Genomic DNA, 140,199 nt, shown 5'->3' with positions numbered 1-140,199 from the left:
TGTGAAAAAAACAAAACAAAACAGTTTAACACAAATAGGTCCATCCGGGATCCTTTTTGCCCTAACAGCTCATTAGTTTGATTTCTTTTGACAGCTGTTGCAGCCACAGCATGACAATAACAAGTCCAACTCGCTTTTTGCAGCCCATTGTGAGTAGACTCGTATGATTTAAATGAGATGTTTGTGCTATCAAGACAATGGCCATCAAAAGATCACAAGAATCTCAAAAGTGTGGTTAAGGTGAACATGCTGGTAATTACCTGCTAGCGTGCGAGGGATGGTGAGCAGGGAGTCATGAACCAGAGGATCATCTGCTGAGTTCACTAGCAGCAGCGGCACATTTACCTGGAAATTCAAGAATACAATTCCACAAATCAAAGGAGTACATCGACAGATCCAAAGAGAGAGTAAAGTAATATAAGATGGTGTGAGGTGTACGCAAAAGCAATTCTTACATTGTGAATATAATGTACACAACTCTCCTTCTCATAGTACTCTTTGAGAGAACTGTGGCCGTGGAATTTTCTGTTGAAACCCAAAAGAAATGCAGCGTCACCAATCAATCGTTAATAAGAGCAATCGTCAGAAGAGTTTGGCGGCGATGACAAGAACGTCTAAAATATTTCAGTCTCTCAACACAAACAGTACTTTTCGTAACAAGTAAAATAAAGTTGAAGATTGAGCAGTAGTTTACTACATCCAACCACAGAGGGCTTTCACTAGAAACAAATCGTAAACTTTTCCTCCACATACCTCATGATGTTGTCGTCGATCTGCATGAGGGACGTCGCCACATACAGCCGACTTAGATCCGCGTCAATCATTTTGACTGAGCTTCCTCCAAACAGACTGTGCCTGTTACAAACATGGGAACACGAACGCACGCATATATGATTAGTATCGAAACAAATGTTTGTCGTAAGTTACTCAGCTGTTAGTGCCATGTAGTATTTACTTTTTTACCATGACATCTATAGTCAAGTATTAATAGTTTTTGGTTCCATTTTCCATCCAGTCCAATCAACCATTATCAAAATAATTAGACAGTGTCTTTACTCTGACTTTGAGAGTTTGAGTTTTAGTGCAGGGAATGGTTAGTGTTGACTCATGCTGTGTGATGTCATGTGCCAAGAGAGCCAATATGTGCATTAAACTTGATAAAAGTAACGCGAGACTGTGGGAAAACATTTTTCACTGGAATGTGTGGAAAGGCAGCAGCGGTACCTGTGTGAGAAGATGATTTTCTTCATGTTGTCGGCCATGAGAAAGTTATAGAAGCGTCTGAACTGATCCCACTGTAGGAATGTTTCCTGGGCTCTGAGAGATAAAAGACAAACAGAGAGGAAGTTAGCTTTGTGCAGCCGGTCTACATTCCAAACAACACACTGAATGTCCTGTGTAATCCACTGGACAAAGAGCCACACTGGTGGAGAGCAGCCACGGTGGCAGGCATCAATATGCAGCTCAATGACAGCGACAGGCCGAAGCAAAACAGCCGCTAATGATAGTCAACAAATAACTAGCCATTACGGAAAAAAAAAAAGGTTTAATATTCCTTAACGCATTTTGATATAATTTGAGGTGAAATAAATCTGATAAGAATAAGATATAGCCATAGCTCTACAGGAACACTGAGAGGATGGCGAGCTTTGGTTTGGACACTGATTTGAAAGGAGAATTAATTAAAGAGAAATGAAACTGCAAATCCAATTTCACAGAAGGCCAGACGCAGCAATCCCCGCTGCCTCAGTCCAAACTTTAACAGACTCAGTCTGTCAAGTCTGCCAAGAGGTGCTGGCTGCATTAAAAACACAGACTGTGTGGCTCAGTCCAACATGAACACAGGGCGCACACAAACACACACACACACACACACACTAATGCACATCATATATGTTTGTCCTGCATGTTCCACAAATGTTACTAAATTAACACACACAGACACACACACAAGACAAAGTGGATATAAGTGCAGAGGAATAACAACACATGTACAGTGGGGCAAAAAAGTATTTAGTCAGCCACCAATTGTGCAAGTTCTCCCACTTAAAAAGATGAGAGACGCCTGTAATTTTCATCATAGGTACACTTCAACTATGAGAGACAAAATGAGAAAAAAAATTCCTGAAAATCACATTGTCTGATTTTTAAAGAATATATTTGCAAATTATGGTGGAAAATAAGTATTTGGTCAATAACAAAAGTTCATCTCAATACTTTGTTACATACCCTTTGTTGGCAATGACAGAGGTCAAACGTTTTCTGTAAGTCTTCACAAGCTTTTCACACCCTGTTGCTGGTATTTTGGCCCATTCCTCCATGCAGATCTCCTCTAGAGCAGTGATGTTTTGGGGCTGTCGCTGGGCAACACGGACTTTCAACTCCCTCCACAGATTTTCTATGGGGTTGAGATCTGGAGACTGGCTAGGCCACTCCAGGACCTTGAAATGCTTCTTACGAAGCCACTCCTTCGTTGCCCGGGCGGTGTGTTTGGGATCATTGTCATGCTGAAAGACCCAGCCACGTTTCATCTTCAATGCCCTTGCTGATGGAAGGAGGTTTTCACTCAAAATCTCACGATACATGGCCCCATTCATTCTTTCCTTTACACGGATCAGTCGTCCTGGTCCCCTTGCAGAAAAACAGCCCCAAAGCATGATGTTTCCACCCCCATGCTTCACAGTAGGTATGGTGTTCTTTGGATGCAACTTGGCATTCTTTCTCCTCCAAACACGACGAGTTGAGTTTTTACCAAAAAGTTCTATTTTGGTTTCATCTGACCATATGACATTCTCCCAATCCTCTTCTGGATCATCCAAATGCTCTTGAGCAAACTTCAGACGGGCCTGGACATGTACTAGCTGAAGCAGGGGGACACGTCTGGCACTGCAGGATTTGAGTCCCTGGCGGCGTAGTGTGTTACTGATGGTAGCCTTTGTTACTTTGGTCCCAGCTCTCTGCAGGTCATTCACCAGATCCCCCCGTGTGGTTCTGGGATTTTTGTTCACCGTTCTTGTGATCATTTTGGCCCCACGGGGTGAGATCTTGTGTGGAGCCCCAGATCGAGGGAGATTATCAGTGGTCTTGTACGTCTTCCATTTTCTAATAATTGCTCCCACAGTTGATTTCTTCACACCAAGCTGCTTACCTATTGCAGATTCAGTCTTCCCAGCCTGGTGCAGGTCTACAATTTTGTTTCTGGTGTCCTTTGACAGCTCTTTGGTCTTAGCCATAGTGGAGTTTGGAGTGTGACTGTTTGAGGTTGTGGACAAGTGTCTTTTATACTGATGACAAGTTCAAACAGGTGCCATTAATACAGGTAAGGAGTGGAGGACAGAGGAGCCTCTTAAAGAAGAAGTTACAGGTCTGTGAGAGCCAGAAATCTTGCTTGTTTGTAGGTGACCAAATACTTATTTTACCGAGGAATTTACCAATTAATTCATTAAAAATCCTACAATGTGATTTCCTGGATTCTTTCCCCCCATTCTGTCTCTCATAGTTGAAGTGTACCTATCATGAAAATTACAGACGTCTCTCATCTTTTTAAGTGGGAGAACTTGCACAATTGGTGGCTGACTAAATACTTTTTTGCCCCACTGTATTTGTGTGTCTGTCTTGTTGCATTTGAAAAATGTCCTCAAAGAGACAACTTGATCAAAACAGTTCTATGTTTCAATTAAGATGAACAAGGTAAACAAAAGCTGAATGACTTGTGACTATATTATGCAAGCACTTATCATTTTGTAGCATTGTGCCGAGCTTCATTGATACTTAGAAGTTAGTGTACGTCAAGTGCTGGTGTGACAAAGCAGCTTTGATGAAACAATGCATTTAATTAAGCGACGAGAGGACGACAACCCACCTGAGAGCACTGTAGCCCTGACAGACGCTGACACAGCACAGCACTCGCTCCTGGTTCATCCTGTTCTCGCCCAGGAACTTACACACAATGTTCCCGCCCAGACTGAAGCCCACCACGATCAGCTGCGTCTGAGGATACGTCCTCTTAATGTAGCTGACCATGGACGCGAACTCCCACGTGCACCCTGTGAAAGAAACGGTGTAGAGTTACGAATCGATTCACATAGCAACACCTATGGAGGATGCAATGTTTTTTGTTTCCGCTCAGCACTTCTGGATGAAGGTGACTTTAGTTCAGTGTATCAGATTTGTGTCTCTACGAGGTCTTTTAAAAGAGCCTGAGGTCTTTTTTATCTACATTTCAGGAAGCCTTATATTACTCCACATGCTCAATTAGCGTTTTAGCTTTTCCCTTGAAACAATGTGTACCAAAATTTGACTAAAGTAAGTCCTAATATAAAAAACACATTTTACCAGATCAGATTAGATAATAACAAAGTTGAGGCACCACCAAAGGATATCATTTTTAGAAAGTAAAACTTTAGTCCGCTCCTTGGTCTCACCATAAGTGAACATGCGCGGAGACGTAAGCTCGATGTTGGGAAGAGCTCCCAGGTGGTTCAGCACAGCACAACGGTACCCATCCTTCTGAGCGTAATCAACAAAGGTTCGGATGTAATGCTTCTCACTATGGTTACCGATACCAGGGCATATCACCATGGTGATGTCATCTGGTGAAACAAGCAAACGGATTAGAGAGATATTTGCCAGTAAGAAATATGTAAGCAAAGACAAAAAAGGAGAGTGTGTCACTCTCCTGAACAGCAGATCACTATAACAAATGAGGAAAGCAAAACAAAGGATTATTCTGTTTGTCTGTCAAATACAGCTTCAGACAAACAGAACGGAAATAGTAACTTTAGTGGGAAACAAATGTCACATCGGACTTAAACTTTCTGAGAGGACTATGGGATCAAAATTAATGTTCAGTCAGGGTTCAACTGAGGCCTTCAAAGACAGGAATCCAGCTTTAAATCGTTCCTCACACGACTGCAGTGCTCAAATCTTATGATCGAAGTTGATTTAAAGATAAACAAGTCAAGAAAGAGCCAGTTCTATTAGCTGACTTGAAAAACCTGGCAAAATTATTTAAAGATGGATATGATGGTAATGTCAAAATTATTTGATCTTGCAAACATTTCAAGTAAAACTTTTTTATGTAGTCAGAAGTTCTATATAAAATCTGTCTGAGCTTTAGATCTAATAACACCCTCAATCTAGTCCTGACCCTTGAATAAGAGAAACTTCAGGAGGATTAGCAGAGGATGGATCCCTAAGATTTCAATGTTTGGTTATAGCAGTAAAGATCCAGTTAGCCACAATCTTAAAATACAATGGCAAGAAAAACTAAATGAACATTATTACAATCCATATTAAATACATTACTCAAACAATAAAAGTGCAGGTTGGTAAAACTATGTGAACTGTGTCAACAGAAGTTAAGTAAAGCATTATTAAACCTGGACTCTAATTAATGAAACAAGAGTGATGGTGTGGGTTCACCCACGTGTGACAGCTGTGAAATGATCACAGGAGAGCCGTTCACAGACAGATGGTCTTGGACTCGTGACTTAGAAGATCTGATCAAGTTACTCCAAAGTGTTCACATGCTTCATCTTGTCACTGTGAGGTCGACATATCAGCAACCAACGGCGTAGAAAACGTGGTGAATAAAACGCAGATCTCGATTGAACGCATTACCTCCTGTTCGATGGTCCCCGATTGGCTCAAAGAGGTCAAAGGTTGCAGTGGCCCCGTCCTGCATGGGTAGATACTTCCTGATCCCACAGGGGTGAGGTGAACTCACCCGACCGAGTTTGCCGTACAGTGCTGTCTGGAGGTGACCGCTCTTACCCCACAGTAAGGGAGGAATGTACCTGTAAAACACAAAATCATACCGTTATTAAATTTGATCCAGAAATATGAGCTACTGTCCTGACACGCCCAATAACAGTACAAGTTTTAATGCCCATCAACACAATGTTATTTTGAGAACATACATTTGCATTGGTGGGTCATGACATGAACTTTGTCACACATAGTTTGAATCACATTCCTACAGCAGCTTTTTAAAAATGGCTTTGTGCTCCCGACGCACATCAGCGTTTACTGTCAGTCTGTTGCCGTGTTTTGTAAAGTTGTGCTCAGCATGCGTATTTGAATTCCAGTGGCACCTCTGTAGGAGTGAACTGGAGGAGTCAAGACTTTGGATTACATAATATTCCTTTGAAATATTGTGCCTTTTGTTGTGCATTATCATGATTCACCATCTTATTTCCACATTGAGAACAAAATGTGAACAGCTTGACAGGAAAGCCCTTTAAAATGCTGTTTTCTCAGCTGCAAATCCTGTCATGTAAAGCAAAGACTCCTCAGTGGAATATTATAAACATGGACGATAACAAGAGCTACAGTGATAACAAACAAAATATCTTGCTTTTCGTGTACTGCTGAAGCCATTAAAATGGGATGAAATAAATATTTAGCTGATGGGACACTGTTATTGAGTATAGAAAGTTTATGAAACTATTACTTTAAGAACATTTTCGGTCACAGGTTTACAGACAAACTTGACACCATTTACAAATACAACAGTGCTAATGTTTCAGTGTTTGGAAATGAAACAGAACATATTTAAGTTCCTCTCTCTCACTGTTCTTTAATTACAGTGGGGCAAAAAAGTATTTAGTCAGCCACCAATTGTGCAAGTTCTCCCACTTAAAAAGATGAGAGACGCCTGTAATTTTCATCATAGGTACACTTCAACTATGAGAGACAGAATGGGGGGAAAGAATCCAGGAAATCACATTGTAGGATTTTTAATGAATTAATTGGTAAATTCCTCGGTAAAATAAGTATTTGGTCACCTACAAACAAGCAAGATTTCTGGCTCTCACAGACCTGTAACTTCTTCTTTAAGAGGCTCCTCTGTCCTCCACTCCTTACCTGTATTAATGGCACCTGTTTGAACTTGTTATCAGTATAAAAGACACCTATCCACAACCTCAAACAGTCACACTCCAAACTCCACTATGGCCAAGACCAAAGAGCTGTCAAAGGACACCAGAAACAAAATTGTAGACCTGCACCAGGCTGGGAAGACTGAATCTGCAATAGGTAAGCAGCTTGGTGTGAAGAAATCAACTCCCGGGCAACGAAGGAGTGGCTTCGTAAGAAGCATTTCAAGGTCCTGGAGTGGCCTAGCCAGTCTCCAGATCTCAACCCCATAGAAAATCTGTGGAGGGAGCTGAAAGTCCGTGTTGCCCAGCGACAGCCCCAAAACATCACTGCTCTAGAGGAGATCTGCATGGAGGAATGGGCCAAAATACCAGCAACAGGGTGTGAAAAGCTTGTGAAGACTTACAGAAAACGTTTGACCTCTGTCATTGCCAACAAAGGGTATGTAACAAAGTATTGAGATGAACTTTTGTTATTGACCAAATACTTATTTTCCACCATAATTTGCAAATATATTCTTTAAAAATCAGACAATGTGATTTTCAGGAATTTTTTTTCTCATTTTGTCTCTCATAGTTGAAGTGTACCTATGATGAAAATTACAGGCGTCTCTCATCTTTTTAAGTGGGAGAACTTGCACAATTGGTGGCTGACTAAATACTTTTTTGCCCCACTGTATATAACCTGCCTTCTGGGATATGTCTTGTTAGATTTGCTGACAGTAAAGAGAGGAGTGGACCATCTCAGAGGCAATGAGACTAGATAAACAAGATTAGTGTAACTGTAAACTGCTGCAACGTGGACGCCAGTCGTGAGTACAGTACAGAGAGCGCGAGTACCTGCAGAGACTCGACGGGTTCAGTTACATCGATGGTTACACAAGCCCTTTAACCTGGTGTTCCCTCATCTCGTTCTGTGGCTTCAACAATTACTGCACTTAGAAAATACGCTCTTACATAAGAGAGCTGTCAATCAAACGGCAGAGTACTTCCATTTGGCCTTCATGTAATCACCTCCAGCAAGCATTGTAACTATAGTTGAAGCTTAATCACGCTTTTCTAGAAGGTACTCTGCAGCCGTAACAGAAAGATGAAACAGACGCCCGAGTGTTGTTTGATGATGCAAAGATCTAAAGTCCACATGAAAGTCCGGAAGTAAAGTCAGACTTTCCCACCATGTTGGACACGTTGAAGAAACTACTGAAATACAGGTGAAAGGTAACTTTATGACTCGTATAATATAATATAATATAATAATATAATGATATAATATATATAAAATGTATGTTATGTTAATGTTAATTGTATCAAGATGGTCTAAAATGCACACGGCAATCTTTATTGCTTTCATTTTGCTTTATCTTTTCACTGTGCTTTCTCTCTTGTTATTGTTATTGTTATTCTCTATTTAACTATGTTTCTAGTATTGGTGTGTTAACTGTTGACTGCTGCCTTGATATAAACTATACTTGCCTTACCATCAAGGATTAATTCAATAAAAACAAGTTGTTGAATCTTTGACACCATCCTTAATCAGTATATCTCACTCACTTATTTGGTAACTAATATTGCCAAAATAAATTCCTTTACATAAGAAAAAAAATTATATTCAAGAAAAAGTCATTTGTTCTCTTTTGTCCTACATCCCAGTGTGCATGTTCCCAAACACAGCTCTGTGTTAACCTCACAACACCCAGCACATGCTTTCCACCGTGTAATTGATCTGTTATGCAACAGCACAGAGTGTCATTCCAAATGTGACTTTTCAACAACAAAGATGATGTTGACGCCAACGTTAAGGATGCAAGACGCGATCCAGGATTTGAATTACTTCAGTTCAAGTGCATTCTGGGAGATGCATATCTGCACGCGGACCAGAATGTGGCTGTTCAGGAGGAGATGATAACAAATAAGACAGAAATGTAAACACAAGGGTGGCCTTATGATTCACTGACCCTGCAGCTGAAAGGCAAAGGGCTCGGTAACAATCGGTTATATAAGCAGACACTGGTGATGAACGCTTGGAGAGAGTCGCCCTACGGAGCTGAATGTTACGAGTATTATAACAACAACAGGACACGGACGGAGATGCTCGTTGCGGAAATACAAATACATTTACACTGTTTAAAGGGAGAAGTTCGAGCCCTGCTGCCAACCAGGTTTCACGAACACACGTTAGACTTCCCTGTTCCAACAACCACTGGTTTGCATCTAGTTCATCTCAGATGGAAGATTCAAATTATAATAGACATCACCGAGTTGCCCTGAGGGGGAGACTACCATCGTCACAAATGCAAATCTACCAGCCCGGTGGTGAGCGAGTCTGTATTCATAATGCAGGTGTGGCAAACCCACACTACCTTTGGGGATAACCCCTTAAAAACACAGCCTCATGTTTAATTCATGCTAGAGCTGACAGTGCAGCCAGACATCTCTGGTACAGACATGACACACTCAGGACCACTGGTGACAGATGGGACCACCGCCAGGCAAACTGCTACCTTCACCGCAGCCCCAGATGGACGAGCAGCTGCGCCGTTTCCATGGCAACGCCTCAAGCGACAGACACAGAGCCGAGAACGCTACTCACTCTTTGGTCAGCTGTGGGCAGGATTTGAGGAGGAAGCGGCTGAGGGGCGTGTCCTGGTAGGTGAGGTCCGGGGGCGCCGTGGGGCTCTTGAGGTTTAAGCAGCGGACCATGATGTAGAGCACCGTGGCCACCGCCGCCAGCTTCATGCCGTCGAACATCGCCGGCAGCTCCGGAGAGATGGTGCTCACGTCTGACTCGTGGGTGTTCATGATTATTCTAAAAAAAAAAAAAACAGGGTTTCAGTGTTTTCCCCTGTGAAACACACATTTCCGTATTTGCACAACTGGTGAGTGCAAAACTGCATTTTCAAAACAAACGTTTTCTCCCTTTTGTTATTCAAATATTTATAAATGAAAAGCAACACAGACTCGCAAAAAATAACAACGTGTATTTTCTTCTTGGTAAACTGGGATTAAGTCAAGAGATGGGATTAAGCACAGAAATGGAAAAGAGAAATGTCTGATGATGTCTGACTGACCTAAATATTCCTCTTGGTGCCCTGTAGCAGCAGATCTGTGGGAATATAAAATGAGAGGAACTCAGTCAGGTAATGCACTATGGGTTATTTAATACACTCAATTTAATTACATTATAATTTAAACAGGGCCTTCTATGTATCCTTGCTACAAAGAAGACAAGTTTCTGACATGACTTTAAATGAACCATTACATGCAGCAAACACACAGGGATTTTTATCAGAAGAAAAATGCAACACACCACATAGTTATTATTAAAAGTTGTCACATGCTCAAAGCAAACAAAATCAGACTAACTGGGAAATAACAGATGAAAGATGAAAAACAGGAACTGCACAGAGCACACAAAAGGCCACAGTATTTCCCTATACCATGAAAAGAGGAAGTTGTGATACATGATTTCACAAAAGTTTATGACCTGTTATGAACAAGCAGCCACAGAACAACTTCCAGGTAAAGAAAATGTGCTATGACTGTGTTGCTACCATCAGTACATGATATGCAAGAATAAAATGCAAAGCAGAAACTCGGCTTTTACTTACATTTTATGGTCACGTTAGCCTCCAAGAACGACTTGTTCCCACAGTCTAAAAAGAAGAGGCGAAGTCACAGTGATGTGGTCAAACCCATGAAGAACAGGAAGCAAACACACAAGATGCACTTGATTACATTGGAAGTGAACAATCAATTTAATTTTTTTTCCTAAAGTGTCAAAGCTTCCTCTGTAGTTCACAGCACTGTCCTTTAAAAGTCTGTTTATTCTTTTACTTCAGAGACTCAACACCAACTGACTCGATAATAAGACACACCAGTGAGCAGTGTTGCCACAATGATTTGACAAGTGTTTGGTTGATGAAGGGATTTCAATATCATTAGCCCTTTCTGAACAAAAAAAAACAATTCAAAGTGCCACATTCACGAAGTGTTTCTTGTCGAGCTGAGCGACGTGGATAAAATCAAATATCACAATATTTTTTAACAAAATAACTCGATATTGATACTGTAGTGATATTGAAGGGAGGACTATTGGTACTGTTACAAAAATATTTACACGGTGAAATATTTCATAAACAAACATTAGTACTGTGGATATAATGACTAAGAGAGTAAAGGCAAATACCACAACAGCTAGACTAGTCTGGTAAATTCAGAAAATGACATCACTTCAATATGATGCAGGCTTTAAAACCAGGAAAACACAACAATCATGACACATTACGATATCAAAGATAATATCTAATCTCATATTATGATGTGATACGATAAGATATCACAGCACTAGTTTCCTGCTTGTCTCTGTTTCCGTCATCCAGACCTGCTGGTGGTCAGAGGTAATTATAGACTTATAATAAATTACCACTGCAGTCAGCCTTCTACAGCGTATTATTGCTTCACAACAAAATCTACAAACAACCTCAAGACATGTCGGCAGGAGGTGTGTTTATTTTCCAACATGATGCCTAGCAACGTTTGCTCTATGCAATTAGGTGGGGTGTGTTACCATAGAGAGGAAGTTATAAAACAGCTCTCAAAAAAAAAATCTGACATTACAACAACTTCGGCCTCAGTCCATTTATAAGCAATACATTTATACAACGATCACATGTAAACACAACTCGGCCCCAAACAGACCTAATGCCAGAATTATGTAATTAGCGTTATCAACACTAGCCCACATTCAACCGTCTGCGTCCACTGCAAACAAACACATATACATATACATATACATATATATATATGTATATCTGAGCAGTGCTGGAATGTAATCAAGTACATTTACTAAAGTACAAAATTTAGGAGTTTTTACTGCAACGTACTGCATTCAAATACAATTTTATACTTCCATTCAAGTAAATCTCTAGAGGTAAATCATGTACCTTTCCTCCACTGGATTTGTCTGACATCTTAGGTTACTTATAAGATGACAGTTTTTCATCCCGTTTCTGTCCAGTGAAACCGTGTATCTCCACAATTTGGTGATTTTGAATTTGAATTTTTCTGATAAACAGAAGATTTGGATGTTCCTTTACGTGTTCTCCTCCTATTTTAAGATAAACCATTTTTAAACCCACTATTTGGAAAACACATTTTCCTGAGCTGGTTCTTGGAGAACAGAAATGATCCATACATATGATCATCTTATAAAAAAAAAACATGATGCATCACTGCAGATCAAACTAAAAGAACTTAAAACGACCACCACCGTTAAATAACTACATCACAAGTAAACTAAAGCAGTAATATCAATACATACACACAATAAAACACTAACAAAGGATGACGTACTAAATACTTTCAAGTACATTTTTTTCTGGAAACTTAAATACTTTTAGTTCAGTAAGGTTTTGAATGCAGGACTTTTAACTTGCGGTGGGGTATTTTCAGCGCGTTACTCGTGCTTATTGTAAAGTAAAGGACCTGAATACGTCTCCCACCCCTGCACGGGACAGCTTGCAGCACTTCAGTCAATAAACGAGTCCATTTGTCTTCGGAGCAGCGGCTAATATTAGCCGTCTTCTTTTGTCACGACTCCGCCGCAGCCGGAGAGGTGTTTCACAGCCACAAGGGCACCGACTGGTTCAATAATACGAGCTGGCTGAGAAACGTAACAAAGAAAAAGACGATGTTGACCAAGTCTGTGGTGTTGTTTATTTTTTTTTAAGAGCAGGCCAACGTCGCATCTGGACCAGAAAATGAAAAAAAAAAAAAAAAATGTGGACGAATTTTTTTTTCTGTCGTAAATATTCTGCGTAGCAGCTTCAACATCGGTACCAAACACGGTCCCTTTAAATAATCTGCTTTTTTTTTTAAAAAAATAAAAAATAAAAACACGAGATTTTAACAGCTTTAATCTTAAAGAGGAAGAGTTAAAGTGTCTTTAACGGTCCGATATAATTATCGATCTCCCATCGAGTCAAACACGGAGCAGCAGCATCTTCACTTTACTCACCTCAGCTCGCTTCACAGCGACAGGCCTAATTTATTTGCGCGGCTTTTCATTTGTCTCTTCTTCTTTTAAAACAAAAACAACAAAAAAAAAGAAAATGTCTCTCTAATAAAGCATGGCAGCCGGATCTATAAGCACGCCCTCCGCTTCACGGAGTCCGAAGCTAGCTTGAACTAGCTGGAGAAAGCAAAATCGCAGCCTCTGGCACCTTCACTTCCTGGAAGAATCTGTCATTTGCATAACAGCGCTCTCATTGGTCAAAACGAGATGACGTAAGAGGCATGTTAAAATATAGTGCCGAAATGAACCGAGCCTAATGTCGCGACTGTCTTTATAAAAGCACATCCTTTGTGGATGGGAGTAGTATTTTACTGTGTTTGACGTTCAGCCGAGGGGAGCCTTTGTGGGGGCTATGTGAGCTGTTATGTAACATTTCAGCCACACGTATCTCCACATAATACCATATAGTCTACTAATAAGATATATTTTTTTCAAATTTAATGGATACTTTACCTTTTGCCAGATCTGATCTGATCAGATTTAATTATTCCCTCCTTATCCAACTTCAGGGGACATTAACCACAACACGTGACAATTCAATTCAGTTTTATTTACGGTGTAAAATCAACATAGAACATGGTCCATGTTGTTTTTTTTGTGCATACTGTCCGTGCATGCAGAGCATAACTAATGGATTTAGTAGTGCATTTTACAATTACAGTAAATAGAATAGTACATAATGTTAAAATATTAATATCAATAAAATATCAAAGTAAAGGAAATGTTATAAAAACATGCACTAGTGGCAAATGAATGGAGAGCAAAAGAGAGTATATCGCATTTGCAAGAGCTTGTTACTTACTTATTCTGCTGTATAACTGTATTAATCAGAACTCTGAAATGACAGATGAGTTTAATGTTAACCGTGGCCAGCAGCATTAGTCATACAGGGAGAAGTCCCTGTTGCAATACCAGTAAAATATCCACATGATGGCGACAGAGTTTAACAGATTATTTTGTAGACAGCTTTCAACCTAAACTTTTGTGATATGTGGTTCCTTTAACGGTAAAATTACATTTAATCATGGCTGGATTCACTGAGAAAAAAAAAAAAAAAAAAAAGATAATGTAATCTCTAATGTGAACTACTCTACTGACAATGTACACTTTGTGTAAGAGGCCCTGTTTTAAATCTTAATACACACAGTATACCAAACATAGGGATTATACCACTCTAATTTATTTGCTATTCCTAGAGGGACAGTTATTGTGTTTTAAATATATATGTTTTGACAGTTGTTAAAAAGTAACTAAATGCTATCCGGATGTTTGGGGTTAATCAAGCAGGTGACCAAAGGGAACAGTGGCCTCAAAAGTGGAGTGGTTTGGCCGCTGCACTGTGACTGCTCTGTTTCAAATCGGCCTAGTTGGCATGGATCAATAACAGTGTTTTCCCACGGGGATCAATTCAAAGTACCAACTAAATTATTCCATTTTTCACGCTTCTCCTCCAAATTTGATTTTGGGAGTGAGGCATGCACCGTGTGACTCCAAACCCACCAGTAAAGCCTTTAAATATATATATATATAGGCTTATATAATGAGCCTATATGCTAATTGTGTTCGTAATTATGTGTGTTTACATGTTTGCCCCGAGTAACAGGAATTTTGTCGTTTTCATCTTGAATGGAGGTAGAAAATAGACCGTCTATAATCCGTGGGGTTTATTCAAAACTCCGCCCACACTGTCAATCTGAAAGTGTTGTGGTGCCTTCACATGCACAGCACAAAACCGGTTATTAATAACACAAAGACTTTATCGTGATTTAAGATGTGGACAGGCAACTAATTAGACTGTTTGATGGAGTGCAATGACTTTTAGAGCAATAGGTAGGTTACTCCATCTTTTTTTTTTTAACAGCGAGCATGCTAATATATATATAAAATATATATATATAAATATATAAATGAAGAAATAGCTGTAAATATTAAATTAAGATGCCATCAAATGCATTTAAATAGTGTATTGATTAATTATAGCCAAATTAATTGATTAATTAACAAAATGTGACATAAATCGATATTTCTGTTTTAATTTGCATCTGTCTTTATTTATAGCGTATTTGTAATTATTTTCCAATTCATTTACTTTCCCATTGTATTTTCCAAAAAAATAGTTCAACAAAAAAAAACACCTTTTGGCTAAGAAATTGTTGTTTAAAGTTTCATATGTTCTTTTTCATTGTGTTTAATTAAAACAAGGAGCAGAAATAGTTGCTGGGATTGCACATTTCCATTCTCGTCTTCCTCTCCCCGCCCATCAGATAACGTCACATGTCGTTAACTCCATCCAGTATTATCGAAAAATCCCAGCTCCCTCGGTTATCCCCTGACTGGTCCTTTGGGTTTCAACTTGAATTCCGATCATCTCGGCAGCACCTGAAGGCAGCATCGGTTGGAAGTTTGGCGGTAGCGCGTCTCTCCGAGCAAACAAAACAATACTTAACAAATATGAAACTCCCTGGTAATGTAATTACAACTTACTTAGGACTATTTACTCTACTGCTTTGCCTGTATTCAGTCAGAGGTAAGTGCCTCCATCAACAAACGACACGTAGCTGATTAAATCTGATTAATCGCATTTACACAGAACTTGTGATCAGCTCCTGTTTTCTGTTGTTTATGTAATGGACTTGTGTCTCATATTGGTTTGTATTCCTAAAACCATATTATATTTACCATTTTCCATTCACACGGGGACTTTGACCCTGCCACCTACAGTCTTATTTTCCATGCCGTTTTCTTCCTTTTACCCATAACGATGCCAGTTCAGTCTGAAGAAACCAGGTCACAGGCCTGTTACTTTATCCTTTTACTTTTCAGACTGAAAAATCAAGGTTTCCTTTTCATGGCAAAAGTTGGGGCTTTTAATAAATGACAGAAAAAGACATGTGCAACACGTTGATCATTCAAATTTTAAAAAAAGAAACCGTTTTTCTGGTATTTGTGATAGTATTTCTCTTTGCTGAATGTCTTTTACTGTTATTTAGCTAACAAATAGCTGCCTTTAACTTTTTCTGCATTAGTAGTATTAAATTATGTCAATATTCGGGGTTCATTTATGAAAAAAAGCAGTTTTTTTTCTTCCTGAAAACAGTCAATATATAATTGGTACACTATACATCCTTGAATGCCATCTTGTTATTGTCATGGTAGAATTATGATGATTAAATGTGACACTACTCTGTTATTACTCGAGAGACTCTGTTATTACCAAGTTCTATTTTGCACAGTGGTCATTGTAAGAGGCAGGTTTGTAAAGAGAAAGGTTACTTGGAGTTCTTGTATTTTCTCTCTTGCACCTCTCGCAGTACAGAGTGAGATGTAATTGCATTTACAGACAGAGTTTATCCTGTGAAAATTCTATTTTCAGTTTACGTTGTAATGTCTTATTGACTCCACGGATACCTTTCTGGTCACACATGGAAGTGGATCAGATGGAGAGGAAAATAACACCATAAGTGCTCACATCCGGAGATAACGTCAATCAGCTGTCTGATCACATCATTTTAATTTGACCTGCAAATGTGCCGCCAATTTGGGAGCATCAGTCCAATTAGGAAGCACCAAATCTTTGGATTTCCTGGCATGATGTTTGTGTAAATTTAGGGGCTGATTGCTTTGCTCTTCATACACCTGCCAGTCAGGTGTGTTGTGTCCTGAGCCGCTCTGGGGCATCTGCACTGTCATGTTGTGTAACTGCTCATCCCTGAGAGCAGCATGCTCCTGTTCAACCTGGCTAATCCTGCAAGCTCTTAATCCTGCACATAGACATGTTATGCTTTCAGTGGTGGCGTCACAAATATGTCCAACTATTGTTTACAACCTTAGATTTTCTATTAGCATGAAATGGTTCTCGATGGTATTTTTAGGATCAACAGGAAACTATTGTCACACTAAGATTCTGTTTTTACATAGATCTTAATGATAACTCACGTTTTCCTGTGTTCAAATTGTTCCTCCGATCATTTACTTTGTCAAAATGGTTGGTCTCGGATTTGTTCTCTTGCTGAAACATGTCGCTCCAGTAGCAAAGCCAGTCGGGGCAGTTGAACAGCTGTCAAATGTGTTAGTCAGTCTGTGACTGGTGACAACAACTGCAAAATTAACTTACTCACATATTCAATATCACATTTCTGTGCTTCATTGTTTTGGCGGTGCAATTTCCAAAAAGAGAAAGTCTGCAGATTTCACAAGTTCCTTGCAGCCTTTTTAACCTCAGTACCAAACAAAGTGACAACAAGCTCCAGTTGTTCCACTCGGGGCTGCTCGGAGGTTGAACGGTGACTCTGACGTGGCACCTGATGAGTCAACAGGCTGGTTAAAAAAGAAAGCAAATAGGTTGTATAATTTTGACAGCTCATAAATATGTGCCCTGCCGGGCCCCCCGGCCAAAGCTGCAGCACCAGTGTTGTTACAAATAATCAGGTCAGAAACTCCCAACAACGAAGAAGAAACAAACCAGATCTCTCTTTTTACCCTCCTAATTACAGAATCTGGTAGTGGATTGACTGAACTCTAAGAGGAAATCCACCAAAGCCACACATGTGTCCCAAACTCAGGCATGGCCCTTTACCACTGAGGGAGTGAACTGAATTATGGGAAATGTAGTGCGATACTGTGTCTGGGGTCTCTGCCTACAGTTTATTTGAGAGTAATAGTTTTGATATCTCACAGTCTGTGGCTTCAGTCTTAAAGAAGCTTTTATTTTTTTAGTTGTAAGTCCAGCAACATAATGAAAGTGCAATAATGAATTGGTGGATTGCACCTTTAAGGTTTTTCAGGAGTAATTTATTAATGGATTGTTGTTACTAAGCCTTTATTTCACCTGAATCGACATTATTTTCTTCTATTTAACATACAGAGTTCAGTGGCACAACAATCACATAACACCAAGGGTTTTTACTCATTGTGTGTGTGAATTTATTGTAGCTACTGGCAGTGGAGAACTTAAAAGGTGTCCCTGGTTTCCATGGCAACACGTTAAATTCACCACTGCTTTGCAGCAAAGTGGGTCACAATGTGAGGTTGCATGTGCAGTTGCTGTACACATTTCTTATTTACTGTTACTGTTTAAATGTTATTCTCTCTCAGGTGACTACTGTGAAGTGAATTACTGCCACAACGGAGCGACATGTGTGACGGGGGTCGGAGAGGATCTCTTCATCTGTATCTGTGTGGACGGCTTTGGCGGAGACACTTGTAACCTGACAGAGACAGGTACGGCCGAAAAGGGAAATTCTGGAGGAAAAGCTTGGTTGAGTCGACTAAGACTGATCTCTTTCCTTCTTCCTTCCCCTCAGGACCCTGCAGTCCCAGCCCCTGTAGGAATGATGGGTCCTGCGAGATCATCGCTCCGACCAGACGAGGAGACGTTTTCAATGAGTACATCTGCAGGTGTCAGCCCGGCTTTGAGGGAGTGCACTGCCAGATCAGTGAGTTACTTCTGGCTGGCCGTGTTGACCTATAAAACTACACATTTACACTTGCCATTACATTCTCAGAGTACATCCTAATATTTATTTAATGAATTTCGAAAGCTTTCCAACCAGTAAGCGCTGACATGTTTCATCATTCAGGGAAAATTTTAGGGCCAAGATAAAAACAAGAATGATGGATCCAAGTGCAGGAAATAAGTCAGCAAAGTGGAGTAATTTTGTCAGAACAACTCTGCAGGCTGTGTCACACAAATAGCAGCAGATTTCTGTAAAAGTGTGAACATATGAGGAGTTTTTTTTCCCTCATGTCACAACATCAGCAGTGAAAGAGATGCGTAGTCCGCTCAGCAGTTTCATGAAAGGGACTCTTTCAGTGGCTTCTGTGGTCATTCTGTTTGGCTAATTAGTAAAAGACCACTCTAAGTCTCTTAGCATGCAGACACCCTCCGCACAGGCTCAACACTGCATCTGTTTGTGCTGAGGGTTGACTCAATCCGTGTGAATTCCATCATATCCTGTTTGTAAAATTCTAAAAATGGCTTGTAATTATCAAAGAAATGTGGGTGTATTTGAAGAATTATTATTTTGGGAATATCTGTGAGTATTATTTCCTAAATTCTTTAAATAATGACTGACATCCTTAAATTTGAATTTAAACACTGAAAGCTTATTTTTGTGAATGACTGCTGCCGAAAAAGATTGAATATAATCTTTTGATTCAAAGTTAACTCTCAGGACTTAAACTCGTACGGTTAGTGAAGAGGCATTTTTTTGGTGAATGACCAGCTCACCCCTCCCAAAGTCCACAGTTTGACCATGTAGTGTTTGTGCAGTGTGGTCGTCTACTCCCAAACATTTTCTAAATTTCAATCGAGAAGACTTTACAGACCAAACGTGTGTCGAGGTGCTTGAATGAGGTGGAACCTGTTCGATATACAATGTGCAGTAAGTGCACAGACATGGATTCAGTCAAAATGAATTATATCATAGTAGTGAAAGGATATTTAAAAATATATATATGATAGCAATATTTGAATTTCAACATTCAAAAATATTCAAATGAGACATTGAGAATTTCAAGTTCTGGATGCTTTATCTTAATAATTCATGCATATTTAGCATTATCGCCATGCGTTGCCAAATCATGTGCAAAATAATCCCAGTTAAGAAAATGAAATATTCAGTACAGGCTGCATCGGCAAGTTGGATTTAAGGATCAAATAACTAAGATTATTTCACGGTCCGTTTTTGGGAAAGGTCACTTGTTTCTCAGGATTATTAGCTGTGCTGTGCTGTGCCAGTGCTGTGACAGCCATAAATGCGTTTGTGTTGAGTGGTGACCAATCCTCTTAGCATTGACAGGAACAATAATTAAACAGACCTATGTGGCGTTACATCAAACTGTCATCTGCTTTAGATCTGAAGTTAGTAAGGTTATTAAGGCAGGTGAAATTAGTCATTTATGGTGCAGTCATGTACGTACACCGAGACAATTAACAGGTTTTACTTAGATTAGTTTAACTTTTTTATTTGAAGGTGGGGTTGAAAAGTATTTTCTTGCATGTTAAAATTGTATATTACTTGGTTGGCAGGTAAACATATAGATGTGAATCTAGGGAGCAAAATGCCAAATTCCTTTACAAGCCAATACTGATCTGAATTTGACATAAACAGATACAGATACAGACAATAGCTTCTACCCACATATATCATTTAATAGATTCAGGTAGCTGTATGTCACTAGTGTTTTGTTGTGGTTCAGCTTGGAAGCACCCAGAAGTGGAGCTACAGTCAGACCTGATGTGGCTGCATACTGTTGGGTTATTAGGGAAACATCATAAACATCCAGTACAATTCAGTCTATAAAAAAAAAAAAAAATCACTGAAAGAACTATTGATTTTAACCAGATCGTAATGTATATATTCAAGACTCATTACGAATTAATTTAAAACAGCACTGCTGGTTTTCTGTCTTATCAGCTGCAATTCACCTGGAGTCCCTGAAGGACTCGAGAACCCTGCTGTTCATAGAAAAAAGTGTTGACAATGAGGGCTGTTTTTTTGTTTGGTATATTGTTTGGTCTGAGTAAATGTACTGCTGTCCAGATGAAACTGTGCTCTCATCCCACTGCTTCAGATAAACATCTGGACATCTGCTGTGTAAGCATGCCACCTTGTGGAGATTTACGAGCTACATGGGCAGTCCTCAAGAGGGATACAGGAAGAGACCATAGACTTGCTTTGTTGCCATGGTCACTGCGAAGGAAAAAGAGAAAAAGCTGGAAAATCTTACAACTGACATTTATAGACAGATTTCACCCTCAGCTGAAAGACTAAATGCCTCCAATAGAGTTCAGTCTGTACGTTTGTCTTTGGTGGACATCAGAATATCTCTTGTGTCTGTCCACATTCATCGAGTCATAATACAAAATTAAATAACCAACCGCGACCTTTCACCCTTAACATGCTCCTCCTCATCAGTGTTGCCCTCAGGGGCATTTCTATCATCATCTTAGATTTAAGAGAAATCACTTGTCACCAACTGCATGTTTGAGACACAGTGAGTCTATTGTCCACCTGCCTCAGCTCTCCTCTGTCCTTTCTCTCTGCAAGCAGGTGTGCGCCACGTCTCCGACAATCGTCCTTTTTTTTTGTGATTTCCTGACTGAAGTTAGTTCGAGGACATGAAAATGATGAGTTGTCGTGTTTTTCAGATGTGAATGACTGTGCCGACCAGCCTTGTATGAATGGAGGGGTGTGTCGAGATCTTGATGGGGACTACACCTGCCAGTGCACCTCACCATATGTTGGAAAGCAGTGTCAGCTACGTACGTTCAACAACTACAATGTCATTATATTACACACACGTTTTCTCAGATCTGTACAGGTTGAGGTCACTTGCTTTTTACGACTCAGTTTACAGAACTGGCCAAATGACATACTATGTGTGTACTAAATGTAGTAATAACTATTTTAAAGAGTGGTATGATGTGTTTTTCTCTTGATTTACTCAAACATACTGAAATATTTAAACCATATGATGAAAATATATGTAGTGACTCAAGCATATTTTGTTCTTTACCCCAGGTTGCATTTCTATGCTGGGGATGGAGGGAGGAGCGATTGTGGAGTCCCAGATTTCCGCTTCCTCTATGCACTACGGCATTCTGGGTCTTCAGCGTTGGGGCCCGGATTTGGCTCGACTCAACAACCAAGGTATCGTCAACGCCTGGACGTCGGCCGCCCACGACAGGAACCCCTGGATCGAGGTGAGAGAAGTGGGCACTTTAAAATCACGAGGCTGACCAACGAGAGCGGTGACTGACGTTTGAGCGTTTGTCAACAACAGATTAATATGCAGAAGACGATGCGCCTGACGGGCATCATCACGCAGGGCGCCAGTCGCATGGGCACAGCTGAGTACATCAAGGCCTTCAAGGTGGCGAGCAGCTTCGATGGAAACAGTTACATCACTTACAGAGTGGACGGCGTACGAAGAGACAAGGTTAGATGTATTAAATATCTGTTATTTATCCACAAAAAGCTTCTCTGTCTTCACTTTACTCACCTCATTTCCTGTGTTTTTTCTGCTGCAGGTTTTTGTGGGCAACGCAGACAACGACAGCACAAAGACGAACCTTTTCGACCCGCCTATCGTGGCCCAGTACATCCGCATCATCCCCGTGGTTTGCCGCAGGGCCTGCACGCTGCGCTTGGAGCTGGTGGGCTGTGAACTCAATGGTAAAGACAAAGATAACATCCAGTGCAGTTTGAACGCTCGCAGCCAGTCCAGAAACTCGGCAGAGAGCAAGAGCAGTTAAAAAAAACAAAGCTGTATATTAATGAAAAAGGACAGATGGAGTACATTAGGTTCAAGTCAAGTTATAGCCTGTGAGAGGGAGTTTATTTGAGCTGCATAACATCTAGCCGTGGTTAGACCACTTTTCAAACACTCGGACACAAACACACACATTTGTGTTTTTGTCTAACTCCATCCTTTGTCTTCATATATCGCAACATTAAAACATTTTACAGAGAAACAGATTTAATGTGTTCACACTGCGCACTTTTTTGCATGCATTCCTCTACTCTGTGCCGCTTTCTGTTCTTTCCCTTTGGTTATTGGTGGGTGTTGAATTGATTCAATCAGTCACTTGCTTTCTTTAAAAGGTGGTTGAAGTGGATTTTTCTTGACTTCGGGTGTATTCACTTGTCTTCTCCCTCTCTTATCTTTCTCTTTCTGTCCTCTTGAATTTTCCCTCCTTCCCTCCGTCTCCCCGTCTGCTCTGGGTTCACAGTTTATTCAAATACGGCAGGTTGCTCGGAGCCTCAGGGAATGAAGTCTCGGCTCATCTCGGACGGGCAGCTTACAGCCTCCAGCTCTTTCCGCACGTGGGGCATCGACACCTTCACGTGGCACGCTCAGTTCGCCCGGCTGGATAAGGTGGGGAAGACCAACGCCTGGTCTCCTGCCATCAGCAACCGCTCAGAGTGGATCCAGGTGAGGGAACCCTCAGGGGTCAGATGTTATTATCGTTAAGATGTCAGATGCTGTAGAGCAGCAGTAGTAGTCCTTAATGGTGCAATATGATCATGCAATATGAAGAATACCTAAGTGTTGAATGTATTCTTAGACTATGCAATATGGCGTACTTTACACAGATGGGCTGTGCAATATTTTGTTTTCAAGCTTGGATACACTGCTACTTTTTTAAGCTATGAAATGTAGTCTTATTTGTGAAATATGTTTTAACTGTTGGAATGGATTGTCTATTTCTATGTGAAGTGAAATCTCTTATCCTGTAATATGTTAAATGTTTTAAGTATTTTTTTTTTTCTTAAATTTCTTAAATTTCCCTATTTATGGCACAAAAATATATGCTTTTTATGAATAATGTTACGTTCAAAATACAGAATTGTATAAAAGGCAGCAACAATATATTGTGTTTTAGTGTAGCGTATCACAGAATGAATATTTTCTTTGTTCCTTCACCAGGTTGATCTGGAGAAAACAAAACGCCTGACGGGCATCATCACTCAGGGTGCGAAGGACTTTGGAGTAATTCAGTTTGTGTCGGTGTTTAAAGTTGCTTACAGCAATGATGAAGAGTCCTGGACTACAGTGCAGGATGTGGACACCGGCAATGATCAGGTCAGACGTGCGTGACTACCTGAAATGTCTTTCTCTAATACAGCATACGGCATGTGGGATTTATTTTTGGTCTGATTCTCATGAATGCTGAAAACTTCTTTTCTCAGGTGTGTTTGTATAAATCTTAGTCTTTAAAAGTTAAGACACAGAGCCTAGTTCTTGTAAAAAAAAAATATAATAATAATAATAAAAAAAAAAAAACTCATGTTATTATCATCCTGTCAGCATCTCTTTCTGTTTCTCTCTTTTCCTTTAAGAGGAGTTATATTTTTGGGTCTTGCTGGGAGGAGAGGAAGAGTTGTTCTGCACACTGTAGCCCCTTTTTTAAGAAGAATTTTAGCAACAATGTTTGAAACCAGATGATCCATTAAAACTGTAAAACAAGCTTTGATGTTTTTTACTGAGCACAGCGCGAGCAGGCACAGCATAACGATGCCGCCCGGGGATTTGTCTGACTGCTCTTAATGTCTGGGTGGGGCTGCTAGGATCCGGGTTGTGAGTTCGTCAGAAGGCAGCACAGCTCAGTGATAAACAATCCCTGATCACCTGATCATTAAGACGTGGTGGATGAAATTACCCAGAATCTTCTCCTATTCCTCTTATTGGAAAATTAAGCAAAATTAAAAAATACAATACTTTTGCTCAGTAAGTAAATATTTTACTTTTAAAATAACCAACATTTTTTTGCAGCTTTTCCAAGGAAACATTGACAACAACACCCAGAAGAAGAATATATTTGAGCCTCCGTTCTACGCTCGATATGTCCGAGTCCTCCCCTGGGAATGGCACGAACGCATCACTCTGCGCATGGAGCTGCTGGGCTGTGATGACTAGAAACTCATCAGTAACCATTCATTGGTGGTCCGTCCGCCTGCTACGAGCCACCACGTGTCCTCAGACCAGAGAAGAGGAAGGACCTCGAACATACTCATCTGTTCTTTACTCCACAGAGATCATGTTTGCTGAATAGCTCGGACTTTTAACACTTGTAGCACTTTCTGACTAGAGATTTTTTCAAGTTTATGTCGATAAAATTGTTTGACATTGCAGTTTTTGATTGCTCACAGAGTCCTCTATTGACTATTCATGCTTTTAGTGTTTTTTTAGCGCTAAAAAATTTGCACAGATTTGCTCTGCATTATTTACTGTTTCTAAGAATCCTAACCCTGCTATTTTTGTAGTTTTAACATTCTGCGGAGGACAGATGGAAAAACATCATCACCAGCATGTTCACTTTATCTCACTATGTCTATCATCCAACTGCTGTTTTGTTACTCAGGCACAAACTAATATAATGACGCATGGCCTGTGCAATACAGAGTGTATTTTGGCATTTCTAACACTCCAGGAACAGACAGTATGTCCAACGGGAGAAAATTACAACTCTCAAATTTGAACTGCAGCAGTCAGTTAAATGACTAAATGGCAGACTGTCTGGGTTTTTCATGTGATGTCTGTTTTTTACACATTTTGCCGCGTGTTTTCTGGTTCCTTCTGACATTTAATTTCATTCTAATGTAATTCTTTTTACAACAAATGTGAAATGTGTAGAAAGATGTGTAGAAAAGAAGCATTGTTTTACATTTGTTTTTTTTAATTAATTGTTCTTGAACTGAGATTGTTTATTAAATGTTAAAATAAATCTTTGTGTGAATCATTTCAATCAAGCGATAGAAATATACCGTAGTCATGCTTGAAAAAAGATGTTGTATTGAATGTCACACACACAGAGCCCCGTTTCGTCAGACATTGGATGTTGGTGGCTGATTCCTGCATGAACAGACTTGTCAGCGAGGTCACACACACAGCGGACAAAGTGAGGCGTGAACGAGAGAAACACACTCATCACACACTCAAACAAGTATCATTGAAAAGGACAAGAAGTGGACATCTTAAAGGGCCTCTATGCATCAAAATGCTGATAGAATTTAAAGGACTTGAAGCTTTCCGGTAAAAAAAGAACTCCACTTACAGACAAACCGGCTGCCAGCGGCCTTCTGCTTTGAGCTAAAAGCACAAATTGTCCCAGTGACACAAAGATAATGTGTGTCCTAATGCAGAGCCACATTCTTTGTACATCGATAAGACTCTCTAAACAGGTCATGATGAAATAATGAAGACAACTTAACTGAGATACTGTGAGCCAAAAAAGATTCTCGTTGTTAAAGGAACAGTGAAGCCAGAACATATGGCCTTTAATTTGACATTTGTATTATGACTTTACTGAAAACTGCCCTTATAGAAAAAAACATGTGAATTTCACAAAAACTGATGTGAACACGTGACCACACACACGTTTGTGCAAGTGAAACATGTATTTTGCCCACATGGGAAACGTGGTTTTGAAACATTTTCATGGTGTAATGTGTAAAGCCCATATAGATTCCTACGTAAAAACTTTTCCACATGTTTTTTTACATGTTATCATGTATTGCAATACGTGGTAAACGTGTCATATGTGTGATCACGTGTCCCATGAGGTAAACATGAGAAACTCGTGTTTCTTCTGCAGGGGTGTCCATGAGATTAAAATGAATTTTAAGAGATTTTTTTCATAGCAGGCTTGTAATTATCACTTGGGAACCCCCATGCAACAAAATCACTCATAGTCTAGCCATGTTCACTAGTAATATCTAATGAAATTCTGGAAACATTGGAAACATTGTGGAGCTCAATTTTGAATAAGTGACACCCAAAACAAAAGCACAAAATGAGACTGTGTACATGAATCTTTAGCCCCAGAGTATTCAGCCTTATTTCAAAGAAAACCAGGATAAATAAATGAATTCTCCAGCTGCTTTCAAACAAGCAGTTTAGCTGATAGTAAACTGGGTTGTTTTAGCCTGACATCAGCATGTTAGCCTGTATTAGTTGAGCCCCATTTAAAGGACAGGACCCTGGAGTAGCAGACTTCAGCCTGCTGTTTACGAGAGTAATTACACCTTGTTAGCCCCTCATCACCCGGCCAGACTCGCAGTCCTGGTATGTTTGGCCCCTGGCAACAGCTTTCATCTCGGTGAAATGAATGCAGCGGAGAACATAGTATCTCGAACACATCTGTCCTCACTGTGAATGTCTACTGTATGTGGATGTGTATTTCATGTTTCTTGTTTTCACAACATAGCAGCCCATAAAAGATCATAGCACTGACTGCTGGAGTGATGTGCTGCAACAAACATCTGCTTTCAGAGAGTTTATGAAGAATGCATAGGAGGTGTCTGCTGAAATTTCACTCCATAAACCGCTGCACAACAAGCCCATTTGTTATGGTTTGTCCTACTGTCGTGAAAATATTCATTAAGTGAGTCTTTGATTCCCAGTTGCAGGAAAATGACCAAAACAGCAGTCTGCTTTAAAACAGGTATTCACCCTGTACAAACTGTTTCATTTAAGGAATTTAAATTTGACACAAAAAATTATTAAAATCATTGTTATACTTCAGTTCATACTAACTAGGAGGCTTAACAGTCTATAGCCTACTGTATGGTGTCCTGGGAAATAAAACTCAATGGCCTGGAGGAATAGAAATACAGTGATGAGTTTGAGATTCAAATGAATAATAAAGCTTTTTTTCAATTATGTTTCTTCTTAAATATGTAATTTTGTTGGTAGTTTTACAGGTTTTTAAAAAAAAAAAAAAAAAAAAAAATTATTGTTAATTTGGGTCTACTAAAACAATAAATATCCTGTCTTCAAACACTGGTTTCAGAAAGACACACGGGGATGTCTCCAGTCCAACAGCTTTAGCTGCTCTCCCTCGGAAGAGCTCAGAGCAGCAGTGCCACCCTGCAACTCTTCAGGTGAAGGCAAGACGACTCTTTTATTAACTGCACCTGTGTTATCATCGACAAAGACTGGGAGGAGGCCGAACTCAGAGCTGATGCTTGATACATCAGTTGTTGTGCGTGCTCGTGGAGACACGGATTTATTTGGAGGGAGACTTTTCACATCTTTTCTTGAGCTCCTCAACATCAAAGCTTTTCCTTCCGAGCGGATTTAAACCAGGGAGGCTGTTGTTCGGTAAGTGAAGGAAATAGATAGGCTGTTAACAAAATGTCTGTACGTCAAATATGGTTTGTTCTCTTAAAAACACGACTCACCTTTTATTAAAATGAGCTTCTTGAAATCGCTCTCCGGTTTTAAGTGTGGGTTCAAACTTTACGTTTTTATTTTGTTTATTTGTTTATTCTCACCTATGCGGGTATAGGCTACGTTATGTCTCTAAACTGAGTCAATAACTGTCAAAGTTGTCGCATTTAGCAAATATGGACATTGACTCGGGATACAAAGTGAAAAGTGATGGCCTTATCGGTATGAAGGTATGCAATGTAGAAAAAAAAAAAAAAAAAAAAAACACCTGGAAAATTTAGCCAACTGCAAATGATTCAAATTTAACATCTTTTCAATCAGTGACTTAAAATTTCTTCTGCGGTGCCACAATGCAGAAATATTATTTTCCCCAGTTTATAAAGCGCGTCAAAGTATTCAGTAAGTGTCAGATTTACATTTTCCTATTGCGGAGAGTAAAGACTAACATGGTGCCATGCTGCCCTCTACCGGTACTGTCCTGTTACAACAAAACAGCAAGTTGTGTGTTCATTGAAAATATGAAAACTACTTCTGCTGTGCCTTTTAATGACTAATCAGATTTCTCTCTGCAGGCTTGAGACCATTAAGGATCAGGATTTGTTCTTACCGTCACAAAGATGATCTGTGGGCTCCAAACTGTGCTGTTGTTGGTCCCTCAGCTGGTCCTCTCATACTGGGTCTCGGCTGCCCCCACAACCCAAAACAACTTCTTGTACCGTGACATCCTCAAGGAAAATAGCAACAAAGAAAGTACGCACATTATCAGTGAAACTGGTGTTTACACCAGATCGAAACCTTATCTGTATTTTATCTATATTTCTCGCCCCATTCCTCAATGTAATGTTGTTGTTTTTTTTTTTAATTCCCTCCAGTTCATTTCAGTGGTGTGAAGCTCCATGTGGACTCCGCTCAGCCGTCGGTGTTTGCAGCTAGAGGCGGTAACGCCACCCTGCCATGCAGGTATTGGTACGAGCCTGCGCTGAGCTCACCGCGGGAGGTCCGGGTGAAGTGGGCCTGGTTCCCCGCCGGTGGGGGGCACGAGACAGACGTGCTGGTGGCTATTGGCTCTCGCAGTCGAAGTTTTAGAGCCTTCAGGTGGTCGAAATTAATAACCGATTCAACATTTTATGTTGTCCAGCTGTATGACCCCGTACGTCTTCTAGCTGTTAACCTCCAGTGTGTGCGTTTGTTGCGTGGGTCAGGGATCGCGTGCAGCTCAGACAGGACTTCCCGGGAGACGCTGCCCTCGTGATGACTGAGCTCCAGCTGGATGATACGGGCCGGTACCGGTGTGAGGTGGTGGACGGACTGGAGGACAAGAGCACAACGGTTCACCTGGAGTTACGAGGTACCGCTTCTATTCAGACACAATGACTTTCATTCACTGAAGCAAATATCGCCTATTTGTGGTTTCAACTAATAGGAGCGAGAAGGATCCTATCGGACGATACAGAAGCTGGTGTGAAGTAAACAGAATGTTTGGCAATAAGCAGCAGTCAAGAAACTCTTAAATTTAGTTCAACACAACTTAAACTTCAGCTTTGACAATGAGGACTTTACGAACCAGAGACACAGACTGGGAGTTAATATACTGACGGACTGATAACAGAGTGGCTGCAGCTGGAGCTGATTGGGGAGGAACAGGTGAGGTGGGCGTGGAGGGGGTGAAACAGGGAACACCGAGGCAAAGGGCAACTTTTAATTTCATCCCGAAGTTCTTTTTAGAAACAGACTGACAGATGTTTTAAGCTCAGTGCATTGAACATGAAAAGTCCACTGATAATAAAGCAATACATAAAAAAAAAAAAAATCGTCCCAACAAAATTTGTCTTGGTACTTGAATTGACTTTTAGACTGCATTATACATTTGACTTAATTTCAATTGAGTCAATTCTGTAATATCATATATCATTGTTATATCATGTTCTTTTTTTGGCTTACAGTTACAACATGAATTCAAATGAGATGAATCTCACGTCTTTTTGTAAAATAGAGATGTAATCATTTCTGGCAATATTTGCATCGTTATTGCTGGCAGTGTCGTAATCGCAGCAGCAGAAGCTGTTTATGAAAAGATTTGAAAAGGATTATATCTTTTAGTGGTGCCAGTGTTCGTTGTAATTGTTGGCATTTTTCACAGACAGAAGCACAGGTGTTACTAATGACATTAACAACACATCTGTTTTGTTTGATGCCTGTTTTAGTTCATAGTAACAGCAGGAGAATGCAGAAGTACTCCCAAGGAATAACATTTGTAGTAATGATAGCAGTGAAAGTGATAATACTAGCAGTGAACATGTTACTGTCTCTTGTCATGCTGAGAATCAAAACCACTCTACAGAGAGTTATACTTTAAAGCCCACAGCAGACGTAGTGGTTTGATTAATTCCTCCTCCCAGGTGTGGTGTTTCCCTACCAACACCCTCGGGGTCGGTACCATCTGAGCTTCCTGGGGGCCCAGAAGGCCTGTGAGGAGCAGGACTCCATGCTGGCCACTTTCACACAGCTCTTCCAGTCCTGGAGAGAGGGGCTGAACTGGTGCAATGCAGGCTGGCTGGCTGACGGGACGGTCCAGTACCCCATCACCCGGCCCAGACAGCCCTGCGGGGGGCACCGCCTCGCCCCGGGCGTCCGCAGCTACGGCAGACGGCACATGCACCTCCATCGCTATGATGTCTTCTGCTTCTCTTCACTCCGAGGTGAGGTGATCTGTTGGAAAGGTGATGTCGCAGGTCCAAAAATTCTTCTTTTTAAACAACAGACCGTTGAACATGTTCCAGCATGAAAAGCACATGAGTTAGTACCAACATCAACACTGGCTCTGTTCAAGTCTCTCAGTAAAAGCTCAGTGAGGCAGTCAGCCAGCATTCACAGTAGCATGAAACCAAGACAGCAATTCAGAATTATTTACATTGTGTTTTTCATATTGTGACATATCAAAACGTCCTCTGTGAAAAAGTGTGAGACCCTCCCTTTGGTCAAATAATTTAATTCTCAAGTATTACCTCAGTGATTTAAAACTGTCTTTGCCCTGAAGCATGTTTGTTTTTAGTTTTTTTTTAGCTCTCTTCCTCTATCATCTCTATTAAAAGGCTCCGTCACTACAACTAAATGTGTGCGGCTGCCCGTATGGAGCATCATTAAATCTGCATGACCTTAACTCGACAGTAAACAATATACAGTATGTTAATTAGCCATTATTAGTTTCAAGACATCTAATGCAAAGAAATTTACAGTATAATTGCTCAGATATGATCCAGTGTTTTTCTTGTAATTTTTGTCTGAACACTCTGATTTAAATCTTCAGTTCACTCGTAGAAAACACCAAAGATTAGTTGTTGTTGTTTTTCCCCCCCCCAGAGTTTGCCCCCAGTTGTCAGGATCTTCCCACCTCATGATCTAAAAACAGACACTATATAAATATATCTAATAACAGAGTAATTTAGTTATTGCATTGATTTGCTTACATATTATCTCTTTGTGAGCATTTCAGAGGTGAGAATTCTACAATTAAAAGTAAATCAATGTTTACATTTTTCTTGGGACAAACTCCAGTTAGAGGTCTTTTTAAACGTTGGCTGTCTGAAGCAGAACCATTTTTATAAACCCGACTGGTCCTACAGAAAGCTCTGTATTGTCACAATAAATATGTTTGTTTCAAAGGGAAAGTCTTCTATCTTCAACCCTCTCACAAGATGAACCGGACTGAGGCTGAGCAGACGTGTCAGGAGGACGGAGCACAGATCGCCAAAGTTGGACAGCTCTACGCTGCCTGGAAGTTCGCAGGGTTGGACCACTGTGATGCCGGCTGGATGGCTGACGGCAGCGTTCGGTATGCCGTCACCAGGCCACGCAGGAACTGTGGTCCATCTGAGCCGGGGGTGCGCAGCTTCGGCTTCCCGCCACCCCAGCACAAGTATGGAGTCTACTGCTACAAGTTAGACCATGAATGAATGTAGAAATCACCCCTCTTCTGTTGGGTCAGAAATGTAAAGCTGACCATGATTGTCTTTATTATGAGCACGTTGCTTTATTAACAATGTGTAAACCAGAACCCAACCCGTGACCTCCAGCAGAGTCACACAAAAATCAATAGGGCGTCACGGGACGATTAACGGAAGAGGAAATCAAATAAGAACTATTTAAGCTACACTAAACTTATATTTATTTTTTTCAGATACTCTTGTAATACTTTGTAATCCGTGTTCGTAGCGTAAAAATGGTTTTACTTTTTAAAGATTTTAAAATTTGGAAAGGCATTTTTACCTGAATAGAGAGACAGTGCAACTCTAAAAAGAAACATGGGAAGAGAGAGATATGACTGAAACACAGTTCCCTGCCTGTCAATCACAACAAAGACGTTGCCATTCTACTATTTTGTCTACATGTCACTGTATTCTATATTGGTATATTTTCTCTGGGGTTTCCTCTCTTGGGAACGAGAGCCAAACATTTACTTTACTGTGATGTTCTCTCACCGTTTGTGGTGTAAACTACTGAAAATGGTATTTACAAACTAATACTTGATAGAGACCTTGAAATGCAACTTAAACGCTCAGTATGTTATTGAAACTATGGCTTATTTTTGTCTAATAAATGCCTTTCCTAACCATTAAACACAAGTGGACACAAGACCTTCATCTCTTTCTTTCTGCTCATATCATCAGCCCACTAATAGACGACCAGTGTTGGGGGCAACAATTTACTTGTATAGGAGTTACAAAATAAATATAATTGGTTATGTGACAGTTACTGAGCAAAAAAAAAATTTGAAAATTAAAAATGTAGGTAATTACAAAGGGGTTACATCTGAATTTTTTTTTTTGGATTAAAAAGCTTATGTAGAATCTATAATATTCACTCTGTTATTTTGCATCTTTTTTCCTTTTGTTTACGTCCAGACAGGCTCAAATCGTTTGGCAGTAAGCGCTCTAATTCTGAGCTTTGTTAGTTAGGCAACTTTAACATACTATCTGGCCTGAAAATGAAAAAATAAAATAATGTTCAACCTAAAAAATACATCACATAGTTTGAAGTCAGACAATTTAGGTGCTTTATTTGAATGAAAAACATTTTATAATACATTCACATTTGACAAGCAGCTGATTGATTTGCCTGATTAAAACTGGCCCAAATCACTGTGTCTGTCTGATGCAGGATTACCAATCTTCACTGCACAAACCTTTGGTTAATCTTTATTAACCATACAGTGTAACTTTCAAAATGTGTCAAAAGCATAGGTCTATAATGTGTCAGTTACTTTGAGAAACGTATTTCTTCAAAAAGCAGCATTGGCACCTGTAACAGCTGTAAAACAGGACAAGCGTTTTCATTTACACCTCAGAAGAAAATAATGAATTCTTTCTGGGGTTGGTAGTGAAGTACTGAAACGTTTCCTCTCCTAATAAATTTAAAAAAAAAAAAAACGAAAAAAAAAAACCAGTAAACAACAAACTAACTTTTGTGCATATAAATCCTGTCTCTACTCAAATTCAGCTTCGAGGAGGACCCTCTCGATTTTCATCCTCACATCTGCCTTTTTCTGAGGGGACAACTTTTTAAACATCGTCACAAGGCTCATGAAGTAGTATTCATCACAGTCCTGCGGTTTATCAATAACTGTCTGCACACTTTGGTCACGTTTGGAAGCTTCTAGCTTTGTACTCCTCTTCATCTTCCTCACAATGTCACATTCTTTTGAGTTGGGGGAAAAGAGAATCAGAGACTGGCTGCTGTCTGCCGCCTGGCTGATTTGGTCCTGAGAATCTGGGATGATGGTTTTTATGTCATTGTCCTCGTTGCTCTGCTGTGAGGACAAGATACACTTTTTAAAACAACAAATTAAATTCTGTAGGGTTCAGTAACACGACTGATTACGTAACAAGGCCAAGTGTCTTTGCTTTTCAGCTGTAGGACGCTCAATTTGTGACAATAACATTAATCTGGGGAAACTATTGCACTTGGGTCCTGGACTACAAAGCAGGTTCAACATAACAGGATATATTTCCATGAACTGGCTTAACTAAGCCAAACAAACGTGATCACGCTAAGTGGTCACACGAAGGTGGTTGTTAACTCTGTGAGTCAATACAGAAGTTGTCAATCAAGCTATGTGGGTTCCCACAAAAGGGGCGGGGTTTGCAGCATATGATCAATCACAAACATGGACAAGCGTACTGGCAGCCGAGCGTCATATTTTATTTTACAAACAAAGAGCAAACTATAATATTCTACAAATATAAAGAAATTAAACATAATCCAGGCTGAAAGTAACACAGCTGCAGCTGCCAATTGCAGGAAAGACAGCTGGCTAAAAAATAATAACTATGTGAATGTGCGAGTTAAAAGTTATAATATCACTGCCCCATCATCAGCGCATGAGTGCATCTGACTATTTTGTTGCTTAGATGTGTTCTTCTGAATGAAATCTGAATTATTGCCAAATAAGTATTTGGAGTTGTTCGATGTGCAAAATAAGATTACTGATTTTAATGAGATGTGTAGAAAGGTTTTAGCTTCATTCTTTCAGTTGCAGCACCAATGTAGTCAAACACACTGGGAGCAAATAAACAATGCGTAGATTAACATGATTCAGAGCCGTAGGGCGGCTTTCTTCCGTACCTTATAAAACGAGTAAAAATCTTCAAATCAGTCTCTGTTGCAGGATGATATTGGTATGCATGCAAAGCAAGAAAATATTTATATCCTCAAAAGATACTGCAGTTGTAGCAAATTTTAAGTCGTAATCACAAGATGTAAATAATAAAATGTGAACTGCAAAAGTTAAAAAAGGCGTAAGGAGCACTCTCGGTGTTACGCAGTAATTAAAATACATAAAAAGAGGTTTAAAAGATATGTTTGAGTAATAATTAGGTTTTTTTTTAAAGCTCCATTTGTTCCCTGATTAAACGAGCAGCTTAAGTCACATCTTCCTTTGCTCCACCTTTCGTAAGACAAATCCCTATAGACCTAGCAACATTTTTTGTGTGTGTAACAAACATGTTTGTTAAACAATGCACATCTGAAGTTACCAACAGGCTGTGCCTCGTCACATTATCACACCCTTACTGTGTTAGATGCAGTAGTGTCCATCTCTGCAGGCCTCAGTCCGTCGGCTCGGACTCTTTCAGTCGTACCTGCCTGTAGTTTGGATAATTTTTTGGCCCTCCTTTCTTTGGCCTGCCGGCAGAATGGCAGATGGTTGGTGAAATCTCTTTTCCTTATCAGTGTGGCTGTGCAGTACAAACAGTGGAAATGTGGCTGTGGTCTGCACTCCAATCCGCATCTGTGGATTGTGTAATCTGAAATAAGAACAACACATGTAATCCTGAATAAATTAGACATGAATCATTTTTGAAGAAACTGTCAGTTTCAAAATAGAAAAAAAATAAACAAAACTCTACCTCCAATGTAAAAGGCTTTCTTTAGATGTATGGTCAAATGAAACTTAACTCTGCAGGGCTTTGTGGGTTTGAAAAATGTTGGCGAACAAAATGGACAATGAAATTTGGATGGAGAACAGCAGCTGTTGCATTTTATTGGCGGAGGAAGGGAAAATCCCTTCCGGATGGAGGGATGAATCTGGAAAAGAAAATAGAGATTAGTAACAAAACAACTTCAGACACATAAACGATGGCATCCGTTAACTGGTCCAGCTGTCAGCTCTAAAGTTAAGTGTAAAAAGGTATTTTATGTAAAATTGGTGACTTTCTGGAAACAGCAATATGATGTTTTTTTTGTTGTTGTTGTGTGAATCAGTTTGATTTGAGATTAATTCTGACTTCCGTAGGAGGATTTCAGCCTTTTTATTCTGACAAACAGCTCGTTTATTTTGCATCTCTCATTCACAAGTTTTGATTATGTTCAAAAGGGAAAGTTAAGGGAAACCTGAGTTACAGATCAGAGCGATTGATTTCCTCTCGTTTGCACCTCTTAATGCTGTAAAAGCATCTCAGACATTTAAAAGACAGAGTCTTAACTCTGTCTGGAAGCCACATCTAAATGTATAAACATTTATTTATATCTTTGAAGATGCAAAAATATTACTCGACGAGATTTGCTGATTTAAATTCCTGCTCATGCAGAATGCAACTTCTCGTTTTTAATCTACTACGTGACTGAGGATGACATAAAGTCACGTGCAAACTCTGTTAAGATTGGAAAGAGTCAGCAAAGAGTTAGTAATGACAGTCCGGCATTCATAAATGTGCTTACTTTAAAGTTTCCGTCGCTGTCCATCTTTCTTGATGAACGTCCACGAAGATCTTCGTCGTTTGTACTTCCTCGTTTGTACCTCCTCTTCTTCGTTTAGTTTTTTTTTTGGGCGGTTGCCAGTCAGCTTCCAGACGCATTACCGCCACCGGTAGACACGTGCAAAAACACGTGGTCACCTGACTACCCGATCTGTTCGTAGCGTGTTTGCGTTACTTTTCGTTACTTTTCGTTACTCGTACCAATGTTTTGTTACTTTGTTGCTACGTTACTTTAAGTAAGTACTTTAAGTAGTAATAGATGTTTTCTCAGCAAACAGATAAAATCAGATAGAAAACAGTTTGTCCTCCATTTTCCAAGGGATTAGTGTGTCACAGAAATATATTTACACAACTGCAACATTAATGAAACAATAAAAGGGTCAAATCAGGTACAAACATTGTTTTTCCAAATTAAGAGCACAGGATGTAAAGGAACACAGGAAGTCAGTTAAAATCCTTCCTGTAATGCTGCAGGTAGATTTTCAGGTGGATTATGGGTTATCGATGAAGTCAGCACCAGAAGTCACAGTTCAAACTAAAGTGTATAAAACCAGGAGTGTGATGAGCTCTGTGAAAATATAAAACGTGATAGTCAGCTTTAAAACACACCTGCACAGGTAACACAAGGAAACGTCCGAGCTTCATTTTTTTTTTTTTTAAATGCAGGAACTTCTGCGCGCTGCCGTCACGTTACTTTGCGTTACTCGTTACCTTTCGTCACTTTGCGTTACTCATTACTTTTCATTACTTTGCGTTACTTGTTACTTTTCGTTACTTTTCATTATCTGTTACTTTTCGTTACTCGTTACTTTTCAATACTTTTCGTTACTTTTCGTTACTTTATAACAGCCCCTCCCTGAAGACCCCTGTGGGGCAATATTCGCTCATAGTCATAGCGCCCCCTGTTGGCCACTGGAAATGACACTTTTCATACTTTCACCTTCTACGTGGAGCTGGTTGATCACATGAACGTAAAGTCGGGTCACAATAACCTAAACATGCAGTTGATGATATATTGAGACTTTCGTTGGACTTTGTCAATGGATGTCGCCGTGACGCAGGAAGTTGATGTTTAAGGTCAAAGGATGCTTGAAACCTCACGCTTGGTGATAATATTTTGGCAGTTATTCTGTAAAAGAGTTGTGAGAGTAAAGCTCTTCATAAAGGGTTTTCACAAAGGTTTTCAAAGAATCAGGTCTGGTTGATTTGTTGTATTGTGTATAATTCAGAGATCGTTTATGTAGAATGAGTACAGGTGGTTGTAAAAGGAAACATTATCTATCTTCTGGTACAATTTCACTTTAGTTTAGCATGGATTGATTGATTGGATGTTTGATCATTTTCTTTTTTTGTGCTGCAGCAGATACACCAATTTGGTTTCTGTATTTAAAACTATTACCATTTTGGATGATGTTAGATGTTTATTTCTTTGCTTTGAAGTATTTTCCAGTTCCTGTTGCTGTCTGATGATTTTTCCTCATGTGACTGTTTTTGTCTTTGTCACCACGATGACTTATGAAGTTCCTGGAAATTCTTTTGTCTCCAGAAAGGATGACCAATTGTTTTCTTTTGTTTTCAAATCAGAGTGTAAAAATGTGATGATGTATTAAAACGCCCTCTACAAAGCAGCGGAAGATTGTATGAAAACTTGGGTCGGGGGAAGAAGCAGAAATATAATTCAGACAAAAAATTTCAAATTCTCCAACGATCTCTAAGTCCATCCATATATTGTTAGACTGCTTTGCAGCTCCTTCAAACTATAAGACAAATTTAAAGAGCTCATTTGAGAGACGAATAACCTGAAGTCTCCAGCAATAATTATTTATTACAATGGAAACATCTCTTACTTTATGTTCCTAGCAATATTTGGTTAAATTGTTTAAATTAGAAATGTTGCAGCTCTGAACTTGTTCAATGTGTTTCCTGCAAGAAGCTTATCACCCTTTTTTAATTTGTTGATTTGATTCTTTAAGCATGATTTCAGATCCTTTGCAACCTTGTTTGCTTGTGTCTTAAATCTGTTTTGGGTAAAACAAATATATATGCGTAACTGGACTGTATTTGACATATAAAATGTAACGATGGAAGAAAGGGACAAAAGTCTGAAGAGATAAAGAGAGATTGTGTGTTTGTTTGTGTACATGAGGTTCACGCGAGTCCAACCGTGTCCAAGTATTTTAAGGTCATTCCTTTTAAATGTTATTTTCTGTCACATGCGCAAGACATGTGACAGAAAACAACATTTCTCAGTTCAATTGTCACAACCAGAGACAAAAAAAAAGCTTCAAAGATTTGACTTTTTTTTTTTTAATTCCTCTACTTTTACCATCAAACCACATCTTAAACTCATCTGTTTACATCGTCAAGTCTCAACCCCACTCTCTTTAAAATGGATGAAGCACGGGGCAATGAAAGTAACACCCCAACTTTGCTGCACGAAGTTAAAAGACAGAACATAAACCAAAAGGAAAATTAAGAATATGAAAAAATATTTTAAAACTGTGAACATTCATCAGCTATCTTGATTCTGAGATGCTGTGTAGATCTTGGTGAAAATACTTAGTATATAAGCTGAACAAATCTCTGGGTAAGTTTGTGAAAGCATCGAATGTTGAAGGTGTAATAAATGCAATAACATGCTATTTTTGTTTGCACTAATAAGTGTTCAGAATTACTATGTCATTGCAATCATTCAGCTTTTTTGGACAGTAAAACATTTTTGACTCATTATCAAAAGAAAAATGTGTCAACATCCGATAACAATTTGTGTTTGTATTGAGACATGACAGCAATGACATTATGTTTTTTTTTTCTTTTTGTCATGCAGAAACTGATCGTCTTTTGTTTGGAACGGAGCCCTGACATGAAGCATATAACAGGATCAAAACCTCTCCAGCAGATGGCAGTCAGATGTTTGGACGCTTTCAGTCCACAATTAAAGAACACAATGTGCAATATCAATCAAACTGCTTCAACTCTCACTTACCTTACAATCTTTACTAAGTGAACAGTTATGTAATGTTCTTTACGCCTTGATTTAACATGATGCATGACGGCCAGACTGGATTGTGCAGAAAATCTGTCATTTATGGAAACACAATCAGATTAAACATGAAGAATGCAGGGTGACACCAATGTGACATCCAAGACTTTAGATGAAACGGGGGAAACAGGATCTCTCAGGTTTGTGAGGCATTCGATATGTGGGACAGAGTAATGTTTGCTCTGTTGCTGAATCAGCGTCTCACATCTTGTCAAGATTTTCATGGCAGGATACACGGTGACAAAGTCTTTCACCTGCAAAACCTCTCACGGCTGACTGCTCGCTGCACTTCGGTTCTCGGAATCGCAGTCTTGTGTAAGTCACGTTAAAGTACAGACTGTCCAAATAGCAGCATTAGCAGTAAGGAAGTTTCATGTTAACACGTCGATATTATGCAACTATATTATTAAATAATGTCTGGTGGTGTCTTTCTAAAGGAAGGAGACTCATGCTCTGACCGCCACACCCATGTCTGAAAGAGTATTCACGTGACTGGATGTACTTGTATGGATATTTATTAGACACTTAATACATACTATTTAAGTAGCTTTAAGGTTATTAACTTCCTGGTTCTCTTTATTAAATTCAAGTTTTTACATTGAAGGAAATCAAATACAAGTATTAATGTAGGGCCTCTTCCTCTTTTGATTACTGACTTTCATTTCTGTATGCGAGCACAACTTTCTCTGTCAGGAACGCACACACTGTATTCCTTTATGAACAAGTCATCAAATAGAAATGTTCGAAATGAGTTGTGGATGGTTTTATACAAATTTCACCAACATTCAGTCTCACATATTTGTTATTTTTGGAAACATTGGAAGCTGCACAAGAATTGGACCCTTTTTTTCTGTGGGTTTTCACAGTTATTGAGTGCAGGGATTAAGTTTGTGGTGACCAAGCAGTTGTTTCAGGCTGAAGGCAAAGGTTGAAGCAAACTGCCAGCTTCGCTCACGTAGATCATCAGGTTACAGATAAACCAAAAACACAGGTGGCAGGCTAAAAGGCAAAAATTCTGGAAAAAAAAAAATCCTACGAGAGGAGAGTAATAAACTGGAAAGCAATGCACTTACAATGTAAAACAAAGACTTGCAACCATCTAAGTATTGAAAGGGTATGAAGCAGAGCTGTGTCCACAGAGGGCTGATGAGATAATGAGACACAGGTGAACACAAAAACTGGCAGGAAAAAACAGACACAAGAGATCAGTGATTTCAAAATAGTATAGGAAGCACAATAAACTGAAAGGCAGAGAACAGTGACATGCCGTTTGTTAGTCAAGTTATAACTGCAAAAAATAAAAAAGCACAGATAGTGTAATTTACAGCTCTATAGAAATGTGTATAAATGTCTCCATTGAGAAACAAAATAAAAGCTTGTAATAAAATCAAAAAGGCTGCCAAACATTCATAATAAATGTTTGGGGTTTGTTCACTTCAGAGCAGTATTCAATACTTTTGCTCCATCTTGCATGATAAATGATGTTCAGAGTGTTGTTGTTTTTTTCCCCGAAAAACACAAGTATTGTGGTGACTCAATGTGTTTACTCTGACAGCCACAGATACCAGTTTACCTTCAGACTGATCTTGATATAAAGTTATTGATAACACTATCCAGGAATCTGTAAGTAAAGTAATCATAACTCAATATTAGCTGCAATTAATAACACTGGCGGAATCCATTCAGATGCAAAATGAGCACTTTTACTTTTAATGCTTGATGAACAGTTTGATAGTTATATATCCATACTTAGAAATATAGATGTATCCAAACATTTTAAGGCTTAACATATTGTGGTATAAAGTATACTTTTACCAAAGTACCTTTACTTCTTTCACCACTGATTACAGCATGCAATGCATCAATGCATCAAGACATCAATGCATCAAGGCATCAATGCATCCTGATGTATCTGATATAAGAGTTGATTGTATATAGTACAACAACTGAATACCACAACATTAAAGTAGTCCTTTTGGCTAAAACTACTTCGGCACGTCCAAACTTTGTCAAGTCACTATTGTTTTTTCAGTCAAATCGGAAGGGATTATATTCTGTGACTTTCTGTGGCGCTATGTGCACAAAGCAGCCAGTGCATGCGCACAATTATCCAATCAAGAGCATTAACAAAAATGGAGATTTTTGTCACTGGGGATTTGTTTCTTTACCAAATTATTGCGTGAAAAGCATGATTAGGCCTATGGGATTAAGCTGTCACATTTTCACGGTAATGATATTTCCATTTTATCACATGCTAGTCGAATGAGAAGGCTACCTATTGTTCCAGTACACGGTCGAGCTTGAGGCTCCCTTTGATCCTGTTAAACATTCATCAGATTTAATGTTTGAATGTAAAAGCTTTTGTGCTGTGTATTATTGTAGACGTAAAGAAATTCAGGAAAATCTGAGTCTCATGGCTCCAAATTGGCAGAATGCAGCTGAGTCAAACTATGAATAGAAACCTTACAAGCTGAACTGAATTCCACACTTGGCGACTTCCTCTTCATATTTGAGGTTCTCGAGGGTGTAAACCCCAACATAGGCGATATTTTGGTGCAACCTCAGGAAACTGTGTCACGGTGTCGGTATGGAAATGTCTAAACAAAACAGAGAGGTCAACTGCAGGCTGGTGAAATGAACACCACAGTAATGTCAGTGTGTCAAGAAATGCTATCATTTGTGTCTCTGAGTCAGATACTGGTATGAACCGTTTTCTAATGCAGCAAGGACATATATGATGTGTATTATGAGTATCGCTATTAACATTGCTGATTGTTCTACATCTTTATTTTATATTCTATCTCATGATTATAAAGGTCTTTCCCATGCAAGTCCCAGGTGGCTTAAGGACATACGCGTGTGTGAGTAATGAGGTATTCTAGGACATGTATCAACAGTCTTTCTGCCACATTTTAAAGGTGATGTTAATGTTGATTATCATGGTGGTCAGATAAAAAGGGAATAATTTAGTGGAAAATGTTCATATGACTTGTGGCTGATGTAGCTGTGTTGTCATGGTGTAAAGTTGAATAAGTGGAGAAGTTTACCTCAGCTTTGACTCTTCCACTACTGGTTGGCAAATGCAATGCATCAAAAATATTTTTGAAATATGTCCCATTTTGCTTGATAAAGAATAGAAAATGCTCTATTCCCCCCCCCCCCCCCCCTACTTCTGCTGCCACAAATCACTCACTATATAAAAGTTTGTTAAAATTCAGTATTGGAAGGTACAAATAAGTAATATATATCAATATTTCAGTTGAAACTGGGTTTAATACTGATAAATAGTGATTAAAAACACTCAAAAGAGCCAAATACGAGGAACTGTAAAATTGCATTTTTTTTTTTTTTAATTTAATCTATTTATTTTTTAATTTATAGGGTTAAAAAGTTACATCATGACTTTAGGTTAAGCAGGGAGAGGAAGGGGACGGGGCTGCGGCTGCGGTAACGCTCGCTTATTGGTTGACCTTGGTGTGTCAGCCAGCTCGAGGTGTTTAAATAGCCAATCACGACGCTTCCTCTTCAGTATGTGTGGAAGCTGCAGCACGCTGAGGTCCTCTTTCGGTGAAAGACCGCGTCCGAGTGACAGCTCGTCTCTGCGCTAACCTTACCCACTCAAATCAAGTGCCATGGAGGAATCAAGTAGTTGACGTTTCCTGCTGCAACCTTTCTCTTTTTAAGCTTTCTTCCCGTCTGATCACCGTGCTCCCGACCCGGTTTATTGACGTTTTGACTTTTTGGGTTTTTTTTCCTCCACGAGCTCCGACCATCTGAAATCATGAAGTACATCATCGGCATCGGCGGGTGAGTTCCTCCGGATGAATGGCTCCGGAAGCTGAGCTAAGATACCCGGAGAACCTAACTACGAGGCCCCAAAAGCCTGGCACACGTGGGGAGATCGGTCAAGGCATATGCGAAATTGTTGCTTCCTTTTTTTTTTATTTTTATTTTTTATTTTTTTGCTGTACCGCTGTTGTAAATTTTCCGTAATACACATGTCATTGATTTTTTTTGATTTTGATTTTATACACTTTATTAATCCCCGAGGGGAAATTTCATCCATGTCCATCCACCAGGTTCTGTAAACACGAGCTAGTCATCTGGTTATTTATAAATAAAAGCTGTCAGTTACGAGCGTGTAATAGAGATTAGTAAACCCACTAGTTGACCCACCCTGTTTTTTATACAGTGGTGATATTCAACTCGAAAATCCATCAAATTATAATTTTTTTTAATTTTTTATTAAAGTGTAAACATTTCCTCTGGTGGGGGGTTGTGTATTCTTTCAAGTGTTTTTTTTTTGTGATCAATGGTAAAAAAAAAAGTGTAATGTGTGCATTTTGTAATGCTGCACAAACACTCCAGATAAAATATATATCTGTGCTGGTCTGCTCTATAATCTTGTGAGTTTGACACGTTTCTGTGTGGGTTGCTTCATCCATCATTAATTTCCTCTTTAACGCTCTGTTTCATGCAGCGTCACCAACGGAGGGAAAACAACCCTCACCAACCGGTTGATCAAGAACTTGCCCAACTGCTGTGTGGTACATCAGGATGACTTCTTCAAGGTGAGCCGCATACACACACACACACACACACGCCTCCCTTTTGTTTAACTTTTGGATTTAGTTAACGGAAGGTATTGCTCTTAGTAACTAACACAAGTCGGTGGGGTGTTACGCTTTGCCACTTGTGTTATAGCCACAGTTATGACCTAGTGTGTAACAACACTGTCAGAGCCTTCCAGAGTATAGCTCGAGTGGAATGTACCTGGGTACATCTTATCAATGTATGTTTCAGCCCCAAGATCAGATTGAAGTTGGTGAAGATGGCTTTAAGCAGTACGATGGTAAGCCTGGGTTTTTATGAAAGGGTTGGTGGTGTGTGTATGTATGCGTGTCTGTTTGTTTCTGTTTTGTGTGTTTGCTGCAGCTGTAACGGCGTGGTTGATTCTGTAATCTGCATGCAAAATAGACAAAATTGGACTCTGAACACGTTTCCCAGTTGCTCTTTGCAATTTTCTATACGCTTCTCTTTCTTCTTCCGTCCCTCCCGCCCAGTCATCACTGCTCTGGACATGGACGCCATGATGAGTACGATCTACGCATGGCTGGAGAACCCGGTGAAGTTTGAGAAGTCTCATGGCGTCAATAACACCCTGGACACTGATATCGTCCCAAAGTCTGACCACCAGGAGGAGGAGGAGGAGAAGACTCACATCCTTATTGTGGAGGGCTTCCTGCTTTACACCTACGGGTAAGAACTTGTAATTAACATCTCGGTTAAGTAATGTTCTCAATGTAAAAAAAATAAATGACACTAATAGTTCTTCTATCAATGCAGACCTTTGATCGACGTGCTGAACCATCGTTACTTTATTTCCATCCCATATGAAGAATGCAAAAAGAGGAGGTGGTAAGTGTTCAGACGCTGTTCTTCCCTGATGTTTGTTGTGCAGTCTGCTGTCTTGCTGCGTGATGTAATTGGTTCTGTGTCTCTGAAGCTCCAGGAACTACACGGTGCCAGACCCCCCCGGCCTGTTCGACGGCCACGTCTGGCCCATGTATCTGAAACACAAGAACATCATGGAGACATCACGTGTTGATGTTTGTAAGTTTGTTTCTTTTGTTTCTTTTTTTTTTTTTCACGCACACTTCCTCACTGTCATATCAAACAATCGAAGCGGATCATGCTGATTAACTGTGTTTGCAATTACAGTGCAGCTAGATGGAACCAAGTCAAAGGAACAACTGTTCAACTTTGTCTATGGCGACATCCTGAACAACTTCCAGAAGTCTGTCTAACAAAGGTACCAACATAATCTCATTGTACTGTTATTAAATCTTGTGATCTTTTTGTTAAATGTTTGTTACTGATTGTTTTTCCTGTCTTGCAGGTCACCTGATCGGCTAAAAGAAGCATATACATGTACCCTGCAAGCAGAAGACCGCCTTGCCTTAAGTTTCAACCTGGCAGCTCATTTAGCTGACTGCTACGACCTTTTATTTTTTTTGTATTTTGTAAATGTTCAACTGGCAGCATAAAATGCTGGCATGATTTTATATCAACCATATTTATTGCTTTGGTAAAGCTTACATTCAAAAGAGAGCTGATGGATTTGTTCACAGGATGGTTGCACTCAGTTGCCCATGTCAATAAATGATCCTCCTGAAAACTGTGCTTTTGTGATTACTCGAGGGAGATGATGCTTCCTCTCCAGCAGTTACGCGAAAGATATCTCGTGAAGTCCCCATTTGTAAATTGTAGGTTTCAATATAAATACAGTCCCCCCCCCCTTTCCAACTCTTGGAGCCTTGGTAGCTGCCAAGTTCGGCACGGCGAGCAGACAGCTTTCACTATCTTGCTTCCAGACAACAGTTGGTGTGAGTGATAAGTGGAATCACAAGGTTGAACCTTGTGACCATAAATTTTGAGGACAACACTTATCTAAATTCGGACACCCATGCGCCTGTTTCCTCAGAAGTGTTTCATGCAGAATAAACTACCTAAAGGGTCATTTTTACAGGACAGGCTTTATGTAACGCAAATCAGTAAGTAGAAAATACATAATTTACAGAATAGTATAACTGGCTTTACAGTGACATAATAGACCATAAAGTATATAAGTAATTAAAAAAATTATAATTTTTTTTTTAAATGGGTGTCCCACAACATTAAAAGCCTGGTATTCATTGGTTTGGGTACATGATCGCTGTAAACAGTGCCAGACTGCAGAGTTTCTGGGTGATCGCATCACTGGATGCAAACAGACCATCACTTGCTTGAAATGGAACAAATATGGTTGTTAAATTCCTGCATTAATCCCATTAATTTAATGAGGCTCTTAACCCCAGTTATTTTTGTGTAAATCCAAGATGCAGTTCTTGTAATTTTGTGGAATTAATACATGAAACACACCCAAAGAAATAAAAAAGAAACCTCTAGCAGAACACAATTTAAAGTGGTGTACTAAAACCTGAACCACAAGACAATAACAAAAACACAATTTAGCGTTAACTGAGTTTTGACTAGTATTTAGATATTTATACAAATGACGAGCTGCTTAAGAACACAGATAGCTATGTTTATATTAAAGGATTTAAAATTTCATATACTTTAATGTACTTTTTTTATTATGATTAAAGATTCAAAGTAAAATCCTATTTTGCCATCTGTTAGCAGTCCTGTTAAAAAGAAGAAAACAAGATCACAGTGAAAGAAATAACATGTTTGCATCCTTGCCATAGGATTTTTTTTTTTTTGCAAAGGACATTTAGAAAGTTTTGTAATGCTTTGAAACACTAGAAAGAGGTGCTGTGTCATATCTTTGCTTGTAAGATTATGCGAAAAAAGGTTTTAAAATAAAAAACACAAATCTTTACCAGGCTCTGAATTGCCACTATAATTCATTACATCTATATATAACTGTTGTGCATATATAGACAGAGCATTACTTATTATTACGGCTGATGAGACATAGGTTTACCATCCACAGAAGTCTGGAGCTACCTGAGTCATGGGTGTGCCAGGCCCCTCTGAGAGAGTGAAATCGGTTTCACTGTTATTTCCTCAGTCTGCTGTAAAAGCATACATTATGTAATGCAACTATAAGCATGTTTGGAAGTCGGTCAGGGGTGTATGTATGCCAGAAAAAAAAAAACCTCTTGGCCTGCATGTGAGAAGTTGTTTTTTTCCCCCCTTTTTATGCCTCTGCAGACAAGTTCATTCTGCTGTATGAACTGTTATAGTTACTGTTTAAAAGACCCCTTTCAATATGATATAGATTTATTTTAGTACAAAAAAAACCATCAGCGTATGCAATGATGACGATTATTCACCAACTTTTTAAACTTATATTTTTAGATGTAGTACTATGTTTTTCCATTTAGCAGTCACTGTTCCCGACTGCTCCATGTGTCACTGCAGTAAAACAAACTTCAGATGTTGATATTGCACGGCATGCAGTGAAGTCCGACATACAGAGAGCACGTGTTGTATTATTCACTGAGGAAAAATCAGCTCTTATGTGTTTCTCCGGTTCCAGACAGACTGCATGCTTAGTGACATCTCAAAGTCTCAAAGACACACAGTGAACATCTGTCTTAGAACATCTGTATATTGCATGTTTTTAATGCAACGGCATCGAATCCTGGGAGAAATATTAGGCTTTCAAACCCGTGTGCTTTAATCATTGTTTATTATGTTTTATTGTAATATATGGATGTTGGTGACCTGAAATGACTTCTCAGTATTTACTCCACCCATTTATGTTTTTAATACATTGCAACATACCTGCTCTGTGTCCTCACAGATTAATGTTCAGTCTGCCTCTACTACTATTTGTTTTGTACTGTGATTATTCAGTAGTTGCCTCTAAAACACAGCCACAAGCTAAACAAAATACAATTTATTTAGCATTAAACTCCAGAATAATAACCTTTGCTTGCTTTCATTAGATATAACTTCACTTTATAGACTGTTATATGAGTTGAGTGTGAATAGTTCAGACAAGTACATTGGGGGGGGGGGGGAGAGAAGCATGTGTGTGTGTGTGTGTGTGGGGGGGGGGGGGGATGGGGGGGAGAGATCTTATTACAATCTTACCCATCTTGGGAATTTCCAGCAGCCTACTTTAGTTTCAAGCAGGACAAACACCAACATACTTCAGTCCTTCTATTTACAATATAATTCTTTAGTTTGAACCAAGTATTTTTTTAAGACAGGGAGTTTTACTTTGTGGTCATTTTTGCAGTGATATTAAAAATTTAATGTTCGCTCTGACGCAGGTACTGTGTGTGCTCCCTCATACGGATCCACATTTTAACAGCAGTTCACAACATGCTTAACTCCGATGCCAAAAATCATTTTGAGCTGGTGTTAATATTCTCAAAGGGCAGCGAATTCATTTTAAAATGGGTGTTACTTCAAAAACTCTTCGAGCTATAGTCAGTTTATATTCAAATGTGAGATGAACAGTTATATAACTCCCTCCAACTGCTGCTGGCAAGGCCTGCCAGGAAAGAAAGAAAGTGTTTCAAATCTGCACTCCGGTACAGCTGCATGTTTTACTAGCTTCTACGTCTGCATTACTTTACTTTTCAGTGGCTTTCTTGGCTTTATGCAGCAATTTGATTGGCTAGTCAGGGACTACTCAACATATTAAAGGTAAAAACTGGTTAAAAACCATCATTTTTCAGTAAAGTGGGTCCATTGTTCATTTCATTTCATAGCAGCTGACACTTTTCCATTCATCCCAAGCTGTATTTATTTATTTTTACCTTATTTTATTTGTTTTTATGTAAATAGTCTGTGTGTGTGTGTGTGTGTGTGTGTGTGTGTGTGTGTGTGTGTGTGTGTGTGTGTGTGTGTGTGTGTGTGTGTGTGTGTGTGTGTGTGTGTGTGTGTGTGTGCATGTGTGTGTGTGTGTATTTATTCATTGCTCTTATTTATTTGTATTTTTTTTTAATAATAATTTGTATCTATCCTATTTTATGTTATGTTAGGTTATGTTAGGTTAGGTTAGGTAGTTACTTTATTAATCCCCGAGGGGAATTTTTTTTTGCTACAGCAGCATACAGGAAGCAATAGATAATAATAAATGTATATGTATTTGTAAATTTTGTCATATTGTGTGCACCTTTTTTGTGTTTTTATGCCGCTGTGACGACTAAATTTCCCCACTGTGGGATTAATTACATCTAAATATAAAATCTCATCTAATCTAGCCGATGCATTGTGAACTCCTTAAATAATAGAAAAGCTCTGTGGTGATAGAAGACATCTTCCTCTGACACCCATACAGCCTCCAGACTACAACAAACCCTACAGTTTTCTGAAACCACACTAACCACCACTCTAAGGGTTATGAGGGTTGCAGTACTGGATTTTACTGGATCTTGTTTGTGTATTTACAAGTTTGCCTGCTTCTCTGTCTGCATGGGTGTATGAGCGTCTGCGTCCCATCTCTTCCCCTGTGTCCTCACCTCTTACCACAGTGTGTCCAAACTGCAGAGGAAGAGACAGTCTGCGGTGGTCGGCTCAAATAGAGCACATAAACAATCCTATAAATCCTCCCCTTCAGACCTCTAACTCCATACAGTTAAGGTTTGGATTATCACATCTCAACCTCAAGCAGGTCAGACAGGACACGGTCGTGCGGCTGCAAACCGTCCTGGCAGCAGAGTGGACTGCTGCTCTCTGAAAACAATTTCTTTGTCTCACTCACAACTTTGCAATTCATCCTTTCACGTATTTCCAACCAACAGAAAAACAACGTGCACGCTCATTTAATCAAATCATCCTTTCCCTCCACCACAACTACACATGCTCTTCAAAGCCTCCCCTTCAGCCTACGACTTGTTTCTATATTTATCACTTTTACTGCAGTCTTTGAGGAGCCCATGAAACCAGCCATTCATGCCATAAACCCTTGAGTGACAATTGGGGTTGTTGTAAGGACTTGTTTTGAAAATGCATAGCAGTGAGCTTGGCCGGGTTGACGCTGCACCTGTGGGGGCTGAAGTGAAAACACCTACTGTGGTTCACCCACTCTGTCTGTGTTTACGCTGAGGGGAGCTAGACTTGGGAGAAATTATACCACAGTGCAGACACAACAAGACACTCAGTAACCCATACATGGCATCAAATTGTACACACCGCACCGCTGTTGCTGCAGCACATAGATGATAGTAGACGTATTTAGATCGAAGGATTTAATTAGAATGCTTTTAAAGTTTTTACTAAAATAAAGTTACGAAAGCAAAATAGCCCTTTTTGAAGCTTTAACAAAGGCTGCATTTGGTCTTTGTTATTGAATTATTACAACATTTACACATACTAATTTAAACTTAAAACCAAATCTTTACTTTATTGCCTATTTTTTTTTTTACATTTTAATATCTCTTTTGGATTTTGACAATTCAACAAAAACACAGTAAACAAATATAATCTTGCCATCTTTCTTTGAGAGGGACCTTGCATCAACATCTTTATTCTAGTTCAGTGGTGTCAGACTTTAATGTCGCGTATCCCTAAATTAATTTAATCAAATTCTATTTTATTTACTCTCATGTTTGTTTTTCTTGCATGACATTTTATAAGCTGATCATCAATCCATCTATCATCTACAGCTGCTTTATCCTGTACAGGGTCACAGGGGGCCTGGGTACACCTTGGACAGGTTGCCAATCCATCACCGGGCCAACACAGAGAGACAGACCACCATTCACCCTCACATTCACACCTGCGGGCAGTTTAGAATCAACCATTAACCTAACATGCATGGAGGCACAGGAAACTCTAAATTGATCATATGTTTTTTATATGACATCCTCATTTGTTAAACAACTGCAACCTATAACTGTCAGCTAAATGCTGTTGGCCAGGAAGTAACATCTCCCTGTGAAATATAGTGGAGTGGCATCATAGCATAAAAACAATCAAGAAAAACACACAAAAAAATTTGCTAGGATATTTGGTTCCTTTTCATCAATGTTTTGAGTTGAAACAAATTTAAAATGGGAAATTGTTGTTTTGGAAAGATGTGGTGGTTACATAGTAAACTGTTTTCCTAAATTTCAAACGTGTCCCATCTGTTGAGTCACAGAAACCTAATTGCTCATGCTCTCCATGTCCACTTAACCAGACTTGCGTATGTAGAGTTATATAAGACCCGGTTGACCTCATCCACTGTCACTTTGGTCAAAAACACCAGGGAGAGATATGTTTTCCAGAACCGTCGGTGCAGCTCTTCACATGGTGCTCAGCGTGCATAAATATTACCACACCGCTGAAATGGTAAAATCTGAGGGGAAATAATAATATGATGCAAGCGGGCCCAGTGTGGGCCCGAGGACCATATCCTGTTGTGGTGGGTCTGGGAGAGGCTTGGTGCTGCCAGTCTGAATCCGACCACAGCCTCCCACCCCTCAGCCATCTGAATCACTGTTTACTTAGACAGGAGGGCCGCCTTGCTACAACATCATCTGCTGCTGCTCCACGTCTGGTACTTGCCTGTGGCTTTGGTGAGGGCGGGTTTGTGTTTTCCCTGACGGCCAAGTTTCTAAAAGCAGAGGCAAGTTAAAACCAAATGCTTGGAGGCAACAGGGCCCAGCCTCGGAAACTGCTGCTTCTCAGAGCTGTCTACCTCTGAAGCCTCGCACGCCCCCTCCTTCTGCAGGAACACAGCCCTGTTCAAAGTAACAATTGATTAAGAGCAGATCCTGTCAGAGATTCAGCTGGTGAAATATTACTACACCACAGTATCAAAACAAAAACACTGGAGTAAAAGTTATTTTAAAGTGGATTACTGAATGAAAATAGAAACTTTAACATACAACTGAAAGTTCATGAAAAAGCCTGCTGTTGTCTGATTGTGAATTTGTTTATGAATGAGTGCTCACTTTCACTTTTTAAAGGTATTTTATTCACTTGTTTTGTTTTTTTCCCCCATGGTTGAAGATCGAAGGGCCACCCTAAACCTTTCATCGGCAGAACTCGATGTGCTCCCACATTTCATATATGAATTTGAATCGCCTAAAATCACCCAAATCCAGAAATGAAATGGGATTTGTACATGTCATGTTCATTTTATGGTGAAGGAAATACATGAAATAAGTGCCAGATGAACCAAAAGTACAGATAATTCTGAAGTGATTATATCATATTTTATAAATATCCTTTACTCTTTTGGACTTTTTGCTGACCCAATTTTAGTACTGTTGCAAAAGACATTCATAGACTGAGCCACTATATTTAGACATGCATGGAAAAAACAGAAAAACAACAACCAAAGTCAAAGTACTGAAAACTACATTCGAAGTCTGTGTGGTTTCTGCTTCACATCCATCAGTAAGGAGTCAGGTTGCCCCTCTCCCTGACCCGGGACCCCTCTGTGGCAACACTGGGGTGCAGTTTCCGCTCCAAGAAGGATTGGGCGGGGGTGGGCTGAGTCATATTGGTTTTGACCGAGTTTCCTGCTGTAGTAGTGAGTATAAAATTAGAGTTTTATGTGAAAAGGAAGGGGGTGGGACAGACACGTGGTGGTGTTGGGATAGAGAGGAATGTAACCTAATTTTCTGTCAACAAACTCCTGTTTGTATGTCTGGTATGTGACAATGGTATATGAAACGTATGTGGAAGGAGACCATGTTTGTTGACAGGCTAGTGTTGACCAAATTTTAGACTATTTAAAGTTTATGTGGGGACCGGGGAGTCCGACTTGGAAACAACTAGGACATGAGTCAGTAAACAAGATGAGTCCTGCTGTTCTCCTCTTTTAGCTTGTTACTTACAATCTGCTGCATTCACCTGGCAGCAAGTGTGGTCAGGTAGGATCAGGTAGGTAGCATAGAGTGAGGGTAGTAAAGGACTTGTTTACATCCTAAATATTCACTTGTGTGTGATACATGAAGGACAGAGACTCTGCAGATCTTCACAAAAATTTAAGATTAAGCAGAGATGTAACGTGGGTGAACTCACTAATTTGATCATCCTCTCTGCTTGTATCTGTGCTCGTAAATTATATCAGCTGGTGCAGAAATCTGCATAAACTCAGTCCTCCTACAGCACATTTGGCCATCACGGAGCCAGATCTGGTCAAATGAACTGGTCTTTGCTGACATCTGATGGACTAAGATGCTCTTTACAGTTCATATACAGTAGCCAGCCATCAAACATGTGGGACTAAAATGAGGAACACCGTGTAGACTGTTATAGGCATGAAGCCGTGACTCTTTCACACACCTATTTTCATAATTTAAAAGTCCCGTACGTTAAACTTCCCCTGTGTTGTATTTGCAGTCTTGATATCCAGCAGAAAATATGTTTGTGGTTCAAAGTATCAAAAAACATCTCAGTATAGTTTTACATCTCGTCACTTAAGCTTTTCTCTGGATCTCTACCAACAACACGCTGATTTTTATTAATGATATTAATAATCCTCTCTCCTGATTGGCTGACTCCTCTCTGGGCCCACACTCAGGTCAAACCCAGCTTTTCTTTGGTTTTATAGCTTGCCAACTCCACAATAGAAGGACCGCTTGGTGTTTTCTTCCAGATAAAAGGTTGGACAGTGGGCCATGCTTAAAATAGGCACACGACATAAGCACGAGTTTGTGACATCACAAACTAATGAAAGTCCAAATGGCACGGTTGCTCAATAGGGGCTGCATGCATTTCCTGGTAAAGTGAGCGTTTTGACACTTTTACATTTTTTTTTTTACATCGCAACTGGACCTTCTGTATAACTAATAAAAGAAATGTCAATCAAAATTTCTACAATATGGGACCTTTAAATGAGTGAAAAGTGATTCATACTCATCCCCACACAGTGTAAACTTAGAAACCAGAAAGAACTAAATGTGTCCATTTACTACAAACCATTTTGTGTTGCTTTTTTTTAATTAATTGTACAAACAGTGCAGTTCCAGGCATAACTAGTGCATAGAAGCATCTCTAAAGGTCTGTTAGAGAAATTTACAGATGATGTGGGCAAAGTTTGGTACGTATTATCATCCACTGTCATTTATTATCATTACATTATCTGGACCCCAGAAATGCAGCTAAATTTAGTGCAGAACTATTTGCTTTTAAACAACATTCAACACTAACAGGCCGTGAAGCCCAGCAACGACATATATTAATACTTTTTCTTTAACAAAAGACAGCAAATGCATTGACTCTCCCTGGCCATTGATGTGTGATGGCTGAAAAAGAGTCGTGGGGAAATTTCTGCCGTTTTCAGGGAAGTACACAAATTTGTGTCATCAAAGGTTGATAGTGGGCAGTACCAGCATTTCATGATTTAGTCCATGTCTTTGGTTTGTGGCGATATTGGCAATATCACATAGGTTCATACCAGAGGTTTTGCAGGTTTCAGCCCATTTACACACATACACTTTCTGTTAAGTGAACCATTTTCCAAAGCATATTACAGTTTTAAACATTTTTGAATTTGCTTTTCTTTAACTGCGGACAGATTTCCTTCGATAAACACTGCTTCAAACTTTCAAATTTCTAAATTCTAGTCTCTTCCAAGTTTGTTTCCTAATTCAGGGTGAGTATAAAGATGGTGAGTGTCTCCATTGAAATTAAGAAACAGCAGGAGTCAAGCTACTAGTTAACAACTAACAGCCCCAAAGTCAAACAGGTTTTGCAGAAAATTCAAGACAAACTCAAAGATATGTTTGAAGCCAATCTCAGTGCAATTATAACCACTTCACATGCTTCCTTCCAGCACGTTTGATTGCACAAACTGTCCTCCAACACCCTTTAGAAAGGTCAATAGCTAATAGCTGGTAAACCTGGACTCAAATTTATTTCTGACACCACAATTTCAATTATCACATCAACCTGTCTGGGTCAGGAATAGAGCGCTGTAAAAATAATGCCTACTTTTCCTGTCCAAACTTTGGTGTTGTGCAATATTTCAAAGCAAACTTGTCAAATAAAGGCAAACGTACTGAAAAAAGAAAAGTGTGCACTTTGGAAAATGGTCAGCAGTGAAGTGACGTATAGTTGATTGATGTGTAATAAACAGACTAAAGCATGCCAAACCACCCGAACGGTCCTTTAATAGAGCGGACATATTCATATTCGTATCCTATGTTCTTTTAGCAGGTTTGGCAATGAGCTGCCTTTCTCTCTCGAGCTCCTTCTCACGCTGCTGCTCCTTCTCCAGCGCCTCCTTCTGCTTCTGCTGCTGCAGCTTCAACGCTCTTTTCTGAGACAAAACAAAATTCAATCAGTGTATGGCTCTTTTAACTGGCTTCCATTTCATATTTTTCCCTTGACTGACATAACAGATACCTTTAGTTTAGTTGTCTTTTCATGCAGCATAATCATCTCTTTCCTTATGTTCACCAATTTATTGTGGTAAACCTTCGCCTCTGTAAACTGGAGACAACAAACGGCATTAGAAATGGTTCCTGTTGGCTGCATCAGAGAGCAGAAACACAAGTAGCGTGACTATGAGTGAGATTATACACAAGTCCAAACATACCAGAGAATTGAGGTCCAGTAAGGCGTTACATTCTCTGAACTTGGTGACTTCCTGGTCCAGCGTGTCCAACAATATCAGCTGATTTTGTCTGGTTGAGACAAAAATGAGAGAAAAGAAAGAAATGTGAAAGAAAATACCTTGTGTTTATGGACATCTACTGAATATTCAACACCAAAACTACAGGCAGAGTCAACAGGTGGAAAACATTATTACAAACATCCTGTTTGGAAGTGTCACAGACTTTTCCATGTTTGTGAAGTTTACAGCTTACACGAGCTAATATGCATGAGTGAATTCCAGTATGTGAACATTTATATAACCACTGGCAGACTACGAGCATCCAGTTCTGATTCACGTGTGATTACCTGGGCCTCACGTGACACTTGGTCTTTGTATGTCGATGCGCTTGCGTGTGAATCATTTAAAGGCAAAAGCAGCCTGTTGTTGAAGATGTCTTGCACGTTATTATTTACTTTTGTATTTATTTACCCATTAAAAGACTGGATCTTTACTGCTTCCTTTTTATCTGCTTTACCCAAAGATACACGAGACCATCCTCAACAACTCAAGAGGACAATTTACAAGAAACTTCGCACTTCAGTCAGATTCTCTTCGTACCTTGGTTGTCCTCACTTATATAAATCAATCAGTTCCTTGATCAGCAACAAGGAAAACCTTCATGAGTATTCAAGTCCACTCAGAGTGGATTCCCCTGGCTGAATGTATCAGTACAAACGAAACCTGTGAAGAACAAACTTATCAATTAAATCCACTTATTCAAATCTTTACTTGGAATAAAACCGGCCAAACCTGCCTCGGCTGCCACGCCATTTGATTACTTTACAGTTTCCTTCCTGGAGCAAGACTGGATGAGACCGTGCTTAAAACGTTGTGGTGCCATGACACTGGTGAAATGAATATTGTAAAGTACCGCAGTACCTCTAAAGTGTTAACCCTCGGGTGCAAAAGAGCATACAAATACTCACGTGAGCTCTTGGAGGGTTCGTTTAGAGTTCTGCAGATCTGGTAGGTAGTGAGCGAGTAATCCCTCTGTGAGTTTGTCCACTGCTTTCTTGTCCACATACACATTCTCTACCGGTGCTGAGCTCTCCTGATGTAGTGAGTCCTGCTGTGCCAACTCAAGATCTGTCAAATATTAAAGAAAATCCCCTCAATAAATTACCTAGCTGATAGTTTCATAAAGATCTTAACTCAGGTGTATCCCTGACATACCTGAAGTCTGATAGGCTACCTTTCACCTCTGCTGACGCCTGAGATGCAAGATTGCTTTGTTTTTGAGTGATCAAGATTGGGTCCCATTTTTGACATTAATACGTGCTGAAAGCTGAACTGAAGACACTTTACAACCCATCTTATATTTTGGTTTTCAAATATTTTACCAATATTAGTTTACCAATATTTGCTTTTTTTACCTTCAAGTGGGTTTTTAAATAGTTTACCTACCATTATAACACTTTGGTGCTGAACCTAAAACCATTAGTTTCACTATAAGCTTTGTTTTACCAATGCTTGGTGAATTTTGTTTTTACAAATATTTTTAAATAAATATTGTTTTGATAATAGTTCCAAATTCTGTGAAAATGGCATCATTTTAGTGAAATAACCACAAACCACCGCTACCGCAGCACCTAAGGCCTCCAGAAACTCTGTTTTTATTAGTTTATTTAGCTTAAGAAATGAAACATTCAGTTTATCAGTGAAATTAAAAATCACCACATTTGGAGATACATGTTTCTCACTGGAAAAGTAGCTAAAGCTGTCAGACAAATGAAGTGAAGTAAAAAGATTTGCCCCTGAGTGGAAGCAAAGAGTTGGATAACATTAATTAAAGTACTTGAGTAAATGTACTTAGTTACATCCCGCCACTGACTGTTATGAGCTGCCATGCGAAGACCTGCAGCAGCTGATCTACAGTGAAGTTCAGGTGCAGACAGCAGAGAAGCAGGCAAGTGTAAACACACCTTCACCGTGCGGAAGTTCACGCTGGGACGAAGGTCCTTCATCGTCCATCTCCTCTCCCTCCATATGACTCTGTCGACCCAGTCTGCTTTTTGTTTTTTTGTTTTTATACCTACAACAGAGCCACCAAGCAATCAGACAGTTGTATCACAGTTTCATCACATAGAAATGATCAGCTGAACGACTCCCTCCGGGTCAGTTACAGTTAGCTAATCCAAAACACCAGGTATCCGAGCCAGTCCAGCTAGCTCGCTGAGCAAGCTTCATAATGAAAACAGCGTGACACGCGAGCGCCCACTTGAGTCATCACCTCGGTCAGCAATCTTACCTGCTTCTTCGGTATCTACTTCACTAGAAACTGTGGGCGCGATGAGTTAAGTTGACAAAGACAGACGAGACATCGGAAAGATTTTGGTTTTTCTTTTCTTTTTGCTAAGCCTGAGAGAGAGAGAAAAAAAAAAACCGAAAAAAAACAAAACACAACGTCATGTGACTCCGGCGTCACCACGTCACTGCATGACGACGTCCCCTCCCTCAAACCTTGTTGGCGTTACATCCCTCCGGTGCTAAGACAGGACTCCGCTGCCCGCAAAAAAATCCGGTTTTTATCATGACGCTTTTGAATTTGACAACGGACTAAGTTGGTACGAGCGACGGAGCACACGCGTCGGTAAGTTCCGACTCCAGGTGCTGAGATGGAGTAGAAAATGCCGTCCAGCTGCTGACCCCCCCCCCAAACAAAAAAAAAAAAAAAAAAAAAAAAAAAAAAAAAAAAAAAAAAAAAAAAAACAACAACAACCGTGAATGATTACTACCTCGGTCGTCCCGGATAATACTTAAATCGAAGATGTCGGGTGGGAACCTGTTCAGCAAGATGCGGTCCGCCTTCAGGAGGGAGCCCAGCGGCTGGGACTTGAGCGACACGGCGCCCTTCGACCTCTCCGACGACCTGGTGGAGGACGAGGCGCCCAAGTTCAACAAGCTGAAGGTGGTGGTCTCCGGCGAGATGTCGGACTACTCCGCCGGAGCTCCGTCCAACGGCGTGACCGTGAACACGCTGGTGGTGGCGGCGGCGGACGACGACGACTCCCTGCTCGACTCTTCTTCCAGCCTGGGCAGCCCGGGGTTAAATATGGACCCGTGTGACAACTGCACCAAGAAGAGGGAGAAGATCAAGCACAGGAGAGTGATGAAGAGGCTTGTCATCGCAGCGTTGTTGTATTTTATTTTCATGACAGGTGAAATAATAGGTGAGTATTTCCAGCCTGAACCTTTTTTTTTTTTTTTTTTTTTTTTTTTGTTATATATTAAACTGCTGGTCAATCAGTGACTTGTCATCACAGGACATTTTATAACTACCCTGTCAAAGAGAGGTGGAAAACAAACAGGAAAACCGGAAAAGCCTTTGTGGATCGGGACTGTTTACACAACAAACAAACGGAGATGCCTTCAATATTCAAACGTTCAAAAATCCCAGAGAAACAAACACACCTCACTGAAAACACGAGCAGTCTCAACAAAAATAAGAAAGGAGAAGTATCTTGTTTCAGAGCTTTTGTACTTGATTCAATTAGCATCTGAAAAAGTTGTTAGTCTTATCAAAGGCATCAGCTGCTTCTCCCTCCAGTCCTACATCCAGATCATAGACTGCAGTGGGCGTCAGTCAGTCTGGAAGGCCTCAGTGATTGATTGTACGTGTACAACCATCTTTTCAGGCGTGTTGCAGCAGCTTTAAAACCTGCGTTGCTTACTTTCTTGTGCCAAACATTCAGCACAAAAGTGCTGCTGTTGTAGTTTTTAAAAAATTTTTTTTTATTAATGCTCCGATAATGCATTTTCTGGTTAAAAATGATTATTCCAGAAAGAAAATCTTGGTGCAAATAAATGACTACTGTTGTGAAAGTCATTAGGTTTACATGGGCGAGACTTTTGTTTTGCAGCCCATATTTTCTTTCCCGTGAGATAAAGGGCTTTTGTTTTCTTCGTGAGTGACGGTTATCTACACTGTTATAAAACAGTGTTGGCTTGTTTTTGTTAATAGCGTGTGACGGTTCACCTTTTTATTGGATTTTATTCTCCCACCGGAACTTTAGACTGCGCTTTATTTTTTACTTGAAATTTGTATGTATCAAATAGATTATACAAAACAACAAGAAAAGAAATGTAAACACTCACAATGTCCACTCTTTCCTTTGTTGTGGATGTATATCTTCAGGGAGCCCAAAACCCACCTAAACATGTATTTTTGTTTTAAAAGTGACGTTCAAAAATTTGCTCTGATAAATCTAAAATGCATTCGTCATATGTCATTTTCATGGTTCACATTTTCTTTTTGCCTTCAGGTGGTTATGTGTCAAACAGTTTAGCCATCATGACGGATGCTGTGCACATGTTGACAGACGTGGTGGGCATTTTGTTTTCTCTGCTGGCCCTGTGGCTTTCCACTAAGCCACCTACCAAGAGATACACCTTTGGGCTGTATCGCCTCGGTGAGTTACAAAAGCACTCGCACTTCCTTTTTTTTTTTTTTTTTTACTTCCCTATCTGCCCGCTTGTGTTTGGTGGAAAGAAAACAGATACACGTCGGTCGGATGAAAATGAATCACTTTCAGAAAAGAAAGTGTTCATCCAGCAGTCCTGAGGACAGATCAGATTCCAGACGGGATACATTTCAACATTAAAAATACAGATTATTGAAAATTGTCACAGAAACTGGTCAATTTAACTGTTAACAGTTTGAATATTTAGCATTTTATCACAAACTATAAGAATGTAAAGATGTATACGTCTACAAAACACTACCCCTTTCTTAAATTATTACGATCTCCAACGCTGTTTTCAAATATCTGAAGTCACACATGGAGATCATTACTTCAACTCAAACATACTACAAACCGTCTCAATGTAGTTCACTTCCTGTTTTTATCTTGTCTATGGAGCTCTACTGACAAAAAAGGTTGTTTTGTTTTCTGTGTCTTTAAGACACACTGATATCAACGACCTTCCTTACCCTCGGTGTGATATAAAACCTGGCAGGAAATCTGCTTTACAATCTTCTTTATGTCTTCATATTTAAATCTTACCAGGCCAAGATATTTGTCTTCTTTGTCTTTTTTCTTTCTTTTAATGAGGAGTTCAGGCTTAGGTCCTTGTCAAGATGTCAAGTTGTGGTTTCTGGTTGCTCTCAAGAAACTGTTTGGTAGTGTGTCATCATCAAACAGATTCATGTTGGAACAGGAAGCTGCCCAGCCACAAAACACCAACATATCCAGTAAATGCAAAATTGTGGGAACCTCTGGATCATTTTTCATAGACAAGATAGTCTTTCATCTTTTTCATACTTAATGTGTAATTATGCAAAACTGTATCATGGTGGTTCAAAAGTTTGTGTGTCCACATTGTACAATTGTCTGCATATTCTCCCTCTTAATAAGTTCCGATAAAACGAGATGAAATGAAACCACACGAGGACATAAATATATAGAGAAGTAAAGAAGGAAAAGGAGTGGCAGGGTACGAAAGAGGAACAATATCTCAGTGTTGTAAAACAATGTTGTCCATAAATTGAATAAGACATTTATGCATTAAAAAAAATCATTTATGTAAATAGACATCAAGGCAGAGTCCAAACATTTATTCCTACGGGAGTTATAAATCAAAAATATATATGATCAGAAACAAACAGGACATAGTACAGAGACTGAGATACATTTGTTTGAGGCTAAACAAGGTGACAGAACAAATTTCAGTTTTCAAGTATGCATTGTAATGATTCAACTTTAATAGATAGGATCATTTAAAATGTTAGCTTGAATTATCAGATTGGCCCATTACTTAACACAAGCATGCTGGTCACTCCTTTAATAAAGCTTCATATACCGGTAGATATTTTTTTTTTTACCCTGTTCATCATTATTCTTCCTGTCTAGGTTTTTCTCACAGCTGCTATTTTCATTGTTCTGAATATTGCTTTGTATTAATAACTGATTGGGGGGGCTTCCTGGTCTAGAGGTGGTATCGGTGGTCCTCAGTGTGATGCTCATCTACATCCTGACGGCCGTACTGCTCTACGAGGCGGTTCAGAGGACGGTACACCAAGACTTCAACATAGATGGAGACGTGATGCTCATCACTGCAGCTGTGGGGGTGGCTCTTAACCTCATGTGAGTGAAACCTCTCTGTTGCGGAGGAAAATGTTGAACGTTTTACAAAACAAGAACTGCAGAGCAGCAACATGACAAGAGAGTATCAGCAAAAACTGAGCAGTTCGGTCCAAAGCACGGTAAACTGTGCTTAATAGCTTCAGGGTACTGATCCTCAGTGTGTAATGGCTAATCACAGTCTGTAGGTAGATTCACTTCAACTGTCATATCAGTTGGACAAAATCTTTTGAATGTTAATAAATCTCTCCTGTTTGTGTTTTTCCCTCATGATTTCAGAATGGGTTTCTTGTTAAACCAAGGCGGTCACCTGCACTCACACGGCCACGGTCACAGCCACGGCCACGGCCACGGCCACTCTCACGGCTCTGCAGCTGCTTCCAGTTCACAGTCAGCCAGGTCAGGTCAGCAGCAGAGGTCGCACGGCAGCCTCGCTGTGAGAGCGGCCTTCATCCACGCTTTGGGAGATCTCCTCCAGAGTGTCGGGGTGCTCATAGCTGCCTACGTTGTCCGGTTCAAGGTACCCTGCTTTTTCAAATGACCGTTTTCCATGCATGTTAACAATGAACACTTTTAATGATCCAGGAGCATTTGTTTAGGAAACATGACATCTCTTTCAGTAGACAATGAACAATTTAGTTGTAATTGATGCTTATTTACCAAAGAAAACGCAAGTGTTGACTTTGCCGTCATCCTTATCTGACTCTGAAACTCTGCAGTGATGTTTATCAAACACTGATTTACCATTTAGAAACATTTTAACTTATTAAGAAACATCAACAGCTTGTTCCACAGAGGTTAAACACATTGAACTTAGTCTCCAGTACCTTGTTGAACATTTGTACCTTGAATTTTCCAGTCAATGCTTGACAAATATCTGCATTGGTAGAATTATAGTCACTGATTGTGTTTGAAGAAATGAAAACAACTTGACACGCAGCAGATCTGATGTCACCTTCTGACTTGACAGCCGGAGTTCAAGCTGGCAGACCCCATCTGTACCTACATCTTCTCCGTTCTGGTTCTCTTCACCACATTCCGCATCATACGAGACACAATAGTCATCGTGCTGGAGGGTGAGTCCGGTTATGTTGTTGAGTGTCGGGTGTATGGTTTGAGCACCGTAATGACGCCGTTTTGATCTCCCCGCACCAGGTGTTCCCAGGCACCTGGACACTCAGCGAATCAAAGAGGACCTCCTGACGCTGGAGGACGTCCAATCGGTCGATGAGCTGAACGTCTGGGCGCTGACAGCTGACAAGACTGCAGCGCTAGTGCATCTGCAGCTCAGTGAGTAGCTACACGACATCAGTGCGCTCAGTAAGGAGGACGGATTCAACAGATTGTCAGAGGAAACATATCAGGGTTGTGGCTGAGCTGCTTTCTGGCTCAACCACTTTGATTTCGATAGTTCACAGAGTTGGTTTGACAGCGTATTCGATGTCGCAGATCTGTACGTTTTTATCCGTCTAGTTTTGATCTTTGTTTTTGTTTTTTTTATATAGTACCTTTTGTGCAAGGTTTCAATACAAGATGCCTTATAATACGATGAACACAAATTGTGGGTAATAGTTAATCAGCTTCTTGAACAACTCAGAAAACAAAACTACACAAAAAAAACATTTTTGATATATATATATATATATATATTTTTTTAATGAATTAGCTGACATTCAAAAAAATTTATGTCACTCACATGCGTCTGCATCAATATCATATCGTGTCAGTATGAAATGTCTAAGGATGTTGATATTTTTTAGATTTTTTTTTCGGAAAAAAAAAAGACATTTATACGTGTCCTTGCAGGGCTGCACAAGTGGAAGTAATGACGTCAACGATGAGTCATTCAAGTGTTGAGGGAAACTAATTATACGTAAATCGCCCAGTTGCAAGGCTACGAGTAAACAGAGTTAATGGGGAAAATAATAACACCTGCACACTCACAGCAGGACACACAAATGCCTTCTTCATGACTGTTTCATTAAGTGTCCCAGCAAATCCTTACGGTGAGTCAGCCAGGGCAACCACGTTTAGTACGTCACCCGTCTTTCTATGAGTTCTGTTTAATTCTCTGAGGCAAAGTCTGCTGCAGAAATGCGGACTTACGTAAAGGGCGCTTAAACCTTCGCTGACTTAATGGGAACGCACCCTAAACTCTGTGAATCCACGAGGGTGGGCAATGGGACTGGGAGTTTGATTCCCATTCAAATGCACCTTTGTGTTCACAGCGCCCTCTAGCGCTGACAACTGGGAGGACGTCCAGGCGCAGGCCCGCCACCTGCTGCTCCACACCTACGGCCTCAGCAGGTGCACAGTGCAGGTCCAGACACACAGGCTGAGGGTGGTGCGCAATTGTGCACAATGCCAGCAGTCCAGCGCCTAAAGAGAGACTCGCACCTGACTTCCACAGCTCTTTTCATGGAGCCGGCGAGGGGCCTGTCTGTAGTGCCATAGCAGGAGCCACAGCATTACGGATGTAATTGGAAAAGAGAGGTGCCAAAGGACAGTCGGCGGGATAACAACAAACGTACATTTCTGATTAAAAGGAGAACTGCAGCCTCCAGGGTACGTGATGACCTCATGCTTGCAAAGCTTTTGGAACGGAAGTTGAATGCTTCAGCCTTGAAGAATGAAAAAAAACTTGCCCTTAATTCACCATTAAAGCCTATTACAACAGGTAACTTTTCTTTTCTTTTATATTTTACAGTTTGATTTATCACAGCCGATGTTTTGTCACAAGATGTAAATTTTACTTTTTGTCACTTGGTGTGAGAAATGAATGCTAAGATTTTATTATTTGACAAAGGATGTCAGCAAATGAAAACGTACCTCATTTAATTTGATAATAACTGATCACAGAGCACATAAGCTGTAGTCCTCACTGCTGGCAGAGGCAAAAAAAAAAACTCTATTGTTGTACTCGACATCACATCTTATCAAATGCACCTAATCATTAATACTTTTCCGCCAAAATCTGTTGTCGGGGCAGATTTTTAAAAGTGAAAACAACTGGGGGTATTATTAAGGTACTTTATCGTGGCTGCACTCACCAACACTAAAAATGACTTGACATTTTTCACACTCACATTTTGTTCTAGCATGTTTCTGAATTATTTGAGGCGAGCAGGCAACTGACAATCAAAGTGTGGCCGACTTTGAACGAGAACGCTACAGTGGATTCATCTTTACACTCTATACTCTGCTTTCTTTTTCACATCATTAACTGGCAGTATAATAATGCAGACCGATCTGCTTTCAGTATTTCAGCAGTGTTGCAGCGTTTTCACAGAGGAGTGAGTTGAAACTCGCCAGTTACGGCGTTAATAATGTTTTCTCAAGTGTTTAAAAGGTTTTGCGGGGTTTATGGGGAAACCTCACCTCATCTCTAATATTAATCATCAAGGGAAATCAGGAACTGGATCACTGTTTTTGTTTGTAATAAACTGTTCAAACTTTAATTGTCATGCTATTTTGTGTCTATAATCTGGTGCTCAAATAATCAAATGAATTATGTTTACTGAATTAGTTGCCTTTGCAGACTCATCTCCATCCATATTCTGTGTTATTAATCGTGAGACTGCTTCTATTTAAACTTCAAATTAAAGGTTTTACACCTAAAAAAATCCCAACAGTATTTCCTAATATTAATGCAAATTCAAGACGCATAAAAGAAGTCTAAACACAGAATTTTAAATTGTAAATGCAGGCCATGAGCTTGTGCATGTGTTTACTATCACCTGTCAACACTAGGTGGTGCACTTCTACAATGAATCTTTCCCAATGCAATAAAACTGGCTTAAAATCATAAACTGTGTGATCGGTGCACAAGTTTGGAGATTAAATCTTTCTTTATGTAGAAGCATGTATTTTATTTGCAGCATGCAAATTGAAAAACGAGTTTATTAACATGGTAGAAATTGGTGAATTAGTCCTTTTAATATGCCGCTACATAGTGAGTGTTTGATGATAATTATTTTGTGTTAAATAGGTAAAAATAGTAAACTCATACTTTTGTAATGCAGCGTACTGTATGGATTTTAATATTGACTATTTAATGCTTTTCACACAGAACAAGCTTAATGTTTGAAATGTAGACGTATCATCGGTTTATGATTAACAACATGACTAAAGTGGGAGTGTTTCCGTTTCCAGGCAATAGTTACGTTATCAGGAAACCACTGAACCAAACACAGTCACCTCTGTTTGTCCCACAGAGGTGATGACCGTTTACAGCCTGCACATCCGCCCCGCCCGCCTCACTTCAGAGTACTATAAAACACTCGTGTTTCCTCTCAGTCATAACATGTCTGAATTTACTGTTTTACAGACCACCAGACACAGAAGTCAATTCAGGTTAGATTTCTATAAAGCGCATTTATAGCCACCAAGTGTAAGATAACCAAAGTGCTGCAAAACATCAGACAGAATTCAAACAAATCAGATTTGAAACAATCAACCGACTTTGAGTAAATTAAGAACAATATGAAGCCAAAACAAACCATGGATATACACGAGCAGTAATTAATAATAATAATAATAATAATAATAAAAAAGAAATTAAAATTTGGGTCTGGTCTTGAAAAAAAATAGAGATAACAAATATGTTTTTACTCATGATTTGAATACTGGTAGAGTAGTTAATGACCCAAACCGAAGGGGGAACCAACTCATCAACCTTAAGTGTTCATCTGGATCGAGGAACCACCAGAAGCTGCTGGTCCAGTGACCTCAGCAGGCGACAAGGGGTGCAACGGCTCAGGCACGCAAGAGAGGGCTTCCCGATTTAGTAAAACGTTAAAATGAATCCGAAACCGAAGAATGACAGGATATGTGAAATGTTCTTACACTCTTTTCAAGCATTAAAATGTCCCACTGATAAACGCGGGGAGTTCCATCTCTCACTGAGTGAGAAGCTCCTGCTTTACATGCCGGTCACATGATCTGTGGTGTTTTTACATCTGTGATACAGCACACGTACACAAGTTCCACTGCACGCGCGCACACACACACACACACACACACACACACACACACACACACACACAACACTATATCCTTCCTCTTCTCATTGTTTCCCAAAATAATCTTACTTTGATTAGTGAAATTATATTGTGACTGTAGCATGCGCCCTCTGCCTTTGCAGTATGTTTGAACACATAATACATGCTCATAATCGTTCACAGTATGTTTGAACACAACATACATAATACATGCTCATAATCGTTCACAGTATGTTTGAACACATAATACATGCTCATAATCGTTCACAGTATGTTTGAACACATAATACATGTTCATAATCGTTCACAGTATGTTTGAACACATAATACATGTTCATAATCGTTCACAGTATGTTTGAACACATAATACATGTTCATAATCGTTCACAGTATGTTTGAACACATAATACATGTTCATAATCGTTCACAGTATGTTTGAACACATAATACATGCTCATAATCGTTCACAGTATGTTTGAACACATAATACATGTTCATAATCGTTCACAGTATGTTTGAACACATAATACATGTTCATAATCATTCACAGTATGTTTGAACACAACATACATAATACATGTTCATAATCATTCACAGTATGTTTGAACACATAATACATGCTCATAATCGTTCACAGAATGTTTTGTTTACATTCTCCAAAGCTATAAAACTTGACTGGTAAGTTATTTATAAAGCATTTAAGAAAACAGAACGACAGGCAGCAACAAGGAAGTAAATGTTTTAACTTCAGGAACACTCCTCATTGAAGTGAATGTAGCCTAAAACCCAACATGTAAGTGAAACCAAACGAGCAATTCAAGCAGATCAGGAAACAAAACCTCTGCCTGGCCTTCTCTTTGTCTTTCACACCCTTTGTTAATAAGTCATGAGAAATCCATTCAGTGCGCTGGTGAAGCTCAGCAGGCCGTGTGTAGCAGACAGCAGCAGGTTTCTGCTCTCCTCTCATATATGAGACGAGCTTTAAGAGGATTGTCTGTTATTATGAAAAACAATGGGAGCATTGAATGCCCACATGGCCATAAACTAAACATACGAGTGCATTTCCCAGTTGCTTGGATGTCAGTAATGACTTTACAGCTGAACTCGCTGACATCACCTCAACCTTCTCTTGTCTGCAAACAAACACTGACTCCATCTTTTAAATAAAATGTGGAGAGAATGATAAAGGATTACAGGCTGGGGTTTCACCTCTTCACCTCGTAAACTGACAAAACAATCACTCCTAAAGGGCCATTTCGTAGCTGCTCCGGAGCTTTCAACCCTGGCATCTTCATCCACGGAGGGAGTTTTATCTCTTGTCGTGGATTAGATTTGCTCAGATGACAAATGCTTGTAAATGTACACACACATATACAATTACATTATAACAGTTTAGCTGACAGTTAAATGCTGAAATCAGGTGATGCGATAAAAAGCCGTACAGCTGCTGCTCAATGGACTTCAAAGTGGAAACAGTTTTGACAGATAACTGATTTAAAAGCATTAGACTTTATTTCCATGACAGACAGTTTGACTTGTCATTGCAGTAAAGGACGGGTGGATCTAATAACAGTCATAATGTATCTAGGTGTACCTTTTCCAAGGAACTGCTGCTGGACTAATTCTTAACCAGGCGGCTCCAAAGACTTTCAAAAAGCTCATTGGTGGATTCTGTCTCCTTTGACTGGCTGTTTAAAATAACTGGTTGCTGCAGTTACCTTCATATTTAAAGTACAGATGTTGTGACCTGTAGGTGTAAATAATAAAAAATAATGATGGCTGTATTCCATTTAGGTTCCTGGCATTGCTGCCTCACTGTCACACTTAATTGCAATGGATCCATGGTTAATGTTATCAATAACACATGTTATTGTGGTTTTCCTATTCTAATGAGTCAAAATGACTGATGTAAAAAATGCCAGTGGTTTTTTTTTTTGGCAGTGAGTTTTGATTGGATAGCCAATACTTAACATCAATTGATTGTTGGTTTTGGTGTTTTCAAGGGGTCTGTTGACAATAAGACTAAAGAACAAAGACTCAAGCACTCAGACGTTGTTTACAATAATAATTTATTGACACTATACATTACTGGGTTGCCATGACAACCAACCTCCCTGTCAAATGACCAGTAAAAAAAAAAAAAAAATCTCTCTCTCGCTATAACCACAAAAACCTCAAAGCAAAACATGTTCATTCAGCTGTTTTTACTTCACGTCAGTATGAATATCTGTTCCCATATATTTGTTTTCATGTGGATGGATGTCCTGGATATGAGAGCAGGATGAAACCCCCACCAGTGGAGCAGAAGCATTTCCGCACACTGAGTGTCAACGCATCCTAGTTTGTGCAGAAACAATTCTGTTAGACTGATGGGGGGAGGAGAGGGGGAAAAGGGAGGCAGGCAAGAAGTCAGGTTATTTGGTGAGGGCCTTCACCATCTCCAGCTCCTCCACTGGTTTCCACTGCTGATTGATGGTGATGAGCTGCAGTGACAAGCCAGAGATAAAAACGAGGCTTCATATGACCTGTTTGCGAGTGTTACACCAATTTAAAGCGACACAAGCAGCCGCATAACGGCTGCACCGGTACATGAAGCAGCATAAACATAATTTCTCTGATGTCACGGCAAACGACTGGTTCTAGAGATAACATTTCTTCCTCAGTGACTCAGCAGATTGCAGCTGCAGGCTGGAACATTGAGCTTGTTTTTAGGTCGTAAAAAGAATAAAAAGCGTTCACAACTTCAATACGAAAATGATCAAATGTTACGCAGAGTTAGATGTTACCTTTTGGGATTTTGATGGGTCCACTCTTTCCCATGGTTCTGGGTTTTTTGTCTTATTCAAGCTGCAAAATGTGATTTTATTATTAGGCACTTTTTAGTGAGGCTAATTCAATTGTGAAAAAAAAAAAGAAAAGAGCAGAATCTACTACTGTACTTTAAATTATAAAATTAATGCAGTGGAATTTTTTTTTCATCAAAATAAGAGAAAAATAAACATTAACACTCACATAACATCAGGTTTAGTAAATAGAAAGTAGAGCGCAGCAGAGGTGGCTCCTGTTGCAGCAAAAGCCATGAACCCTATCAAAGGGATCAGCTGGAACACACACAACATATCTATTTCTTAAAATATCCAAAATAATATTGCAATGTATATAATGCCCTACATAGGCTACAATTGAAATACAACAAACTGTTGACAGCTTACCTCCTTTTTCTTTTTTAACATTTTGAAAAATCCAGACATTTTTCAAAAAATTCAAACACCTAGAAGAGAAATTAATCTTATTTCCACTTTTTTTTAATATTTAATATTCTAAGGCTGAGCATCCATTTGCCAAATTACTGAGGATAAGTCCAAAAGGCAGCTGCGTGTGACAGCTCTCACCTGCTGCTGAGAAGTCCCTCAAGTCTCTCAGAGCAGCAGCGGGCGAACCTGACTGATGTAGGCAGGACGAGAGGTGGTACGAGGCGAAAGGCACGTAGACAGATGGAGCTTCCTGCATTGAAATTCACCACTGGAGGTCAAAAGATCAACAGATCCATTTGTATGATAATCAATATATTTTCTGGGTGTGCAACGCCCTCCTGTGGGCATGTTTCAAAACTGACAGTCGGTGTTTTGAAATGCGGATTTTAAAAATTTGATTTATTTCATTTTAAGTGCTTGTCAGTGACAAAAAACAAGAGAAAATACAAGTCAAGTTTTAACATTTTATTTCAAACCAATATTTGTGGAGCAACACAAATTTATCAATGGTCTGATGTCATCTGCAAGTTGTTTGATATGTGTGGATCTGCTGGGCAGTGAGAGAGGGGCTCATTTTGCTGAGGGACCGCAGGAAATGTGTGTGTTTGATGCTCGAAGCCTCCATGTTCTCGTCCAGTAGTGCCAAAAGAGCAGCCTGGAAAACAACATTTTTTTTTTTTTCAGGTATTCATAGTCTTATGTCTTTCTCTACATCAATTGAATTTGTATTTCATAGTCAGGTTGTAAGAAAAAAAGGGCCTTTGGATGTTGCTTCACGTTACCTCTTTACACAGATTCTCCAGATCGGCTCCAGAGTAAAGCTCCGTCTTTTCCGCCAGCTCATCCAGACACACATCAGCACTCACGGGCATCGACTCTGTTCTCACTTTCAGGATGGCAAGTCGAGCCTGGACACGCAAAGGTAAGTTAAAGGGTAGTTAATCAAAGATACTGCAACTGTCGATTTTCTATTTGCAGGATTGGGTTTGCTTCCACGAAGATTAATGTGTAATAATTAAGAATTTATTGAAGCTACATTTGTTAGTTTTACATTATTTCATTTTGCACAACAGCTGCTCTGACATGAAAAAGCTACACCTGCAAGTCAGAAGTAAGCCGGGACATCTTCTGTGCTCCGGCGAGAAGTTTTATGTTCATCACAATGGAATTTAATGTGAACGATTACAAGGAGCCCTCTGAAGTCTCAAAAACTATTCTCCAACGAGGTATTAGTTTTGTTATTATAAATGATTATTTTACTTTGATAAAATGTCATTCCACAAACTGCGCATGCATGTTTAATATAAGCTTAACAGTTTAGTTTTCATGGTGGATTTGGAGAGAAGTCTTCATTGTGTGTTTCTGCGGTTCGAGGGAATTATAAATAGGCATGGTTGCTGTTATAGTATAGTTTCATAATTTTTTTAGACAAATAGTTTACCTGTTGCTGAGGTGGTGGGACATAAATGATGTGGTCCAGCCGGCCAGGCCTGAGGAGGGCGCTATCTAAACAGTCAGGTCTGTTTGTCGCGGCCACGACCATCACGTCTTTATTGCAGACTTCCTGGCAGTCCAGCTGTCAAAGAGCAAACTCAGCTTATTGCACCAAGTATTGATCAGATGTTGTGCTGTGACGGCCTATTTCCATAACATCTGACCTGTTCCTGTATGTGACTGTCCTCCGCTCCATCTGCCTGGAGGATCTTCTCTGTCCCTCTCCTCTCCAGCGTCTTCAGTCCAACACCGTCCATCTCGTTCAGGAGCACGGACAGGAGACGAGTCTGTACGCTGTTCAGTGTCTGACTGTTTGACCGCGAGCCAATCAGAGAGTCGATCTCATCAAGGAAGAGGATGCAGGGAGCACAGGCCCGGGCCTGGCGAAACAGCTACATGTGGACAGACAGACAGACGCAGGTGTTGATGGATGATACGTGACTGTTTGTATGTTACAGACTGTAAAAAGACAAAAGAATATACCTGTGCTAAAGCCTTCTCTGAGTCTCCGACACAAGGGGAGTAGAGGTCAGCACCACTGACAGACAGGAAAGCGCAGTGGGAGGAGGTGGCTGCAGCTTTAACGAGCGTCGTCTTTGCACATCCCGGAGGTCCGTAGAGCAGCACGCCACGAGGCCGACTCAGACCCAGACGGACAAACGCCTCGGGGTATCTCATTGGCCACTCAATACTCTGATGTGGAGACACAAGAGAGGACAATAAATTACCTCTAACTATAGCCTTTGTCTTTAATTTACAAGAAATGACAGGTGGTCAGATGACACCTCTTTACAAGTCCAGTTGTATAATTTCTACTCCCTCACCTGTCTCAGTTTGAGCTTGATGTCCTCCAGGCCTCCAATCTGCTCCCAAGGCAGAGGAGAGAGATCCGTCCTGCCCAGGCTGCTCCTCAGGCAGGAGGGACGCACCGACTTCAGGGCCTCCTGGAAGTGCTTCATAACCACCGTCGGCTCTCCTGAACCCTGCACACAGCGAGGTGGAGGAAACACAAGAGTCAGCATGCATAAATCTACATCTTCCACACTTTCAGCATATGATGAAGTACTTGAGCTGCGCTATGATGTCCCATCTCGCGGCAAAATAATTCTTGAACTTTATGAAGACACACGATGAAGAAAAGTCAAAGAAATATCCAACAGCGTGAACAGTTCCACCTCATGGATATCCAAGCAGATGTTTTAATGCTGCCGTTTGGTTTCAGTGTGACGTGTTCCTGCGTGTACCTTGGAGTTTTCCCGTAAAGCGTGCATGGCAGCCTCCCTGCACAGCGCGCTGAGGTCCGCTCCTACGTAGCCGGTTGTTCTTTGTGCCAGCTCGGCCATGTTCACACTGGGACACACGGGCATCCTGTCACACAGAACCGACAGGATGGCTTTTCTCTGCTGCGACGTGGGAGCGCCAATAATGACCTGAAGGAAAGAGAAAGACTCACAGGTTTTCTTACACGTACCTAATCCAGTGTACTGATCTGATCCGTCACAGAGATCGTCTACAGAAAGCCTCGGAATAAAAATACCGAACCTCTCTGTCGAATCTCCCAGGCCTGCGCAGCGCTGAGTCTAAGCTGTCCGGCTGGTTGGTGGCTCCGACGATGAGGAAATGATCCGACTGATTCATCCCGTCCATCAGCGTGAGAAGCTGAGCGACCAGGCGGTTCTCCGGTGCCGATGAGCCGGTTCTCCTCGGACACAGCGAGTCCAGTTCATCTAAAAACAGCACACAGGGGCCCTCTTCTGCTGCACACCGAGCCCGCTCAAACACAGTCCTCAAGGTCTCCTCACTTTCACCCGGCCGGGATCCCACCACCTGAAGTAATCATTCACAATTACTAGGAATAATAAGTAACTGCAGTTCAGTACACTTCACAAAAAAGACTATTACAAAAAACAGTCGCTCAAAATTTGATCTCTATTGGATGAAAAATTGGTTAAAGCCTCGAGTAATTTATTTAAGTAAATCTCAATTCATCACCTAAAATGTACAATAACATGAACAGATATCTTGAAGATATGTTGCTATAGACAAAGAAAATGAAATAGCATATGATATAGGATCAGAAACATCACTGCTAAATCAGTGGAAATAAATTCAAGGAGTGATTCAAAGCTGTCTTTTATTGTACTGATGGATATTTTCACCTATCTGTGAGACAACTTCAGGAGATTTAACCACATACAGTCAATATTGGTGTCAGTATTATTATTATTATTATTTTTTTACCTCTGGTCCTCTAACCACCACCAGGCTGGCTCCCACCTCCGCCACCACCCTACGGACCAGCAGGGTCTTGCCCACACCTGGAGGCCCCACCAGCAGCACGCCCCTGGGACAGGACACGCCGAGAGAGCTCAGGGTGCTTGGATAGAGCAGCGGCAGCTGCAGCATCTCTCTCAGAGAGGCACTCACCTGAAATAAAGTAAAAAAACAAACAAATGTATGTACGCCGTGGATGCATAGCAGTGAGGTCATGACAGTGGGTTTAAGCTGACCTCCTCCAGCCCCCCCAGCGGCACCGTGTGCTGGCCCTGCAGCTGACTCCTGTGATGCCGGACTGTCTGGACGCCAGCTATCTCAACACCGGTCTTGGAGGTGATAAATCCAGCACTGACTGAATGTGGATTGATGCTTTCAATAACAGCATACCTGATCTCTGTGTCAAACTCCTCCAAGTTCACCACATAGCCCCGATGGACACATACACCTTTCAGCATGTCTTTCACATGCTCGTGAACCAGACGAGGAGGAGTGCGTTTCTTAAAGTCAGCACTCTGGACCACCACGGTGATCCCAACACCTTTCAGTTTGGGGCAGGGAACAGGCGTGAGCCGATCGGGGTCCAGGTTCAGGCGTGCGGGGGGCTGAGAGATCAGACCGGGAGAGACGCATTTCAGGTCCATCTGCAGGAAGCCGTCCGCCAGGTCAGTCCGGGGCCAGGCGGTGCAGAGGCAGCTTCCCCCGGGGACAGACACCAGCAGAGGGGAGCCCAGGCTCAGACCCAGCGCCGACATCATGCCCGGACCCAGCCTGCATCTCTGAGAGCCCCGGTCTGATGGGTCCGCTGACAGCAGCCTCACAGACTCCATCGCCCACCAGCAGCCTCCTACAGCAACACACATGGCAGCAGATCGGCTCTTCTGGCTTCACAGTGAAATAGGGCTAAATGCTATTTAATGCTAAAATGCTAAAAGCTGTTAGCTGCGGCTTCAGATTAACGGCGTTAAATACTTTTAAATAGAAAGTGTGTGATAGTAACATACCAGATAACGTGTGACACCAGTCAATGGCAGGTGAAGAGTATTTGATCGTAGCTTCCCCTGAATCCAACCAGGCTTACTTCTGTTTACAAAATCCATGTGGCGTTTAAACGAGTTGGCCAACCAAAACATTTCCCTGCGTCGGACGAGACCAGGCGGACTCGTTGAAAAACTTCCTGAATTTACAAAAGAAAAAAAATATATATTTATTTTAAACATCCTAATAACGTTTTATTTGTTTTAATGAAGCATGTTGTTTTGAAAATGATTTTAAAATTATACATTTGTATTAAACTATACATTTCTCACAAAATGTACATGCAAAACCAACATGTTCACGTAAGATTTAGGATGATCTTTTTCTTTTTTTTCTTCTAATTGGTAAAGGAAAATGATGGATAATAAAAAAAATAAACGTTAGTCATCATATTTTATTTTTTTTAAACTTGAAAATCCAATGCAAGTGTAGTATTAAAAGACAAAATCACAGTTTGAGCTCGATGAAAACTTTAGTCATTTTTTAATAATGTCCCCTTTCATTCAATCTGGACCATTTTTAGAAAACACAAATTACAATTAAAATTGAACATTGTCGTACATATTAATTCCAGGTGTGCATCTCATTCACAATCTCTTGCTGACTTTGAGTGATACAAGTTGGTAAAAGAAGTTGTTTTTGCTTCATGGGGAGCTTTTTAAATTTTTTAAAATTTATTTTATAAATAGTGCAGCAGTGAGATCGAAAGCGCGGAAGGTCATCTGTCTGTCCGTCCAAGCAGACGGAAGGATTTGGGGTCGGACATCTCACAGGTAACGCTGCTGCTGCTGCTGCTGAGGGAAAGTTGAGTCACTAACCTGCTCTGAGAGTAATAACGCCATCAAGCAGTTTGCCAGTTTAGGAATGAATTGGTGGGAGGTGGAAAATGAAAGGCAGTGTGTGAATGAATGGATGTATTTTCAGAGACAACTGGTCTGAAGCACCAAGCATGGCACAAGTTTCCACACTGGCCTGTTTTTTTTTTGTTTTTTTTTTGGTCACTGTATTTTTGTGAAAGGCCATATTATTTGTAAACACCAAATTTATCCAGTTTTGATTGTGTAGGAATGTGTTTATCTGTGTTTTACAGTCCTGAGCTGTCTCCTGTAGCTCCACAACCCTTGATCTGATCACTGATTCCTCTCCTCCAACAACCAGGCCAGTCTTGGCACAGTTTCCCTCTGTGCCGTCATATTTCCAGATCTCGCGTAGAAGCCCGCAGTGTGTAATCAACCCTCTGGGCCCTGTGCTGAAATGTCACCCTGCAGACTGTAGGCCTCGCAGCACTCTGACTCTGGGACTCAGGACAGACTCCAGGAAATTATAATGAGCTTAGCTGTTTGACAGCAGAGCAGAAGTAGTGTTAACATTATCCACTATCTCTGCTTGTTTGTGTTCATAATCAAGACCTAGAGGGAGTCTCAGGACGGACGCTTGGTGACCATGTCGACCCTCCTGCGCTGCATCTCCAGCTCTTCTGCCACTTTGATCCAACGAGGGGCCCATCAGAAAATACCTGGAAGGAGGCAATTCAGAACTTTCCCTGTGTTATGGGACCAAAAGGCCTCCAGAGGTAAGAAATGTACACCTCTTATGAAATCTGTCCGTTTAACCTTACAGTATTTCTCCCAGAGGACAGGCTGGGTTGGTGTGCTTTCTTTCCGAGTTGAGATTTCCTCTGTGTCTGAGCAGAGGAATGAGAGCGTTACAGTTCACTCAAGGACACTCTGCTGTCCAGAGGAGTAGAAAACTCCACAGATCATGAGCTGTTTGCAACAGGTTGCTAGAGATGTTCCCAAAATAGGGAAAGCTGTTGTGAACCAGGCAGTGGCTCCACTCACTGAGCTCTAGACGCTGCTAACATGCGAGAGCGTAAGAGAGGTCAGTTAAAGGTGACATATAAAATCTTAGCTGCTGTCTGGCAGATTCTGTTGACAGGTGTTTGCTTATAGAGCCGGGGGTGTTGGCAGGGCACATGCCACAGAGTGTTTGTGAAAGTTTTGTGAGTTACTGAGAGCTTTTAAGTTAGAATTTTTCCTGTGTCTATGTAGGAGTGCAGGCCTCTCTCTACATGTGTGTGTGTGCTGGCTCAGGGCCAATCACCTGCTAATAATGTCTCCATGGTGGCAGGTCATCTTGCCATGAATGGAGAGAAATGTGTAACCTGACACCGTCTCCAGCTACACAATCTCAGTGGGAGAAACATGCTTTCCTCTGCTGTTGCACAAAAAAGATAAACAAAGTTTCCCCTATTTTCTTTTTTCTTCCTTTTAATGATGGTTTCAAAAAAGATCTGTGAATGCACTCTGTGCCTTTTTTTGTGAACAAACTCAACTATCAGCTGGCTTGTGTGTTCAGGTGTGCTCTACAAGGATGTGATGGTTGGAGTTCCTAAGGAGACGATGCAGAATGAGCGTCGCGTGGCGTTGTCTCCTGCCGGGGTGGAGGTGCTGGTCAAACAGGGCTTCAGGGTGCAGGTGGAGAGCGGAGCTGGAGACGAATCCAAGTTCTCCGATCAACAGTACAAAGATGCTGGAGCCACCATCACTGACATCAAAGGAGCCCTTGGCTCAGATTTGGTCCTCAAGGTTTGTCCATATCACTATTTGGTCTTCTGATTGGATCCTTTTTTTTTTTTTGTACACTTTTGATATTTCTACATCTGGATTTTCACTCGTGATTTGTAACCTTGTTTTTTTTTTTATTTTAGGTTCGAGCCCCCAGTGTGAGCGAGGTGGATCTCCTGAAGCCTCAGTCCACCTTGGTGAGCTTCGTCTATCCAGCGCAGAACCCAGACCTGATGGCAATGTTGTCGAAGAGGCAGAGCACTGTGTTGGCCATGGACCAGGTGCCCAGAGTCACCATCGCACAGGGCTATGACGCACTCAGCTCCATGGCTAACATCGCCGGGTAAAGAAAAATACATTCTGATTCTTATGTTTGTAGGTGTTCAGGAATCTTTAGTTACAGTGAATGTGACTTGAAATTTTGTTTTGTAGATACAAGGCTGTAGTTCTGGCTTCCAACCATTTTGGTAGGTTCTTTACGGGTCAGATCACAGCTGCAGGAAAAGTACCTCCAGCCAAGGTAACTGTCAAGTCAGCATAAGAGGTTTCCGCCTTCTTAGAAAGGTGTGATATGGAGAGTAGAGCTCCTCTCGGTACTTATGGATGTTTCTGTTGTACACAGGTCCTGGTTATAGGCGGTGGAGTGGCTGGTTTAGCAGCAGCAGGAGCAGCCAAGTCAATGGGAGCCATAGTCCGAGGATTTGATACCAGGTATTCATTGACATATTATGTGTCGGACTGAGTGATGTTGACTATGATATAATAATAAGTTGACTCTCTCGTCACCGTCAGGCCAGCAGCTCTGGAGCAGTTCAAGTCATTTGGGGCGGAGCCTCTGGAGGTCGACTTGAAAGAGTCCGGCGAGGGGGTCGGAGGTTATGCCAAGGAGATGTCAAAGGAGTTCATTGAAGCTGAGATGGCCCTTTTCGCCAAGCAGTGTAAAGAGGTCGACATTGTCATCACCACTGCCCTGATTCCAGGTTCGTCCCACTGGTACCTTCTCCCAGGATCGTTTTTATGTTTGGGTGTTTAAACCGTCAATGTCTTTTTCATAAAATCATTGAACCAAATGACTGATATGAAAGGGTTCATTCATTGTGATAAGCCTACTGAGAATTACCTCCCAACTCTACAAGGAGTATGATGACTGTTTTATCCTGTTTTAGCTTATTGCTTTGGTTTAGCTGTCGGGAAATGTTCTGTGCAGTTGTGACTAAATCACCATTGGCAAGCTGTGCCACCTGGAGGCCACGCACAAAGCAGATATGTTTCTCAGGAGTTGGTGGGCGCTAATAGAAAGCTGAAATTGAGGTGGGCAAACATCTGATATTGACAAAATGAGTAATTGCTAAAGGTACTGCATTTCTGTGGACTGTATAAGTAGGCAATTCATTGCTAACACTTTAGCCCAAATTACTTGATAAGCTCGTTTTTATGCTTTTTGAGGTTCTTCTGCTCCCTTGTGGTCAAAAATATATCACTGACGCTTTAACTGGATTCACCATCCGCTTACTCTCCGGTTTCTTAAGCTGGATGATATTGTGAAAAGAATTCGATGCATCTCCCTCTCACCTGTTCTCATGCAGGGAAGAAGGCTCCCATATTGATCAAGAAGGAGTTTGTGGAGTCAATGAAGGACGGCTCTGTGGTGGTGGATCTGGCTGCAGAGGCTGGTGGCAACATCGAAACCATCAAGCCTGGAGACTTGCACGTTCACAAGGTGAGGTTTCTGCTCGGCTGGCACATTTTTATTTGAAAAAAACCCCAGAAGAAATCACCACTGTGAGAAATGTACTAATTAATATGTGCCTCTTTACTAGGGAGTGACACACATTGGCTACACAGACCTGCCCAGCCGCATGGCCACCCAGGCCAGCACTCTGTATTCAAACAACATACTGAAGCTGCTGAAGGCCATTAGCCCAGACAAGGAATACTTCCACTTCGAGCCCAAAGAAGAATTTGACTATGGAACAATCGATCATGTTATCCGTGGAACTGTGGTTATGAGGGTGGGTTTTTATTTGTTTTAACTGTCTACTGGCAGCCTCCATCTCCGCTGGCATCCCTTCCTCCCTCTCTGCATGGGCTATCAGATCCTGTCATGCTAAGATCCTGCGCCAAATAAGTACTAAAGCCCAGTCCCAGCTGGGAATAGCTCACGTTTTGAATGTTATGAACGATTTTAAAATATACTTTTCCAGGAATTTGGGCTTTGACACATTGTTTATGGCAGAAAAAGCATGCAACCTCAACAAGACATATCAGTTTACCCCTTGTTAAACTAAGCATTATTCAGGCCCCTTAAAAGAGAATTTATCTTCCAAAACCACTGCTAACTGATTCATGATTGCTGTTTGTTCAGTATAATCTCCTCTGCAGTCCATGAGTTTGTACTTTGAGTGCTCCCACCATCCAGTCGAGATCTCCCACTACGCAAAACTCCAAACTCTCGTTGTGTGTTTCTCACGCAAAACTTTGTGGACGTCCTCTGTGTTCTCACACTGGTCTTCTTGTGTGTTTTCTGGTGTATCCAGGAAGGCCAGAACATGTTCCCGTCCCCCCTCCCTAAAACATCCCCGCCAGTCCCAGTAAAGCAGAAAACGGTCGCGGAGTTGAATGCTGAGAAAGCAGTGAAGGTTTCTCCATTCAACCGCACCATGACCTCAGCTGGTGCCTACACTGCAGGTCAGACACGAGTACACCGATCCATGCAGAAATATTCTGGACAATTTGTACAATTTTATAAAACAGTTCTTTGCGAAGCACTAAACAAAATTTATATAAAATTATACAATCAACCTGATGGAAATTTAGAACATAATATTAAATTCTTTAATTTTGTTTGATTCGAATGTTTCTTGTCTTGGCCTGAATATACAATATGTAGAAGTTCTACATGGAGCTGAAAGCAAAAAAACATAGATTTGGTGATCGGTTAATTGTTAGATCAGTTTTCAAGCAAGAATGTAAAACATTTTATTTTTGAGCTCATCAAATATGAAGCTTGACTGCTTTTTCTTAACTTGCATTATGTGAACTGAAAACTGTTTTTTTTTAAAAAAATTTTTATAAAAAAGAACAAAACAAAAAGCAGTTTCTGTCCATTTGGGAAGTTTTATTGATTAAATTATCAAATATTCTGGACAATACCTTCCAGATTAAACTGGTGAAAAAAGTCATTGTTACTAGTTCCAAACGGTTTTACTTGGAAAACAGTTTTCCTTTTTTTAAATGTAATCATTACTGTTAAGAGAACACAGATCAGTCAAATGTAATTGTGGCAGCGGGGAGTCTATTTTTCCGTAAAGTATAACATTTGAGTTCACTTCTTTCAAGGAAACTATGAATCATAATACTTGTGTAACTGGTTATAAAAGTGTTTGTTTGTCCTATTCAGTTATTCCATTACTTTTAATGGGACTGAAAAAAAAACCCAATTGAAACTTCAGCTTTTTCCCTCTGCAGCAACGAGGAGAGAGAGACGTACACGGACTTACAAACATAACAACAATAGCACTGTTCTCCTTTGTCTCTGCAGGTCTGTCCACCTGTCTGGCTCTCGGTATCATCTCCCCCAACGCCGCTTTCACTCAGATGGTCACAACGTTTGGGTTGGCCGGGATTGTGGGATACCACACGGTGTGGGGCGTGACGCCTGCTCTGCACTCGCCTCTCATGTCGGTCACCAACGCCATCTCAGGTCAGCAGTGTGTGTGAGAGGGTGATGGCCACATTTAGAAACCGCATATAGGTGTTTTATTTTTTCCGCTGTCTGTCCTCTCGGCCAGGTCTGACAGCAGTCGGTGGTCTGGTGCTAATGGGTGGAGGTCTCACACCCTCCACCCTGCCGGAGGGTCTCGCTTTGGCTGCTGCCTTTGTCTCTTCAATCAACATTGCCGGTCTGACACTCAACACAAAAACAAACAGTATAGCACATAATTCATTGCCCGGTCTACCAAATGAAAACTGATCATTGCTTCTCTGTGCCTATGTAGGTGGTTTTCTGATCACTCAGAGGATGCTGGACATGTTTAAACGTCCCACCGACCCTCCTGAGTACAATTACCTGTACTTGTTGCCTGCGGCTTCTTTTGTTGGAGGATACGGAGCCTCGGTGGCTGCTGGATACAACATTGAGCAGGTGAAATGAAATCCACTTACTGTCACGCTACTTTGTTCCCATTAAAAATATATCAACGGGGTAACAAGTAGTATTAAGTGGGTGATCAGTGACATGAATCCGTTAAAGAGTATGTGGTACACAATGTGTTCATAGTGTATTTCTTGTTTTGTTTAAGAACCCTGTAAGTGTGGCTTGTTTCACACATATTGCACATAATTTTATTAATGCTTATTGTTAAGACTATAAAATGTGAGAGACTACTGAAGAATGACCATCACAGAGTTTAAGGTGTCATCTTTAACTTGTTTTTGGTCCTCCAAATTGTTAATTGTTTAATATTTTAGCAAATTTACTTGAATGACTAATTGGACATCAAAATCATTTTCTGTCTGAATTATTAAACTCACCATTCACGTTATGACAATTTTAATAAAGTTTTCATTAAAATATTGAATTTAATAAATTCCTTATTGATGATCTAAGGGTAACTTTACTGTATGATGATAAAACTTGAAGTCCAACGTGTTTTTTTGTTTGTTTGTTTTTTTCCTCTACCCCTACCTCAGATGATGTACTTGGGCTCCGGCATGTGTTGTGTCGGGGCGCTGGCAGGCCTCTCTGCCCAGGGCACCAGCCGCCTGGGGAACACCCTTGGCATGATGGGAGTGGCGGGGGGCATCGCTGCCACCCTCGGTGCCGTCAAACCCTCCCCGGAGCTGCTGTCGCAGATGTCCCTGGCCATGGCCACTGGGGGAACCCTGGGTAGGTGGCTCTCTGCGTTTTGAGGATCTAAAACTGTCATACAAATAATGTTGTGATCGCACACATTCCTTATATGAAAGATTGTAAACCATTTATCTGCAAAGTGCCTACTCTGGCACTGATTAGCATTCATTGCAGCTCTGACTAATTTACTTTCAGAACAGATCTTGTTGTCGTCCTCTATTTAAAGCCCCTGGGAAATATGCTTTACTTTATCATGTCAAGGAGACCTCCTAGGTTTCAGTTTCCATTTAAAAAGAAACAAAATTAATAAAGTTTGGGCGTGACGCCTTTGAAGTCCAACTGTTTGTTTAGAAAATGAAAAGACCACCATGAATGAGTTACACCTGATTAACTTTGCATGCAACTCTTCCAGTTTTTGCAAATTCATAACAGAACATCAATCATCCTGTCCAGATACAGAGATGAGTGGATGCTGTCATCATGTGTGAACATTGTACATGCTAATAGTAATTTAAGGAGCAGGATAATAAATGATGTTGAAGTCAACATACATATGAACACAGGCAGAAACACATGAGGGTTTACTCAGTGGTGATTTAGTGTCCTTGACTTTTTGAGAAAACATAATTAAATACTTAACTTAGACCTCATTATATGGGCTTTGAAGATCAGGCCCATAATTGAAAACAGGTGTCTGCCTTTTAACCATTTGCTCTTTTTCAACCTAATTCTTTACTTCTTCAGCCAGTATGTTGCATGAGAAGTTTGGTTCTGGTGTTTGACTCAGCCAAACACAGTACCTCACAGGAATCTCTCTCTTCTTTTTCATTTTCTTTTCTTTTGTCTTTCGTGCCGATCTCTCATATCTCTACTGCAGGTCTGACGATTGCCAAGCGTATTGAAATCTCAGACCTGCCGCAGCTTGTGGCCGCCTTCCACAGCCTCGTGGGGCTGGCAGCAGTTCTCACCTGCGTTGCCGAGTTCATGATCGAGTACCCCCACCTGGACGCCCACCCGGCTGCAGGTGTAGTCAAGACCGTGGCTTATCTGGGCACCTACATCGGAGGCGTCACCTTCAGTGGATCACTGGTGGCCTACGGCAAGCTTCAAGGTAATATATTCTACTCAATAAAACTTGTATTATCTGCAGTATAAGTGTATACATACTGTACATGTTAGAAGTATTAAAGTCAGCATACTGTGTCCTTTTCAAGTCTGATCATTGGTCTTCTTTTGACACAGACACACTGATATCTATATAAACACACCGAGCTTTGCGTCCTCCGGTGCTGATTGTCCCTTTCATCTAGTTAAAGCCAAAGATCCTCTGTTATATCCAGGCCTGGACTGGGGGTTTGTGTCCATGTGTCAGCAGCCTCCAATTCACATTGTAGCGCGACTGATCAAGAGGAACACATGAGAAGCTTTCTGGTAACTTGTTATGGGCAGGGCAGGGCAATGGCTGCGGTTGGTGGAGGGTTGCTGGCTGATTTGTGGATCAGACAGCTGATTAGAGCCCTCGATGGAGAAGTCTGAGGGTTCAGAGACACTCAGCACTGATTAAGAGAAAATTTTGCTTACTTGTTTTGTCATGCCAGTGATATCCCCTTTATCCCTACAAAAGAGTGACAATAATTTCTGGCCTCTCTAAAAAAAAAAGTGTTTTGGAAATGTTTTTGGTTGTAGGCATCCTGGACTCCTCCCCCCTGCAGTTGCCTGGACGACACATGTTAAACGCCGGTCTGATGGCGGCGTCCGTGGGAGGCATGGTACCCTTCATGCTCAGTTCCAGCTATGCCACCGGCATGGGGTGTCTGATGGGAGTGTCTGGGCTTTCTACTGTTATGGTGAGTTTTAAATGTTAATTATTCTGAGAACAAGGGAAGCACATAAACATATTTAATTAAAGACGTGGAACTTATTTCCATAAAAATGTCAATTTGAATTGTTTTTTATATCTTGAAATATGCTAACACATCAACCTAAATTAAATAATATTTTAACTAGAACCAAATTAGTCAATGACTTTAACCTAGGGAGGGAAATGGGAATTATTAGGACAAAATACTTTATGATCTTAGCTGGTACACAATTTTAACTTGTATCTGTTGTTATCGATTAAGCAGGAACTCGTGCAATACATTTTTTTTTTTTATATCATTTTGGAAACAAACGAGTTTCAACCAAGTAGCTCAAATGTTTTACTTTTCTTTTTGTTCTATATGCAACTTCTCCAACCTCTCGTAGGGAGTTACACTGACAGCAGCCATTGGAGGAGCTGACATGCCCGTGGTCATCACTGTGTTGAACAGCTACTCAGGATGGGCGCTGTGTGCTGAGGGCTTCTTACTGGACAACAACCTCATGACGATTGTAGGAGCTCTGATTGGATCCTCTGGTGCCATCCTCTCCTACATCATGTGTGTGGTGAGTAGACGGTCATTTCCTGCCACATGTATGAACTAAGACGTGTACTCATGATGAATACCTGTGTTTTAAGTGTCCTCTTCTCTTCCCAAGGCTATGAACCGCTCCCTGCCCAATGTGATCCTGGGTGGGTACGGCACCACCTCCACGGCAGGCGGTAAGCCCATGGAAATTGTTGGCACTCACACTGAGGTCAATGTGGACCAGACCATTGACATCATCAAAGACGCCAACAGCATCATCATCACACCAGGTATACACCATACAGTGGGTATGAATAAGGAGTGTTGTTTAAAAAAAAAAAATCGATCAGAATTTTATTGCCAAAACACTTTTATTTTACACTCACAGCATCCGAATAATTTTAAATTTTTGTATTAATTGTCTTATTCCATACATTTTTTTTGTTGAGAAAAACCAAGTACCTATATTACCCACAATGCAACCTGATTCTCTTAAATGTAACAATTCAATTGTGTAATGTTAGAAGTGGGTAATAAAACCTCAAGCCACAAGCCTCATTTTCACACTTGTAGTCTTTAGCTCTCGCTGAGGTTGACTGAAATGACTTCACTTGAGGAAATGTATTTTGTGCAGCTTCCCCTGGAGCCAAACAAGGTTTTACACAACTGTTTTAACATATGTAGTTGTACTGAACACAACCTTTAGCTGAAAAATTGGTAGTTACCCTTTTAAATTTCAACCAAATCTGGTTAGCAGCTGAGAGTTTAGGGCGCATACCGCATGAGTGCGAATGCTGTCAGAATTTAGTCCCCAGTTTGATTCCTGGCCCCATTGAGACATTTAAACGCCAACATTATGTGTGGAGCCAGTCCACAGTATTTAAAAAAAAAACAACAACTTTATTTTGAATAGTGTATTGGGCAAAAATGATCTCTCATTGAGAATTTTAGTCATCTGAAGCATTAGATAAAATTGGACCAGATTTTGGTGAGAATTTCAAATTATTTATACATAAAACAGTAGCAAAAGCTCTTCCTCAGCAAAAGTTGGAGACGCTCCTTAAAAAAAAACACTGGAATATTTAGGGAGAGACAGGCGTCGAAAGAAGTTTGGCATGACATAAGAGACAAATGCCGAGCACAACCTTGTCAGAGTCTCTGATCACTGGACAGCAGTGGATCCTTCTCTGCACTCCAGCTGCAGCTGGTCAGGCTGTCAGGATCAATAACATCATCTATCTTTCTCTCAGTTGATTAACTGACAGAAATCTGGGTCCGACTGCTCGGCAAAAATGTGGATCAAAACAGCTGCTCTGGAAAATGCTCTGCAATGGTGCAAAGTGTTTGGAAACGGCTGGGATCTTGGACTGATGGTGGTGATTAATTAATCTCACAATGGTGAAGCACAGTGACCACAAGAGGGAGCATTTTGTTAAAAAAAAAGGTTCCTACAGCCACCTGGTTACAAAGACTGAAGGATGATGGTTCTGATTTTTATTTTTTCTGTGCGGGATCTTGATTTATTAACTAGAAAAGGCCAGACTAGTCTGACATCTGAGGAAGAGGAACCACTGAATAACTTGGGACATTGGGACTGCTATTGTTTTCCAATGGCTACAAACCAACGCAAGGACAGCTGTGTGGTCCAACATGCTGCTTTGATTAGAGAAACAGTGAAAAGTCATAAGAGCTATCGAGTCCAGACTTAGGACTTTTCCGTGCGCTGTCAATAACAAAGCGCAGCAGTGAAGAAACAGAAGGCTCCGGTTGTCTGGGGAATTAGAAGATACGGGTTACGTGTGACTGCCTTCAAAAAAACTTGACTAAGGGTAATGCTGAACTCTACAAGGTACCTGACCACCAGGGTTAAACTGAGGTTATGCAGACGCAGGGAAAGCACCTCTTTGCATGCAGGAGACCCGAACGCACACAACACATGCTTTTTTAAAAAAAAACTGTCTGAACTGTTATGATTTTAATACAGAGGGGAGACTTGTGGTGGGCAGGAACAAAGAAAGAATAAAAAGGGTGAGGAATAACAGGTTTTATTGTTGTCCTGCTGTTCATTAAGAATGAACAAGAACTGTCAAGTGTGTATTTTACAGTAGAGCATTGAACAAAAGCACAAATCCTGAATGAGGATTGACAAATCTCAATTTCTCAGATCTCAAAATCTAGATTCCAGTGAAATCATTTATATCTCGAGATTGAGAATGCAATTTGTTAAACTATTGTATGTTTTGATATTTTTGTGTTCAGGTTGGGGTCTGTGCGCAGCCAAAGCTCAGTATCCAATTGCAGACATGGTGAAGATGCTGAGTGAGCAGGGCAAGACTGTCAGGTGAGTTTCTACACCTGCTTTTGTCTTCTTTTTTTTTCTTTTCTTTAAATAAAAGATTTGAATAATTCTTAGAGACAGGTTTTTATTCTGGCACCACAGGAGCAGGGAAGCAGTGCGTTTTCAGTGCAAATCAATGCATCGGTTGTAATGTTTTAACGTCAATCTCTCAACAGGTTTGGTATCCACCCAGTGGCTGGTCGTATGCCCGGACAGCTGAACGTCCTCTTGGCTGAGGCCGGTGTTCCCTACGATGTTGTCCTGGAGATGGACGAGATCAATGACGACTTCCCAGGCAAACTTATTTTTTTCCCCCCAATAAATTCTTGAGAGCAGTTGTATTTACTGCCATATGGTCATCACTTTGGCAGGATGGTGTCAAATCAAATTTCCAGATCAATTATGTGTAATAAATGCACCCCTCCTCCCCCTTCATCTACACATGGAGCAGCCACATGTTGTGTCTAGATATTTAGGTGTTATTAGGACAACAGTTATTGTTTTCTTAGCAACTAGGCATGCGGTCTGAGACAGATGGTTCCGTTTATGCCAAAGGTAAGTGGTGGTGCTGGGGTTTTCTGTCTTATGTGTGAATGTTTGTGACCCACAGAGACGGACCTGACGCTGGTCATCGGCGCCAATGACACTGTGAATTCTGCAGCACAAGAAGATCCTAACTCTATAATTGCTGGCATGCCTGTCCTGGAAGTGTGGAAGTCCAAACAGGTTTGTCTACCTTTTTATTAAATCTGTTGATTGAGCAACATCACTGGATTTTTGGCAACATTATACAAAAAGTAACCGTACACACTTCCCCTCCAGGTGATAGTGATGAAGCGCACTTTGGGTGTGGGCTACGCTGCAGTAGACAACCCCATCTTCTACAAACCCAACACATCAATGTTGCTGGGAGATGCCAAGAAGACCTGTGACAGCCTGCAAGCCAAGATCAGAGAGAACTTCTACTAGTTACCAATCATTACTGTTGTGTCCACTACTTCTCAAGTTCAAAGGCAGGTTAACAGAAACTATATTTCCAGCATTGGTTTGAAGGATATTTAAAATATTTATTGTAACGAATGGGATTCCATCACTGAGGTTGGTGAGACTCATTTGATTTTTGTGAAAATAAGAGACATGATTAACTCAAATGCAAATGTGCACTGATTTGTAAATAAAAAAAATTACATTTATCCAAGTTCCATTTCTTTTATATTTTAAGATTTAAATTGGAAGCAAGTCTGACTCTCTGTAGCTTTAATGAACTTGCAGTAAGTGGCCAGAGTGTAAACAAAATGCCCTGTCAAAGCTGAATTCAGAAACTGGTCATGTATGCAATTTCTTTTCTGAATAAGCAGAATCATTTTGAATTGAAAACCAAGATAAAACTTTTCCCATCTGACTTTATAGTACTCTGTTCTTGTGTGCTTGTCACTTTGAAGACAATTTTAGATCACTGTTGTCCAGTGTAGGGCTTTAATTGCTATTGCTTGATTTTACTCGCATATAAACCACTCTCTCAATCTCTAGTTTGTGCTTTAGTGCATATTCTTTTACAAAATTACACAGTATCTCTTATAAAATCAAACTTCTCAGCCATAAAACACATGAATCTGCTCTTCAACTACAGTTCAGTCTCTTGTATCTGATTTCAGTTTTTTTGCTCAGCACTTTCCAGCTGAAGTCTTTGCTTTGTTGATGACTGAGTGCAGGTAGGAGTAGAAGAAAAGAAGGTTATCATACTCTCCGTTGTATTCCTGAGAAAGGCAATGCTCATGGAAGTCCTTAAAGAAATAATAAATAGCCTCGATAGTAGCGAGGTAGGTATCTGGTTTTCCCTTCTGACGGCGCCAGAAACATGTTTTTCTCATCGTCAGCTCTACCTGCAGCAAATCTGGGAAGAGAACACATGCCAGACAGAAAGCACACGAGAACAGAGTGAGATCATGATAAACAGCATTGTTTTGTTGCCCCTAATCATGACCAGTCATCAAAGCTTGCTCAAATGCAATCTTTCATGATTACCTTGCAGCCTCTCATCTGTGCTGATCTTGTTGGTCTGGTTCCATGTGCTGTCAATGAAGACCACCCTCTGAAGGGGATACACCCTTGACTCCAAGCTTTCTGCTTCATCTGGGGACTTGGAGTTCTCAGCACCTCGAACTTCCTGGCTTTTCAGCCTCTTTACGCGGGGTTCATCAGAGGAGTGATGTGACCTGCTGCTGCCCCCGTCACGTAAACACTGCATCATGTCTTGAACTGTGACGGCCCCTGGACCGGGAAACACCAACACCACCTGGAGAGAGCAGACAGACTGTCATACAAACCAAAACTAAGAGTGCAAAAATATGATTCCTACATAATGTTGTTTCTACAATGCAGTGATTTATTATTGTTATTGTTATTAAGATACATGGAAAAGCCAAAGAAAGAAAATACTCAGTAACTATCAAAAACATTAAACATACTGAACATAGCTCGTGCACTAAAGCCACCATAATTCTGCAAGTCATGTGACATGATGATACCTGATATGAAAATGCGGCAGCTGCTGCATACTTCTAAATGTATAACAAATTCAATGTTTTTTCATTCTGAGAATGTATACTGATGGAAAACAGGCTAATGATGCTTAAATGGTATAAAGGTTAAAAATAAATGATTAATTTTCATGATAAAAACAACTAACCTTGTCCTTTTCAAAGTCAGGTATGCAGGGGTAAGTATATATGGTGACGTCGCTGGGTGCAAGAATCTTGGCGTGGATTGCGGTGCTCTTGCCGTCTGTCTCATTGGGATGCTTGATGATGTCTATCTTCACAGGAAGCTGAGCACAACATACAGTATGCAGATTCAGGTCCAGCAGGCAGTCACATTTCAACCACACCAAAGATCTTGCATAACAGACATACAATTTTCCACTGTGGATATTAGCAATACTCCACTGCTGAAGGTCTCTGTTAACAGAACAATCAAGTGATTCCCAACCTCTTACTGACCTTGATTAAGGGGATTTCTTGCGGGTTGACACCCACTAATGAGCAGCACGTGTAGCAGAAGAACATCCTTGATCCTCCACATTTAGAGCACTTCAACCTGCCTTTCTGCTGCGCTTCCTCCAGCACCACATGTGATGCCAATTTCAGAGCTTGGAGAGGCTGCTTGGCAAGCTCACGAGTGTCTGATGGATCACTTGAGACCGTTGTTTTGTCACGGCAACCAGGATCGAGACGCTGGTTCTGATCCAGGCTGCTCATGCTTGCTCTTCAAATGTTGACAGACTAGCCTTGGAGAGTGTTGGCCCAACATTCATAGCTGCACAAGCATGACAAAATAAATGAAGCAAAAAATTTGTAGACATTAAAAAAAAAATCCAACTCTTAAAAAAACCCCAACACTTTAAAATGAGGGGCACAATAATGTGGAATTTATGAGTCATACTGGAGTCTTTAATCAGACAAATGAATGCATACACATAACATTAATATTGTGATAAGACTGGTTATAAAGATCGATATCAGTTCAGCACAACTAAAATATCATGCAAAAAAAAAAAATCTACTTTCATTTCAGGTACTTTAACTCTGAAATAAGCTGCCAGATAAACTAAGATGTGTCAATCACTACTTTCTTTGTAAAAAAAGAGGCTGTCCTTTATTATTGATTTTGCAGTTTGTGTATGTATGCATATCTTTGGGTCCAGATTTAGATTGGGTTTTCGTGCAGATGTACGTTTGCCAGGTTGAAACCCGGTGATACAATATTTTGCCCGTTCGTTAGAATAAAAATGATCATGCTCGTCTTTCTAGTTTAAATATGAAAGCAATCAACCTTCAAGGTTAAAACTTCCATCATATTTTTTTTCGACCATTTGGACAAGACGGCAGCGCCCAGAAAGAGGGAGATCAAAAGGGAGGAACGGTGGAAACATCGTTGCTGCCAGTGGCTGACACAAACTTTGGTGCATAGTGAGCATTCGCTATAATGAGAGAAAGCTGGTGCCTGAAATGTGAAATAACCAGCTGCAATTCAGTAATCAGCGCGCGAAAGTTCAAGAGCACAATATCCCGTCGACGGCCTTATTTCACTTTCTGAGATCTGACAGCACATCTGCACATCTGCACCGACACGCTGCCACGCTGCAGCGAACAAAAAAAATAATGCATTATACGGTCAGGTAACAGTAAAGACCGACGGGAAAACAAATGTTAAGTGTCGCGTTTGCTCGGTTGAAACCACTGGCTTTAGTTACAGAAAACAATCGCGATACAAACGCGCTTACCCAACGATGCACACAAGGCGCGAGCGTCTTCTTCTACGCCGGAAATACAACACCGTAGGAAGGAAATGGCCGTTGCTAGGCGCCGGACTTGTTCAGTCGAGTGGACGGGAGGAAGCTCTGCACGGAAGGCGCTCAGAAAGGTAGCTGCTGTTGATTTGTTTACAAAAAAAATACCAAGTACTGGTCGTAATTTAAAAAAGAGGAGCCAGTCAAAATAAACAGAAAAGCAAAGTTAATTATTCAGTTCGATTCAGTTTTATTAATAGTGTACAATTACAATTGAACACGGTCCCAATACTCTTTTATAAACACACACAAAAAAACCCCCCAATAAAACAACCGGAGTAAAATAGAAGAAATATTCAAACAAAGAGTACAAACAAACACAAAGAACAACCTCTTTAAAATGTATATGTCAAAACAAAAAACTAGATTCGTTAAAACAAAGGTCATGTTCCCAAAACGTTAAGTGGGACTGGTTTAACATTTCATTAACATCAGCTTGTTTTTTTGGTAAGTGACATGTCAATGAAAACCCCAGGTTTAGTAGCATTAAACATTAAACACCAGCTATATATATATATATATATAGTCTAGTATAGTCTGAGATGACTCCCAACTGTTGAATCCACTATATCCAGATCCAAAATTTACTGGATCCTGACCTTTGTTACCTGCCATCCACATCTCAGCTGTTTTAGATATTAAAATAACACTAATGGAAAGGAATACTGATTCACAAAATGGTAATTCTGGTTAATTATAATGATTATAATGATTTACAATGGAAATTTGTTTGACCTTCAACCAGTTTTTAAAGACACTGGTGCCCTTTAAATCAGTTTTCATTAGAATAATTCATACAATATGGTTGAGAGATTAGCTCAGGGAAAACTAATGTAAAATATAAATGTGCATTTGTCTTTTTCAAAGCCAGATGTGCATTGTGTGATGCAAAACAGATTGTTTTATGTCAGATTTCAAAGATACTGGAGCTGTCACACTTTTTATGAAACAGATAATTGCACGCAGACTTCCATAGCAAACAGATGTGTATTGAGTGAGACCTTCCATTGTCTGTAATATTAGATTCCAAACAATCAGAAATCTGTCTAATGTGTACTGTCTGCCAGGTTGGTTTGAGAGTCGTGGCAGAAAAGCTCATAATATGCACACCAGGATTTTCATGTCTTTTGGTCTGTGGGCTTTGTATTGGCTTCATTATTAAATTTAGACATAGACACAACAATATCATGCTTGAAATCAATCTGCCTTAGTCGAAAATGATTGGATTAGTCATTCCTGATCTGTCTTATCATTCAAATTAATTGATTTCCCTCTGTGTTTAGTTTTGCGCAGAGGACTGAAAAAAAAAAAAAACGTTCTAACCACATTTCAGGAATGTTTCTTCTGCTGTTGATAGTTGTCCAGATTAAATTCAGAGAAAATCTTTAGTGATAAATTTGTTTCCTCTGTATTCTTTTGTTGTTGGCAGTTCTTAATACTGCCAGAAAAATGAAAACATCAAATCAAGTATATAATATGTGATATATCTTTCAGGCGTATCAAGGCTTATCGACCCAAGTACATAATTTTATTTTTCCTTCCCTGGATCAATTGAACAGCTGCTTGACAGCCTCAAGAGAAACCTTGTGGACCCGGTGACCCTCTGGATCTCAGGTACCAACATGCTGGCGATACGCACCTGCAGTTTGACATTGTGTGAGTGTTTGAACAGTTGCACGGTGTATTTTCCAGGTATGAAGTCCAAATAATTTTCATGGCAGAGCAGGATCAGTAGTTGATTTGCTACAGCAGCTATAGATGAAGATGAAGAGAAGAACCCTCTCTCATGGTGAGAGATATACTGTTTTTCAGTTATGCGTCTTTCCACTAGTGGATACAATACACGTGTCCTTTTGCCTTTCTGTTTGTACATGTGTCAAGATCACCCAAAACTCAACTTATTTCTTGTGAGAATGTAAAACCAAGTTAAACACACTCTAAGCATCGACAACATATTTTTGACAACAAATTGAAAATCAAGCGTAAATGATACGGTGGCTGTTAAGTGTTGTAAACCACCCTTTCATTTTTATTTAACTGGAAACCTCTTTAAATACTCCAGCAACAACAACAACAAAAATAGGTGAACCTCACTTCATTTGCATATTTAAAGGTGCAGTACACCCAAACCACAAAAAGTATTTTCCCTTGTGGTATCCAGCCATGGAACTAGATCGGGTTTTAGTTGCATAAGTCTTCCCTCTTTTGATACATCTAACGCAGTGGAAATTTTTTTTTTTTATAAGCTGATTAAAACTGCAAAAACCACCTGTGTTTCTGACAACAATGTCCATGTTTCTCTGGATGATTCATAGACCCCACCAACAGTATTTTAGTGGGAACATTTATTCAGTAAAATATATTTCCAATCCAGTAACTGAAGTGTACCAAAGATTAAAAAAAAAAAAAACTGCTGTCACATGCTGTATTTTCAAGGCATTTTGCAAACTCACAGGCCCCCTGAAAGAATTCCATGAATTCATTGGCTCTCTCTGCTACTAATGGACAGATGAATCCTTAAACTCAATATGTTTGTTGGATAGATAATCAACCGAAGTGGCCAACTTTAGCCGCATAACCTAATAATGATGCAGTATTTGAAACACAGAAAAAACTTTTCAGCCATCCAACTTTACTCTCATTGCGCAGCCGCTTTTTTTTTTTTTTAATAACTATAACCTCTTTCTCTTGTCATGTCGGCATCGGGGAGAAATGTGTCATATGACTTCTTTATAAGTGAATCCCAATTCAAATAAACCTTGCTGTTGACCGCAAGTGTAATGTAGTAATGAATAGAGCCTGCAGGTTAGTCTGCAGAAAATTTAGACCCAGAAGCTCAGCTGTCAGTTTACTGATCTCTCACTTCTCCTGCAATCACAGTTTGTATTTGTACCAACAACTAGAACTCACTACCACATACATTGTTTACTTCTTATTCACATCACCTTTCCTGTCTTTTTCTTACTGGAACAAATAGTTAGTAATCCGTGTGAAGGGCTACAAACTAAGTGTAAAGACATATTGGACTAATTTGCTGTGGACACTTTCACATTTTAAAGATGCGACCCTTAAGATTTGATTACACTTGAGTGGAAGTAATGCGCCACTTCTACATGATTTCACAGGGTTTTAGAAGTGAAGTTGTTGTCAAACTTGAAAATAACAATAGATTTTCAGCAACAAAAATAAAATTAACAGACTATATAAATATATGAGCAAAATGGATAGAAGTTAATTGAATATTAAGTCACTTAAGGACATTTTTCCTGTTTCCTTAAAATATATTTTTTTGTCTGTGTTGACAATGAATTCACGTTGCATGAGGCACTTGATGCCAAATGTGGCCATATTTGTTGAGTTTACTCAGATCTTTGGTCAACTTTCATGAATATAGTGTTGGCTAGAAAACAATCTCTAATGTCCAGATACCAAAACCAAGAAATCAAATTGCATTTCAAAACTTGGAGAGACATTTTACTATGGCATTGCTATGACTTGATTCCAGCTAAGAGTCAAATAGTGGCTTTTGTAACTTGAAACAGGTAATAAACTTAGACTTATTTATCATTTTCATTTTCATGATAACAATTGTGGTCTGCATGTCTACTAATTATGTATAATTATGCACATTAATCAGTACTATTTACTCATGCAGTGTTATAATGTTGCATTTGAAATGTTTGTTTTATTTTCTTGGTGGTCCAAAATATTTTCCTTATGGTCTGTAGTTAAATGGCCTTTTAAAACCGGCAGTGCTTAGTAGACTTTTTTTTAATTTTTTTTTTTTTTAATTTCAGCTTAATTATAAACATCTTCTTTCAATCAGAACTCATTACCTCCGTGTTGATTTCATCCGCTGTCAGTATAGGTCTGATATAGCGGTGAGCTGCTGGAGGTCCTGACCCTCTTTCGCAACGATCTGGTGTTCTGGGGGTTCCGTGCTAAGAGCTGCAAACACAGAATTCCCCGGGTTGCATAACAACAGATTTCCTCTGGGGAAATTGAAGGTTTACGGCCTTGAAATGTATCAAGTTCAGCTGCGTGTTCCCTCTACCCATCAGGACCTCCCCCCCCTTTTCTGCCGCTGCCCCAGGACCACCTCTCCGCATCGCACGAGACTCCCCAGTCTCTCTCCCTGTTCGTCTTCCCTCGCCTCGCTCTCTCAACCTTCCCCCTTTTCTTCCCTTCTTTGCTGTTCACAGCCAGTGTTAGACCTCAACCTTCTTGATGTTGCCCTTGTCTGCACATGTAGCCTGTAATATGGGACACATGGGGTTTTCTGTGTTTATGCTTCCACAAAAATGCAAATCTAATACTGATGTGCTGAAGGATTGCAAAGAGTAGTGAATCATTGTCATAGAGTCATTATTCATCCCAGTAGGTCCATCAAACTGCACAGTAGCTCCTTAGCTGCTTTTTTGAGCAAATAAATAATAAAGAAACATAGATGTGGACAATAAAATAACTTTAAGCTGATGTTATTATTCATAAAATTGCACTTGTGTACTGGTGTTGTGCTTTAAAATCACTTCAACTAGTAAAGTGCTACTTTGGATTTCATTATTAATAAGTTATAGATTACAACTACATCTGGACAAAACATTAACGACATGTAAGTATTAATAATACAAAGTGAAAGCTATTTCGACACACTGTTTTATCAATTTACTTACTTATATTTAGGGTCATTATTACAGATCAATATTTTTTTTACTGTAAATTAACTGTTATTGCTGTCAAGAGTTGAGTTAACTTCATAATTTTGCCATTTGATAGGGGTTAGAAAACTATTAAAATGACTTTTGATATCAAGAGCATTTTACTAAACAAAATCTTGGAACACTGTGTAAGCTCTTTGAATTTATGTGTCTGATGTGCCTGTGTTGCGGTTTTTGTCTTGGAAGTCTGCAGCTTCACATCAATTTTCCTCTCATTCTCGTTGGCTTCGACTTCTCCTCGTCCTGCTGGGAATACACAGCCTTCAGTCTGAAATGTGTTTATATTTTGAGCATGTTACAAATTATCTGCTAAGACTAACTTTGCGTGACTTGGCAGAAGCCTTCACCTCCCTCAGATGTTGTTTGGGTCAAACATATTTCAGAGGTTTGCTCTCTCAATTTGACTGTCTTTGTCTGACGGGTTCTCCGAGCCAGATGTGAACCCACGCAAAAGGTAAAGCTCATGCCGTATGTTGGTGTGCGATTGTGTGCCTGCACCTGTATGTGTATATATGAGTGTATGTGTGTATGGTGCTGGCACTCTGCCAATATAGCTGCAACATTTTTCAGCACTGACCAGACTTCACGTTTACTCAAGCAGTATAAACTCAGAGGGAATGAATGCATCATATGATCATGTGGATGTATTTTTTTTAATCTTCCATCAATTTAAATATGTCGTTGAGCTGTATTACATCTCAAACTCCCTTATCAGATTGTGTGATCGTATATCATGTACATAGGATTGTCCAAGGACACTAAGGTTTTCCCAGATGTAAAAGACAACATCAACATTCTAATTATCTTGTCATTAAATCAGCTAAACTGGGAAATGAACTGCTTAATATCTTCAGAGGACTGCAGTAATACCAGATCTATCTATCTATCTATCTATCTATCTATCTATCTATCTATCTATCTATCTATCTATCTATCCATCTATCTGCAGTATGTATGTATGTATGTATGTACACAAGGTAGAATATTTAGCAAGTCAAGATATTTCTGTCAAAAACTGTCAGTGTTTCTGTCTTTCTACGGGACCTGTATGGTGTATAAGGTATTTACTCGTTGACATGCTAATAACTAAAGGAACTTATTAAGGTGATGGCTGTGAGTTTATTTTGAGGTCTTTTATACCCCCTAGTGGACAAGAAACCCATGAATACAGTCTGTAATACTATGTTCCAACATTCGCTCAGTAAATGAGCCATTTAGAATAATTCACATTGTAAGGAAAAAGGACACTTTAACTTGTAACACATCTGTTTTATATCAAGAAAGCAAATAATTTACAACCATAAATGATAAGGCACTATAATGTATTAGCTAATACTGGGATATTGCCAACATATCATGCAGAGAGAATTATGAGTATTCGATCATAAATGGATCTTTGTCTTTGTCATACTTATTGAAAATTAGGGTATCTTATGAGAAACTAAAGAAAACATCTGTACAAATAAATATGATCATTTAGTGTTCAGGATTATTGAGTCTAATAGAACGAGATTACATAGCATACACATTTATAATGTTATTCACTTTTTATTTTAATCTGGTTATCTTTTCAGCAGCTTCAGAATATTTTACCTTAATAATGAAGAGGGAGTCAGTGAGCAGCTACATTATATCTGACCAGAGTCTGGTCCTCAATGCAGGAGTGACATACTGATCAAAACAAATCATTCACAAATAGATCGTCCTATTTTTTGTACTGGACATGCCGTTGTGGTTAATTGTGCCACTGTTTTGTGTCCTTTGAGAACTTGTACCATGAAAAAAGACAAGTCCAGCTTGCTTCAGCACATCTTGGTCAAGCCTGCTCTGGACCTTCGTGTTGCTCATACAGGTTTCCTTATCTGGTCGAGTGTCGATCACCTTCGGAAAAGAATACAGTCCAGACTGCGTGTCATACATTTTACTGTTTTATAAGAAAACACTTAACTGTTTGATAAGGAAATACAGTATTTAACTCAAAATAACAGTGGTATTTCCATATTTTCTTGTGTCCTCACCCTTATTTAGGGATAGTTGGACTCGTTTATTCTTCCCATCTGATACGTCTCGTTTTCTTTTATGATAATGACAACATATTATAAAACATTATACAACTAATCTACAATTTAAGGAGAGTGGAGCGTGATGTTGGTAATGAGCTTACATGTGTCTATTAACATATATAATATGTGATTGAAATCATACACAATTTGTGACAGAGTCCTTTTGTTTTTTTTCAGTCCACTCTCCTCTCCTCCTCCCTACATTTCATTGGGATGAAGTGAGATGCTATGTGCTCCCTCCTGGTCTTCTTCCCTCGCATTGGCCTTCCCTTCTGAGACAGGGCTATGAACATTTCTTTGCCATTTTTAGTCCACTTTGCAGAGGAGTATGCATTGAAGTAGTTTTCTAGGAAAACCTCCTTGAAGTTGCAGTTTTCATTGTAGATCCTCTGCAATGGAAATACATCAAACCATTAATACAATGCAGTTGCCGACATTTTTCTTTTACGGCTTGGCAATATATTGTTATTATTTTGATGTTGTGAAATTAACAGTTCTAGCCTTTGTATTATAGACCTTTACCTGCTAAGGCATTATATTCACATTACTGATGATTATTTATCAAAAATCCCATTGTGTAAATATTTTCTGAAAGCACCAATAGTCAGCCTGACAATATTGTTCCAATATTGTGGCGTTTGGTCAAAAATATTCCAATATTTAATTTTATCCATATCGCCCAGCCCTAGTTCTTGGCCTTAATTATTCAAATGGATGTTTTGGACTGCCTGTTCTGCATAACTATGAATGCTGAAAACCACATGTGAAATATTACCTTGCCTTGCAGCTGTCCAGCCTTGTTCATAGAGATATAATACTGGCTCTTCACACCTTTGATAGCCAGTATGCCCCCCTCAGACACTGTCCTGATCTCCAGGATACCTGCCAGACAGTCAGACAGTCAGTGAAATGCGACATATTACAGGACAGATAAGACACAGTCAGCACCCAGCCTTCACTCCAGTGCCACTCAACATTCATCTTCATTAAAAAACATCATGGAAGTTCCTGTGATAAATCAGTCTGTGGACTTTCTGGCTTGTTAACTGGCCTGGGTGGCCGCTACACAAACCACAACCTATGTCATTGCACATATGGGAGACAGATTAAGCCTTTCTCCCCTGGGATTGAGAAAACTACCTCCTGCATGTGCTTTGCACGCTACATTTTAGACCTGCTCCTCAAATCTGTTGGGGGGGGGGGGGAGGGGGGTAACACTAATGCTAGACTGTTTTAGTTTGTGATTTTGTTGAAATGATTTGACGAAACTTAAAAACACATTTTGTGTTTTACTAGAGTTCTGGGAATTATACCTTGGTGAAGCACATAATATTAGATTTAGCAGTGAAATAAAATGAATGTAATGTCTTAACATTTTGTTTCAACATTGTTGAAAGGCTGAAAGATAAAAAAAAAAAATCAGTTCATGTAAACAGCAATATTTCTCAGTCTTATATGAACAATATTTACAATGATTGCAGTAAGGTGGTTCACCTCCCTGGCAAGTGATGGAGATAATTACTCATTTAGTGGGACATAAGAGTGTATGAGGAAGCATTTTACTTTTTCGTTTAATCCAACAGATATGCAGACCACTAATTATTAGTTCACTAGCCAAAGGTCCATAAAGTCCTACTTCAATTAAAAAGAAGTAACTATCACATGCACAGTATTCTGTTTGTATGATTGAAGGCATGATATGGCTAAATATGGTGAATCATTAAAATGTTTAAAATTAAAATGTTTTGCACACAAAAATATGAATTTCAAGGACACCAACAACAACTTAGATTTTTGCATAATGTGAAAACTTGTTAATTTTTACATATTGCAGAAATTCTTGCATTTGACAGGCAGAGGGGGGAAAAGGAAGAACTCCATTCAAGCTCTTCAGACTGACATTGAACATGCAGCATTTTATTGTTTGCTAGATCACAAACAGATGGCAGTCTCCCAATCTTGGAATGTTGTTTGCGCTCTGCTTGCACTTGATATTTGACTTAATATCACTGTCCTTTGACTGTTTGCTCATTTCTATTTATCCCTGCTTTTCTGTTTGATGTTTGATTTGATTTTTCACTACTTGAGATGAAGGTAATGTCAAAATTCAAATTACAGTAACATCTTAATGTGTAAATCGCATATACTATCAAAGTCAGCTGAGCATTTATTTCCTAATAATCCAAACTGTAGATGGACCTGTATGTTTAGCCCTTATACTCTGGAAATGTTATCTTCAAATTATTACGTTTAACAACTGCTTTCGTATCCTGTTCCACACACAAATGCACACACGTATTGTTAACATCAGCTTAAACACATGCGCCGTGACTTCCTGCCCCTGGCAAAGTAAACTAATTTGTGGGTAATCCCCAATTCAGCTTTCTCTTAACTGTGTGGGAATTCAGTGTTTACAATTACTGGTAAGGATGCTGCAGATCTATTATTCTTTGGGATTAATATAATTACACAAAGGTGAGGTAATGTAAAGTATGGCAAATTCATTTGAATAACTTTTCACTTTGTTTTCAAATGCAATTTTAATACTATTTAATACAATTTAATACTTATAAACTATGACATATTTTAGTTTGCAAAATTATTCTCAATGTAATAGTGGGTATTGATTACAGTCTCAGTTATTTGTATTTGGCTGCAGCTGGAACCTGGCATATTATGGTACAATCTTAATGACTTAATATAGTGGAGTATAGTTACTGTCTTCGAATTCTTTGTTTTCCAATTGCTTTTGTTTAGAAACTGTTGATTGCATATTTGTTGTTTATCTGCCCTTTACTGTGGCGTAACACAACTTTTTGTTGGTATGGTCACTTGTTTGCCCTTGTCTTTCACTGAGACACACACCTACATGTGTTACTGTATAAGTGAAAATATGTTATTTTATTGTTACACAAGTTTGTTTGCTTTTGAGGATTTGTTCACACATTGACAACACAATTGTCCTGGCAACTGTCGATGCCCCTGAACAGAACATAAAAAAAAAAAAAAAAAAAAACCTCTACAGCAAAACATTTTTATTCATCGATGTCCAATTTCAGAATTTTATTTAGTTCTCTCTACATTGCAGACTCAAAAGCTTAAACTCTCCTCAAAACTGCATAGTAGACATTTTGACTTTTGATCAAAGCGATTGTTTGAAATATAATAACGTCAGAGAGAAGTTCTGTGGTGCAAGAGATGAGTTGACTGGAAGTAAGCCTATTTTAGTTGCAGACACACATGGAATGTGGAAGCCAAAATAAGGCAGCTCCAAGGTTTTCATTCTGGTTTCTTCTTTTCATTAAAAAAAAAGAGCCTTTATGCATTCAGCTTCTGAGAACTTCTTGTTCACTGCAGTCAACAATATGAGTCACTGATTTATTGCATATACATTTGCAGCAGGCTGGTCTCATCAAAAGATCAGTGGTTAAATTTGAGTGTGCTTTTAGCGTGCGATTGTTCGCCACATATGGGTGTATCAATCTTTCTGTCTTTCACTGCCAATTGTTGCACAAGCATCTTTTCCATGAGGCATCTCTCTTTCATGCCAACATTCCAGCCACAGCCGCAATGTCAGATAGGAGGAAATGATAACTACTTAAAACATCCTCACCATGACAGAGACTTCAAGTAGGATCTAAAAAACATGAACTGTGAAAAATGTTGGCTCCAGGGCAATAATTTGAACAACTTGTCCAGTTAAATTACAGTTAGCATTGCAAGCAAATAACATGTCTCATTCATTTGTTAACGGTGTAATATTATTTGACATATTTTACTTTAAATTTTGGACTGGACAGTGGGGTGGTTGTCTCTGTGAATAACATACATTTTTTTTCCCATTTTTAATACTCTTGCCAATTCTTTGTCCCAGTGTCTCATCCTGACTCTGTAAGTTTGTGGGAAAGTAAATCAGGGTGAACAAATGTGAGCCTGTACCGGTGTGAGTCTGGGGTCACAAGGGCCTGGCACCCATAAGTCTCCAACACCCTTCAGTTTACTTCATTACAGCCTGTGTTTAGATGGTGTTGTAGTTTACAAGCCAAAATCCCACCTGCTTCATTTGACCCTCTGTCACTTTGACTGCTCCAACAGAGACACGTGACTCATTAACACCGTGATTACACTGTGGCGAACTCTGTACAATAACATGATCCACGTGCTGCTTGACAAGCCAAAGGTTCTGCACCAACTCAGTGGAAACATCTCACGACTAAACTCAAAACATCTCATATTCAAAGACAAAATGCACACCTGCAATCAAATTAATTAAAATTTGGAACTTATATTTGGAAAAAAAGGAGCTTATATTCATTAAAAAAAAATGCAGAGAAACTTATAATGATCTTTAGGTATTATGATTACTCAAAAAGAATGATCCTTACTGTGGCAGTTGGTGGGATCTTGAGTCCCGTTGATGTTGCCAGAATCATCAATAGTTAGGAACCACTGCGTGCGGCTGAACAGCTGTCGGATGCGCACATCTCCTCCCTCCATGTAGTCATAGTTCCTGGTGTGGCGCTCGTGTTTGGAGCAGTTCATGATGGCGGCGAGTTGCTCTGGTGTGCAGTCACTGTAGACTACACAAACACTGCCAAACAGAAAGATTGCATGCAGGTAGAGTCCCGAGAAGAGATTTTGAAGGTTCCATGTCAGCATCCATTTGTGCATTATAATACAATGCAGTGGGGATCAATGAACAACATACTGAAATGCCAGATTGAGATCTGTGCGCTATCCCTCGGCCCAGCGACCCCCTTGAACCCTGACTTGTGACCCGCCGGTCCTTGTTCCTGCAGCAGGGATTCCTAGTGGGATGTTGAGACGGAGCGCTTGTGGAGGAGACTTTGTGAGGCTGGTTGGGGTTGGCTGGAGAGAATTCTCACAATGAAGACGGTTGATGGTATTACGAGATGATGTCTCTCTTTAGTCCTCAGGGAGGGTGTGCTTTGACTGCTCCATCCTCTTGTGATCATTGTCCAACGAGGGACATCATAATCCAGTTCAGGAAATCTTATGCAGGATGTCACTGTAAAAATTATTTTAGACATGTTTGATTTTAGCAAATATTTACACTTTAAGGTACACTTACTAGTTAAAAAAAAACTAACAAACAAAAATAACTTGCTGATTGCTGTGATTCACCCAGGTCTAAAGTGGAGCTGTCATAAACTTTCAAACAACTTTGAAATAGCTCCTGGTTTTCTGTAATTCTACAAACATGTACTGTACATTCCCTAGCAGAAAATGAAAATTTACAAACATACTTTTAAACAAACAAAATATGTTTCAAAGAATCTGTAATTTAATGACTTACCTGTGCTCTGAGGGATGATAGGAGTTGTCAGAGGTGTCTTCCCTTTCAGCAAGACTTTCAATTCGAAGACTCTTTGGTTCTAAAGTTGTAGTTTCAGCTGTAAACAAAGTCAAGTAATGCAGTGAAGCTGAGCGGGAGCTGGGAGCTTCTGTGAATTCCCATGTATGTTTCCCTGATTCTGGCGGGCTGACTCTGTGCATCTTCCACTGTCGCTGTGCACTCTGCTTAGATAAATGCCTCCTGCTGACCTCACTTGAGAGCAATTAGATCCCAACCAGTCAGCTGTCCCTGGCCGAGATGCAATGGAGAAACACCCTCTGCCTGCCTCACACTGTCACTCACTCACCAGACATGAGAGGGAGCTATTAACTCTTGTAATACCAGGCTCTCCTTGGTATGTACTCCTCAGTGCTTAAAGAACATTTGCTTGCTCACTCACGACTGCAGAATTTGTTTTACAACTTTTACAAGAAACATCCTACACTTGAATAGGTTTGTGCTTTGCATGTTGCAGATGTAATAGTGACTCACATTCACTTTACTCATGGTTAAGCTATTTGTTCTAATGAAAAAGCCTTAAAGAACTTCTTTCCTATCATTTTAGATGTCACAATTAATTAGTAGTTTTACTTGGCTGCACTGAATTATTGGTAAGGATTTACTGACTCAAGTAAAAAACTTCAAAGAAGTCCTTTAGTTCTCATTCGCATTGAGCATAGTAGTGGGAAGCACTAAGTTATGGTTGGGAGGTATCCATCCAAGGGGAGAAAAACAGAAGACATAACCGCTCAGAAGTAGTCATCTACATGTCAGGGGTCATGCACTCTTTCATTTTTCGTGTTTGTATTTAAAGTCACAATTTATTGCCTTACATACCTGGCCTTTCCTTGGACTCACTACTTCAAAAGTTTATATGGGCCCTAATGACGCGCTCCCCTGGGGAGGTCAGCGCTTCAGGCCTGAGAGAGGGACTTCTGGCCGCAGCAGGTCTCCTTCTCATCTATAAACTGGTGGTCGTAAAGACCTGATCTATTAGGTGTCACTGGCCTGTTCATCTGTCCCTTCTATCACCTCAGAGACCGTTCACACTCTGGTCTTTTGAATGCAAAGGCTAAGGAAACATCACTTAACTTAATGAGTTTGGGCAACCACCATACTACAAATAGCAGAAACCTAGACATTAAAGGTAAGGCTAAATCCTAGGTTTTCATAATGTTAACAAAAATATCATTTCAAATTGTTTGACTCTTGAAAAAATTGATTTCAAGTTGACTGCAGATTCTGAGAATTTTTACAGAATCACTCTATGAACTGCCCCTTCCTCACATTGGAGGAGTTTACACGTGCTGAGAAGTTGTGTTGTCAGGTTCAGGTAACACCTGGTCAGGTCCCCTAAAGGCAGACTGCTTCCCAGATCGGGGTCGGACAACGTGATCCCAAAACCCATATGAAATGGCCTCAACAGAAATGAGTGACCTTGCTTGGAATTTAAAACCTGGGCCCTCTCTTGTAGACAGGTGTGTAAGCAGAGTCGACAGGTGAGATCTTAGTGCATTGCTTAAAACATGAGGGTCAGTGGTGCTTCGGGCTGGGTACCAAACTTTGATACTTTTATGGCACTGACCAAATTTCTACTACCTATAATGGAAAAATGCCTTGTCATTTAGAATATAATTTTGATGCTGAGGCTACACCCTCACTAATAATGCATTATGGTTGCAACGTTTACTTTTGATTAAATAGCATCAGGGAGCCACAGCGTTTCCCATACATAGACTCTACTTGGGCAGCACACGCTACGGTGACTGAAGAGCAGCATGTCTAACGCTATCTTGCGTCTATCTCCACAGCCTGTTGGTACCACGATCCGGACTTATGTGCAGCGGAAAATGGAAGCAACAATGTGGGGCTCCGCAGCTTCATTACATCTTTTTCAATAAGTATCTGCTTGTCTCACTATTCCAATAAGTAACCTCTTAAGGAAGGTCACTTCCGGTATTATTAATCATCCACATGCTGACCATTTCAAGGTATTTGATATGAGGATGATATGTGTCACTAGATAAGTAATTGTTCAATTGTTGTCACTTTTGGTTGGATGAGTGGGATCAATGAGATGATGTCTAGGACTGCATGCGTAACAGCTTTGCTGCTGTAACTGAAAAACAAGGCATGGAAATGTAAAGGCATACATTTAGGTAGCTAAACAGTCCCACATCTGTGAATCCAGCTCCTTAAGTAGTTGTTTTTAGCAGTTAAATGTTCCTCTTTCTCGAGTTTTTACAAAAGGGAAACCCATACGTTCACAGGTCAATTGCGACATCATTGACCTTACATGATGAAGAAATGGGAGACGAGAAAGTTGTAGACCTGGCAGACTTCAAATTTTATTAAATTTTTCTGCACTCACTTTGTTCTGAAAAGATGTACGGGCTTACTCATGTGACCTTTGCTTTGACATAAAATACATTAGTTTTTAACGTCTGAATGGATGATTTATATTCGTTACAGAAGCTGTTTTCTTACGTGCACATTGCTAAAGTAGTCGCCTGTTTTGCTTGTCAACATTTCTTACCTTAATGTTCTGTCCTGCCCATTGCATTTTTTCTACTGGGACTTTGAAATGGCAAAATACTCGAAGACTTTTCTTACTTACTCTGATCTACATAAGGTTTTAAAGCACATCTGGAAACATTATTATTTTAGCTATCCTGTGTTTCTTTTTCTTCTTTCCTTCCTCTATAATAATAATTTTTAGCACTGACACTCATAAATGTAGCGGGAATAGTATTTCTAAATTTTAGAGTGAAACTGAAATGATTGTTGTCATTATCAGTAGTTGTAGCAGTGGTTGTATTCGTAGTGTTACTGTACTGGAAGTGAAATCGTCAAATAAAGTAATGTCACAATAAAAGCATCATAAGGCTACTTCAATGGTCTGTTAGCATTCCTGGAAACTGATAATTGAAAGCAAAGTGCGAGTTTAGTATCTATACTGTAATCAGAAATGATTTGTACACGTGTGGGCACACATCTGTGCATTTGCATGTACACTATGTGTATGTGTGCTGGTAGTTTGGTTTTATAGGCTGAATGACTGCCTGCTGCCATTCAAGGATCAAAGGCCCAGCAGTGTCTGGCGTTTACAGTAGCATAGGAAGTGCAATGGCCGTGAGGCAGGCACACTCGACCTGCGTGAGTGAGCCTCTTTAAAATCTCAATGACTGAATGCCTTCACTCCCAAATGTCAGCCTCGTTACTTGATTCATCTTTCACTCCCTTTCTGTTATTTGCTGTTGTGACAAGTAGAGGTCTGTATTTAAAATCCAACAACTTCTTTTAATTGATTCCCATTGTTGAATGTTGTTGAATGTTTTTGAAGCCAGCCGAGAGTCTGGGAGGATTTAGATGATTGTGGCGTAACACGCAAACGTGCAAGCTCACCATGAACTCAAATCCCGTTCCAGCTCTTAATCCAGACTAACCAACAGCTCCAGTTTCAGAGCCTTGATGTATGTCTGGTACAACATCCAGCATAATTGGCAGTGACATTAACATCAGTTGTTCTCATTGCTGTTAAAGTGTTTTTTGTACTTTCTTTACACCTTTGTAACATTTAACTCGTAGTTATAGAAGTAATTTAGAGAAAAGTTATTGTTTTGATAGTTTTGTAGTGTTTAACTTTTTTTTGTTTTAAATACACTAATTAAAACAGAAGGTCTATATCACACACCCACACAATTTGTGCATTATTCTGAACTAAATACAATATTGTAGTGTTTGTCCTTCTGGGAACTCCTTTAATTAAAAATTTGTCAGAAACCATATTGTCTTCCGGCTCACAAGATAAGCAGACGTGGTTTCCAGTCCCGTCAGACAGGAATATTGCTACGTGATTTATCCCTCTGTTATATTTCAAGTACCACTTTTGAAGTGTTGGCACATGAAGCTAGATGCAGAATTTATGATAGTTTCCACTATTACTGCAGAGACATCTGCCTACACACAGTATCTGCTCTCAACACTCTAAAAGCATTCCTGGAGAGAGAAGAGCCTCTGTGTCTCTCTCGCTCTCTCTGTGCTCTTTACCCTGTCTTCCAGCGATATGACTCCATTTATGTTGGTAGAATGGATCATTTCTAAGGTCACTCTATTCTTAGCGCTGTTTTTAGACTGTTTAGGTTTAGCTTTTGCTTTCTAAATTCCATGATAATTGGGGATCTCTTGGGATTGAGCCTTACAACATTAGCTCAGACTATAAATAACTGTAGCTTACAAACATGCGCACTCGTACATGCCCTGTACACTTAAGCACAAACACAATAAAAAGTAGTATTTTATTGTTCATGAATATTTGGCAACGTAAAAGGAATAGTGCAGCTTTGTTTGTTGCAGCAGGTTTTGCAGTAGTCTATCAACACAGTAAACATATTCAGCCTCACACACTGCTCGGCACTTTAAAGAATCTCTTCCTCCGTCCCGCTGACACATTGAGTGTTAGTGCTGTAAAAAGCGACACATGGCCACAGCTCAGGGTGTCCCAGCTGCCTCTGCCTAGTCTAAAGTGTAATATTGAGGTTTTTACTGTTCTTTGGTGGCTTTCAACAATTGTCATTACTCCCAGGGATTTCTTCTGTCGGCAACCTAAGTGTATTAAATCAAATATATTCAGTCACGCCGGTTGCTAACACCACAATGATGTGTAACTGTAGCCCGCATTTATGGGTCATGTAGCTCGATTGTATCGGAGTGATAAATTTAAAAAATATTAAATCACGATAAATTCTGTATTTTAGCCCGGGCACAAGCATTAATCACTGTTTCTGTTTATTTTAAATTGTTCCCAATTCTTATGTTTCCATCCTTTGGAGCCTGTATATGGGAGCCTCTAGCTTTTTACATTTTATAATGCTATTACTATAGGAATTCAGAGATGTACTGACAGCACATCAAGGCTGCATGCTATGGCGGTACAATAAAGTGTGATAAAATAATCTCAGAAGCTTTCTGTACAACATGCTTTGATTTGTTGATTGGCACACCACAGTGCTACAGGCAGTTGCAGTGCATTAGGGCCAGTGTAATCGGCCTTGTTAGAGAATGTGAACTGGCATTGTGCTTCGCTGTCGGGGGAATACTCTGATCCCGTCTAATGCAGGAACAGCTGTTAGGGATCACAGTCTTAACTACTCGCCATATCTGCACATGTATCAGAAAAAGCGGAGCTTTGCTTATAAAAACATACTCTACCTCAGCGGCTTTAAAGGAGAAAGAGGTTCTAAAATAAGCACTATTGAGTTTCTGAGTCAAAACAGTGGACAGTTTACATGACCTCTAATTCAGTTCATGTTTATAATTTGAAGCATAAATGTATGAAGAAGAATAAATCAATAGTCACGTATATGTGTTCAATTTATGGTCACACTTTGATATATATTAAGACACATTATAGTTGTGGGACGCAAAGTACAATGTAAATCTATACTTATTGCTGATACATTTTTTTGTATGACTAAATGTAAGTCAATCCTCAGGATATTCTCAGATCAGTATTGTCCTGATCCTTTGTGGTGTTTATGGTGACATCCACATCCACATAATCCCCATCCTAGTTGTCTGTTACAAGATCAATTGCACAGATAACTCGGCTGTTAACACTTCAGTGGACTAATGGTAATGGAGTTTGTCATATGGCGCCCCTGAAATTTTTGTACACGTGGAAATGAAATGTTCTGGTATGTGTCTCATGTGATTTCATTTATTTACTCATACATTAAAATTCTCCACTGTCCTTCATTTTGCAATTATTTACATTTCTTGTGTATGAGGACTGGAACAACATGGATTTTACTACATCTGCCAGTATGAACATTCAACGTCTTTCCACATTCAAATAGTATGACAAAAATCTAAGTTTTTCCCCTTTTGCTCCTGTATGTAAATATATATTTCGCTTATCCTGCTTTCATGATTGAAGTGTATAATCTTTTGGCCGGACCGCAACAGCGACGCCAGCTCTATAAATGCGGATGTCTGTCACAAGAGATCCCACAATAGTTCTGTAAAGAAAACCCCTCATTAGGTTGTTTCTTATATTTTTACATTGAACCAAACCAAGCGAGCATAATGCTGCCCCATGGTGTGATTTTAAATATAGTATGCGGGGGTTCAGAGGCAGGATGTAACACAACAGCGTTGGCGTCTTTAGTCCCGTCTCCCGCCAAGCCATCTCTCGATGCCTCTGTAAAAGAGAGAGCCAGCATTGTACCAGTTTAGCTCTGTGACTACCTCCACTGCCAGCTTAACACCAGAACAACAATGCTCCCGCAGGCCATGTTCAGGCAGAATAACGGTGCAAAGATCACACCTTGAACAGGCTGTATAAAAGGGACCAGTGCTATTGAGTGAGTGACCAACACCATTGGTTGGGTGAATGCCACAACCTCCTGTATCTGTTTCAAATTAAAAGCCCTTTAGCGTTTTATACACGGTCCAGCCATGAACTAGATTTGACCAAGTCTTGTTAAGCATTCAGCACACTCTCCCTTTTTGCGGTGGTCTGTCTAAATTAAAACAAAATTCAGCTCTTTGGTTTAGATTTGAGTTAGAGACTCAGGGAACATGACATTTTCAATGATTTATTAGTTTGTTGAACTGCCTGGATATTTTGAGGATAGAAAAAAAAAAAAAAAAAAAAAAAAAAAATCACAATTTTACTCATGTTCCAGGAGTGGTGTGGGTCTGTGGAACTCAACGTCAGTTTGTTGTCTCTCCACCACGTTGGTCCAGTGGTAACTACAAGGATTGGCATTTCAAAGAAAACTGCTATTCAAAATTCACTTAGAACTATTCAATTTTTAATCAAATTATCCTAATGTTTCACAAACAACACAGTGGGTGGTAAAATGCCCTTTTTATTTTTTTAAAGATCTTTGAATGTCATTTGTTATTTCTGTATTGGTGGCTTTTTCTCTCCAGAGCCAATTTTTAGGTGAAATGACTGCGACCACATCCACATGAAGTAAGACTCAGTTTTTGTTAACCTTTATGAATTATCCTTAAGCCTATAACATTTACAGTACAATTGTTGCTGAAGTAAATTGTTTATTGGGAAATAAGCCTAGTGGGAAAACCATGAAACACTGTAAGTTGCTAAAGGGCAACTCTTATGCCAACTTCAAAGAATTCAAAGATGACGACCATGGAGGTCTTTTCATCTTTCAATATCCTGCTCTCATGTCTTCCATTGTATTTTCTGCCTTGCTTTGTGTCCTTTTCTTTTGACCCATTTTGTTATAAGAAAAAATATTTGTGTTTAAGACATGGGATGACTTTAGGAAATCCAATATTATGTTGCACTCTTCAGCCACCTAGGCAGCTACATGGATGCCTTTTTTCCATCTTTCTCTGACAGTCTAGAAACTACTGAACTAATCAGACTGAGCATTCACCAGAATACGTTTGTATATGGTGTATTTCTTTTCACAAAAAGTGAACTGGATATAAAAAATTGCTTGATTCTATTGATGTGGAAAGTAGCAGCTCCTAAAGGGCTGTTTTTTGCCTGTAATTCTCATGTTTTGGAAGTTGAATTTTGTGGACATGTCCACTGGCTTAAAAAGATTGACCTGTTTAATAGACAGGGATTACAGTAAAACCAAAATCCTCATTCACATGAATGAATAACAGCTAAAATTATTACTATACTATACTATTAATATATATTGATTGTACCATTTGAACAAGCGGCTTCTGGTAACTATCAGGCATCAAGGGGTAGTTTGTTATGTACATGTTACAGTGATACACCACAGTAACAAATGATGCCATAATACATAGATTGATTTTCTACTGAATACTTCAGACTATTTAGACATGGACAATGAAGACTTTCATGCACAATTGCATTTTTTTTAATTGGCATACAACATTTATAGGATGCCAAAAGTGATCAGTACACGGGTATGCTTTTAACATACTTGATAACTTGGAATGTCTTGAAATTGAATTAAAGCATTAATGTTGTCCACAAGCTGCCTAGATTCAATTCCAACCCACTTTTTCAGTGAAGTTGTGCACCATATTACTTGTAATTGTAAATTATTGTGTTGAGACCAATATTTTCCCAGAAGCATTAGTTCCAGGCTGCTTTCAAATCCATCCTTTCATCATCCAAATCTTAGAGAAAGCAGGTGGAAACAGTTAAAAAGGTTATTGAATGAAAATAATATTCATGACAAATATCAATAAATTTTGAATGGTCATATAATAGAAACAGTTTGGAATTACTTCAGAGGATAGAGCTTGCCACAGTGGATCACATTACACAGATAGACAGGCTGAAACAGTTTGTTCTTTTTTCTTGGAAGATGCTCACCCTTATTTAAAGGGGGGAGACAGCTCTTTGTTTCTTTGTTACAGTTGGTGAGCATATTTCAAACTCATTGCAATTCATCTGGTGTTTCACAGGGCGCTTTACTTGATCCCCTCATGTTTCTTGGTTCATGTCCCCACTTGTCCCAATTACATAGTGCATTGCTCTTGCAGCTGGACTTCCTTTGACATCAATGAACAGCTTGTACACAAAAGACATGCCCAACTTGTAACCAAAACAATGAAAAGACTCCCTGTCACTTTTACAACACGTTTTTAAATTGTATTATTAGTTTACAAGGCCCTGAATGGTTTAGCACCTTCGTCTTCTTACTCTATACACCCAGCCACCATCTAAGGTTAGCACTCAATGTCAATAGTTAAGTATTTATAATTACAGAGAGGCATTTTAAGACTCACTTTGTTAATCTTGCTTTTAAACAGACCGCTTCAAATTCTATTGCCTTGCCTGTTTTATTGAATCTCAGAGAAATATTACATTGTATTTATTGCAGTTGCTTTTCTATTATTATTCATTTATTAAGTATTTTGCTGTATCTCATACATGCTAATAAAAGTTTACAAATGAAGTTTACATTCCATACCTTTAAGCCTAGCTCTAAGTATATCTTTGTGTTAGTGCACTTTGAGTTTTTGTAGATATATTTGTAGAAAGAATATCATCACTAAATGATAAATTGAGTATCAGAATTGGAGTATCAAAATTAATTGTGATCCTAACCACTTCCAGCAGCCATGTGTTAGCTAAAATGAACCATATTTGAATAGTTATCTGCATTTAATATGTCAGATAACAGTCTGTACTCCAGGAGATTGCTGTCAAGCCCTTTTGTAGAACCACAGTTGGTTTCCTCTTTGGCAGAAAATGCTTCCAGATGAGTGTCTCCTAATTACTCTGAGTCTTTGCATTACTCTCTGTCCTGTTTTCCTCAATTAACTTTACTGCCATTGCCTCTCTGTCACATTCAGTGTGTCTGTCTCTGTGTTTTCCTAGCCATACAGCTGGAGTGCAGGTTGTGTTACAATAATAATAACATATTAAACCCTGACAAAACATGCTTTTAAAATCAGACCAAAGAATAGTGAGCTAATAAAATGCCATGGGTCATCAAGGTACAACGCTTTACATTCTAGTCTCATCATAAAAAGTGTGCGAGGGGTTTCAGACAGCAGGGTGCAATGATAATAATGATGTGGTTTCAAACACACCAAACATATTAAATTCATAAAAGAAAAAAAAATGTGAGGGGCTTCACTGAGCTAAATGGGGCACTTAATGAACCTGGCATGTTCTGCATTTATGGGTGTTGGGGTGCGGGGGGGGGGGGGGGGGGGGAGGAACAAATATTTGACACTGTTTTCTAGAGTTCTGCTTGTAGGGTTTTGTCACTAGGGTTTCATTATTATAATATAAATATTGTTGGGGTTTTCTTTGTTAAATTGGAATCAGCTGGGCAGTCTGTTATAGTTAACACATTGTATGCAAAGCAACACAACTTTATTTGTATATGGCATTTACTGGTATGCCTTATGTTTAGACAATATGGGTCTTGTCAGTAAGGCATCTACTGACATATTCATTCATATTTTTTATTAGATAGATTTATAGTTAATTTGTGAATTATACCACTGTAAATTCACTGTTACTTTCCAGAAAACAAAATAGTTGAATGGGTGAAAAACTGTTGTTGTTAGCTCGTTACCACCAGTCGGGTATCAATGAAGCCAAACAAATGTGTTGAATGACGGGTTTCCTTCATTATAAAGCAGCTGCAGAGCCTAGTTCTATTTTTATTTTCATCTCTTCTGCCTTGTATTGACTCCAAGCTGCATTACAGCCACCTGTAGATCAGTGAAATATTCTAAATCTTTGGCAGACATTGTGTTATCCGCGATTGTGTGCATATGTGTGCATTTGTGCATGTGTGAGTTTACACGGGGACCCACTCATAAACCCATCACAGGGTTACTATAGTGGTCAAGAAGGCCGTTTCAGGCCAAACTGGTTCCACTTTTATTGGTCTAAGCTGTATATTGTCAGGCCAAACATCATCTTCAACCACACTTTTTCCCTGGCTGTGTTGAGGCTCCACTGTGGCTTTAGCATAGTGCTGACATTGACATGCGCTGTCGTCTCAGTAGGATACTGAGTCCACATGAGCCGAGTTGTATTGAGAGGAACTGCCCGCTCTGACATGTTAATCTCTCATCAGAAGACAGAATTGACGCCAGGCACTTTGTACTGTGGGAAAACAATGACATTTGAGGAGGCGCATTTTTAGCGATCGGTCTAGATTAAGGCTTCTTTATACTGTGCAATATTTGGCTGTCTGACATGTAATATTACAGTCGTGAGAGAAACGTGGTGCAGTCATCAATGTTTATCACTCCCAAACAGTGTTCCTAGATTCCTAGATGAGTCCACGTCCACCAATGATCAACCAATCAAAAGACAACCAAAAGACAACAAGCAGCAAAATTCTGTCAGAATCTGCAGTCGGGTTCCTGTTGAGCCACGAAAATACAGCAACCCGACACAGGTACGTAAAAAAAAAAAAAAAAAAAATCCTCTTTCAATGTACCAAATTTGAAATATGCTTGGGTTCGCACTTAGAACAGCTTTTGGCCGGTATGATAATGGGGCCCCAAGATTTTGTAAGACACAGCTCTCACAGTGTGGCATGCATTACACTCAAACAATCATTGTCGCACAGTCTAAAGGTGTCTTTATGCAGTTCATCCTTACCTCTGTGGTAGTTTTTATTGAACAAATTATTGTTTATAATCAACTTCAACTGTTCAGATAACTATACACTGTAAAACTAAAATATATCTACTGTAAGAGCTCACTCCTTTCCAACTTTCATGTTCCTTCTCATGCAATATATGATTGGCACTGGGCAGTACAGGTGTGAGAAGTTTTAGAATCCAAAAATCCTGAATGTAGATTCACTTAAGAAAATAAAAAATAAATAAATAAAACTAAACAGAAAATGAATGCTCCGTGAATCACATGAATGGAACTCTTGAGTTATTGTGCGGTTTGGAGTTGAAGACAGCGGGAGAGGCCACAGAGGGTGGCAGTCAAAAGAGACACCTTCAGCTTGTCATAAGGCAAACACACACACACATACACTAATCAGCTGTCCTTTACTTTTGTATTGGCAGCATTAATTAGTCAAAATAATAAGCAGACAAAAAAGACTCATGATCAGAATTAATCTCGATCAAATGGAAGGACAAATAAAATTCCTTTTGGGGCAGAGCTCGTTTTGGATCCATCTGAAGTCCTCCTTAATCTTCTCATAGCTACTGGCTTTAGTGGAGCCATAACCATAACACTGAGTCACTCAACTGTTCATTGGCTTCTGAGAGGAATGTCTGTGTCATGTGTTATGACAGAAGTTAATGAGAGCCAGTATTTTGTGTTTTATTTTCATAACCCTCATTACAAAAGGCTGACAAGTTCATGGAGTCAAGAGCACATGCACACCTATGTAACCCCCCCCCCCCCCACCCACACACACAACTAAGAGTTTCAAGTATTTCTCAAAACACGGAAGCAAAACAAATATCTTTGATCTAGTTTGCATCTTTTTCTTTCTACACTGAACATAATCTCTGTGGTATTTACACAATTGTGATGTATCCATGTGGCTTGATTTTTGACAAGTGAAGCACCGCCGTCCATGGCTTTAAGATAATAATGCCTCTGTCATGCCTTCCTCTCTGTCTCATTGTGAGGATGGATGTCTTTTTAATGGTGGAGGTGGGAGCAGAGCTGGAGAACAGCAGCTCATGTTGGAGAGAGAACAGACACATTATACTCGTATGAATTCCCAATATTAGCTAACTTGCCAGGAAGTTTCTCTGTCTGCCTCATGTGATTGGCCTCAAGTTTGTTTGATGATCAGGTGATAATCTATATTTTGGCATCAAATATTTAGGCCTTTTCTCCATTTCTCTTGTTGGTAAATCCATCCACCTTTTTATCTCTGGACTTCTTAGTGTTTTATTATAATCCTCTGTCACCTGGGAAGCCGAGACTTGCCATAAGAGGAGTCTTGTTGTGAGACACAGATGGATTATCAGGAGTTGTGCGTGTGGAGAGCAGGTGTTGTGTAGAGGAAAGGGCCTGGTGCGTGCTATGTATGTGGGCGTGTGTTTGTGGGTGTGTGTCCAACAGGGACCCATGTGAGGCAACGTGCATGCAAGAGGCCAGGCTACAGGCCAGAGGAAATAACATTTGTGAACTGTTATGTTCTGAATTGCCCTTGTTTATAACCAAAGGTGTGTTGCTGTTGTCTGCTTGATCAAAACAAACTGCTAAACCTACGAGAGCGACATGTGTTTCTGGTTACCTGTGACATCTGCTGTTGTGAATTATTCATTAAATGCATTTGAAACATTTACTTAACTGCAAATCTGCTTAGTAACATAGCACACACAGTGAAAACAGTGAAAGTTTTTTTTATTTTTTTTTTATCAAAATATTAAAACAATTACAAAATCAATGCAGATTAACTATGCAGGCCATTATTTTACAATTTTCCAGTTAACTATTCCTAATATTCAGATAATGTAAAATTGAAAAGTAAGTGGTGAAAGCTAAAATGTTGCACTTACAATTTTCTACAACCTCGCTTGCTTAAAGCTGAAATCTGTAACTTTAAACAACGATAGAAAAAGCCAGAGTTGGGGTTACATCAGTTTATTTGAGCCAACCATTGCAAAAACTTGGAAAATGTGCTTGTAATACTTTTAATGTAATACATCAATTTCAGTGTCCTGTCTCTGTTTTAAGCCATGTTAAGGACAAGACCGAAGAGCGAGAGAACAAATTGAGCAATGTCTCCTCAAAGCTCATTGCAGGCCATAGATGGTGCAAGCTGTAAGGTATTGGGCACCACATTAAAATAATGATGCATACATTTGAAAACATGAGAATATCAACTTCTTGTTACAAGGTGCAGACAGATCTAGTTTAGTCGGGAGATTAGTAATTGGATTTAAAGTAATTTCAGCAACTGGTCAATGTTTATGCAATGCAGTGATTTATACATATTAGTTATTCAATTTTACAAATGTGAATGAAAATGCATATGAAGGTTTAACCTTGAACTCTGAAAAGTAAAAATCAAATTGAAAGCATTGGGCACTAGTCATTAGCATTTCACCAGGTGTCCACGAGATGTAACAACAATACCTACAGCATAGGTCAGCAGAAAGCACTGACATTTTGTTTGAAATTATATAATTTTTTAAGTATTTGAATTTATTTTCAGAGATGTTATTTTATGTAATGTAGTTGTCAAAAAGAAGACAACACTGGTTAGCTCCCTTGCCACATTGACCACCAACCCCCCCAAAATCATTTCAACCTTGCACCCCTAGTCGAAACGCCTGAATTTCCTGCCTTGCTGGCATGCTTTTCCCATTAGTCAAAGAGGACATTGTTTCCCTATTTGAGAAGATGACTGGCTGAAAGGATAAAAACATTGAATAAACAGCCCTGGCCAAATGAAGGGATAGCATGAGTTTACAGATTAGTCCTTCCCAGAGGGTGGAGGGGCCTGTTTCACAATGTGCTTTCACTCAGCCCATATCTTGAGTTGCGTGAGAGATTTCCATATCTCACACACTCTTATAAATCACAAATGAACAGTAGTAACTCAGAGAATGAACTCCAAACACGTCTGCTTTCAATTTAGGTCCAGGGGTCCTGCCAAGGCTGGGGCAGCCTCAGAGACCACCCCTCAGTGCAGATTTACTGGCCTCATCAACTCTTAAGACTGCAGGAGCGCCTGCCCTGCTCCCATCACACCGGGACACACACCTCACACCTACATAGTTGAGGTTTTAGGAAGGTGTGTGTGGTGGGGAAATGAGAGGGTTCACATGGTGAAATATGTAAACCCCACAAAAACACACGCTGATGGCATGCACACAGAGAAAGAAACCACTTCCATAAAAAATGAAAAATGTTGGTTAAGCATGCAATTTTCTTTGCTATTTTACACAATAACATTATTTTGACTCAGAATAGTAATAGAATCCACAAAGAGATTTTTTTCCCCCTTAATGTGAATCTTTGGTTAAAAAAAACTTTACTTCTCAGGTGCACTGTGCATGGTCCAAAACACTGTCCCTATCTGTGTATTAAAAATACACGATCTGTGCAATCCCAGAGAGTTATATTCTCTGTCTGTCTCCACCGCTTTACTCAGCAATTGGACACACTTATTCACATTCTGAAGATTAAAAACTCCCTGGTTTACAGACTGCGTGATCCTGTAGCATGGAATGCATGCATGAATTCGTCTCAGAGCTCATCAATATAATTTCTGCTGTGTGATTTCTATGTGGTCACACCACTCAACAGTGTAGCAGTGTAGCTCAGGGGCCCTTGCAGAGAAGGTTACAGCGATGTTGCAAAATGTGCAGAGGTTTAAGAGAGCTAGCTGTTGAATTGTTCTGCTCACTATGGCGCTTTGCATGTTCTTGAAACAGACTGTGGCTTTCCATATGCCTGAATGTGGTCTTGTAGCTGTGATCTGCATAAACAGTGGGCACAGTGCTCTGCGTGGGCCTCTTGAAGAGGGCTGAATGAAAGTTTAAGTGCAGAAGAATGCACATATGCTCATGTGGCCAAAGGGCATCAGGATGCACATTGGCAGGGTGTGTAAATTCACTTTGTAGATGACAACAAGAATAACAGCAGCATCATTTTGTGAGAGCTGTAAAATCAATTACATGACCAGTTGAAAATCATGAGAAGTTTGGCAGAGGCAAGGGCACAGCCAGGGACTTTTCAGTTTGTTAACAATGGACCTTTATAACCAACTTCTCAATCTTAACTGAGCATATCGAGTCACCAATGACACTGAGTGTATTTGTAGCTTTTAGCATTGGGGCTCCCCTCACTGGTGAATAAAAAGCATTGTCAGCTCAGTCATAATGTATAGTGTGTTAATTCCTTGATAAAAGTCATATAATTCACATATATAATCATGATGTGTGTGGGACCTAGTGGCCAAGGGGTTAAAGGTGCTAACCACAAACCACATACCTGATTCACATTGTAAGCTGTATTATAGAGGCATAAAAGGACTTAGTCAGGATACCATAACTCATTTGCAGATGGGTGGTTGTTGACCTATTAACCTTATAAATTGTGCTAATATAGCCCTAGTTTTGCATTGACCTCAGTAAAACAGCAGCAGACTGAGACTGGAACTAAATATATCACAAGTGTTTTGAACAGTGATGTATTTGACGCATGCATTTTGGAACATCGAGACGATTGCTAAGAAACAACAGTAACAAAAAGAAACCAAGTACATCGTCATTGAATTTAAATCTTTGTACTGCTCTGTGTTTTTTGCTTAATTTGAGATGTTTCACATTAACATTGGTTGAGTGATCAACAAGCCTGAGATCTAATGTGCCACCCAGACATCCATACTCTGGTATAAATTCAGAGGAAATAGCTCAAGCTGTCCGCTGATTGCATGCCCACCAGGACCTCACAGGGATAATGTGGCATTGATCTGATTGAGTCATTGGCAGTTTACATGGCAAATTCCAATGCAATGAAAGATATGAGGCTTCCATTATAATATTTCATTTCATTTTTTTCAGTTGTTCAGTTGTCACAGCATGGAGGAATTGTTAATCAGAAACCACAGCAATTGTATGACTGGAAAAAGGGAGGCGGGTAGAGTAAACATAGTTCTGTGTTCAGAAGGAACCACACACCAAGACCGTGTGGGATGCAAGGACCGCTTGTTCAAGCACCCACAATAATACATGTGAGATTGTGGACAAACACTGGGTGTACTGATCCACAGACAACGTGTGTTAGCCAACCTAATCATACAGACTTGGCTCACACATGTACAACTTTCACAAAGATGTACGTTAACACATTTTTTGAAGTGTGTCCCTCTCTCTAGAACGAATGACGGATCCCTCAATAGCTGACTATTACATAAAGGCAGGCAGTAGAAAAACAAACTCACGCTCCGCCTGTGTAGTCATTGAGGGATGGGAGTCTCATGAAAAAGCATGACAGAATTTTCTAAGAACCTGAATAATCAGTTTACATTGGAGCTAAGTAGGAACAGAGGATGGTGGACTCGTGTTTGCTTTCCATTTTCAGCTCTGGCACAGATTCAGGCCACCTTGAAAAGTCTGAAAACCATTATCCAGGACAGTTGGTCAAAAGTGCAGACTGTATAGGATATCACAGTGCTGTGCCTCACAGAGAGACAGAGTGACGAGGATGAAGATGGAGGGGGGTGGGAGAGGAGAGTGGGCAGGGAGGTATCATGGATGAGATATCGTGCGAGAAGGGGAGAAATTGAGACTAACAGAAGTTCAGCACGCCTTCCTACGTAGACAGCTCAATTACAGCCAGCTCGCCATGTCATTCATGTGGATGTGTTTGGTTTCACAGAAACAAAGACATCCTCACCAAGTGATGTAATTTAGAGCGGCCGTTTGTCCATCTGAAGTTACCTTCATGGTTGTCTGACACACCACCTTTTGCATGCAACAGCAGATTAGGTATAGACAGGCCTGAAGACAGGCTTTTCCCCTTCTATTGTCTCTTCCACACGCACCCACTGAACATGCAAAAGAGGGGTCACGGACACAATGACAACATCAATCATTCGCTCATATGGCTCTGAACGAGCTGCTGACTGATGCCTTTTAAAAGGAACTAGTAATAAAGATAGATGTGTGTAAAAGTAGGTCTGTGAGTGTGACTTGATGTGTGCTTCTTTAACGTGCGTTGTAGTTGTTCTGGCTACATAAATGTGTTCCTTTATAAGTGAGTGAATGTACCTGGAAAGCAGGTCAGATGGTGTCATTTTAACCTTCTCAGTCAGTTTGCTGTAGCTCTATGAGTATTTTATGTTATTATTTGTCAATCACCAGTGATATTATTGGAAATAAAGAGCAAAGGGAGCAAAATATAAGTCTACACTGTGCTTTGTAGTTACTGGCTTAAGAAAATGTTACAGCTCTACAAATGTTGTGCAGATGTTAAATAGCTGTAAAAAGAAAGCCTATAAAATATCTAAAATATGTAGTCTGGTGCCAATGAAAGATGTATCAATAAAGTAACATTTAAAACAGACACATACTGTTGAAAACCCACAAGTAATAATTAAAACAAAATTACATCGACATTAAATTGACATATTTTTGTTTCAGTGTCAAAATGGATGGTAAAGTGGATAAATTAGTAAATGGATAAATTTTTTTAAATTATCACTATTAATTTTCATTAGAATGACATCATTAAACTGCAAAGCTGCACCACCAGGATGTCAATAGCTTTAATTCCTGCACCACAGGTATTTCAGTCATTTTGCTTCAAATATGCAGAAAGCGTCAAAGTTGAATTGAAATGGAATTATTCTTTGTTAAAATGTCAATATATAACACAAAATAAAATATACACGCAAGTTATATGTAAGCAAAATTTTAAATAGCAGACAGAGACTGTTATGCCGTTTCAAAGAGTAAATAATACAGTTCAATTACTGGCAATTTAGTGCTGTCTCTGTGTTAGCTCTAGTAATAGATTATTTCACAATGTTCCCAATTTCAACTTGATTATATTCTCTGGAAATCCTCTCATACTCTGAGTATTCTCAGAGGAGAAGGAAAGGAGCCCAAGTTGATTTTAGGAGGCAAATAATCCCCCTTTAATGATATCTTTTAAAAGATTAGATCATTAAATGAGATCATCTTAAAGCAATCATGCCTTGACAGCAATCATGACTGATCCTCAGCAGTCTACCGCTGACTCTCACGCTAGAACACACTGATATCATTTAAACTGATATCCCTCTTCTCAAAGGATAGCTGTTTTTTAGACACTTTGACAATAATGGACTTTCATCACATTATGCTGCATTAGAGAACAACCAACAGGAATAAAAGAAAAAGAAACAAGTAGAGGATGTTAAATAATTGACAGATTCAATGCCATAGATCAAAAAAACAAAAAAAACCTTCACATTGCATTGGACAAGTGATGATTCCCCTTCTCATCCCTCAGAAAAAGCAAGTGCAGAGAAGTCTCCAATGTGTTTTCATTCTTTTCCTTCATAGTCTGACCATCTGAAACTTGCATGTGTCATGCTAGTGCCAGTTAAGACATAAAGTAAATGAAAGCCAGACCTGCGCTTTGGGGTGAGGGGGACGTGTAATGGGAAAGCAGCACACTCCCTTTGCACTGTACACAACAGTCATTAGGCAACCCATCTGCTCAACGCTTGCATGCTAAGCTGTAATTTTCAGTCTCTGGTGTGTGTGTCCATGTTTTTGTGTGTGCGTGCGAGTGTGTGTGAGCGAGAGAGGCCGGTGGTGGCGGACTCGGAGCAGGGGAGATGCTTGTGCATGTGTAGCCATTGTGCGTGTGTGTGTGTGTGTGTGTATGTGTGTGTGTGTACTATTATCTGGATGTCATCATAACCACAGAAATCAGGGCCTGATAGTATCTTCCCCACCCCCTGCTCCTATACCCAGTCAGAGTCACGAGAGCCGAGGGTCTCCTTTGACCACACACACACACACACACACACACACACACACACACACACACACACACACACACACACACACACACACACACACACACACACACTGACACATAGACACTGCATCATGCTTCCACATTTTGTAGGTAAACATCTCCAGATTGGTGAAGTGGGATGGAATCCCCGCCTTTGTGGGAAATGTGCCCAGAACCATTTGTAAACCCATTTCTCCACCGCCTCCTAACTCTTTACAGATTGTAAAACTCAGGATTTCTATATTAGGTTACCCTGCTGAGATTTTCGACCCTTCTCTCTGTGGGTCATGACAGAAAAAAAAAAAAGAAAAGAAAATGCAATCACAGAAAAAGCGATGTATTCCCTGTTTCTCAGGCTGAAACCTTACAGGTTTGGTCACAGGTCTTCATTTCCACTATATTGTGAGAACATACGTACACTATGCTATAGCCTGTTGCTTCTGTATAAATATGTGATTGGCAGACTTCAACACAACATAGACAGTTTACATGTAGACAACACTGTGAATGATATAGATTTACTGTATTGGGTTGTATGTCATGCATTAAGCCGATGAGTTTACTCCAGGGGGAAAGTTTGGCTGTTTCCCCTTTAAAAGCACAAGAGCTTACAATCACATGGAAGCGTTGGCAGGCGGCCAGCCTTTACTGTGGTCATGGATAAACCTGAGCCATATGCCTACTCTAAATCAGTAATAGATCGTGATATGTATAATAACATTTGTTTTAGTATACTTAGCACGAATCTTGTGCTCATAAATATGAAATATTTTGGCAACTCAGTTTGAGTTCATAAAAACGCCTGCACGCAAAGTTTCATCCGATGCAGCTCTGGCCCTTGTATCCTAAACACTCGCCTCAGCTGAAGTCCCACCCCATGCCTCGGCCCCGGCTTCAGCTCCGGTCTTGCTCCAACTTGTGCCATTTTCCAGGGATTTCCTCTGGTCTTCAACCTTATCTCAGGTTCAACTGTCCCTAACTCCTACGGATCACAAAAGAAGAAAAACGCTGCATACTGAACTGCTATTTGTCCCCCCTCATCCCCCTCCTTGCCTAAATGTCATACCATCATCTGTGGTAGTTTGTGCATGCACTGCCTTCACAGGGGAAAAACAAATGTGGGTTTGATCCGCTTCGTGTTAATCATCTCTGTTTACGGTAATCTGTGGCGACTGGAGTCATATTTGCTTAATTTACAGCGGTGGCCTGAGTGTTGACAGCTTGTGTGTCTCCTGCTGCAGCTCCTTATCTCGGATGAGCAGTGATTCCATCAAGTGTGGGAAATGGGACATCACAGTGAATCATCCATTTATGGGGAGGTTGTGCAACAGAGTCAGACACAACTTCCATCAAAACACTCATGTTCCAGCTGATGTGTATGCACCAACAGGCAGTCAGTTCTACATATACTATATATGGACACTTGCTGTCCAAACATAATAAGGCTCGAGCCAATGAACGGCCATCAATCCACCCTATGATTGAGAATGTTCTGTTCCTTTCTGAGAACTGTAATTTGTTGCCGTTTAATACAGAGGGCACTTAGACACAGATAAGATACTTCAAAGTTATTTCTCAGCAGGGGCCTTGATTCCGTGCAATGGAAAGTTGCTATTTGTGACCGACTGTGGAAAATCTCACATGCCTCCCTAGACTACCGGTCTCAGTTCACGGTATGGCGACTGCGTAAAGGAATAAACAAAGTAAATCCTCATGGATGAATGGGAGGGTTTTTATCTGCTCAAGGAGTTGCTCACAGACTTTGTCTGCAGACATAGGAGCCTGCTTGAGTGACAAAAGGTCAGACACAGGGCTATGCACATATACTGTACAGTTTACATTCAGTCCCTATAATATCTGTGTTTTTCTAGTGTTACTTCATGCAACTGAGCAGTGGCTCATCACGAAAAAGAAAATTTTCGTCAACAAATGTTGTCAAAATTGTCATTCTCAGTGAAAAGTTTACAATAAACAGGTTTGTGTACAAAAGAGAAACAAAATGTATGTTGCAAAACTAACGCTAAAAGGTGTTTTACTCATTAAATTGTGAATCACATAAAAGCCATGACTTGCTGATCTTATTTCAGACTTTATTGATATTCAGTAGTGTACTGAGATGCAATGGTTCAATTTGTATTACTGCAAGTATCAGCGTCATTTATCCCAAAATGTGACACAAATATCTGAAATACAACACATAGCCTATCACAGAGAGCCAAGCTTAATCAGAACTGAACTCAAATGGACGACACAGACTGGCATCGTTTCCAGCTTAAATCCACTCCTTCAACTTTTCTACAGACAGTATCAATAATGTCATATAAGATTGTAAGAGTTGATTCCAGTTGTTTGTTTTAGCTTATTGTAGTTTTTCTAAAACAAAAAAAACAACAAAAAGCAAGTGTTCCACCTACAATATTTTTTGTCAGACTTCTCAATCCTGCTATCATCTTCTTTTCCATGACAGCTGCAAACCAAAAACAGATGACAAACAATCGACTGTAAAGGTGAAAAATGCAACAACAGAAAGAGACCCAGAGGAGGACAACAATCAACAGACAGGAAACATGGTGAAAGCTTCCATAAATACTGTAGGTGTGGTATTTCTATATTTACAGTACGTGGAAGCCTAAGACACATGCAAGCCTTTCAACAGAAGAGCCGGACACATGCAGAGGTTTTATTACTCCACTTCTGACAAGCACTTTCACAGCTGTGGCTCCTCTGTGCTTGGTTGTCAGTTCGGGGCATGAATCACTCTGCTTACACTGACAGGTCAGCAGCGTGACAACAGAAGGTAAGTTCATTGTTACAGACGCACTCTGGCCAGCATCCGGTCTGCCTGAGGATTTGACATGGTCAAATGGTGATGAAAGCACATGAAGGGTCACACATCCTCTGTCAGACTGGTACTGAATGTGGCCCTGTTGCTTTGCATGAAGTTGTAAACCTCCAATCACATAGCCTCAGCCTTGGCAAATATGTATGTCCCCTGGTTTGATTTTTCTAAATCAAAGTCACAGGGAGGGGGGCACCAGAATGGAGGGACAGGACATGAAGCAACAGAGGATGAGGAGGAGGAAGGAGATTGCAAGAGAGATGATTGGTATTTCACAGTCCCATCCTGTTCTCTGCATGCTGGACCTGAACTAAAAGCAGGACTGACTTTTGAGTCACATCTGTTTTTATTTTCATCTGCGAAAGAGACTAATAAAAACAGGGCAGTTCAGAGCTGTTAGCCCGCCATCACATTGTCAGGGGGAAGTCACATTGGCGAGGGTGGGTGGGATATTCTGGTGCTCTGTCCTGCAGGGAGAGCTTTACTTGGCTGGACTTTGTGACATGTTTGCAGTTATAAAAAAAAAAACAATGAACTCTTAATAAGTTCACTTAAAAGTAGTAAAATTAACTCTCAATATTGACCTCCATTATATCTTAAAGATGTCATAGCACCACTTTGCATTTAGAGTGCAGGCTTATTTGAGGTTACTGGAGTTTCCAAAAGTCGAATGGGAGCCAGAGCCTTTGGCTATCAGGCCCTTCTCCTGTGGAACCAGTTTGAATTTGGGAGGCAGACACCCTTTTTACTTCTAAAATTAGGCTTAAAATGGTCATTTAAAAAGACGTGTAGTGACCATAAGCCATCGATAATTTATAGGCCCAGGCTGTACCTTTCTGCAGGGATCTCTGACTCCGTAGCAGCTTGTTTCTGAGCTGCGATTACTGGTTCCACCAACCTGCCCAGTGTCGATTCTAGTCAGTGTTTATTGTTTATTGTCTCTCTATGCTGTTCTTTTCTCTCACTGCTTTCACCTCGCCCCAACCGGTCCAGTCATATGGCAGCCCAGAACCTGAGGCTGGTTCTGGTTCGCAGAGGTTCCTTCCTGTTAAAAGGTAGTTTTTCCTTCCAATTGTTGCTCATTGTGGGAATTGTTCGATTGCTTGGTTTGAGTTCGGTCTTGACCTTACTATAAAAAGTGCCCTGAGATGACTTAGGCTGTGATTTACTGCTGTATAAATATAATTTAATGTAATTTAATTGAACTCAGAAACTTTACATTTATTTTTGTTCTATGTTATAATGGTTGCTGAATGTGGAGTCACCTTTAAAGAAGTAGTTCAACAATATAAAAAACATTCATTTCAATGAACTTCCTGGAGTCTTGTTAACACACTGGTCAAGAAATAAAGCATCAGATTATATTATATTATATTATATTATATTATATTAGATTAGATTAGATTAGATTAGATTAGATTAGATTAGATTAGATTAGATTAGAGCAACAGTTTGACTACTAAACCCCAACCCACATACAGTGTTCCAGATGAGCTCAGTCCTGTCAAGTTTATCTAAAGTTCTCCACCTCGTCTGGTTCCCTGATCTCCCTTGTGGTCACTGCTGTGTGTGAGATTACCCAAATTATATGAAAGTGTTCACTGGATAGTATTTTCCGAACCTCTATACATTTATAATACTCACACCCTGCTCTCATCAGACTCCAACCCACGTACCCCACTCAAAGCACATACCACACATACTACAGCTTGCTAGCGTGTGATGCAGAGTGGGTGCGTGTGGTTAACTATTGCAGCTCTTAGAAGTTGGATTTCATCTGAAATAACAGCCCCACATGATGGAAGTTGTTACATAAAATTGAGACATGCTCCTACATACCTTGTAAAAATGAAAGCAGCAACAAAAAATAAAAAGAGAAAAACAAACTGGCTAGTCACGCATCTTGAGAAGTGAGAGCAGGATGATGGCCTGAGGGGAGGCTGTATAAGGTTGCCAACTGTACAGGTCCGTAGAGTGTGACGGTGTGCGCATTTGTGTTAATGTATGAGTAATGATCTACAAGGAAGTTGGCAGCAGGACAGCTAGGGTTCATACCCTCGTGTGAGCACTTTATTGTGAGAAAGAGCCATGTGTGTGGTGTATATCAGCAGGCATCCTACTGAGATACTGTGGGCCTTTGCTCTCTGATGCCATGCTGGAGATATAGTTAGGAGTCTTGTCTCATGTTTAAGGAACTATCAGGAATGAGATTATATTAACTCTATTGTGGTTATTACATTTGGCATAAAACAATTTTTGACAATCAGAAGTTAAATGGTTCATAAAGCCCAGTATAGAAGGAATTATATCACTGTACTACCTTCATCAAATGAAGCATCAGCAAAAAAAAAAATGCTGCTGGAAGGTGTTTATAAGGCTTAATCATACACGTTTGGGTCTCTAAATAAGGTTAATTGGTTTACATGTCAGGGTTAAACAACGTGATCTTAAATGTTTATCACAACATCCCCCTGACGAGTCCAATTCATAAATGTCTTTGGCACTACGTTGTGCCTGAGATGCAGTAGAATGAGATGTATTAAGCTTGGGTTGGGAGGGTCCTTGTTCGCCATTCAAATACCATAGCATGTCCGCACCACTTTTTTCCCCAACTCTTTAGAGACTGCCATTGTTAAGAAGTCAGTCAGTCTGCGGCAATAACAGTGATTTTCAGGTATGTGAGGAAGCTTCATGCCATATAATTTGAGTGGGGTTGTGTGTGCATAGTGATGACAAATCAGGGTGTATTAGCACCCATTTGTCTTTTGTCTCAGACCCACAACTTTTCTGGCACTATTGATCCCTGCGCTGCTTATTCCAGAAGGCTTTGTGTGGAGGCTGAACCAGTGCAATTAATAATGTTGACAGACACTACACACACACACACACACACACACACACACACACACACACACACACACACACACACACACACACTGCTGCTGTTATGATGCATCTCACGCATCCAATAAATGGGTGTTCACATGTCACTACACTTAAACAGGTAAACAGCCACAGCATGATATTACGTAAAATATGCAATAACTCTGTCAGTGAAAACGTAAACGATTGGAAAACTGAAGAAAGTGCACTTTCTATGACACATTTGTACACGCACAGTCACACAAGTGGCATTACTCTGGCACTTCTTAATCCTTTTAAAGTTATAAGTCAGTCTGTGAATACATTTTTCCCTTTAGTAAGGGTGTTAGTGAGTCATGCCTGGATATTGTAAATATTATGGCCAAACTGACTGCGTAGGATGATGGACTTGAGTTTTTTACCCACACTCATCAGTTGTTTTTTTTTAAAAATAAACTCATGACACATAACTTGATGACACACAAGTTGATTGCGTACATTTTCAGAACAGGAACTCAATCTCTTCAATCATAAAATCTTTCGCAGTGTTCAATGTGGAATGACCCCCAGAGTGAGGCAGAGAGGGATGTGATGCTGCCAATGGCTCTCTGTGTGGCAGCCAAGACTGTTGACAAGTCACGAAATCCAGTTGACATGAACCTGATTCACAGAGCGGACTGAAACCTGACACAAACAGCTGGAGTTTATGGGATCTGTACAGTGGTGGGAATCAACAAAGTACATTTTCTCAAGTAAAATGTTGAAGTACTTGTACCTTAATGCCACTACGTAGTGTACTTTTCTTTATTTACATGACAGGTTATTTTGAAGATTAGGAGATTTCACCTAAAACTTAATCATCTTTTTTTTATTATTATACATAAGTAATGAAAGTAATCTCCAAGTCAATCAAGAATGGTGTAATGTATTGAGTAACCTTACTTTAAACGCTTGAATTAAATTTATCCAGTGGAACTTTTGTATTTATATTGAAGTAATAGACATTAGTTCTTCCTTTACCACTGGATATTTGATGTATGTTTTACATGTGAAAAAAATTAACTGTTTAAATGTTTTTACATACACATCTACCACAGCTATAAATACCTGAACTATGGTTTCAATCTTAAGTTACGACTCCTGTACAAATAAAGTTTTACATTCAAAATATTATATCTTTGGATTATTAGGGCCCAAGCACCAAAGGTGCGAAAGCCCTATTGTTATTCATAAAAATATTATTCTTTTTATCCTGAAAGTTTGAATGCATTTTTGGAGGCTTTATAATATTAAAAAACTCATGAAAGTTGGTACAAAAATCTCTCCCGGCGAAAAATTTCGTATTTTAGTGGAGTCGCGAGTGGATGTGGCCAAATGGCTCACTCGCGCCCCGGCGGCTACATTTACGTACATGCACGAAATCTGGTGGACATGTGTATCACACCTAGACGTACAAAAAAGTTACATTGCACCATTATGTCAACTCAACAGGAAGTCCGCCAATTTGAATTTAGTTGCCATTTTTGGCGATTCGCACATGTTGTACTTTAATGAACTCTTCCTAAGGATTTTGTCGGACCGACTTGAAATTTTTTCTGTGCACTCTTAACATGTTTGGGATTAAAAGTTGTTAAAAATAATTCATTTTCGTCGGTGGGTGTGCCTGTGGTGAGGCGGCCAATTTGAGCGTCTCGCCATGAAACTACAAGTTGCTCTAAATCTTATGTACATGGACCGGCCTTCATCAAACATTACAGGTATGATAATAGTCTGGCCCTGAAGACACCTGTGTGATAATATTCACTCATAGTCATAGCGCCCCCTGGTGGCAACTGGAAATGAAACTTTTCATAATTTCACATGCTACGTCGAGGTGGTTGATCACATGAACCTAAAGTCGGGTCAGAATAGCCTAAACATGTGGTTGATGATATATTGAGAATTTCGTTCGACTTTGTGAAAGGGCGTCGCGGCAAACTGCGTCACCAATCTTCCCAGGAATTAGACAGCATTGTGACAAATCTTGTTGGTTGAGTCACTGGAAGCTCGGAGTGAACTCCGTGAAACTCTTTCTCCTGCCGCGACTCATTCCCCGGCACCAAAGATAGTCCAGCGGTCTACGACACCCACTCAGAGCTGGACATGACCTCATGAAGACACGGGTTCAATCCCTACCAAGGTAACACACAAGTTCATGGTTTACCCGCCGAGGTAACACACAAGGTTCATGGTTTACTCGCCGAGGTAATACACAAGTTTCATGGTTCACGGAGAGTGAATCCCTCTAAGGGTAAGCCATGTGGTTCAACGAGGGTGAGACCTCCTAAGGCAAGTCCCTGTAAGGGTAAGCCACACAGGTTCGGGTTTGTACATGCAGCCATGCTAATACCAAACCAAAGGTCAACAACAATACAAAACAAAAAAAGTCCAAAAGTGACTTTTCTTTTTTCATATTTCGGACATGAAATATATAAGTACAACATAATGGTGTTAGAGCAGTTGCCTCAGTGAGAAGTAACTTGAGGCATGCAATTGAACCCCAAACCTTCTGGCTAAGAGGCAGCAGTGCTAACCACTGCACCAGGAACCTTCCCAGGATTTAGACAACATTGTGACAAATCTTTGACTCACTGCAACCTTTAACTGCACCATCCATAAATATTCATTCAAATACGATCAAAATTGCTGCAGACATTCTTTGGTTAGTAGATATACAGTGGGTACGGAAAGTATTCAGACCCCTTTAAATTTTTCACTCTTTGTTTCATTGCAGCCATTTGCTAAAATCAAAAAAGTTCATTTTATTTCTCATTAATGTACACTCAGCACCCCATCTTGACAGAAAAAAACAGAAATGTAGAAATTTGTGCAAATTTATTAAAAAAGAAAAACTGAAATATCACATGGTCATAAGTATTCAGACCCTTTGCTGTGACACTCATATTTAACTCACATGCTGTCCATTTCTTCTGATCCTCCTTGAGATGGTTCTACTCCTTCATTGGAGTCCAGCTGTGTTTAATTAAACTGATTGGACTTGATTAGGAAAGGCACACACCTGTCTATATAAGACCTTACAGCTCACAGTGCATGTCAGAGCAAATGAGAATCATGAGGTCGAAGGAACTGTCCAAGGAGCTCAGAGACAGAATTGTGGCAAGGCACAGATCTGGCCAAGGTTACAAAATAATTTCTGCAGCACTCAAGGTTCCTAAGAGCACAGTGGCCTCCATAATCCTTAAATGGAAGAAGTTTGGGACGACCAGAACTCTTCCTAGACCTGGCCGTCCAGCCAAACTGAGCAATCGTGGGAGAAGAGCCTTGGTGAGAGAGGTAAAGAAGAACCCAAAGATCACTGTGGCTGAGCTCCAGAGATGCAGTAGGGAGATGGGAGAAAGTTCCACAAAGTCAACTATCACTGCAGCCCTCCACCAGTCGGGGCTTTATGGCAGAGTGGCCCGACGGAAGCCTCTCCTCAGTGCAAGACATATGAAAGCCCGCATAGAGTTTGCCAAAAAACACATGAAGGACTCCCAGACTATGAGAAATAAGATTCTCTGGTCTGATGAGACCAAGATTGAACTTTTTGGCGTTAATTCTAAGCGGTATGTGTGGAGAAAACCAGGCACTGCTCATCACCTGCCCAATACAATCCCAACAGTGAAACATGGTGGTGGCAGCATCATGCTATGGGGGTGTTTTTCATCTGCAGGGACAGGACGACTGGTTGCAATTGAAGGAAAGATGAATGCGACCAAGTGCAGAGATATCCTGGAAGAAAACCTCTTCCAGAGTGCTCTGGACCTCAGACTGGGCCGAAGGTTCACCTTCCAACAAGACAATGACCCTAAGCACACAGCTAAAATAACAAAGGAGTGGCTTCGGAACAACTCTGTGACCATTCTTGACTGGCCCAGCCAGAGCCCTGACCTAAACCCAATTGAGCATCTCTGGAGAGACCTGAAAATGTCTGTCCACCAACGTTCACCATCCAACCTGACGGAACTGGAGAGGATCTGCAAGGAAGAATGGCAGAGGATCCCCAAATCCAGGTGTGAAAAGCTTGTTGCATCATTCCCAAGGAGACTCATGGCTGTACTAGCTCAAAAGGGTGCTTCTACTCAATACTGAGCAAAGGGTCTGAATACTTATGACCATGTGATATTTCAGTTTTTCTTTTTTAATAAATTTGCACAAATTTCTACATTTCTGTTTTTTTCTGTCAAGATGGGGTGCTGAGTGTACATTAATGAGAAATAAAATGATTTTTTTTTTTTTTTGATTTTAGCAAATGGCTGCAATGAAACAAAGAGTGAAAAATTTAAAGGGGTCTGAATACTTTCCGTACCCACTGTACATGTTTTCAAGGGGGTCTGCAGTGATATTAAATATCTTCCTGTAATGTGTAGTGTATGCAAAACTTTTTCAATTTGAATCACCATCAACAGGCCAAGATGGATTCTGAACCATTAATAGCAACCTTGGTGAAGTGGAATCTTTCACTTGTTGAGTCACTGGAAGAGCTCTGAGTGAACTCCGTGAAACTCTTTCTCCTGCCGCGACTCATCCTCCGGCGCCGAAGATAGTCCAGCGGTCTACGACGCCCACGCCGGGCTGGAAATGACCTCATGAAGACACGGGTGCCAGCCCCCCTCAGGTATCAAACGGTTCATGGTTTACGGAGGGCGAGACCTCCTAAGGCAAGTTTCTCTAAGGGTAAGCCACACAGGTTCGGGTTTATATGTGCAGTCATACTAATAGAGAGTGACTTTTTTTTCTCATTGTGCACTGGTTAGAGTTGCCTTACAGTGAGAAGTAACTTGAGGCATGCAAGTCAGTTCAGAAAAAGGTCACTCCAAAAAGTGATAAAACAAAAAGTCATTCAAAATATCCAAAGTATGTTGTCCAAAATATGATTTAAAAAAAAATCATACTATGTTGTCTGAAATATTTTAAAAAAAAGTCATACTATAGCATGTCGTCCAAAAAGTGACCCAAAATTTATTTTTCTATATAGTATAGAGTATAGAGTATATAGTATATAGTATATAGTATATTGTATAGAGTATAGAGTATAAAGTATATAGTATATTGTATAGAGTATATAGTATATTGTATATAGTATAGAGTATATAGTATATAATATATAGTATATTGTATACAGTATATAGTATATATTATGTTGTATAGAGTATATAGTATACTGTATAGAGTATATAGTATATTGTATAGAGTATATTGTATATAGTATAGAGTAGATAGTATATTGTATAGATATATCGTATATTGTATATAGTATAGAGTAGATAGTATATTGTATAGATATATAGTATATAGTATATTGTATATAGTATAGAGTATATAGTATACTGTATAGAGTATAGAGTATATAGTGTATAGTATATTGTATATAGTATATAGTAGAATGTATAGAGTATATAGTATATTGTTTATAGTATTGAGTATACAGTATATTGTATAGAGTACAGAGTATATATTATATAGTATATAGTATAGAGTATATAGTATATTGTATAGATATATAGTATATAGTATATTGTATATAGTATAGAGTATACTGTATAGAGTATAGAGTATATAGTATATTGTATATAGTATAGAGTATGTAGTAATATTGTATAGAGTATAGAGTATATAGTATATTGTATATAGTATATAGTATAGAGTATAGAGTATATTGTATAGAGTATATAGTATATTGTATATAGTATAGAGTATATAGTATATTGTATGGAGTACATAGTATGAAGTATATAGTATATTGTACAGAGTATATAGTATATTCTATAGAGTATATAGTATATTGTATATAGTATAGAGTATATAGTATACTGTATACTGTATAGAGTATATAGTATATACTATATTGCATATAGTATAGAGTATATTGTATAGAGTGCAGCGTGCGAGGGCCCGCATATCACTGCTTGCAGTTTTAATTTTCACCGATCCATAAATGTGTGGGAAGCATTTTAATGTTGGGGCTTGTTCAGGTTAATTTGATCTATTTTATATTCTAATCTGTACTGTTAAAAACATTTGTTGTACATCGAAATACTTTGTATTATTCGGACGCGTAAAGCTAGTAGTAGTTGTCGGGTAAATAACAAACGGTTAAAATATTTCTCTGAAATGTTGTGGAGCAGAAACGTTAAATAGCATTAAATTGAAATCATGTGCAAGTCCCTCAAAACTCAAGTACATTTATTTCCACGACTGAATGTAAAGTGTAATTCTTTTTTATAATACTTGAGTACATTGTTTTGAAAAATAAATAAATAAAGTAAAAAAAAAAAAGCAATCTGAAAGCCATGTCACGTTACAACCTCCAGAGGACTGCAAGTCGGTCATTTCTTTTCCGCGTTATTCGCGCATCAGACGCGATCCGACAGCGCCATCTACGGACGGAACCACGTGGCTGCCTCTCACCGCCCCGACTCACCCACCTCTCCTCCGCCAAACACAAGCACAGGCCGGGTGGCTGCCGTCCGTCTCCGAACAAGAACGAGGAACGACCCGTCAAGATGTCCGACATGGAAGACGACTTCATGTGCGACGATGAAGAAGATTACGACCTGGTATTTACTAAATTAAATGACTCGGCGTGGTTTTTGGGGGAAAATATCAACCGTTTGTCCGCCGAGCACGGGCTAGGCTAACGTTAGCTGTTTGGTTAGCCCGGTGGCTAACAGCAAACTGACAACGGCTCAATAACGTTAGCTTCCTTGCTTTTTTTTTTTTTTTTTTTTTTTTTAGCAGCTAAGGAGCTGACTAAACATCAACAAAACAATTAAACATAGTAGGATTGCCGGCGAAAGATGCACGAATTACAGCTGTCGGTGGAATTGGGATTGCTGCAATTACAAGCGTGCTAGTTAGCGAGCCGTGACGTCGGCTAACTTCACGTTAGCTCCTCGCTGGTGTTTTGCAGAGTGATATTCACTCTGCCATGCTTTTCTGTTTTTTGTTGTTTTAGTTCTGTGATAGCGAGGTTGGACTTTTCTGCTAAACGTCCGACTTCTATGTTTTTTTGAACTGGGTTTTGTGACTTGAACTTTCGCCGTGCTTGTTATGCTCTTAACTCAGGAATATTCAGAGGACAGTAATTCAGAGCCAAACGTGGACCTGGAGAACCAGTACTACAACTCCAAAGCCTTGAAGGAGGACGATCCCAAAGCAGCGCTTTGCAGTTTCCAGAAGGTGGAGTCGTACTCCCATCAAACAAAAAAAACAAAACAACAACATCATGTTCTCCGTTTACTTAAAAAGCACCACGTTTATGACATCTCTTGATTCTGCTGTGTTCAGGTGTTGGAACTAGAAGGAGAGAAAGGTGAATGGGGGTTCAAAGCACTCAAACAGATGATCAAAATCAACTTCAAGCTGGTATGATATGCAACACATGCCATTATTTATTTACACTTAACTTGGCAGGTGTGTATATATATTATTGAGGTGGTTTTCTCTTATTTTTCAACCCTGTAGACCAACTTTCCAGAGATGATGAACAGGTACAAGCAGCTCCTTACATACATCAGAAGTGCTGTCACCAGGAACTACTCAGAGAAGTCCATCAACTCCATCCTGGACTACATCTCTACCTCCAAACAGGTTTGAGATACATATTTCGCGCCCTCGTAACTTTGCGGTGCCGGGTGTTTGAACTCTGTGTTTGTCTGAAATGCATTTCCTTTGTTACTAGATGGACTTGCTACAGGAGTTCTACGAAACCACATTGGACGCTTTGAAAGATGCAAAAAATGACCGACTGTGGTTTAAAACTAACACAAAGGTAAACAAAGGTTCTTCCAGGTTGTCCTACATAATCATTTCATAGTAAAACTGGTACTTGAAAATGTTAATTTTTTTTTTTGTTTATTTCCTGGAGTTGGGGAAGCTGTACTTGGAGAGAGAAGAGTATGGGAAACTGCAAAAGATACTTAGACAACTACATCAGTCATGTCAGGTAATTAATCCTTTTAATCAATAATTTTTTTTAATTGAATACAAGTTTCTTTATATATATGATTATTTTATGGCGATCAGTAAAGAGTATCAGAATCCTCCGTATATGAGATAAAAATAAGTCTTGAGTCAAAGCACCTTTCTTAAATTGCTTTAATTAAATAGAAGACGTGTTTATCTCTGAATAGGTACAAGTGTATGTAGACCTGGCAGCAATAATAATGATGTAATGAATCCTTATTCTATTTTTCTACCAACAACAGACAGATGACGGAGAGGATGACTTGAAGAAAGGCACACAGCTGCTGGAGATCTATGCTCTGGAGATCCAGATGTACACGGCACAAAAAAACAACAAGAAATTGAAAGCCTTGTACGAGCAGTCGCTTCATATTAAATCTGCGATTCCTCATCCGCTCATAATGGGAGTTATCAGAGGTATGAAACTGCAGCTCACTCGTTCATAGAACAGAAGTTTTGTTTTAAGCTTGAATGTTGCTTGAATGTTTGCTGAAGCTGTTTGCCGAGTAACCTGTGCTTGTTTGGTCTTGGCCAGAGTGTGGTGGGAAGATGCATCTGAGAGAGGGTGAGTTCGAGAAAGCTCACACAGACTTCTTTGAGGCCTTTAAAAACTACGATGAGTCCGGCAGCCCGAGGAGGACGACATGCCTGAAGTACCTGGTCTTGGCAAACATGCTGATGAAGTCGGGAATAAATCCTTTTGACTCTCAAGAGGTATGAATGTTTTTTTGTTTTTTTTAATAAGCGGGCATGTACTGTTTCTCAAGAATATAAAGCAAGCAAGAACAACACACAGTCGAGCTGGTTGCCACATAAGTTTGAGTTTTTGATAAAGCACACCTCAAGTATGTCTAATCAGAAGCATTTGGTGAAAGTATTTTGCGGGTTTTGAGCTTAATCAGTGAACATTTACTCAAGTCCTTGCACTTCTAACTCCTCATATTTCTTTCTTAAGGCCAAACCATACAAAAATGACCCAGAGATCCTAGCGATGACAAACTTAGTAAGGTAAGTGTGCACTTATGAATACGTATACAAATGTCCTTTGTTTACAGTCAATTGCAGGTTTTGCTGTTGCAATTTTGCTGCTATTTCTCATAATATTTTACTCACCAGTTTTACTCTGAGATACATCACAGTTTTTCTAAAGACCGCAAATGCATACACAACAAGAACAGTGTCAGAGACAGTGTTAATCCAACTGATTTGTAAATGACCCTTGAAATACTTCAAATGTTTTGCACAGACCATTTAGTGGGGGGAACTTAATTCTTCACTCCTTATTATTATTATCATTATTGTGAACTATGAATCTTTACTGTTTTTGTTTAATCTGTCTAATCCTTGTAAGGTTGTCCTATGTACTCTGTTGTTGCTCATTACATTAATAAACAACGATGGTTCATTGTATGGAGAGAAGTAGATCCCAACTGACACTGAAGTTTTGAGGCCGTTACTGACGTTAGCAAGTGAAAAAAAATCTTATATTGATATATTGGCCAATATGTGCTGAAAACAGTATCATTTTTTGCAATGATCCCTCAATTGTGGTTATCAAACACTTTCTGTGCTTGTAACAGAAATGTAATGGAGGCAGGATATTTTATAGTTTATTGTCCACGCGGACATCACAGCACTGAAACTAAACTTCACTGAGAATTTAACACTTATAAATAATTAGGAAAAAACACACACAAATATTTCTAATTCATCCCAAGCATCTCTTTCTGCATCATGTCCTGTAAACAAAATTTACATATCAGCCATCAGATTCCCCAATTCTGATATCGTTTGGTAAAACATGCACATGACGAAGCTTTGCATCCTGCATTTTAAAAAAAATAACTGAGTTGGTGAAGAAAATGTTATAGTTGAGAGCCAAAACTATAAAACTTTACGCCGAGTGTTTGCAAAGAAAATTGTTGCCATAAAGTTTTGAATTCGCAGTTGTCTCTTGTAGTTATATATGTTTAATGTATGGATTTTGGTCAGTGCCGTAGCCAGGCAAGTGTATAGTAGTTACAACAGGTGTGTGCAGTGTGTTCACTTCTTTCAGTGGATGCATTGATATGTTTACAATATCAATGGTTTTAGTATCATTTATAACGGTTCCCTGTCTACATTAGCGTACATTTCACAGTATTTGTTTAAACCCTGGAAGCATGACTTCCTCAAACCTTTACTAATATTCTGTTTCCTTGTTTGCTCTCGTTCATGCCATTGTTTACATACATAACAGGCACAGTCTCTAACATCTCATGTTCCATTCATACGTTGAAACTTTTTATTGCATAAACAACAAACTAAGAATGAACCCCACCAAACTCTTACTAACAATAGTGTTTACACTAAAGTGTCATATTTTGGAATGTGTTTGACAGCTGTCGGGATGATAGTTTTTATGTGGGTCACGGAGACACAATGTAAATAGTTAAACAACAGTGACTGTTTTCCTTTCCAGCGCCTACCAGAACAATGACATCACCGAATTTGAGAAAATCTTGAAAACGAATCACAGTAACATAATGGACGACCCCTTCATTCGAGAGCACATAGAGGGTGAGTGATGAACGTGACTTCAGTCCACATGCATGACGAATGTGTTGGAAAAACATTGTCTTTTTTTTCCAGGATAGCTGATTATGTGATGTTGTGTTTCAGAGCTCCTGCGTAACATTAGAACTCAAGTACTTATCAAACTCATCAAACCATACACGAGAATACACATCCCTTTCATTTCGAAGGTAAGACCATGTGATTAAAAAAATGTCCGACACAGTGACTTTATCTATAATCTCTCCTTTTTGATCACATGTTTTTTGCATTGACAATGATGACCATGTGATTATTTCAAAAGGCTTATTTAAAGTTAAGCTGGTTTGTACTGAAAGCCAATCAGTCATATCAGTGAGGGAAAGGGTATAACTAGAATGAAAGCACGAAGACAATCATTCATTGTCTGGACGCAGTGCTTTGATGTGCCTTAATTGGCATATAATACAAATTAATAAAATGCAGTTTCACTACTAACATTAGTCAAACATGATCAAATCTACAATTGAAAAACTAATATGTATACTTATATAATATTACTAAAATAAGCTGTATTCCGTTGTCCTCTGTTATTTAAAAGTACAATATTTACAACTGAATCCGAAAAATATATTTCAGCATTCACGCCTCTGGATTTTTTTTTTTTACCACTTTGATTTTAAATTGTACTGTACTGGAGGGTGTATCTTACCTAAAATGATAGTGACTACAGAAGAAAAGCTAAAAAGTGTCTGTGTGTATATATATATACATATATTTATGTATATGTGTACGTGTGTATAAGTAATGGGATTACTCTGCGTGACATTCCCTGTTTTCTTTTACTTCTATGTTTACATACTGGAGTGATACTTTGTCCACATATCTTTTGTCACCATATTTTATAGTAGCATCTGCGGTGTGTTGAACTCTGGTGCGATCTAACATTCAACATGCACAGACGTGTTTACAGATGTGAGGATTACTTGTCTTTTCTTGTGTGTTTCAGGAGCTGAACATTGATGTGTGCGATGTGGAAAGTTTGCTGGTGCAGTGCATCTTGGATAAGTAAGTCTCTCCCTTACATACACGCGTGCCGAGAAGCAGAACAAACAGAGATCACTTCTTGTAAATAGCTTTATTTCCTCATAGTTTGAGTCCTTTGGCCCGTCAGTGAATCAGGCGGTATGAATCGGCAGTTTCAAGGACAACTTGTAATTAAATGAGAGTCATATTGTATCAGTGTTCTGTTTACTGTGACACTTCATATCCCAGCTCTACTGGTTCACTGACGTAAATGACTTGGCAGGAAGTGAAAACACCAGATTACTGTAATCTTTTTTTTTTTTAACAATGTTTTTCATACTTGTTGTAATACTCTAAAATGTTAAAGGGATATGCTACTCATTTGAGGGCATTGGCAATAGGGAAAAAGAGCACAAATAATTTGCCTTTTTTCATTAATGCAGACCCCCGTGTTTAAGAAAAATGCCTGACATTTTTGAGAATGCTTTAGGATTTTCCTGTCAATTATTTCATTCAATTCCTTGATATCATTTGTTATCAGTACTGTGTTATGCCAAAGTAAAATTTTCTGCCAGATCAGACAAAATGTTAAACTAAAGGAAAAGCTTACTTAGATTGTGTCTTGAAATCGGACTGACTTGGGATGTCCTAAAGTTATTTTTCTAATATAATTTTTTTTTACTTCACAGTACAATCCACGGACGAATTGACCAAGTCAACCAGCTACTAGAACTGGACTACCAGAAAAGAGGAGGGGCTCGCTACACAGCTTTAGACAAATGGACAAATCAGCTGAACTCTCTGAACCAAGCCATTGTTAGCAAGCTCACATGATGGCATGTAAAATCAAAGAGACAAGGAAAATGGCATGTTTGAATACATCCACAACGTATGCTACTGTGCTTCGTCAAGTATATCCTCTGAGACCAGATACACAGCACAGGTTTTGCGAATGCATCAATTTCAAGAAGACTCCAAGAACCCCCAACAACGTGTTCAAAGTGTGTTGTTCTGTCCCGATGAGAGGGAATCACTGACACTTATTTTTGTTTTTTATGTTCCTGATTGGCAGATCCTTCCATGTGCAACACACAAAATGCTTCAGTTGTTTAAAAAATAAGAAAAGAAAAAAACAAGTCCAAATGTGTATGAAAGCAGTATTTTAATGTATACTGTTGCCTGTTGGTAATAAACAGATTTCTCTCAGCACTAAAAGGATTCAGCTGC

General features: G+C 39.8%; 13 protein-coding genes across 17 annotated transcripts in view; 6 read left to right on the top strand and 7 right to left on the bottom strand.

The window, feature by feature from the left end:
• LOC138212928 (monoacylglycerol lipase ABHD2) overlaps positions 1-13,100 on the bottom strand; it is a 20,135-nt gene extending 7,035 nt beyond the window's left edge. The window contains exons 1-11 of the mRNA XM_069173630.1: positions 12,895-13,100; positions 10,487-10,531; positions 9,947-9,981; positions 9,469-9,684; positions 5,623-5,798; positions 4,425-4,592; positions 3,863-4,046; positions 1,225-1,317; positions 754-855; positions 456-525; positions 261-345 (exon numbers count right to left, since the gene is read on the bottom strand). Coding sequence (XP_069029731.1) covers positions 261-345; positions 456-525; positions 754-855; positions 1,225-1,317; positions 3,863-4,046; positions 4,425-4,592; positions 5,623-5,798; positions 9,469-9,677 — 1,087 coding nt within the window. The 5' untranslated portion in view covers positions 9,678-9,684; positions 9,947-9,981; positions 10,487-10,531; positions 12,895-13,100. The remainder of the gene's footprint in view (positions 1-260; positions 346-455; positions 526-753; positions 856-1,224; positions 1,318-3,862; positions 4,047-4,424; positions 4,593-5,622; positions 5,799-9,468; positions 9,685-9,946; positions 9,982-10,486; positions 10,532-12,894) is intronic.
• A 2,182-nt stretch (positions 13,101-15,282) lies between these two features.
• On the top strand, positions 15,283-25,183 carry LOC138213248 (lactadherin-like). The gene is made up of 10 exons (XM_069174220.1): positions 15,283-15,478; positions 18,046-18,171; positions 18,255-18,386; positions 21,104-21,217; positions 21,477-21,658; positions 21,739-21,894; positions 21,986-22,130; positions 22,688-22,890; positions 23,386-23,541; positions 24,232-25,183. Exons 1-10 carry the CDS (start codon positions 15,403-15,405, stop codon positions 24,373-24,375), a joined length of 1,434 nt encoding a protein of 477 aa, XP_069030321.1. The 5' UTR covers positions 15,283-15,402; the 3' UTR covers positions 24,376-25,183.
• A 2,193-nt stretch (positions 25,184-27,376) lies between these two features.
• Positions 27,377-32,250, top strand: LOC138213082 (hyaluronan and proteoglycan link protein 3-like). The gene is made up of 6 exons (XM_069173933.1): positions 27,377-27,561; positions 28,203-28,380; positions 28,503-28,725; positions 28,833-28,978; positions 30,030-30,329; positions 31,294-32,250. The coding sequence occupies exons 2-6, from the start codon at positions 28,248-28,250 to the stop codon at positions 31,581-31,583; spliced, it is 1,092 nt and encodes a 363-aa protein (XP_069030034.1). The 5' UTR covers positions 27,377-27,561; positions 28,203-28,247; the 3' UTR covers positions 31,584-32,250.
• A 438-nt stretch (positions 32,251-32,688) lies between these two features.
• Positions 32,689-35,924, bottom strand: LOC138213228 (uncharacterized). Its single transcript, XM_069174187.1, has 4 exons — positions 35,845-35,924; positions 35,034-35,211; positions 34,699-34,931; positions 32,689-33,436 (listed from the first exon to the last, which is right to left on the bottom strand). Exons 1-4 carry the CDS (start codon positions 35,866-35,868, stop codon positions 33,113-33,115), a joined length of 759 nt encoding a protein of 252 aa, XP_069030288.1. The 5' UTR covers positions 35,869-35,924; the 3' UTR covers positions 32,689-33,112.
• A 6,545-nt stretch (positions 35,925-42,469) lies between these two features.
• On the top strand, positions 42,470-45,103 carry mibp2 (muscle-specific beta 1 integrin binding protein 2). 2 transcript variants are annotated; one of them, XM_069174285.1, is made up of 8 exons: positions 42,470-42,732; positions 43,406-43,496; positions 43,729-43,777; positions 43,989-44,184; positions 44,272-44,343; positions 44,432-44,538; positions 44,647-44,737; positions 44,825-45,103. In XM_069174285.1, the coding sequence occupies exons 1-7, from the start codon at positions 42,707-42,709 to the stop codon at positions 44,730-44,732; spliced, it is 627 nt and encodes a 208-aa protein (XP_069030386.1). In that variant the 5' UTR covers positions 42,470-42,706; the 3' UTR covers positions 44,733-44,737; positions 44,825-45,103. The 2 variants fall into 2 exon arrangements, with proteins under 2 accessions (XP_069030386.1, XP_069030387.1); XM_069174286.1 differs by lacking the exons at positions 42,470-42,732; positions 43,729-43,777.
• Positions 45,104-51,357: 6,254 nt separating this feature from the next.
• Positions 51,358-57,793, bottom strand: bloc1s6 (biogenesis of lysosomal organelles complex-1, subunit 6, pallidin). Of its 2 annotated transcripts, none has more exons than XM_069173587.1 (6): positions 57,724-57,793; positions 56,911-57,020; positions 55,915-56,074; positions 54,929-55,016; positions 54,736-54,822; positions 51,358-54,649 (listed from the first exon to the last, which is right to left on the bottom strand). In XM_069173587.1, the coding sequence occupies exons 2-6, from the start codon at positions 56,972-56,974 to the stop codon at positions 54,530-54,532; spliced, it is 519 nt and encodes a 172-aa protein (XP_069029688.1). In that variant the 5' UTR covers positions 56,975-57,020; positions 57,724-57,793; the 3' UTR covers positions 51,358-54,529. The 2 variants fall into 2 exon arrangements, with proteins under 2 accessions (XP_069029688.1, XP_069029687.1); XM_069173586.1 differs by lacking the exon at positions 57,724-57,793 and adding an exon at positions 57,237-57,323.
• Positions 57,756-64,877, top strand: slc30a4 (solute carrier family 30 member 4). Its single transcript, XM_069173585.1, has 7 exons — positions 57,756-58,158; positions 59,251-59,397; positions 60,918-61,071; positions 61,348-61,588; positions 62,039-62,144; positions 62,224-62,358; positions 63,297-64,877. The coding sequence occupies exons 1-7, from the start codon at positions 57,756-57,758 to the stop codon at positions 63,449-63,451; spliced, it is 1,341 nt and encodes a 446-aa protein (XP_069029686.1). The 3' UTR covers positions 63,452-64,877.
• Positions 64,878-68,120: 3,243 nt separating this feature from the next.
• Positions 68,121-69,531, bottom strand: cunh15orf48 (chromosome unknown C15orf48 homolog). 2 transcript variants are annotated; one of them, XM_069173820.1, is made up of 5 exons: positions 69,461-69,531; positions 69,281-69,339; positions 69,081-69,169; positions 68,855-68,915; positions 68,121-68,551 (listed from the first exon to the last, which is right to left on the bottom strand). In XM_069173820.1, the coding sequence occupies exons 2-5, from the start codon at positions 69,317-69,319 to the stop codon at positions 68,483-68,485; spliced, it is 258 nt and encodes an 85-aa protein (XP_069029921.1). In that variant the 5' UTR covers positions 69,320-69,339; positions 69,461-69,531; the 3' UTR covers positions 68,121-68,482. The 2 variants fall into 2 exon arrangements, with proteins under 2 accessions (XP_069029921.1, XP_069029923.1); XM_069173822.1 differs by lacking the exon at positions 69,461-69,531 and having other exon boundaries at positions 69,281-69,453.
• Positions 69,532-69,797: 266 nt separating this feature from the next.
• On the bottom strand, positions 69,798-74,182 carry afg2b (AFG2 AAA ATPase homolog B). 2 transcript variants are annotated; one of them, XM_069174418.1, is made up of 11 exons: positions 74,095-74,182; positions 73,327-73,937; positions 73,058-73,243; positions 72,359-72,643; positions 72,061-72,246; positions 71,641-71,799; positions 71,300-71,509; positions 70,981-71,208; positions 70,764-70,898; positions 70,105-70,230; positions 69,798-69,977 (listed from the first exon to the last, which is right to left on the bottom strand). In XM_069174418.1, the coding sequence occupies exons 2-11, from the start codon at positions 73,918-73,920 to the stop codon at positions 69,840-69,842; spliced, it is 2,247 nt and encodes a 748-aa protein (XP_069030519.1). In that variant the 5' UTR covers positions 73,921-73,937; positions 74,095-74,182; the 3' UTR covers positions 69,798-69,839. The 2 variants fall into 2 exon arrangements, with proteins under 2 accessions (XP_069030519.1, XP_069030518.1); XM_069174417.1 differs by having other exon boundaries at positions 73,327-74,149.
• A 1,172-nt stretch (positions 74,183-75,354) lies between these two features.
• LOC138212935 (NAD(P) transhydrogenase, mitochondrial-like) lies at positions 75,355-87,677 on the top strand. Its single transcript, XM_069173652.1, has 21 exons — positions 75,355-75,701; positions 76,487-76,716; positions 76,839-77,038; positions 77,128-77,215; positions 77,318-77,406; positions 77,488-77,675; positions 78,282-78,415; positions 78,516-78,707; positions 79,233-79,383; positions 80,237-80,398; positions 80,487-80,597; positions 80,694-80,839; positions 81,388-81,583; positions 82,425-82,658; positions 83,234-83,394; positions 83,795-83,974; positions 84,068-84,227; positions 86,197-86,278; positions 86,452-86,570; positions 86,886-87,001; positions 87,098-87,677. The coding sequence occupies exons 1-21, from the start codon at positions 75,572-75,574 to the stop codon at positions 87,242-87,244; spliced, it is 3,216 nt and encodes a 1,071-aa protein (XP_069029753.1). The 5' UTR covers positions 75,355-75,571; the 3' UTR covers positions 87,245-87,677.
• Positions 86,999-90,605, bottom strand: dtwd1 (DTW domain containing 1). Its single transcript, XM_069173653.1, has 5 exons — positions 90,558-90,605; positions 89,275-89,590; positions 88,965-89,102; positions 88,301-88,571; positions 86,999-88,169 (listed from the first exon to the last, which is right to left on the bottom strand). The coding sequence occupies exons 2-5, from the start codon at positions 89,530-89,532 to the stop codon at positions 87,940-87,942; spliced, it is 897 nt and encodes a 298-aa protein (XP_069029754.1). The 5' UTR covers positions 89,533-89,590; positions 90,558-90,605; the 3' UTR covers positions 86,999-87,939.
• A 6,041-nt stretch (positions 90,606-96,646) lies between these two features.
• fgf7 (fibroblast growth factor 7) lies at positions 96,647-102,254 on the bottom strand. Its single transcript, XM_069173654.1, has 3 exons — positions 101,790-102,254; positions 98,180-98,286; positions 96,647-97,793 (listed from the first exon to the last, which is right to left on the bottom strand). Exons 1-3 carry the CDS (start codon positions 102,073-102,075, stop codon positions 97,578-97,580), a joined length of 609 nt encoding a protein of 202 aa, XP_069029755.1. The 5' UTR covers positions 102,076-102,254; the 3' UTR covers positions 96,647-97,577.
• A 31,608-nt stretch (positions 102,255-133,862) lies between these two features.
• Positions 133,863-140,187, top strand: cops2 (COP9 signalosome subunit 2). Its single transcript, XM_069174205.1, has 13 exons — positions 133,863-134,006; positions 134,515-134,628; positions 134,737-134,814; positions 134,914-135,039; positions 135,131-135,220; positions 135,317-135,394; positions 135,657-135,831; positions 135,950-136,128; positions 136,370-136,422; positions 137,876-137,973; positions 138,076-138,158; positions 138,956-139,014; positions 139,662-140,187. The coding sequence occupies exons 1-13, from the start codon at positions 133,953-133,955 to the stop codon at positions 139,804-139,806; spliced, it is 1,332 nt and encodes a 443-aa protein (XP_069030306.1). The 5' UTR covers positions 133,863-133,952; the 3' UTR covers positions 139,807-140,187.
• The last annotated feature ends 12 nt before the right edge of the window (positions 140,188-140,199 follow it).

The sequence above is a fragment of the Embiotoca jacksoni genome, unplaced genomic scaffold (assembly GCF_022577435.1).
Source record: "Embiotoca jacksoni isolate LCO1_2020_lvr unplaced genomic scaffold, fEmbJac1.0.p SCAF_6, whole genome shotgun sequence".
Classification (NCBI taxonomy): Eukaryota; Metazoa; Chordata; class Actinopteri; family Embiotocidae; genus Embiotoca; species Embiotoca jacksoni.
The sequence above is the reverse complement of the archived record's forward strand: the minus strand, read 5'-3'. Positions and strand labels throughout refer to the sequence as shown.

Excerpts from the sequence above, each read along its gene's own strand:
- cops2 (XM_069174205.1), top strand. The coding sequence starts at position 133,953 with ATGTCCGACATGGAAGACGACTTCATGTGCGACGATGAAGAAGATTAC. Across the intron at positions 134,815-134,913 it reads TCAAAATCAACTTCAAGCTG|ACCAACTTTCCAGAGATGAT; the intron begins GTATGATATGCA and ends TCAACCCTGTAG. Across the intron at positions 135,221-135,316 it reads GGTTTAAAACTAACACAAAG|TTGGGGAAGCTGTACTTGGA; the intron begins GTAAACAAAGGT and ends TATTTCCTGGAG.
- mibp2 (XM_069174285.1), top strand. The coding sequence starts at position 42,707 with ATGAAGTACATCATCGGCATCGGCGG. Across the intron at positions 44,344-44,431 it reads GAATGCAAAAAGAGGAGGTG|CTCCAGGAACTACACGGTGC; the intron begins GTAAGTGTTCAG and ends GTGTCTCTGAAG. Across the intron at positions 44,539-44,646 it reads GACATCACGTGTTGATGTTT|TGCAGCTAGATGGAACCAAG; the intron begins GTAAGTTTGTTT and ends TTGCAATTACAG.
- fgf7 (XM_069173654.1), bottom strand. The coding sequence starts at position 102,075 with ATGCACAAATGGATGCTGACATGGAACCTTCAAAATCTCTTCTCGGGA. Across the intron at positions 98,287-101,789 it reads AGATCCCACCAACTGCCACA|GTATCCTGGAGATCAGGACA; the intron begins GTAAGGATCATT and ends ACTGTCTGGCAG. Across the intron at positions 97,794-98,179 it reads CTGGACAGCTGCAAGGCAAG|AGGATCTACAATGAAAACTG; the intron begins GTAATATTTCAC and ends TTTCCATTGCAG.
- bloc1s6 (XM_069173587.1), bottom strand. The coding sequence starts at position 56,974 with ATGGAGGGAGAGGAGATGGACGATGAAGGACCTTCGTCCCAGCGTGAA. Across the intron at positions 56,075-56,910 it reads TGAACTTCCGCACGGTGAAG|ATCTTGAGTTGGCACAGCAG; the intron begins GTGTGTTTACAC and ends AATATTTGACAG. Across the intron at positions 54,823-54,928 it reads TACTGGACCTCAATTCTCTG|TTTACAGAGGCGAAGGTTTA; the intron begins GTATGTTTGGAC and ends TGTTGTCTCCAG.
- afg2b (XM_069174417.1), bottom strand. The coding sequence starts at position 73,953 with ATGTGTGTTGCTGTAGGAGGCTGCTGGTGGGCGATGGAGTCTGTGAGG. Across the intron at positions 71,800-72,060 it reads CTTTACGGGAAAACTCCAAG|GGTTCAGGAGAGCCGACGGT; the intron begins GTACACGCAGGA and ends CGCTGTGTGCAG. Across the intron at positions 70,231-70,763 it reads TCCCACCACCTCAGCAACAG|GCTCGACTTGCCATCCTGAA; the intron begins GTAAACTATTTG and ends TTGCGTGTCCAG.
- slc30a4 (XM_069173585.1), top strand. The coding sequence starts at position 57,756 with ATGTCGGGTGGGAACCTGTTCAGCAAGATGCGGTCCGCCTTCAGGAGG. Across the intron at positions 59,398-60,917 it reads CTTTGGGCTGTATCGCCTCG|AGGTGGTATCGGTGGTCCTC; the intron begins GTGAGTTACAAA and ends TTCCTGGTCTAG. Across the intron at positions 61,589-62,038 it reads CCTACGTTGTCCGGTTCAAG|CCGGAGTTCAAGCTGGCAGA; the intron begins GTACCCTGCTTT and ends CTGACTTGACAG.
- dtwd1 (XM_069173653.1), bottom strand. The coding sequence starts at position 89,532 with ATGAGCAGCCTGGATCAGAACCAGCGTCTCGATCCTGGTTGCCGTGAC. Across the intron at positions 89,103-89,274 it reads AAGAAATCCCCTTAATCAAG|CTTCCTGTGAAGATAGACAT; the intron begins GTCAGTAAGAGG and ends TGTTGTGCTCAG. Across the intron at positions 88,170-88,300 it reads CACAGATGAGAGGCTGCAAG|ATTTGCTGCAGGTAGAGCTG; the intron begins GTAATCATGAAA and ends TTCTCTTCCCAG.
- cunh15orf48 (XM_069173820.1), bottom strand. The coding sequence starts at position 69,319 with ATGTCTGGATTTTTCAAAATGTTAAAAAAGAAAAAGGAG. Across the intron at positions 69,170-69,280 it reads TGTTAAAAAAGAAAAAGGAG|CTGATCCCTTTGATAGGGTT; the intron begins GTAAGCTGTCAA and ends TGTGTGTTCCAG. Across the intron at positions 68,552-68,854 it reads ACCCATCAAAATCCCAAAAG|CTCATCACCATCAATCAGCA; the intron begins GTAACATCTAAC and ends TTGTCACTGCAG.
- LOC138213228 (XM_069174187.1), bottom strand. The coding sequence starts at position 35,868 with ATGGACAGCGACGGAAACTTTAAA. Across the intron at positions 35,212-35,844 it reads ACAGCGACGGAAACTTTAAA|ATTCATCCCTCCATCCGGAA; the intron begins GTAAGCACATTT and ends TTTCTTTTCCAG. Across the intron at positions 34,932-35,033 it reads GAAAGCCTTTTACATTGGAG|ATTACACAATCCACAGATGC; the intron begins GTAGAGTTTTGT and ends TTCTTATTTCAG.
- LOC138212935 (XM_069173652.1), top strand. The coding sequence starts at position 75,572 with ATGTCGACCCTCCTGCGCTGCATCTCCAGCTCTTCTGCCACTTTGATC. Across the intron at positions 80,598-80,693 it reads CTCTTCAATCAACATTGCCG|GTGGTTTTCTGATCACTCAG; the intron begins GTCTGACACTCA and ends GTGCCTATGTAG. Across the intron at positions 82,659-83,233 it reads GGCCTACGGCAAGCTTCAAG|GCATCCTGGACTCCTCCCCC; the intron begins GTAATATATTCT and ends TTTTGGTTGTAG.
- LOC138213248 (XM_069174220.1), top strand. The coding sequence starts at position 15,403 with ATGAAACTCCCTGGTAATGTAATTACAACTTACTTAGGACTATTTACT. Across the intron at positions 15,479-18,045 it reads TTGCCTGTATTCAGTCAGAG|GTGACTACTGTGAAGTGAAT; the intron begins GTAAGTGCCTCC and ends ATTCTCTCTCAG. Across the intron at positions 23,542-24,231 it reads TGGACACCGGCAATGATCAG|CTTTTCCAAGGAAACATTGA; the intron begins GTCAGACGTGCG and ends ATTTTTTTGCAG.
- LOC138213082 (XM_069173933.1), top strand. The coding sequence starts at position 28,248 with ATGATCTGTGGGCTCCAAACTGTGCTGTTGTTGGTCCCTCAGCTGGTC. Across the intron at positions 28,979-30,029 it reads GGTTCACCTGGAGTTACGAG|GTGTGGTGTTTCCCTACCAA; the intron begins GTACCGCTTCTA and ends TCCTCCTCCCAG. Across the intron at positions 30,330-31,293 it reads CTGCTTCTCTTCACTCCGAG|GGAAAGTCTTCTATCTTCAA; the intron begins GTGAGGTGATCT and ends TTTGTTTCAAAG.